Source organism: Chenopodium album, chromosome 8, assembly GCF_948465745.1.
Source record: "Chenopodium album chromosome 8, dcCheAlbu1.1, whole genome shotgun sequence".
NCBI classification, from domain to species: domain Eukaryota; kingdom Viridiplantae; phylum Streptophyta; class Magnoliopsida; order Caryophyllales; family Amaranthaceae; genus Chenopodium; species Chenopodium album.
Window position 1 is genome coordinate 34,052,102 of NC_137841.1, and position 144,179 is coordinate 34,196,280.

At 38.4% G+C, this 144,179-nt stretch overlaps 1 protein-coding gene across 3 annotated transcripts; it reads left to right on the forward strand.

Moving 5' to 3' along the window:
* Positions 1-59,265: 59,265 nt before the first annotated feature.
* LOC145556015 (style cell-cycle inhibitor 1-like) lies at positions 59,266-63,202 on the forward strand. Of its 3 annotated transcripts, none has more exons than XM_081617706.1 (5): positions 59,266-59,352; positions 59,445-59,562; positions 59,670-59,786; positions 62,624-62,679; positions 62,809-63,202. In XM_081617706.1, exons 2-5 carry the CDS (start codon positions 59,508-59,510, stop codon positions 63,037-63,039), a joined length of 459 nt encoding a protein of 152 aa, XP_081473832.1. In that variant the 5' UTR covers positions 59,266-59,352; positions 59,445-59,507; the 3' UTR covers positions 63,040-63,202. The 3 variants fall into 3 exon arrangements, with proteins under 3 accessions (XP_081473832.1, XP_081473830.1, XP_081473831.1); XM_081617704.1 differs by having other exon boundaries at positions 59,277-59,352; positions 59,499-59,562; XM_081617705.1 differs by having other exon boundaries at positions 59,292-59,352; positions 59,440-59,562.
* Positions 63,203-144,179: the final 80,977 nt, after the last annotated feature.

Below are 144,179 nucleotides of genomic sequence, written 5' to 3' on the forward strand. Positions count from 1 at the left end.
ATATCGTTGGAGACAGACTATATTTTCTGACACCAGTTCCTACATGCCTCAGCAGCTTTCTGTGCTGGATAAAATTTTTCAGTTTCACGCAACATTACTTCGATCCTTGTTGTGAAAGATATTTCTCAAATTTCCTACGTGTAAAAATCCTATGTTTTAACTCATTACGGATGGTCTTTCCAATGAGATCTTTTTTATGCATATGATAATAATGTTAATCAAAATTACTCACATGAAATACTTAGAACTTTTCGAGTCTCATCCACTCATTCTAAATAGTTTCCGAAATTAATTTCGGAAATAAAAATAGAAATTCTTCTCAGTGGAGTCGCCAAAAACTATAGGGAATATTTCAAGCATTACCCCAAACTTGAACCCCCCTGTGATCATACACTAAAGCATGGTGGCGTCCAAAGGGAAGGAAGCTAGAGCAAAAGTGTTGCCAACAAATTTTAGGAACTTGTAAACCGTTCAAAGGGTGAAGGTTACACCCCTTAACAATCCAGAAGATCGTCAACTCCAATAGGTCTGGAACCATGACTTGAAGTTTGGGGATGATGGTACAAATCCAACCTAAAAGAGATAGAACCTGCCCTAATAATAGGCCTCTACTTTATTCTGATCGTATTCATGTGCGCTTTCTGACTTACATGCAATCAATAGGTTAACCCTGAACCTGTTTATCTATGCTGATTGAATATTAATACACAAATAAAACTATTATTGGCGATCACTTAAATTATAATCAAATTAACCCAAACAAGATTATTAATTATCTTATAAAGCGTGATTACAAGTACCAATTCCCTTTACACATGCATAAAAGGTGTGATCAATCAATAACAATAAATATCAAGTAACATAATAATCATAACAACAATTATCATCATAATAAAAATAAATATCATAATAATCATAATTAAAATAATAATCATGTTAAAGCATAATAATAGCAAGATCCTTGGCATGATACTAACAAGATTAATAACAAACCCTAGCATGTCACTAAACAAATAAAGATCAAAGCTTTAGCCCTAATATGATACTAACATGAATATTAGGAAAGAAAATAGAAAGCATCGCATGAATCACAATTGTCATATTTGATATTATAACCTTTAATTTAAACATGATACTAGGAAGATCTTACACCCTAACATGACACTAGGAATCATAATAGCAACCTAGACATGATTTCTATATCATAATAACAACAAATCTATTACAGCACTTACTTGGATGCCTCGTAACTCTTTCTAATAACAAAATACACGCGTTAGTAACTTCAAGGAAAATATAACCAAACAATTAAATTAAATAATTGAAATAGTGATTTGGGACCAAACCCTCAGAAATATCAGACTTTTCACGTCTAGGGCAAAGGCAACTTCGAACTTGGCTAGGTGTGTCTAGATCTTGTGAATGCGGTATGGTGTATGAGAAAAATCTAGTTTAGAAAAGAGAGAGAGAGAATGTCAAGAATTTCTTGATGAGAGTTGGTGAGAATTAGATGAGAAAAATTGAGAATTGATGATTGAAAACGGAGGTTTTAGGAGGCTATTTATAGAGAAAATCAGCCGGATATGATAAAAAACGAAATAAGAGTTTCGAAAAGAATAAACCCCGACTGCAGCGCCAAACACGCGCCTGTCGCCAAACGCTGGGCGTGTTGCAAGACGCCAGGTCTGTCGCCAGGCGACAGAGCTGTCGTATGGCGCTGCAATTAATTTTCCACGCGTTTTCTAATTCTGATAAAATTTAAGCGTACGAGAGGGCAAAATTGTATTTTCCTTAAAAACACTTATTTTATTCTTATTAAAACTCTTAAAATTCAATTAAAGTCAATTTATCAATGTTAATTAAATTAGGAATGAAAAATCAATAATAGGCCCTCCTCGATCATTGTGCCACATATAAAGATCAAACGGGGCCCAGTTTAGTAATTTGGCGATAACTTCCTCACTATTCATCGGAATTGGGCTTATAATATATCGTTGGAAAGCTCTTTTCGAACCTAACCCAAATACACCATTATTGGACCCTTTCCATGAACCAAACCAAACCTAATTTACTATTTTCTTAAAATAGGTTTTTAAAAATAGAGAGAAAGAAAAGAAATAACAACTAACCGCAACACTAGACTTTCCACACTTTCACTTCAATCGATTATGATTCGACGTGAAAGGTACTCATCACTGGGTTTGGTTTTGGGGAGACACAAATGGGTGTCTACACATAGACTCTAGGGAAGTTGAAAATTTAGGCCTTGTGGCCATTACTGAATCTTTATTTTCTTGTTCTAAGGATAAGGATCCCAAAAAGTATTCTTCTCTTGATGTACTTTCTTTTCAATTTAATAATATGATCTCTATTTCCGAGTATATGCCTTCTCTGGAATCTTTCGAATGTTATAACAATCAATCTAATAAAGATGATGACATTAATAAATTGGTCAAACTAATGAATGAACGATAACAAAAGAACCCTATCATTGAAGAAAATGAAATATACAATATATAAACCAATGAAAACAAAAGAGAAGTCAAAATTGGCTTAACTCTAAATCTGGAAGAGCGATCGACTATCATATCGACGCTCTAAGAATTCGAAGACGTGTTTGCTTGGTCATACAACGACATGCCTGGAATAGATAGGGAAATCGCGGAACATACCATTCCCTTGAACCCTACCTTAAAACCAGTAAAACAAAAACTTCGACGAATGAAACCTGATGTTGCATTAAGAATAAAAGAAGAAATGCAGAAACAATTGGACGCTGGCTTCATTCGCGTATGTAATTACCCAGAATGGGTGGTGAACATCGTCCTAGTCCCCAAAAAGGATGGACGAGTTCGCATGTGTGTCGATTTCAGGAACCTTAATAAGGCTAGCCCTAAGGACGATTATTGACATATTTGTATATAACACGGCTGAACATGCGATGTTATCCTTTATGGATGGATACGTAGGTTACAACCAAATTTTAATGGCAAAATAAGACGAAGAAAAGACATGATTTATTACCCCTTGGGGTACATATTGCTACATAGTCATGCCATTTGGTTTAAAAAATGCAGAAGCTACGTACCAAAGAACGGCTACGACTCTCTTGCACGATATGATGCATAAAGAGATAGAAGTGTATGTGGATGATATGATAGTAAAGTCCAAAGATAGAAGGGACATATAAAAGCTTTACGCAAATTTCTCACTCGCGTAAAAGAATACAAAATGCGATTGAATCCACAAAAATGCGCCTTCGGAGTAACTTCCGGCAGGTTACTCGGATACGTAATAAGCACACGTGGTATTTAGATCCATCCCTCTAAAATAAAGGCAATTGTTGACATGCCTCCCCCTCAAAAAGAAAAAGAAATTAGGGGGTTCCTTAGCAAATTGCAATACATTAGTCGATTCATCAACAAATTGACTATGACTTGCGAGCCAATATTTAAAAAACTAAAAAATGAGGAAAAACCAGAATGGGACGATCAATGCCAAAAGGCCTTTGAGAAAATAAAAAATTATCTCAAAAGTACACCAATTTTAGCACCGCCAGTACCAAAACTACCTCTTAGGCTATACATCACAGTTACAGACATAGCCACAAGCGCCATGTTAGCACAAGAGGTAGAAAAAGTCGAGCGTGCAATATATTACATAAGTAAAAAGTTTATTCAATATAAAAGAAAATATAGCACCTTGGAAAAAACGAGTCTAGCATTAGTGTGGGCAACTAAAAAATTACGACATTATATGCTACCACACACCACTCATGTAATTTATCAACAAAATCCGATAAAGTATTTGTTTGAACAACAACCTATACAAGGAAGGATATCCAAGTGGTTGGTGATGTTGGCTGAATTCGAGCTAAAATATATTCCTGAAAAGTCAATGATAGGAAAAGTGATTTCCGACTTTCTAGCCCAACATCCAATTCAAACAAGTCATGCAGAAACTACTCATCTTCCGGATGAAGAGATTCTCATGACATAAGATGACAAATGGGTAATGTACTTCAACGGTGTGTCCAATCAAAAAGGATGTGGCATAAGGGTGTTACTCATAAGTCCAGAGGGAGCACATACTCTAATCTCTGTCAAATTAGACTTTGAGGTTACTAATAATGCCGCAAAATGTGAAGCGTTCATTATTAGATTAGAAGCAGCCACTAGCATAGGTGTGCGAAAATTAGAGGTATATGGAGATTCTAGTTTGATTATAAATCATATACTGAAAAAATGGAAAGTAAAGAACTCCACAATGATATTATACCAAGCACACCTAGAGCAACTCATCGAGCATTTTAATATATTGATTTTAAATATCTCCCAAGGGATGACAATCAATTTGCCAATGTGCTAGTTAAATTAGCCTCAATGATCAACATTCCTGATCACTTAAATATGATGCCATTATGCGTTGATAGAAGAGAAGAACCATCGTATTGCAACGCAATAGAGGAAATAAATGACATTGAAGGAGATAATCCTTGGTATGATCAAATCCTCCAATATATTACCCATGGCACATACCCTGAAAATACTTCATCGAAAGACCAAAGAGCCTTAAGAACACTTGCGGCACAATACGGTCTAGTAAACAGTCAACTATGCAAAAAAGGACTTACTGGTCAAAGCTTATTATGTATAGACTGACCCGAATCCACACGCCTTATTGAAGATACTCACAAAGGTGTTTGTGAACCTCACATGAATGGTAAAATGCTTGCAAAGATAATTTCACGACAAGGGTACTATTGGTCCACTATGGAACAAGATTGCATACAATATGTCAAAAATTGTCCAGAGTGCCAAATGTTCGCTAATTTACAACACCTTTCACCATCCGAACTATACAACCTCACTTCCTCTTGGCCTTTTTAAACTTGGGGAATTGACATAATTGGTAAAATTTCTCTAATAGGAGTAGGAGGGCACGAGTACGTATTAGTAGCCATCAATTACTTTACCAAGTGGATTGAGGCCGCTTCTTACGTGAGTATCACTTCTAAACATGTCGCAAAGTTTCTTAAACGAAACATATTTTGTAGATATGAAGTTCCACATGAACTAATTAGTGATAAATTCAAAGTAAAACATCATCACTCATCTCCATACAGACCTCAAATGAATGGAGCTGTAGAATCGACAAACAAAAACATAACAGTCATCATTAAGAAAATGGCAGAAAATTACAAAGACTGGCCGAATAAACTACACTTCGCATTATGGTGTTATAGAACGTCCATACAAACATCAATAGGGGTAACTCCATACTCCTTAGTTTTCGGAATGGACGTAGTTCAACCAATCGAACTGGAAATACCATCCCTATACATCGTACTCGAAATTAAGCTACCAGAAGCAGAATGGGTAAGAGCAAGGTATGAAGAGCTTTTATTCCTCGATGAACGATGGTTAAGAGCTTTGCATCATATATAAGTCTACCAACAGCGCATTGCGCGTCATTTTAATAAAAGGGTAAAACCCAGAAATATTAAAGAAGGTGACTTTGTACTAAAATAGGTTAGGGGTCCACCAACCTATCCAAGAGGGAAATTAAAGCCTAATTGGATAGGTCCCTACCGCGTAATTAAAATCTTATCATGAGGAGTCGTCAGATTAATGGATATTGGAGGAGATGAAATTCGCCAATTAATAAACATTGATCGACTTAAAAATATTACATATGAAACCCGGATAAACTCGTTCATTCATTTAATAAATCATATTTAGCATTCAATTGAAAGATTCTAAGTGTTATGCACTTTACCGAATCATACGGCAAATCACATAACACTTGGGGAGGTAATGTAAATTAAAAAGATCATTCTAAGTGTTCAGATTTTTCCAAACATCACAAAAAACTCTTAACACTTGGGGGGTAATAATGCTTAAAAAAAATATTATAACACTCGTAGCACAGGTGTCGCGCGCAACTGGAATAGTTACGCGCGAATGTCACGCGCAACATATTTCGTTGCGCGCGACAGGCTCGCGCAACCTCGGCTGTTGCGCGTACCACCTGACGATGAACTACAAACCCGGATTTTTATGCTTGAAAAAAGTTTCGACTTTTTCTTGCGACAAATAAAGGGCGTTTCTTAAAAATAACATATACTCGGAAAATTAAAAAAAAAAAATCAAAATTTGATTTAAATTTTTTCTTTAAACAAAGTTTGATTAGTTTTTTAATTTAATTTCTATTCAAGAGATTAAAGAAAAATATTAATAAAAATCCAATAAATAAAAAAAAAAGAACCACGCAAAGACCTGATTTCGTATTACGAATACGTAGGCAATCTCTATGATTCGGTCATATCAAAATTAAAAATATATATAATAAAGCTCATTTTTATTTTATTCAAAATCCAAAAGAGAGAGAGACATTATTGAATTAGATAGTAAAAACAAAAAAAAAAATAGTAGTGATTACACTTTATTTGAATTAAACTAATGATAAAATTGTGTAACACTCTAAGGTTTTACTATGTCCTCGAATGTCACAGATGATGGAGGAGTAGTTTCCATCGCATTATTTTCAGAAACCTTGGAGCTCTCCCTTACACTCAAACATTTTTCACACAAACATTTTTTTCAATTTAGGGATTAGGGCCTTTGCAACCTGTTTTCCTTTCCCTTTGACGATTGGAGATTTCTTGCGAGTATTTGGTGAAGGTTCTTTGATTTTCACACGTTGTTGCGCGGGTTTGGAGGGAGATTTCTTTTTTGTTTCCTTCGAACGAGCCTTAGGGGATGAGAAGTCTAATTTTCTTCTCACTCCTTTGTTTTGGCCACTAGGAGGAGTAGTAGTGGTTGAATGCATCAAAGGCTTAGGTGAATTACGAGCGGTGGAGGCTTGAAGTTGAGATCGAGCCTTGTTTAATTCGCCCTTATCCGCCGCATTCATCCAAGTTTTGTAAAAGGAAGATAATACAATACTCGCCGTAGGATTTTTTACTACCCACCTAGGAAGACTTAACCAATATTCCATCCAACGAGGAATTCTTTCGGGTTTAAAAATCACATCTTTAGGGGCCTCACAATCTTGTGGGGGAATGATTTGTTTCATCCCGTATTGTCTCATTACCCTATAAGGAAAAATATAAGGGGTACTAGATAGGCCTAGAAGCCTAATATAAGGGCAATTGAAACTATTTCCCACCATACTAATTATGTTCCACCAAGGAATCACAAAGAGTATGTTTGGAACCCCGTGACAGAAAAACGACGTCTATTCTTCTTCATTCTTATGCTTGTAAAGAATTCGACGTCCAGGGAATGTCCTTACTCCGTTAGCTTCAAGATTTTGTGGCTGATCAACAATTCGCAGACGCTCCATGAGCCAAATCTAAAAATAAATTAATAAATAAAATTAGTTTGCGATTTACACAAGCAGGTGGCGCGCGCATCAAAATTAGTTGCGCGCGCCAACCGCACACATCACAGAAGATTGCGCTGGTCCTTCCAGTGCAACTTCATGACTTGCGCTGGAATACGACGTAAAAAAAAGTACGTGTAATAGGAGTGGACTTCCCGTGAAACCGTTTTCGTTAGGCTCTCCTCTTAGGCGATTCAAGCATAAAACGGGGTTACTACTAAAGCCAAAGGAGCGGGTGAATGACATCCCTCTATTTGCTCTACTATGGACACCATGGAATAATATCCATATTCTTTGCCTGTCCTTAGTAAACAATTAACAACAAGACAATAACATAAATCATCAATTTTAAAGCGTTGTTTATTCATGTTATCACGAGGGGCGACGAAGTGTTCAATAAATTGGATCAAATTCACGCCTTTTCATTTCCAATGTTAGTCATATCATTGTCAAACAAACCAAAAAATCTTTGGAATCCGACAAGATAGGCGCATAGGTCACAGGGAGAGTGTTTGTAGGGAAGCCTAGCAAGGCCTCAAACTCACCAGGAAGTGGGACAATCTCGTCCCCTTTAAACAAGAAAATATGATCATTAGAGTCCCAATGGTTGACGGCGGCAGGAAGAAAATCAAAATTGATCACTAGTTGCATATAGTCCAATAAAGGGTCTAGGTGGTAAATTTTGAAAGCTAGTTTATCCTCGGTTGAGAGGGAGGTGACCCATTGCTTCAAGCGTTGTTCAAAGGTTTTCACCATTGTTTAAATCAAAAAAAGAAAGAGAGAATTTAAAGAGATTAATTCTTTTTAGGTTCTTATTACTAAGCGAATGAATACGAGATACTTAAAAGCCTATACGAAATTGCATTTAAATATACCCAAGAGGGGCAAAATTTTAGCAATTTTCGCTCGAAGGAAAGTTTACCAGCAGGTGTCACGCGCAACATGAGTTGCGCGCGACGTACGCGTGCAACCAATTCACATGTTTGCGACAGCCGCGCGCAACTCCTACAGTTGCGCGCGTCTGCTCTGTCGCGACATGTGAGTAAGGATTATTTCCGTATGTTGGACTACATAATGACGGAATCCCACGAGATCTTACGACAAATCATACGCTTACCTTTTACTAACCTTTGTGTCCTTTTCTTTAAATATTTTCTTATTTTTTCATATTCTCTTTTTTATTTTCCTTTACTTTCTTTTTCTTTTTTTCTTTTTCTATTCCCTTGTTTTCTTTTTGTTATTTTTTTCGAGGGGGGTAAGTCGGGAACCTTTCCCTCCCTAGGACAATTTTTGCAAATTTTTAATAAATAATAATAAAAAAAGAGAATAAGGTAAAAAAAAAAAAATGTACACATGGAAACAAAAGAAAATGACATATATACAAAAAATGTGTCATATGTACAACAAAAAATATATATACATTTGTTTCCTAAAAAAAAATGTGTGTGTACAAAGGAAGTCAGGAAGGTCGGCGACTCCCAAACGGCTGCTGCACATCCTACAAAATCCGAACGAAGATTAATACATGAAATGTGTGATAACTTCGTTAAAAGAAAAATAAATAATAAACCTACCGTGACCATCCGATGATCATGGCATGACAAAGTGAGGAGAGCTCTCCGATAAGCAGCTCGAAAAACACTCAAAGTCCTCACCATGTCGTTCACGGTCTCTCACGGAACCTGTTCCAAAAGACAACGACAGTTAGCAAAAATGTATATAAATACATATGCATAGGGAACATACCTACTCAACTGCCTCGTCAGGACCCCCTAGAATCTCCTTAGCATCGACCAATGGAGGCGAGTCCATGCTATGATGGATAAAGTTTCTTTATTAGTTTCCTTTATTTCCTAAACTAAACTAATATACGTATTCTAGACCCATTTCGGCAGCATAATGGCTGCCGATAGGGCAACACATGAAAATCAAATGCCACACATACTTGGGGGCTACGATACCTGCAGTTAAACTCAGTAAATGGGGGCTACTAACACCCACAAAAGTCATCCTATACAAGTTTCAACTAAGCGTTCAAGAGATTGTATTTCAAAATATCAAAGAATCAACTACTCCTAGACGAATAACAATAACATAAACATGATTATCGTCTACCAAACAATTTTGAGGTTTAAACATGGCAAAAATAAGATCAGAGTATGTTTCACGCCATTTTTCAACAATTTTAAATTCACAAAAATAATTTATGAAAGTAATATTGGTTACATCGCCATAATCTACTTCATAATCAGCAATTATAACCAAAATGAGCAAGAAAAAGCAATAATATCAAGCAAAATTTGAAGAAAAAGAGCAAGAACAAACTTGAACAAAGTAATGCTCATAAAAGGTTCAATACATAACCATTTTTCATGAAATTTATTGCAAAACACTCCTTGAACATAGTATAACAACATGGAACAAACAATTTCCTGAAAAATGGACCGAATCAAAAACCCCAAAATTATAAATTTAGGGTTCAACGGTTCGAAAATCATCCTATATAAGCCTAAATCAAACAAAATATAACAAACAACATACATTAAATTATGGAAAATATGAATAAGGGACAAGATCTACATCCTTTAGCTTCGAAAAACAAGAAAATCAGAGCTTTCTATAGAGGTAAAGGGGAGAAAATGGCGAAGGAAGGAGAAAGAAAGAGCAAAATGAAAATCACGCTCAGCAATTTCATTTTACTGACATAAATGTCGCGCGCAACGGAATCTATTGCGCGTGACATACCAGCGCAACTCAAAACAATGCGCGCACCTGGTCAGCGCGACTCACTGAGTTGCGCGCGGATACTAGTCACTAAAATGACCGGAATCTTGATTTTGATCCTTTTTATCATTTTTCAACGGTTTTTGCTCGTAATTAGACGTAATAGCACGTAAATTATCAAAATCTTTTTTAATTGCATTGCATATTGTAGTTTGTTTTCTTCAATGTTAGTTTTTTGCATCATTCTTGCATGCACACCGTGCTTTGTGCCTTCCCTAAGCATACGTTTTGAATGTTTTTCGTAAGAGTTTCTTAACGTTCCGTGGTGGTGCTTTACATAAAAGCACCCATAGACAGGTTTGTCATTTTATTGTACTAACGTTACAAATGTCCGGCTTTTCTTCTTTTTACACGTCCAAAGCAAAAAGGCGTTGTCATGAAGCGTAAAAATGCAAAAGGCGTATCATACGGCACAAATTTGTACGGCGTAGGTGTTGCGAAAAATTTCACTTCAGCTCAAGCTTTGCGAGATCCACCTCTCGGAACTAAAAGGTGGAGGATTACTTTAGGCGTTAGCTCACAAGTCGACAGGCGCGCCGAACCATTAGGAACATACACTTCTTGATTGGAATCAAATACGGTAGTTAGTTCGCTTACTAGCTTACCGGATAATTAGGGTGTCCTTCCACCCCCTGTATAAAGAAGCGACGAGACGATGTCGCGCCTATGTAGTCACGTGCCCCTAGTCCTGAGACACGTGTACACATCTTGTGGACAAAATTGTTGAGAGAGTTGCTGACTTTCTTCCCTCTCAGTGGATTTGGATATATGCCTCCATTCATGACACATATATTTCTGTCTTCTAGACATTCGGCTCGAATAGCAGACCATTTTGGCTCGAATACCGAAAAACCCCTTTTTCATCTTTTTATTTTGTTAAAGTCGGGCTAAAGTTTCAATGACATATCGAGGGAATTCAGACCAACGATGACATGATTGAGAGGAAATCATCCCCTTTTATTCTTTTAAAACCGATCTCTTCTCATGACTTGACATCACCCAGAACACCTTTACTTGTAACAGTGTTCTACAATTGTAAAGGGTCAATCTAGATTCTTTAGCGTGTTAAGACTAGGGAAAAACTTTTTCTAGCCTTAATAGCTATTTGTTTCAAACATATAGCGAACCAAGGATCCTTTTCGCATCCTTAAACATTTCTGAAAGATTCTGTATTCTTTAAGAATTTCGTAGAATGAGTCTCGAATTTATTTCCTTGAATACTTTGATCATCGTCTATTCTAGACTCGATCAAAGTGGGGGCTAACTGTAGACATCTACTTTTGGCCTCCCGTCGCGACAGGAAGTGCAATGACGATAAATAAAATCATCTTCGTGTTGGATTGAAGTGGAGAATGCTTATGGATAACTACTCAAGCCACAAAACAAAAAAAAAAACTAGCTCAAACTAAATAAACAAAGCTAAAACGAGGTCCAATTAACTAAATCCGATCATTATTAGGCTTAAGCCTATGCTTAAAACCCAATAATGATATATTTAGGAGCGCCTAGGTTAAATTTAAATGCTGCCGCAGGAAAATCCGCGTGCATCTCAATCAGTCACGCTGAGTAGGCGCGTGCAACTAATTCAATTGCGCGTGACGTACGCACGAAACCTCTAGAGATGTGCTCGCGGAAGATTCAGAATTTTATAAAAATATAGAATCAAATCTTACCATAATGTCGCATGCAAGAAAATCAGTTGCGCTGCCTATAGCAGCACAACCCAATCACTTGCGTTGGGATGCCGCGCGCAACTTATCCAGATGCACGCGACACCTGCTGCGGAAGATTGTTCAAAACCCTAAACCTACTTATTCCCTATAAATAGAGGCTTAATTCGAGGCATAAACACACAAAAATAACCTAAAACTCTTGCGAAATACTTGTGAACTTGTGCTACCTAAACCCTCTTGTCCTAAACACTCACCCCTTGATATTTTGTTACTACGGTGGAGGTTCCCCAACAAGAAGGTTTCCATAAGTGTTCTAAACGGAGATCTAGAAAAGAGAAGTGGTAAATTCCCGAGCACTTAGATAAATCACATTTATTTTCTTGTTTAAAGGAACCTTAATTAATTAATTAGTGTTGTTTGATCATCTTTAAAGGACTAATTAATTATTTTCACATAGTATTCTTTTGTTAATCAAGAATAGAATTTAATAATTTATTGTTGTTTTATCACTTAAGATAAGGCGAACATTGTTTATTTTGTTCTTTTCACGAATATTGATTAAACAAAGAATAACAACTTTTGAAATGTAATTCCTACGTGATTAATGCTTGTAAATAAAATCAACTAACTTAGTCTTTAGGTATCACGTTGCATATATTGTTTGGTAATGAAATTGTGAAAAAGGAAGAGCAAGTAGAGGTCGTACTAGGGCTAGAATAGCGATTCCTCTCTAAAAGGAACGTTATTTTAGTACCCTCGCTCCTGAACTCATTTCTGGTTTATGTAGACCAATTTGGGCATGGGTAAACTTACGATTCGTTCTAATTATTCCATGAACTCCATATGGAAGAAAGGCCTTAACAAGGTTTATGAGTCTTCCTAAAACTCATTGGCGACTCCTACTTGTTTCTTACAAAAAAGCGTGATAAGAGTATCATTTCTAATTCAAGGTCTCCCAAACAGTCAGGAATTCAAATCCTAATACACCCTGACAAGTGTAAAGTCATAGGCTTTTAAATGGCCATGGGCTTCGAAGGAAGGACCCCTATGATGGGATCACCCTCCTTACAACCTTCATCCCCGAACTTCTAGTCTTGGTTCCAGACCTATTAGAGTTAACGATCTCTTGGATCTTGAAGGGGTGTAGCCTTCACCCTGTGAACGGTTTACAAGTTCCTTAATCTTGTTAGCGACTCTTTTGCTCTAGCTTCCTTCCCTTTGGACGCCACCATGCTTAAGTGTATGATCACGGTGGGGTTCAAGTTTTGGGTAATGCTTGAAATATTCCCTACACATGCATCTTTGGATTGGAAACAACTGTGGCCCTTGGAATTAAGAAAATCAGAATCTAGGACGACTCATCACTAATCATCAACCAGATCTCCAAAAGATTGAAAGTGAGAAGTGAAAGTCTCGCTTCATATCAATCTCATCTGGAAACTCTCACGGAGCAACTAGATGAAGTGGAACATACGTACTGGCCTAGAGTGAAAACTAGTTTTCCGACACGCTGGATAAATTAGCATCAATGGTGCAAATTCCAACGGACACAATCAGAATGCCATTGACCATAGAAAGAAGATATGAGCCGGCTTATGTTCACGCACTTGATGATGAATAAGAAGCACAAGAAAAAGATCAAGAGCCATGGTATACAGATATCTTTAATTATGTGACGAAGGGAGAATACCCTCCTAATACTGATAAAAGGGCATGCTGTTCTTTGAGGCTCCTAGCCTCATAGTATGTGCTCATCAGAGAAGAAATCCACAAAAGGACCGCTCAAGGGAGAAATATCTTATGCATAGCAAAGAGTGAAGCGCGCAAAACCATGGAAAACCTCCACGCCGAAATATGTGGAACGCATAGGAATGATAAAATGTTAGTCCTAAAGATTTAACGACAAGGTTATTATTAGACTACCATGGAGAGAGACTGTCACAAATACGTCAAGAAATGTATGAAGTGTCAAGTCTACGCAAATTTGCAGCACGTTCCACCTTCGCTTCACTACACATATACTTCTCCATGGCCTTTCACTACTTGGGGTATCGACATCATTGGAAAGATAACGCCACCAAGACAAGGGGGACATGAGTTCATCCTTGTAGCAATCGTTTACTTCACCAAATGGGTCGAAACTTCCTCATATGCTAAGCTAATAGCAAAACATGTAGCTCAATTCATTGAGAAAATATCAGATGTCGCTATGGGGTACCTCATGAGATGATCAATGATAATGGAACGCATTTCCAAGCCGAGTGCGCTGAACTATTAAAGAAATATCATATCAAGCATCACAGATCATCACCCTACAGGCCACACACAAATGGTGCGGTTGAATCGACCAACAAGAATGTAAAAACTATCATCGAAAAGATGACGGAAAATTACAAAGATTGACCGAGTAAGCTACATTTCGCCCTTAGGGGTTATCGAACCTCTGTTCGTACATCAACAGGGACTACCCCTTTCTCTTTTGTCTATAGAGTTGAAGATGTACAACTAATAGAGCTCGAATTCCCTTCTTTCTATATCGCATTGGAAAGCCAACTAGATGAAGTCGACTGGATTATAGCAAGATATGATGAACTATTCTTACTTGACGAAAAACGCTTGGCAGCTTTGCATCATGTTCATACCTACCAACAACGTATGGCATGACATTTCAATAAAAAAAAGTCAAGACTAGGAATATCAAGGAAGGTGACTTGGTGCTTAAGGCACTTTGCAAAAATGTGTTAGATCCAAGGGGAAATTTTAGACCAAACTGGTCAGGTCCATACATTGTTAAATCCATTTTGTCTGGCGGAGCGACACAATTGGTGGACATGGATGGCAACGGTTTTCACAATTTAACCAACTTAAATCAACTCTAGAAATTTTATGCCTAGTTTTCATGACTTGATAGAGCTATGTTTGGCTTGATTCCTTTTTATGGATACGTAGGCAACCCCTCAATGGGGCCCATCCACTTTTAAAAATATATATATATATATAATCTATCCTTCGTCAACCAAATATGGAGATAAAATGGAGCTAAAATCAAGAAAATCCTACAATAGCAGCTATCGCGCCACGTCAACGTCCACCGCGCCACGTCAACGTCCACCGCGCCACGTCAACGGCAACATACACCGTGGCACGGAAAATAAAAAAAAATGTCACGCCACACCAGGTATTGTCGTGCCATGGCAATTGTCATCATGCTACACTAGAACCCACCGTGACACGGTGGATTTCCAGTTACAAAATACAGCAGACAAACCCCGCGTCACGGTATTTTCCCCTGTGACGCGGTACATTTTTTCGTGGCACGGCATGACAGAAATTTTGCAAATTTTATATTTTTTTTTATTTTACTAATATTTGTTCGACGATTGTTACTATTCTTCCATTGCGCCCGACTTCTTAACTTGGATAATAATAATAATTGTAGGCGTCGTTCAAAGTGCGCCTACATAAAAGCTTGTTGTGAATATGCTTGGCACTCTTAGGATGTGGGAATTGACATATACGATTAGAGACAAGAAAAGTAGGGAGCCACCAACAATTTTTTTAAGGAACTTGTAAACCGTTCACGGATTATAAAAGGCAACCACGATTAAGGGACAACGATAGGCAACAACGATTGACCCGTGAAGGTTACACCTCATTCATAATCTATGATATTGCTAACTCCATATGGTTCGGAACCACGAAAGGAGGATCGGGGATGATGGTACGAAGTGATTCATGGAGTCAAATTCGCTCGTATTGGCCTCTACTCGATTCTTATAGTAAAAAATGATTTCTGCGAGAGAAAGAAAGGAGGGTCTTATTTATAGGGGAAATGAGCAGAGGGAACACACGGAACCCTAAAAAGATAAAAACCCTAAAAATTAAAATCGCGACACAGTAGAGAACACCGTGACACGGCACGAGGCACTGTCAGACGGGGAAAAATCCCATGACGCGGGGAAAATTGGAGCGACGAGGGACATATTTGACCAACGGGAAGTGAAAACGCGTGAAAGGTTTACGCGGAAATGACACGAAAAAATTCCGTGGCGCAACACACGTACCATGACACGGCAGTGTCCACCGTGGAACGGTACAGTACACCGTGTCACGGTATGGGAAAACGCAGAAATTACACGGAAAAAGCACTGTCACACGTTAAGAAATACTGTGTCACGGCAACAGGTACCGTGTCACGGCATCAGGTATTGTGCCATGGTGGATTTTCACACAAAAAAGCTTCAAAAATAGCACCTTGACACGATGTAAACTACTTTTTCACGGCACCAGGCACCATGCCACGTCATTAGGTGCCGTGACACGGTGCTTTTATATTGTGCGCGGTAATTCTAGTTTTGTAGCCGTTTTTAAAATCATCATAACTTTTGATTTGTAACTCTAAATAAGGCATATAATATATCATTGGAAAGATTATCAGGTCTACTTTCCAACCCAATTTGAATCAGATCAAAATACTTTTTATATATTAAGATATGGCTGTTTTAGTAGAAAGATGTCGGTTTTGGGCCGAGTTTAGTGCTTTGCTAATATCTTTTTCGTTATAGCTCGGAATTGGGCTTATGATATGTTGCTAAAAATATTATTTCAAGGCCTATCCAACCAAATAATAATTGTATCAAAATTATAAGACCAAAAAATCAGTTTGTCTCGGTTTTGCGATGTGGACACGAAAAGTGGATAACAAGTTATAGTTCAGGGAAATGAGCTAGGAAATGGATTGGTTATGAAATGTATTTGATAGAACATGGATTTTAGAACTCCAAAGATTAAATACTCAACCCTACAAGTAATGGCGGTGAAAGGTTGTTCATCATCGGGTTTAGTTTTGGGGAGACATTTTTAGGTGTCTACAATAATAAATAATTAAAAGTCATTGTAATTTTTATTTAAGGATAATATAAATATGCTATTATCATTGAAATAAATGTGACTACAATTATTGGCATCATGCGCCTTATTTAAAAATTAAAATTTAAATCATATAAGCAAAGCAATATCGATCTAATCCTTCTTCACTTTAGGAACCTCCTTCTCTTTTTCAACTAGGTCGGCCTTCACCATTAATGTGTCTTTTGTAGCCCAAATCGTCACACCTCTAGTTGAACTTTCACCCCTTTCACCTTTTTAGAATTCTTAGATTTCTTCTCTCTATAAACCATCTTTTTCTTACCCTTTCCTTTCACATAATTATTCTTTTTATGCATTATAGGAGTCTTAAACTCAATTCCTTGTGCTCTCGGACCTAGACAATCTTTAGGAAGCGCCTTCTTACTTCCAAGACGTCCCTTCACATCAAAGTTGCGTGATCCGACTCGATCCCTTCTACTTCTAGGATTCAACCTTGCCTTGTATGCACTAGATAAGGGAGTAGGAGCTTGGTTACTCGCACAAACGGTCCACAAAGGCCTTACAATCCAATAAGTCTCGTACTTGTGAACATTACTTTCATGCATTGATACTTCACGAGGACTATCGTTATAGCGTGGAACTACTTGTTCAAGTCCATATTGTCGCATCAATCGGGAAGGACAATAAAAAGTCAACTTTGAAATACTAGGAACGCGACAATACGGAGTATCATTCGTGAAAACCATCCAAGTAAGCCTCCACCAAGGCACTACCCACCGAATAGAAAATTCCCTCTTTGCAAAGAACACCTTCCAATTATCACATGACATGTTTGCAGAGTAATTCATCTTCCTACGGACCAGATCATTGGGACCATATTTTTCAATATCGTCGGGGGCTTCAAAAATTTTAAACGCTCCAACAACCAAATCTGCAAAAAAAAAATTAAAAAAAAAAATCAGTCGAAAAAGAAAAAAAAATGTTGAAAAGCACCGTGACACTATAGAATGCATCGTGTCACGGAAGCCATATACGAGACACGGTGCCTGCTAAGTGTGTCAAGAAGGCAAATTCGCTCAAATTTGTTGCAAATCAAAGCTTTGTTCATCTAGTTTGCTGATATATGTAAGTTTTTACCCAACTCACTCGAATTTTGATGAATTTCGTCCATGTTTGTTCACGAATTTCTTGAAAATTCGAAACTTATATTGCTCAATTTGCTTTGTTTGTCAAATTTTATGCCATAAAATTGCTTTATTATGTTTATATATTGCCTTGGGAGTATTTTGAGACTTGTTTGATTCAATTTGGTGAAGAAATGAACAATTCACCATTGTTGAACCTCTTAAGGTCAGGAAAACAATGTGGCTCGTTCTTGATGTTTTTGCTAGCAATTCTTGTCCAATTTGTCACAATAATTATCATAATATTGCAAGAAATTGTTTGGTTGCTTGAAAAATGCCATATATGTTTAATTGAAATTGTGCTCTATTTTAGTACTACGTACTCTGTTTTTTGCGAACATAGTATCATGCGGCTAGGCGAACCTTTGATACAAGCCTTAATTTTTATCAATTTTTCACAATGTAGTAAGGCTAGACAGCGAGGTTCCGGTTCCCGGTCCCGAGACACGCGACGAGAGCATGAGCCCGTTGAGGAGGATGCCGACCCGTCCACTTCTTTTGGTCCCTTCCCCGAGTAGGACAAGCGGACACTATTCTTTGCCCCCGAGCACCACATTTCAGAGAGGGTGCGTCGCGGGATCACTAGCGGTAGGACGCGTTGCCACGGTTCGGGTAACGACACCCTAGGAAAACTGTACGACACGTATTTCAGTGGCGATGAGGGGTTGCGATTGCTTCGGGAGTCTTGTAGACTGACTGCCCTGTTTTAGGCCACGCATGCCATGTACTCATTTGACGCGAGTCACCGTGTGGTTCGCGCTTTGATGGAGTTCTTTTGGGACACCACCAACACTTTCCACTTTCCTTGGGGTGAGATGATGGTCACCCCATCCAACTTCAGTCTCATCTCGGGACTGGAGTTTAGTTCGACGCGGCTGCCGTTCGACAGCTCCATTAGCATTTTCTCTCCCGAGGTTGATGAGTTGTTGGGTCCGATTGCTGTTCGGGCCAGTGCTGAGGTGGAGCCATCACGATTCAGCTCCAGGTGCATTCGCCGGTCAATTCTAGCGATGGCTTTTGAGGACGATGCGACCACCAGAGAGCAGCGGGTGCGCATCTTTGCACTTATTTTGCTGTCAGGGACGTTTTCCCCTGTTAAGGGTAGTAGGGTGCTGCTTTACTACCTTCCTGCTGTCCGCGATCTTTAGCTGATCGGGACTTATGATTGGGCCAGCTTGGCCTATGCTGACTTTCTGCGAGGATTGCAAGACTCCTGTCAACACCGCTCTTCACAGGAGACATCGCTCTGTCCGGCTTCTAGAGAGTTGTAGAGGTATACTTCATCTCTTACAAAGTTAGCTCTAAACTCTTATTAGCACTTGTTGATATCGTTTATCTTTGTGGATTTAGTTCTACGAGTACTTTCCTTTTCTTGCGCTGGCGAGGCCACCTCCACGCGAGTACCCCATTGGCGCCTGTTGGGGAGGTCGCTACAATAACCAGGCGACTACTGCCCGTGTTCGAGAGCTGATCCTCTCGGGCATAGTTAACATCTTTGTATTGCTTTTGGTAGAGCTTTATCTTATAGTCATTCTTTGTAGGATCCTGACGTGCTATACCGGCCATGTGGCGGTTTGGTTATTCCTGCGCTGGCTGCGTAGTACACTGCTAAGCGTCGCTATTTCCAGGGGACGTATGAGGCGGCGGTGTACCTAGGAGATAGAGTTGCTATTCAGCACTCCTCAGAGATTTTAGTCGTCCCTGCTCCTCCGCCACGTCATATGTTCGATGACACGAGGCTACTCAGCTTATCGGAGAGGTCGCCTGCTGGTACCCCTTGGCGATCTCATGCTAGCTCAGGGCGGTGCTACGAGGAGCACCTGCTGCCATTGTTAGCTCCGGCCTTTGTTTTATCTGAGGAGGCGGCGGTATGATTTTTATCTTTTATCTTTTTGCTAAGTAGCCCCCAAGTGGTATTTTATTCACTTTGGTTTGTTTTTTGCCAGACCGAGCCTACTGAGTTCGTTCCCCCTCGTATGTCCATCCACTATAAGGGATATACGGGTCTATTGAGGAGATGATCCCTCCAGCTCCCGAGGATTAGCGTTTTGCTGAGCGATCTATCCCTCACCACCAAACTCGGGTGAGTTGTTTACTTGCTATTTGTTCATATCTGTCTTGTATTGTTACTGATTTTATTTCTTTGACAGTTCTCGCGCGAGGTGGTTACGGTGATGGCAAGGTCCATAGACGCCTTTTTTAGCCAGCTCGTGCGGATGAGGAACGTGGCTTCCTGTCATTGCGACGACACTGTTCGGGAGGTAGCTTTTTTCTCCTATTTCTGCATGGTTTATATTTCTATTTTCGTTGCCTCTGACTTGATTTATTCTTGGAAGGACAGCCTATTCCTTCCCGTACTCGGGCGAGACCTGACGTTCGGAGAGAGCCGGCTAGATCTAGCTCGAGGCGTCGCCGCACTACTTCTAGTGGTCGGGGTGGCCGATCTGATGCTGCTCGGACCGAGGCGGTGGAGGGATTGTGCTCTTCATCTTAGAGTGCACCGGCTGAGCTGATATGCCAGGGAGAGACGACTTCAGCTCTGGGAGGTGGTGGGACGTACGAGGTCGGCTCGTTGTCGCAGCAGCCTCCGCAGCCTCAGCCTCTGCTAATTCATTACCAGGGCGACCTTGGGTGGACGGGTCCTCACTTGAGTTTCCCTTCTCCTGGAGAGACCGGAGCTGGTGGGGAGCATACTCCTCGATCTGCCTAGCCATACGGTATACTTTTATAGGATTTTCCCTGATAGATTCGTTTGTTAGACATATTTGTATATACATATTATTATCTATTATGACTGTATTATTTTTACATTTATTTTTCATTTTTATGTGCATATGTGTGTGTGCAAAAAATTATGATAAAATTGTGATTAATTTTACGCAAAAATTTCCGTCATTTTTATTACTAATGGAGGGTATCCGACTTTCTCCCCCAAAAAGAAAAAATGAAATATAAATTGGACTTGAAACAAACCTAAATTTAATTAAGTTTGAATAAATCCAAAAAGAAAATAGAAGGAAAATATATTAAATTAATATGTATGGGTATTTGAAGAAAGGGTAAAATCATAAAGTCATTGTACGAATTCGAATCACAGCCAGAAAAACGCGGTTTTCATAGCACGTTGAGGAAACGTTGCAGCGCCACGTGTCGCCACACGTTTTGCATTGTCGCCGAGCGCTGCTGCTAACGCCAGGCGACAGACTTGTCATTTGGTGTTGTAGTGCGCTGATTCCGTGACCTTTTCGGAGTCAAACTGCATCGATTTTGTGCATAAATAGCCCCCTAATCTGCAGAATTTCTGTATAATTCGAACAAATTAATTATAATCTTAGTTTCCCAACAAATATTCATGTCTTCAGTTACTAAGAGTTTTAGCAATTTCACTCGTGAATGGTGTCGGTCTTTAACTGCTAAAGAGAGAAAAGAACTCGACTTTTTTTACATGGGAGATATTTATGGTGTTAAAGGGGTAGATCTTGATATAGATTTTATTCATACCGCCTTAAAATATTAGGACACAAATACACATTGTCTTAGACTAGGGTGTGATGAAATTAGCCCTTTACTGGAAGAATTTGGTGCCATCTTAGGCTTCCCTTCATTAAATCTTGCGGTAATCCCTAGAATAAATGAATATTATTATAATGATTTTGAGCACTTCTTTAATTTAAGAGACAGAGCTCTAACAAATATTGTAGATGGTAGTGTAGTTAATCTTAAAGAATTTGCACGCCATTACTTTGATAGACCTTATTCTGAATCTTTTCATGTTTATAGAAGAAGGGCTTTTCTCTTTTGCATGCTTAACCAATATCTTCTCACTAGTGGTAGAACTAATGAGGGTCAAGCAATTATATTAACTGTTTTGGAGCAAATTGAATCTGGGAGAAATCCAATGCCATTAATTGTTGGAGAGACTATTCTTAGTCTTGATGAATTGAAGAAAAATCCAAAAGCACCTTTTCGGGGCTCTCCAATTTTATTATAGGTAGAAAATTAATATTTTTAATTACAGGAATCAAAAACATGTTTTTGTATAGTAATATTAATTTATTTGCATTGATTTTTTTGCAGATATGGCTAATGGAGAGACTAGAATTAATTAGTCCTCCTAACAATATTGAAAAATATACCCCAAATTGCTTTGTGAGGCGAAATAAACGCTTCTCTAAGATGGGGCGCCATGAGTGGAATAAAGTCTTTGCCTCTTGCAACTTTGCTATCAAGGGGGTCATCCCTTGGTGGAAAATAGAGAAGATGGTTGGTGTCAACAAGCAACCCTTCTGCCGTCTTCCAAGCTTAACCAAGATGACTTCCTTGCCCAATGATGAAGAGATGGCTTCTTAATAAGCCTTCAAGGGACATGAAGAAAAGTCAGAGTAAAACCAATGTGAAGAATCGTCTAGGTGACAAAGTGATTCATTTTAAGGAACGCTTGGTTGAAAAGATTGAATTCAAAACACCTGTGATTCCTAAGAAGAAAGACTCTACAAAGGATAAAGAGAAAAGAAAAGTTGACACTTCAGAAAAGAAGGCTTAGGTAGAAAAGAAACATGGAGTCCTAGCTAAGGGAGAAACCATTTTCTCTAAAAGTGAATGTAGGTCCTCTGAAGGATGCCTACTAGCTAAAGTCATGGATGATGAAGAGGATGTGGATAAAAATTGGAAAAGGGCAAAGAAAGAGAAGAAAGATTGAAGCATTGCTGGACTTCCAATTTATTAGACTTAGTTTAAAATTTAAAGTTAATTTGTTTTAATAAGCTTTCATTTAAATTCCATTAATAATGTAATTTTCATTTAATTTTATTAATGAAATTTCAGCTTTTTAATTAAATCAACTTCTGTAAATTTAATTTATTAAACAATGAAAAAAAATTATTTTATTTTTCAGAAATTTTTTCGAGTACGGAAGTCGAAAATTTTCCGAAAAAACACCGAAATTTTCCCAGATATTCTTAAAAAAGCGGCGCCTCCGTTTTGCAGCTGTCGCCAGGCAATGCTGTCTGTCGGCCGGCGACAGGCACTGTCGCTTTGCGCTGCAGTCTGTCGGCTGGCAACAGACTTCTTTCTGTGGCGCTGCTATTCCGTCGAATTTCTTTTTATTTCTGGGATGCGAGGTTTGTAAAAATTAAAGTGGTCGCACCCCGTAAAGGGTTGCCTACGTGTCCTTTCCTAAGAAATCAGGTCAAACGTAACTCTCTTGAGTGTCCTACTCAAGTAATTATGGGTAGTACTTTTTAAGGTTGTCAAGGTTCGTCATGTTTGAGAACTCATTGCCATCAATGTCAGTTAGTTTTGCTGCTCCTCCTAATAGGATGGTTTTGACAATATAGGGTCCGGACCAATTAGGCCAAAATTTGCCTCTTGGATCCAAGACATTTTTCCTTAGTGCTTTTAACACCAAGTCTCCTACTTTGATGTGTCTTGTCTTGACCTTCTTATTAAAATGCCTAGCCATACGGGTTTGATAGCACTGGGTATGATGTAGAGCTTTTAGTCGCTTTTCATCAAGTAGAATTTTCTCTTCATACCTTGCTCTAGTCCATTCGACTTCATCGAGTTTACTTTCTAATGCAATGCGTAAAGATGGTATCTCTAGCTCTACAGGTTGTACAACATCCATTCCATAAATTAAGGAGAATGGCGTATTTCCTGTTGATCTGCGAATTGACGTGCGATAACCCCAAAGTGTGAAATGGAGTTTGTCAGGCCAATCCTTGTAATTTTCTGTCATTTTCTCAATAATTGTCTTTAGATTTTTATTAGCTGCCTCAACTGCTCCATTTGCTTGAGGTCTATAAGGGGAAGAATGATGGTGTTGAATGTCATATTATTGTAACAATTCTTCACATTCGGCTTGAAAGTGAGTTTCACTGTCACTTATCATCTCATGTGGGACTCCGTATCAACAAATAATATTCCTTTCGATAAAGAGTGCTACATGTTTTGCAGTAAGTTTAGCATATAATTGTGCTTCAACCCACTTTATGAAGTAATCAATTGCTACTAGGATGTATTCGTGACCTCCTGTCCCAGGAAGGGTAATTTTACCAATAATATCAATTCCCCATGTGGAGAATGGCCATGGAGAAGTGTAGGTATAAAGTAGATGGAGGAACATGTTGTAAATTGGCATAAATTTGGCATTTAGGGCATCTTTTTACATATTGAAGACAATCCCTATTCATGGTAGTCCAATAGTACCCTTCTCGCATTATCTTTTGGCTAGCATCTTGCCATTAACATGGGTTCCACAAATGCCTTCGTGGACTATTCTCAGAGCTCTTTGGGAATCCTTTTTCCCTACACATAAGAGAGCTCGACTCTTAGGTACCCTTTAATGTAACTCGTTATCTATGAGCACGTATTGGGAAGCCAAGAGTCTTAATGCTCGTTTTGCTCTTTTGTCAGCGTGAGGAGGGTATTCTCCTTTGGTGACGTAATTAAGTATATCCGTATACTATGGTTCTTCTTCTTCTTCTTCTTCTTCTTCTTCTTCTTCTTCTTCTTCTTCTTCTTCTTCTTCTTCTTCTTCTTCTTCTTCTTCATCTTGGACCACTTCGTCATCTTCTATAGCTTGAATATAAGCCGGTTTATGCCTTTTCTCTATGGTTAGAGGCATTTGCTCGATTTCCGTAGGAATCCTAACCATTGAGGCTAGTCTTGCCAAGACATCAGCAAATTGGTTTTCCTCTCAAGGTAGACATATGTACTCTACCTTTTCTAACTGATTAGTGAGAGTTTCCAGATAAGTTTGGTAAGGGGCTAGGCTTTCACTCCTTACTTTCCATCTTTTAGAAATCTGGTTGATAATCAATGAAGAGTCTCCGAATATTCATAATTTCTTTACTCCCAATGCTAAAGCTGTTTCAAGGCCTACCACACATGCTTCGTATTCAGCAGCGTTGTTGGTAACGTCGAAATCTAGCTTTATAGAGATTGGAACGTGGTCTTCTTTAGGTGATACTAATAATACTCCAACGCCACATCCTTTTTGGTTTGAGGCTCGCTCCATCGAAGTATAAAGTCCAAGTATCATCTTCTGTGACCATTAAATCTTCCTCTGGAAATTCATTGTCATGTACCAGCGTCGAATCTTCTATTGGAAAATCCGCTAGGAAATCCGAGACCACAGATCCTTTGATTGCCTTTTGAGGCATGAATCTTACATCGAAATGGGCTAAATTGACTATCCACCTTGATATGCGCCCATTAAGTGTAGACTTTTTGAATAGATACTTAAGTGGATCCATTCGGGAAACTACAAAGACTGTATGCACGAGCATGTAATGTCTTAGCTTGGTTGTGGCCCACACCAATGCGAGGCACAATTTCTCAAGTAGTGTGTAGCGTACTTCATACTCGAGCATCTTTTTTCTTAAATAGTAGATTGCATTTTCTTTACCTTCTACTCCTTGTGCAAGCGTAGCCCCATTGTCTCCTTGGTGACTGTTAGGTACAACCTAAGAGGGATCCCTGGGAGTGCTGGTGCTAACACGGGAGGATTTGCGAGATAGGCTTTGAACTTTTCAAAGGCATTTTGACACTCATCGTCCCATATTACTTGCACATTCTTTTTGAGCTTCTTGAATATTTGTTCACATATCGTTGTTATCTTTGATATGAACCTACTTATATATTGCAACCAGCCAATAAACCCTCGAATTTGTTTCTCGATTTTGGGCGGTGGCATTGACATGATCGCCTTGATCTTGGTTGGGGCTATCTCTATTCCTCTAGAGCTTATGACATATCCCAAGAGCTTGCCTGAGGTAACTCCAAAAGCACACTTTGATAGATTTAACCTCATGTTAAATTTTCTTAGCCTCTCGAAGAATTTTCTTAAGGCTACTTGATGTCCTGGGAAATCTTTTGATTTCACAATCATGTCGTCTACGTATACTTCAACCTCTTTGTGCATCATGGCATGGAGTAGGGCAGTTGCTGCTCATTGGTAAGTAGCAACCGCGTTTTTCAACACGAATGGCATTACCGTGTAATAGTAAGTACCCCATGGTGTTATGAATGTTGTTTTCTCCATGTCTTCTTCTTCCATGAGAATTTGATTGTATCCCGCGTATCCATCCATAAATGAGAGAAGCGCATGATTTTCTGTATTATCTACAAAAGTATCGATGTGTGGTAAAGGGAAGTCGTCCTTTTGACTTGCCTTATTTAAATATCGATAGTCGGCACACATTCTTACTCTTCCATCTTTCTTTGAAACCGGGTCACATTTGCCACCCATTCGAGGTATTTGGATACCCTAATAAAACCTACAGTTATTTGTTTTTGGACTTCTTCTTTTATTTTAAGAGCTACGTCGGGTTTCATTCGATGCAGCTTTTGTTTTACAGGTTTCATTCTTGGAATTAGTGGTATAGTGTGTTGAGCTATTTCTCTATTAATGCCTTGCATATCTTCATATGACCAGGCAAATACATCGATATATTCTTTGAGTAGTTTAATTAAATCGGTTCTTTCTTGTTTATTAAGTGTTAATCCGATTTTAACTTCTCTTTTAATGGTTGAATCATTTGAGATATCAACCATCTCAGTATCCTCAATTATCGGTGTTTTCTTTTCAAGAGTTTCCATTGCTTTAATAATTTCTTTGTCATTTTCATTGTTAGTTAAGCAATGCTCATCATCTTGGGTTAACAAAAAACACGAGGAGTAAGAGGAATAAGACATATTATTGAATTCTGAAATCATTACATCGAAAAGGGAAATGTCCTCAGAGACTTGATTACTAACTATCCTAGGAGTAGAAATAGAAGAACTAGGAATAGGGGGTGCTATAGCTAAAAGACTTGGAAGACTTTACAAGAAAAGACTCAGACTCTGACTCAGACGACTCTTCAAACATTGGTCCTTGCCCTGTGGTTATGGAGATTTTCCTTCCACTTGGAGTAGTCACCTTGACCGTCTTGCGCCATCTAAACATGGGCAACGGGCCGTGTTGAGCCGCCGCAGGCCGTGCCGTGGTGGGGGCCGTGCCGTGGCCGCTCCGCGGTGGGTCGTGCCGTGCCGTGCCTGAAATTGTCACACCCCAGCCCACGGCACGGCACGACCCATGTGCCTTGTGGGCCGTGCCGTGCCGGGCCGCGGGCCAAACCGTGCCACTGTATTTATTTATTTTTTTTAATAAATATAAAAAAACAATATATATTTTTTTAGTACAACTTAATATATGTGATTAATTTATGTTTATGTTAATGTTAATATATTTTGTTTAGATTTTTTGAACAACTATATTTTAATTTAGGTTATATAAATTATTTATCTAATTATGTTTAAGTTTATATAAACAAATAAAAACAATTTTATTAATTTAGCAAAAAAAACAATGCATATAATAAATAAAAAAAATACGAGTGCGATAATCCGAAAACACAAAAAATTGAAGAATAACTTATTTTATTATATGACGGTAGCCAGTACGATAATTCAATAATACATAATAATTAATAATAATTAAAAATCGTACAATAGTGTATGAATAACTTCATTTATTATACAGAATACGAAGTTCGATAATACAAAAATTATACAATAGTGTATAACGTAAATATGTAATAATGTAATTATTATTGGTCGTCTTCGTCTTCGCCTTCGTCTTCATATTTGTCCTCTTCTTCATCTCCTTGTGGTTCAAGTTCATCGGCCAATTGAGTTGATTGAGAAGTATGAGAACTAAAAGAAGTCGACGTTCCTTCATCGTCGTCGTCGTTTTGTGCAAAAGTACGATCTTGAGAACGATTTCAGTATCCAACCAATCCTTGAAGCAAACACACATTTCAAGTGTTTCGGGTTTTAGTCTTGTTCTTCTATCGTCTAAAACTCGTCCCGACGCACTAAAAGCTCTTTCGGAGGAAGAGGAGACCTGGATAGCAAAAATATCACGAGCCATTGCCGACAAAATTGGATGTTTCACGGTTTGTGATTTCAACCAATCAAGGATGTTGAGGCCAAACTTCTCTTCATTGTCCATGCCTTTCATGAAGTCGTAACTTAGGTACATTTGCAACTCCGAAACATCGCTTTGTGTTCTCTTACTTGATGATGATTCCGTACCTGAAAACTTGGACATCATGTTAGCAGCTTGTGCAAATAAACCTTTGGCCCGTTTACTTACATTTTTGGATGTTTGAGAAGGGGAAAATCGAGACACGGTTCCATATTTACTTTCATAAACTCTATACAAAGAAAAAAAACTCATTAGTCACCTTATTTTTAAAATTTTCAACATCATCTTCAAAATTCATGTTACAATAATAAATATCAATTAATAAAAAAAGTGTCATCATATTTTTGCCTAGGATCTAAAACAAAATCAAAAATATAAATCATAGGAATATCGGTGTAATATTTACGCCATTTTTCCTCCATGGATGGAAGATATCCACGATAATCATGTTGTGATCGGTGTTCCGCAAAAAGTTGTCCAAGTAAACATGCATTGCTAAGAAAAGAATGGGAACAAGGATGATATACAGAAGAAAAACAATGTGTCGTATCATATAGTAATTGTAAAAACTTCATATATTTTTCACAATTAACCCAATCATCTTCTAGTAAAGCACATTGCGGAAATTTCATATTATAAAAAAGTGTTAAATGAACCTTGTACTCGATTGCCCGACTCAACATTTCATAGGTGAAGTTCCACCTAGTTGGACAATCCGGTGCTATTTTTAGGGTCTTTATCCGTTGTTGCCTGCAAAAACCTTTCCATTCTTGATATCTCAAGTTAGAGCTATTAATAGACATAATTGCATTCCTTATTTTGTGATAAAATGGACCAATTGCTTGTGTTCCATCCTTCACACACAAGTTAAGAACATGACAAATGCATCTAACATGAAGTGCATCTCCATCTAATATAACATCGATCAATTGGGATTTGATCAAATTCGCACTATATGTCATAGAAGTTGCATTATCGAAAGTCATAGACATGATTTTATCCCTAAGACTATATGCATCAATGGCTTCCATTAAATGATGTGAAATGTTAAGACCGGTATGAGGGTATTCAATCATTTTGAACTGAATGATGCGTTTTTGTAACAACCAATCATTATCTAACCAATGACAAGTAACACATAAATAGTGAAGTCCGTATCCACTATCCCATGCATCGGCGGTTAAAGAAACTCTACTAGGAAGATTAGCCAATTCATTTACTAATTTCAATTGGTACTCTAGATAATTCTTCATGGCAGCAAATCGAACGGTTTTTTGGGAGATTTTTTTGTGTTTTGGTTGTAGTGCTCGGTTAATGTAGTTGTTAAAGGCATCATTTTCGGCGAAAAGAAATGGTTATTCAACATGTACAATCATTCTCCCAAGTTCATCCCTATCTCTCTCGTAATTGTAAATGAAGCCTTGTGGATGGAATTGAGAAATTTTGGGTTGGGTTGGATCATTATATGGTCCACCACATTTTTTTTAATGTCTACTTAGGTGTCCCGTCCCTCCCTTGGTATTGGTCGAGAAAATTTTACCATAAGTCCGACACCGGGCTTTGGTTCCATTTTTACTTAATTGATAATGTGCCCAAACTTCACTCTTTCGGTTGGTTTGAGCAAATTCTTCTTCGGTACACCACTCTAATATGTTGGGATTTTGGGTGTTAGGAATTTGGGTGGATTATTCACTCGACCCGGAGGCTTGTGTTTGGCTACCTTGGGTATTAGGAATTGAAAATTTATGTTGTGATCCGTATAAATGAGGTGAGAATTGTGTTTGTCGAAATCCCGAACTAGGGAGTGTTTGGAAAGTGCATGTTAGGGGAGTGGAAGGGCATGTTAGGCACGGGAACGGTGTTAGGGGGGCCATTGAAGTGTTTGGGTTTGATGATTCTCTACGTTTTGACTTGGCTTTTCTAGAGGAGGAGGAAATGTTTGGGTTTGATGCCATGATATTTAATAATAATAAAATCAATAATAATAATACAAATAACAATAACATATTAACAATAACAATAATAATAACAATAACAATAAACAACAATAATAATAAAAAATAGCAATAAGAATTAATAAGTAGTTTTTATACAAATTAAGTTTTCAAAAATAATTATAATAGTAGTAGATTACTTAGGTCAATGAGATCCTAGGTAGGAGAGGTTAGGAACGACGTTGTCCAAAGCCCAAGTCCCGCCTTAGACAGATTTCACTAACAATCTAAATTATCCACAATAAAAATAGAAAGTAGTTTTTATATAATTAAGTTGTTCCAAGAAAACAATAATAACAATAACAATAACAATAACAACAACAACAACAACAACAACAACAACAACAACAACAACAACAATAATAATAATAATAATAACAATAATAATAATAATAATAATAATAACAATAACAATAACAATAATAATAACAATAACAATAACAATAACAAATTAAAATAAAGTTGAGTTAGATCTTACAATGACGCTTCAATACTTTCCCAAATTTATAATTTCCCGAACTTATAATTTCCCGAATTTATAATTTCCCGAATGTAAATATAACATTTTTTTGTAGTAGACTGATAAAATAAATAATAGTAAAAATGTAAAATTTATAAGAGAGTAGGAATTTTTTTTTTTTCTTTTCACAAAAGAGAGTAAGATTGTAACCTTTGTAGGAATTAGAGAGTAAGAAAATTAGAGAATAAGAGAGAAGAGATGAGTTGATGAACTGTGGAAATTTGGAGGAAGAAATGGGGTATTTATAGGGAATTTGGGTGGGAAAATTGCCAAAAACTAGCTGTTATTATAGCTGTTGGAAAACGGCTCTAAAATGGCTATTTTCCAACGGCTATGGCACGGGCCGTGCTTGGCGGGCCTCGTGCCGTGCCGACAGGTCGTGCCGGCGTGCCGGCCCACGTGCCAGACACCGTGCCGGCCGCCGTGTCACGGGCCATGCCCGTGCCAAAACCCAAAATTTGTTCACGGCACGGCCCATAGGTGGGCCGTCGTGCCATGCCTTGCCGGGCCATGCCAGGCCCGTGCCGACACGGCCCGTGCCCATCTTTAGCGCCATCCTTGTACTAATCCATCCGCTAGAGTGATGAGCTTCGAAGGGTCAAAGTTCTCGCTTTGTAGGACCGTTTGGATGAGCGAGGAATTATCCTCTACATATCTCGGCTCATCTTTTTCTCGCCCAAATAGTAGTCCCATGACATTACAGTCAAAGAATGGGGGTGCTTTCTCCTTGTGAATAGGAGTTGGGATCTCATCTAGAAAGTAGCAATCCAGAAAGATTTCGAACCCAGGTTTCCTTATGCCATTTACAACAAAAGGTTCGGGAAATTCATAGAATGGATAGTCCTCTCCTTCTCTTATGAACATCCATTGAGAGTAAGAGGATACTGATCCATTGGGATTAATTTCTTTTGGGTGCAAGCGTTCCTACGCGCCTTAGACCTTTCCTGGACTCGCTTAAGATCTTCCCGAGTTGGTTCGAAACCAAGTCCGAAAGTATCTAACTTTGGGAGGCCAGGTAATTCCATTTGTTTTGCTATCTCCTTTTTATTTCCTAGAGTCATTCCAGGAAAGTGCCCCTGTCTCTTGAGAATAGCATTTACTGTCATATTAGAGTGAGGGTCGTGACAAAGAGGGGTCCTTTCATCCTCCTCGATTAAGGAGACCACTTCATTAAAGCCCCACAAGTCTTCGTCATCCTCGTCGTGTTCCACATTAATGATCGGATTTTCAACGGCTTTAATCCTCATAGGTGAAGCATCGATCGTGATAGGGATTCCTCCCATTATGGCTTTTACCTCTTGGTGAAGAGATGAAGGGACGGCCTTGAGGTCATGAAGCCAAGGGCGTCCCAACCATAAGTTGAAGGAAGCCTTAATATCTACCACTTGGAAAGAAGTGGCATGTTTTATTGTTCCCGCTGTTACATTCATAGTGATTTTTCCAAGAGCTTGGCGACGAGTATTGTCGTAGGCTCTTATTCCTTGTGTTGACGGGGTTATGTCTTCATCCCTTATGCCTAACATTCTCACAATTCTAAGTGGACAGACATTAATTGCCGATCCATTGTCTAGAAGAGTCATTGGGACATTCATCCTCTTGCAGACTACTGTGAGATTTAGTGCCTTGTAATGCTTGTCACCTTCTAGAGGTAAATCTTTGTTAGAAAAAGTGATCAAGTTGATAGGACTAGGGAGATCACTCTTAAGGAAGTTAGCCAACCCCTCAGGAGTGGTGTCGGAATAATCTATCCCTATCTTATCCAAGGCATTCATTACCGCCAACCTATGTTCTCGAGACGAAGCTAGAAGTTTCCATACGTTCATTTCAACCTTGGCCTTTTTGAATTGCTTGACAATGTCATTGTCTTCTATAATAGGTTTGCTATATCATGCTAATGCAATCACTCTAAGGAGTGGTTCACATTATGATGGACCTCCTATGCCAAAGGAAGATAGACCAGTTCCTGATCTAGATTCCTCTATACCAAACGGTAATCCTGCTAGCCCTGCAGGGCTACAAATAGATACTAACCCTACTAATGTTTCTGTGCAGGGTAAATCGCAGGATAAGGGAGGAGATTTGCAGAGCCCAGTTATCAAGCTTCCATTCCCTAATAGACAACTGAAGACTAAGCTTGATAAACAATTTGGTAAGTTTTTAGAGGTTGTGAAAAACCTGCAGGTAACAGTTCCTTTCACTGATTTAATCACTCAAGTACCTGCTTATTCTAAATTTATGAAAGACATTCTAACTAGGAAAAGGGCCTTTAATGAAGTAGAAACTGTAGCTTTCACAGAGGAGTGTAGCGCTTATTTGCAAAATAAATCCCCTCCTAAATTAAAGGATCCCGGTAGTTTTTCTATCCCTTGTCACATTGGGAATGTTTTTATTGATAAAGATTTGTGTGATTTGGGTGCTAGTGTCAGTGTCATGCCATCATCTATCTGCGCTAAATTAAACATGGGAGAATTAAAAATTACTAATGTAACTTTGCAAATGGCAGATCGTTCGGTAAAATACCCCTTAGGTATTTTAGAGGACGTACCTGTCAGAGTTGGTAAATTTTTCATTCCTGTTGATTTTGTTGTTTTAGATATGGCAGAGGACACACAAATACCCATTATATTAGGTAGGCCTTTCCTCCATACTGCAGGAGCGATTATTGATGTAAAAAATGGTAAACTAACCCTTTTTGTAGGTGACGATAGTGTTACCTTCAATTTAGGGAAGGTTTTGAAAGGGCCTATGTTAGAGGAAAATTGTTGCTACATTGATACAATTGATATAATGGACGATATTTGTGATGATAGCTTGCCATAGGTTCTTGCGAAGGATCCCTTAGAGGAAGTTCTCTGCGGGAATTTATCTAGCGACAATCCAAGCGTTTGGGGTAATGAGGTACAGGATATTGAAAAGGCTCTTTCCTTAAAAGAGTTAAGCCCCAAGGAGACAATGAAGGTAGTAAATTTAGTTCAGGAATCAAAACCTGCAGAGGTCAAGAAACCTGAGCTAAAACCTCTCCCTTCTCATTTAAAATATGTTTTTCTCGATGAACAAGAACTACACCCCGTGATCATCAGTACTGCACTCACTGACCTACAATCTTCCCAACTTCTAGGGGTTCTCAAAACCCATAAGAAGGCTATAGGGTACAGTATTGATGATCTCAAGGGTATTAGCCCTGATTTTTGTATGCACAGGATTCATCTAGAGGAAAATTACAAGCCCTGCATTCAACCCCAACGAAGATTAAATCCCAACATGCAGGAAGTAGTCAAGAAGGAGGTGATGAAATTACTTGATGCAGGTATTATCTATCCTATTTCTGACTCCAAGTGGGTAAGTCCTGTGCAGGTAGTGCCGAAGAAGGGTGGGATGACTGTGATAACAAATGAAAAAAAATGAATTAATTCCCACTAGAACTGTAACAGGGTGGTGTATGTGCATAGACTATCGTAGACTAAATATCGCCACTAAAAAGGATCACTTCCCTCTTCCCTTTATAGATCAAATGCTTGAGAGGTTAGCCAATCACAAATTCTTTTGCTATTTGGACGGGTATTCGGGATTTTTCCAAATTCCGATCCACCCTGAGGATCAGGAAAAGACTACCTTTACATGCCCTTATGGCAATTTTGCATATCGTAGAATGCCCTTTGGTTTATGTAATGCACCCGCTACCTTTCAACGTTGCATGATGAGTATTTTTTCTGATTTCATAGAGTCTATTATGGAGGTCTTTATGGATGATTTTAGCGTATATGGTTCTTCATTTGATTCATGCTTAATTAATCTCGCTAAAATTTTAAAAAGATGTGAAGAGTGCAACTTGGTCCTTAATTGGGAAAAATGTCACTTTATGGTGACAGAGGGAGTAGTCCTTGGCCATATTGTATCTGATAAGGGCATACAAGTAGACAAGGCTAAAATATCAGTGATTGAGCAATTACCTCCCCCAGTCAATGTTAAGGGAGTTAGAAGCTTCTTGGGTCATGCGGGGTTTTATCGCCGCTTTATCAAAGATTTTTCTAAAATTGCTAAACCACTGACACAGCTTTTGCTCAAGGATGCCCCATTTATTTTTACTGACGAGTGTCTTGAGGCTTTTAACAGGATTAAGCAGGCTTTGATATCGGCACCCATCATATGTGCTCCCGATTGGAACCTTCCTTTCGAGATCATGTGTGATGCAAGTGACTTTGCACTAGGAGCCGTGCTCGGACAGAGGAAGGACAAGGTTTTGCATGCTATTTATTATGCTAGCAAAACCTTGAATGAAGCCCAAGTCAACTATGCCACCACGGAAAAAGAGTTTCTTGCTGTTATTTATGCTTTAGAAAAATTTAGATCATATCTAGTTAGTTCTAAAGTTATTATTTTTACTGATCATGCAGCACTAAAATATTTGATAGCCAAGGCTACTCCGGTGGGTTCTCTTGCTCCAAGATTTCAACATAGAAATAAAAGATAAAAAGGGAGCAGAGAACGTAGTGGCAGACCACTTGTCACGTATCAGGTATGATGAGGGTAAGGATTCTCTTACTATAGATAATTCTTTCCCTGATGACAACCTATATGCAGTTGTAGAGCAACACCCATGGTGTGCAGACTTCGCTAATTATTTAGTGGGTGGTACTCTACCTCCTGACTTGTCCTATCAACAGAAAAAGAAATTCCTTTATGATGTTAAACATTACTTTTGGGATGATCCTTTTTTGTTTCGTGAGTGTGCAGATGGAATATTTCGCAGGTGTGTTCCCGAATGGGATGCTCATGGCGTTCTTACTGCCTGTCATACCTCACCTTACGGAGGACATCACAGCCCCAGTAAAACGGTGGATAAGATTAATGAGTCATGCTTCTATTGGCCTACTATGTTTAAAGATGCTAACACTTTTGTGCAGGCTTGTGACTCTTGCCAGAGGACTGGCAACATTTCGCGGAGGCATGAGATGCCCCAAACTGGGATTCTTGAAGTTGAAATATTTGACGTTTGGGGTATTGATTATATGGGGTCGTTCCCATCTTCCAATGGGAATTGTTACATACTTGTAGCCGTAGATTATGTGTCCAAGTGGGTAGAAGCCATAGCTTCACCAACAAACGATTCTAAGGTAGTCATCAAGCTCTTTAAGAAGATCATATTTCCCAGGTTTGGTGTTCCACGGGCTATTATTAGTGATGGGGGTACCCACTTCCATGAAAGACAATTGGATAACCTCCTTAAGAAGTATGGCGTATATCACAGAACAGGGCTTAGTTACCACCCTCAAACTAGTGGTCAAGTTGAGGTCTCTAATAGGGAAATCAAGGCGATCCTAGAAAAGGTAGTAGCCAAGTCAAGGAAGGATTGGAGTATGAAGCTTGATGACACACTTTGGGCATACCGAACAGCATTTAAGACACCGATTGGTACTTCACCTTATAGATTAGTTTATGGTAAGGCATGTCATCTTCCCGTAGAATTGGAGTACAAAGCCTTTTGGGCGATCAAAGAGTTTAATATGGATTCTAAGGTCGCGGGTAAGAAGAGCCTCCTTCAACTCAATGAGTTGGATGAGTTTAGATTGTCGGCATATGATAGTGCGCGGATCTACAAGGAGAAGACCAAGCAGTGGCATGACAAGATGATCTTACCAAGAGAGTTTGCACCGGGTGATAAGGTTCTTCTCTTTAATTCTAGATTGAAGATTTTCCCAGGAAAGTTGAAGTCTAGGTGGTTCGGTCCCTTCACTGTCACAAAGGTGAACAAGTTTGGTTCGGTGGAGTTGGTGAATGACAAAGGTGAAGAGTTCAAGGTAAATGGCCAAAGGTTAAAAGTGTATCATGAAGGTGCTACCATTAGAGATGTGGAGGAGACTCTCCTAACTCCACTTCCAACATGAGCTTCAAGGTGGTAAGAAGGTCGTGCGGGACCTAGATAAACCAGCGCTTTGCGGGAGGCAACCCGTATTTCATGCTTTCTAGGCTAGTTTCCCTTTTCCTTATTTTTTATTTTTATTTTAGAGAGGCGAGGAGAGTTATATTTCACCAGTTATAAGTGTTGTTGTACAGGTATGAATTTGACAGGTATAAAGACTTAGAAAAATTTGAAGAAGAAAAGAAATCGGAGAAAAAGGAGTGCAGCCGAGTTGGGCTCGCGCCCGATCGGGCGCGCAAGCAACCGAAAATTTCAGCCGCAAATTCGCCCGATCGGGTGAAGCAGCCCGATCGGACGCGCAAGCAAGGTTGAAATCGGACCTATTTTCGCCCGATCGGGCGAGACTCGCCCGATCGGGCGCGCAAGCAGGGTCGAAATTGGAGTTATTTTCGCCCGATCGGGCTCTTTTTGTGGAAAATAGAGTGAAGGAAAAGATATTTCGGGCGAGCAAAGTGGAGAAATTTTGCTTCGTGTTCGCGCCCAATCGGGCGCGCACCTGGAGTTCTGGGAAATCACAAATTCGCCCGATCGGGCGAGGCTCGCCCGATCGGGCGCGCCATCAGTCCGTCCCCCTTGATTTTCTTTTCTCTTCTTTCTTTCCTCACTTTCTCCTTATTTCATCTTCTTCATTTCACTTTCTCTCTCTAAAACCTCCATTTTCAAACCTTCAACCTACACTTCAATCCAAGATCTACTCCAATTCTTCCATCCAATCTCAAAAATTCTTACATATTCCATCTCCCCTCATCTTCCTCTACAATCTACACTAATTTTCCCCTACTTTCTCTCAAATTTTCTCAAACCCTAAGAAAGAGAAACCTTCAATTTCCTACTATTTTACAAGAAGATGGTCTCAAAGCGTTCAAGGAATTAAAGGGGTGAGAGTTCGAGGGCACCACAACCAACGGTCAACCCGGATCTTCAAATTCCGGGATGGGAGGAGGTTGTCATTACCTCGGAGGAGCAACGGGTTAGGATGGTCAACCTCATCGATCGCTAGGTAATCTCTACCCGTTTTATTCATCATCCCACATTAGTTAGGTTAGGCCTAGATAAATATTTGGAAAAATTGTTCAAAGGTATAGGCATGAGTGGTTTTTTTCAAATGTGCCATGATACATATGACTACTTAACATTGGAATTTATTTCAAGTTTTAATGTTATTAAAATGAATGCACTAATTACTCATGTACAATTCCGATTATTAAACAACGATGTGAGACTAACTCTTAAAGAATTTTGAAAGTTGTTTGATTTAAAATCGGATAAACCTATTGAACCCTCTCAAGACCACACCGCCGTGGTCTATAAGAGGCTAACTGGGAGGATTTAGTGAACCTCCAGCATGCCAAAGGGACGTGGATTCAACATCCCGTCCAAAAACTTTGGCAAAGATTTGTCGGCCTCACTATTTTTGGGAGGCATGAACCGGCAAATGTTAGGAGGGATGAATTGGAACTATTGGCATCCTATATAATTCCTACTGCTGAAAAATTGAACATACCCCATAGGATAGCCAATCACTTCCAAAGGGCGGCCAATGCGGCCGAGGCTAGTAGGTCTAGGGCACCTATTTATTTTGGGGGATTAGTGACCCACATTGCTAGGAAACACCTAGGTTGGAACCCGGATGGGCATAGGAAAGTTGTGGGATCGAACCTCATGGACCTACCTTATTTAGGGATTATGAACTGGGTGCAACCTGTGGGGAGTGATACTTGGTGGATAGTCCACCGACAATCGGGTAGGAGAGACCAAGCCTTTACCTTACCCAACCCCACCTTGACCAAATTTGAGAGGGGGAAGCCCTCTTATACTTTCGAGATAAATGGTCAAGGTGAGGTTCAACCACCTCACCCCTCACCACAACCCCACCATTCCCCCATTCACCACACTACCAACCACCTCCACCCTTCACCTATGGCATGCCCACTTCCTCGGTCGATTACAACGTCGACCCCAATGTCCCATATGACTTTTCGGCTTTTAGGAGCCAATTAGACCGCATCGAGACGGGGCAAGGGAGAGTTGAGGGTATGATGCAAAACCTAGACTCTAGGTTAAGCACCTTAGATGGGCGGGTTGGTTACATAGAGAGGAACCTAGGGAGGGGCCTTTATCCCATGTATGATGATTACGCCCGTCAGGAGGCTATTCCTCCCGATTCACTTACTCCCGATTGGTTCCAATACCCCCAAGGAGGGTATTCTCACCCCGGTGCGTATGGTACTTATGTGGACTACTCTTCGGTCCACGAATATGGGGGTGATGCTCCTTTTGGGGGTATGGGTGGGAATGTGGACCCTAACTACTTTGCAAGTGGTTCGGGGTATGGAGGTGGTGGCTCTAGCCATGGAGGAGCCGGTTCTAGCCACGGCGGGGGCTATTCGAGGATGGATGAGGATGGGAGTAGGCTACTCTCCCAAGTCAATGAGGGCATTGCTTGATTTGGCTTGGGGGGGTGTTCTTTCACTTGGTAATTCTCTTCCTTTTCTCTCTTTATTTGCTTTCTAGTATAGTTTTTATTTGCTTTCCTAGTGTAGTTTTTATTGCTTTCTTATATATGAAAAATACAAAAAAATTGAAAAATAAAAAAAAAATTCAAAAATACGTTCCAATGAATTGTAAATCATGCTTCCCTATGCCCCATACTTGAGAAAAATTGTTTTGATTCTTGGTATTTGATGATGAATATTGTGGATTTTTTGGTCATGATTTGAAGTTTAATTGCTTGGGTTCCTAAACATGAGTCAATTTTGCCCAACTACTTGTTAATATAGTGCTTGACTAGTTGATTTGGTTAGGAAATGTGTGATAGTTCCATAGTTCCTGGTATGTCAATGAATTTGAGTATTGATTTGCAACTATGACTAGCGTTTCATGACTTATTATTATGCACATGAGGAGGACGAAGGCGTTCATTCTTTTAGGTAGCCTTCAGATTTATTTAGATACATTTGTTCCCTTCTTGCTACCCATGTTTTTGCCTTGACTTTTTATTGTTTATAGCCACATTACAAGCCTTAATTGCCCTATTGGTTACTAGTCCTAAGCTTGGCTTGGGGGAGCTATTAGTGAGTGAGGTGAGGGAGTTTGTAGTGTGCACATTATTTGCACAATTTGGGTGGGTTTTGAGAAGTAATTTGTTCTTGATCATATTTTTGTTTTGATGAGTTTAAAAGTTGTATAAATTTGAGAAAAAATAAAAGTGTGATGAAAAAAAAAGAAGTTCAAAAAAAAAGTGAGAAATTTGAAGAAAAAAAGAAAGTGAACTTCTAAGAAAAAAAAAAAAGAAAAAGTGTTTGATGTTCAAATGTTCTAAGTGAAGGTTAATCAAAAGAAAAGAAGGGAAAAAAAAAGTTGAGTTTCAATGTTAATATTCCAAGTTATGAGTTCAAAGTTTGTTATTCACTCTTGTTCCATATTATCATATTTTTATGAGTGAAATTGTAAGTGTTGGGATTGTTTATATTGTTTGGAGTATATTTGGTGGATTGTTGTTGGAGTTGGTTATGTTGGAGATGTGTATGGTCATTATTTTTTATCATGGGTTTATTAGGATTTGGCTCCCTTTTAGCATAGCTTTTCTCTCACATAATCCCAAATTTATCCTACCTTTACCCTAGCCTTACATTACAAGCTTAAAAGACCTTCCGACCTTGTGCATAGAAGCTTTGTAAATGTGAAAGTGTTGTTTATCAATGCAAGTTATGACTTGGCATATTTCGAGTCGACTAGTAGGATGAGCATTCAATGTTTTTATACACACGAGAGTGTGAGTTGGGAGGGCATTGTTCACATTAAAGGGGTTGGTTGGAGAGCGATCGAGTACATTCTTTACTCGCCACATAAATGAGAGTTGTGTGTGTGAGCACTAGTCTTGAATTCTATATGCTCTTGTGGTTTGCTCTACTTGACAATTGTTGGGGAGGAAGGGTGATTAGATGAATAAGATTGATTGATGTTGAAGCGTGTTCATTAGATTTGCCTTGGATCGTTGGTTTTTGATTTGATTATTGGGGTGAAGTACGTTTTATATGTTCATTGATGAGCTCTTTGCTTAGGGACAAGCAAAGGTTTGGCTTGGGGGAGTTTGATATGTCTATTTTATATAGTGTTTTACCCCCGTCCCTTGGTCGTTATTAGTAGTGTTTTTTGCTCTTTTGGGCCATTTTTATTACTAATTTGTGTGTTCTAGTGTTTTCGTAGTTTTAGTTGTATTTTACAGGAAATTGCACTCTTGGAGCATTTTCCCGGGCTTTATGGATCGACTACGGAAGCTAGAAGGACACGACCACTCTTGAAGCCCAGGATCGGTGAGAGCCGGTGATTAAGGGCTCAGTATGTGATACCGAGGCTATTGGATCAATTAATCAAGACCCGATGAGGAAATCCAGATTGGGCCGAGGAATCGAGCCCAATCGAAATCCAAGCCTCTGAGAAAGAAGCCGGGCCCGATCAGGCAAGCACACGCCCGATCGGGAGAGTGCACGCAAAGGCAAACCTCAAGAAGGATACGGAATTATTAGTTACTTTCTTTCTTAGACTTTCTCTCTCTACTTAGTATTTTTCTCTCTCTTAAATTCTCTCTAAACTTTTGTTCTAAATACTTCCTTTAATTCCAGATTTATTCTTGGTACGATTTCTTCTCTTTTTAATTTCAGCTATTTTAATTGTTTTCTTGATTATGCTTTTAATTATTTACTTGATTGGCTTAGTTATGATGATTAGTGAGTAGTTCCATTCTAGGGTTTATGGGGATCCATAATTAATATGAAGGGATAGTTTGTTATTATTGATTATTGATATTGCATGATATTTTCCTATAGAATTGTTTTAATTCTTTGCAATTAGATTATGAATCGAGCAGATGTAATTTGATTGTGAATGTTTAGCAATATTGAATTGATGAATCGAGCAGATGTTGATTTAATATTAAAGGCTAATTTTAATAGGAACTTAGGTCTAGTAAATTGCGAGAGCCTGTTAGATCTATGTTGATTAATAAATTGCGAGAGCCTGTTAATCATGTTATCTGTGCATTGTTAATTATTAATTACTTCGTTCTATCCCGGAATATTAATTATTGGTGAACCTGTGACCCTAGGCTTCCTTATTATTGTGTTTCTTTTTCTCCCTAAACTTATTCTTCGTAGTATAGAATTCACACCTAAAATTATTGGTTACTTAGATAATTTAGACTATAATAATTAATTAGAATTAAAAAGACATGTTTCCCTGTGGAGTTCGACCCTACTTCCCTATCTACTTTAGTTAGAGATTTAGGTAATTTTTTTTATTAGGGGATACGACTTTACCCTGTCACTCATCCACTCATTCTATATCATTGCCGAAATAAATTTGAGGAATTAAAATAGAAATCCTCCCCAGTGGAGTCGCCAAAAACTGTAGGAAATATTTCAAGCATTACCCCAAACTTGAACCCCACTGTGATCATACACTAAAGCATGGTGGTGTCCAAAGGGAAGGAAGGTAGAGCAAAAGAGTCGCCAACAAGTTTTAGGAACTTGTAAACCGTTCACAGGGTGAAGGTTACACCCCTTAACAATCCAGGAGATCGTTAACTCCAATAGGTCTGGAACTAAGACTGGAAGTTCGAGGATGAAGGTACAAATCCAATCTAAAAGAGAAAGAACCTGCCCTAATAATAGGCCTCTACTTTATTCTTCTCATATTCATGTACGCTTTCTGGCTAACATGCAATCATTAGGTTTACCCTAAACCTGTTTATCTATGTTGGTTGAATATTAATGCACAAATAAATCTATTATTGGCGATCACTTGAATTATAATCTTATTAACCCTAAACAAGATTATTAATTATCTTATTAAGCGTGATTACAAGTACAAATTCCCTTTAAACATGCATAAAAGGCGTGATCAAGCAATAACAATAAATATCAAGCAACATGATAACCATTATAAATAATAATTATTAAAATAATCATGAATCACAAAAATAATCACCATCATGTTAAAGCATAATTATAGCAAGATCCTAGGCATGATACTAACAAGATTAATAACAAACCCTAGCATGTCACTAAGCATCAAAGATCAAATATATAGCCCTAACATGATACTAACATGAATATTAGGAAAGACAATAAAAGGCATCATAAAAATCATAATTGACATTATATTCTTTACCCTAAACATGATACTAGGAACTTATTGTTGTCACCCTAAACATTAAATTAAGAAAAGCATCCTAACATGATACTAGGAATCAAAATAACAACCTAGACATGATTTCTATATCGTAATATCAATAAAAACAATTAAAGCACTTACTTGGATGCCTCGTACCTCTTTCTAATAACTAAATACACACGTTAGTAACTTCAAGGAAAATATAAAAATCAAAGAATTAAATTAAATAAAGATTAAGAAAGTTTAGACTAAATTCGGGACAAAACCCTCAGAAATCAAACCTTTCACGTCTAGGGCGAAGGCAACTTCGAATTTGGCTAGGTGTGTCTAGATCTTGTGAATGCGGAATTTTGTATTTGAGAAAAGGCTAGTTTAGAAAAGAGAGAGAATATCAAGAAAATCTTGATGAGAGTCGGTGATTGAAAACGGAGGTTTTAGGTGGCTATTTATAACAAAAATCAGTCGGATTATGATAAAAAGGAATCAGAGTTTCAAAAAGAATAAAACACGACGCTGTCGCCAAACACGCCCCCGTGGCCAACGACAGAGCTTGTCGCCAAGCGACAGACGTGTCGCCGCGACGCCAGGCCTGTCGCCAGGCGACCGCCTGTAGTGCGGCGCTGCAATCAGTTTTTCCTCGCATTTTCATATTTTGATAAAATTTAAGCGTACGAAGGGTAAAACTGTAACTTCCTTAAAAACACTTCTTTTATTCCAAATAAAACTCTTAAAACTTTTAATGCTAATCACAATAGGATTCAAAAGAACCTTCTAGAATATTTAAGAAGACCATAATCAATCCTAATTGCATTAGGAATGATAAATCATAATAGGCCCTCCTCTAGATCATTGGGCCGCATATAAAAATCAAACAGGACCCAGTTTAGTAATTTGGCCATAACTTCCTCATTATTCATCGGAATTGGGCTTATAATATATCGTTAAAAATCTCTTTTCGAACCCAATATAACTACACTATTATTGGACCCTTTCCATGGATCGTACTAAACTAGATTGGCTATTTTCATAAAATAGGTTTTCAAAAACAGAGAGAAAGAAGAGAATTAAAAACTAACTGCAACACTAAACTTTCCACACTTTCACTTTATTCGATTATGATTCGACGTGAAAGGTACTCATCACCGGGTTTGATTTTGGGGAGACACAAATGGGTGTCTACAAGAATCTACGAGTCTAGAAGCAAAAGTTACAACTTTACAAGTAGAACCTATATTTCACCTTACCTTGTTATTGGCTAGAATTAAATAAATGTTATTCATTCTTGCCATTATCAAAACACCATTCAATATTAGTAATTACTAAGCATCGAAGATTCAAAAACGTGGAATAAATTTTATTTAATGCTTCATTGAGTCATAATGTGTTTTGAATTGCTAAATAGATTTAAAGTTCTATATGATAGAAATCATCAAACCATTTCTATATATAAATTGTCTCTAAAATTTCAAATAATTCGAACGAAAATGAACATTGCATGCGAAAGATCCAAAGGGATGGACTTTCAATATTATTAGATTATGAATCCATTGATATATGTAATTATCATTCTAATTTGATAATTTTGACAAAGCCACCATTTAGAGAAATGATGATGCGAACTCGAGGTCGAATACATATCGATGTAGGAAAACTAAAGGTTCAAAGGCTAGAGACGGACAATGAAACTTCATTTGTCATACGATCACTACTTGTGCTTAGTTGAAGCATAAGAGTGAAAATTTTTAAAAATTCAAAAGGTTCAGTATGAAGTTCATAATCAACTTGACAAGATAATGATTACATTACAATATGATTGTAATGGTGAAAATTTGAGTCAAGACATTTACTTGGCAACACATTCAAAATATTGTGATATGATCGAAATAATGAGAATTAAGCCAAGACCTTGATGAACATCCAAGAGTTGTGAAATCGTTTTATGACAAACTCCGAAAGAAAACCTTGTGAAGTGTTTATGAAGGGAGCTATCAATCTATATGAAATATATTTTGATAATGGATGAAAATTACCTATCTTCCAACCATTATTCATGGGATATACTTGTAATATAAGCTAAACAAACTATATATGTCAAATCAAATGTAGCAAAGACTCCATATAAGATATAGATAAGAAGAGTTCTTGTAAAGTCTTTCTACAAAGCAAGGAATAAAAGTTGTATTAAATCATTTGATGCACATTTGATTCCTATACAGAACACGGGGTACTACTACACGGATCATACTTAGAATAAAATGTTTTTTGCTCAAGTAGGTGCCCTTATGGAAAATTGTTCCAAAAGGTCAAGTGAGAGTAGTGTAAATCTTGAAAGAGTTTGAGAAAAGCAACAAACAAACATGGTTCAAACCATGGTTGGTTCACCCAATGCTGAATATGCCTCTTCAAAAGGCAAGTGGGAGTATAAGAATCTCAACAATTTTGAGAGCCTTGAAAGAGTTCAAGAAAAGTGATTTTGAAAATCTTGAAGAATTGAGAAGTAATTGAATCAAAGAAACAATATAAGCATGATTCACCTCATGTTACAAATGACAATGCGTGGTCTCATTATGTGTAATGGGAATAATAACCATGTGTCAAAGGTAGTACATTCCAAGTGCACATCCTCAATTGTCGTTTCTCATTGAAAGCTAAATAAAGTTGATTATGAGTTTCAATTGTTTCATAAAAACCCACAATGATGACTAGCATATGTAAAACTTAGTCAAAGAAATATGATTTCATATTGATTAAGAGTTCTAAAACATTCATTTTGGAACATGATGATTATGCAAGTAATAAAGATGATTTGACAGTGATAACTCCAAGTGGTTTAAAAACCATGAAATCTTTGATAGATTCTTAGTCTATAAGAAAATGTATGACACTTGATTAATTTGCCTAGTTGGGTGAGACCCATTATAAGCAAAACAGACAAGAGAGAAAAAAGTTTTCTAACTAAAGCAAAGACTTGTTAAAGGATTCAACTAATTCATAGTATGACTATGACTACAATGAAAACTTTACATTAGTCATGTTGCAAAGATCTATTAAAGATATTTTTGTGATTTCTACCTTATAAGATTTGGAAGATGGATTTTAAAGCACTTTCTAGAAATTTTTCATGAAAGAAGATTTGTATATGATACAATCAAAAGTTTGAAGATCCAAGGGATGCATTGCATCATGGAGTTAGTGTTCTTAATTTTGTGAGTTAATCAAATTTTTTGATGCTCTCGTAAAATGAAGAAAAGGTCGTGTGTGTACAAGATGTTTAGTGGGAGCTATACAGTCTTCTTGGTCTAGTATAAAGAGTGATTATTCATTTCTTGAACAGTCAAGTGATGGTTAATGCATTTTGTATGAAAACCTAGAAGAGGAAGATGAGTACAGATGGGATTCAAGATCTATAGAGATAGGTTTTGAAGTATGTTTGAGCTTAGTTAAGAAGATTATATTGATAAGATTCTTATAAGGTTCAACATTATATTGAAAGGAGTTTCAATCCCATTTAACATTTCACATTGCTTAATGATTCAATACTTTGAGAAAAGTTGATGAAATTAAGGTTTTGAGTGATGATCCTTATGCAATATGCAAAGGATGTATCATGCATGTCATGGACTATACTCGTCTATTTGATACACGTGTTTTAGAACAGGTGATGATAGAATTATATCGAAATCCAATGTAACGTTAGAATACAAATTAGAAATTTCTAAGTTCCTTGCAAAAGGGCGAAGGAAAATTCTTAGTGTATGGAGGTGAATATTATTATAAAATTTAGAAATTGCAAAATTCATGTTTATGAGAATGTCTCATGAACTCTACTTATTATACCCCTTTCATTGCCTAAGCATGAGAAGCATACTAGTGCAATTGGATTGAAGCTAATGATGTAATTTAAGTTGTATTTGTTTTTTGAGAAAAACTTATTACATATGTAATACATTCATTTGCAGAATTATGTTTAATTAGAAATTTATCATTTCTCTTATTTAATTGTGGTTTCAATATTAAATAAAATGTCCAAAGTAATTATGGATTGATGGGCTCATCGGGTTAGTTTATTTAAATAACATGGTGAATGAAACCCCACAGGTGAACTAAATTCATATATTATTTAAGTTCCCAGTTTGGAATCATTAAACTGGACATAAATGATTTCAATAAGTGGACTAGCATGTAAGATTGATTGGATAGCGTAGTTTCATGGGCTATAAGAGCGTAGTGATGCTCGGTCAATCACATGGATATGCATGAATGATGCATGATCGAACTATAAACCTACTTTGAAGCTCAAGTATAGAGCTTCCGGATATATTAGTGGATTGCTTTGACATGAGTGGAACATTGATTTTATTCAATTATTAATGTAACTATGTACATTCAAACGTATTCCCGTAATTGGAGATTATAAAGGGTGTTTCCTTGTTACCTCATGATTTGAGTAGGAGCCTTAGTTGCCACAAGATTGGATTGAGTCTACCTATTTAATTAGGAATGTGTCTTGGCCCCTTGAGGAGGGAGAATTCAGAAAATGTATGGCCGTACTCAAATGAATTACAAAGTAATCATTTATTTTGTAATTCGAACTCAGTTTCACAAGAAAAGATTTGTAGATTAATATGATCACGACATGAGATGCAATCATATTATCAAATCGACACACATTGACTTAAGGAATTTGAATATTGTGCACTCGTCTCAGACAAGTGGGAGATTGAAGGAGTTCTGTCTTCGATAAGTGCAATTACTAGATATATCAAGGATCACTATTATGGAGATAATAAGTTCATTCTTTTGGGTCGTCATTATCTGTTGTTAGACTATGATCATTGATCTTTGGGCTAGTCAAATAGTCCAAAGCCCACTAGAATGGATCCTATGAGGTCACACAACAAAGGTATTGGGTTAAGCAAGTTATAGGCCCATTTATGGGCCTCATGAACAAGTGACTAATCATGAATGGGATTGGGCTAGCATAGTTAGATTAGAGTAAGGATTTGGGCTTTGTCAAGGACTCTTATTTAGAGATGAGATCTATAAATAAGGTCCATGCCTAGTATGACACAACACAATTAACAATTAATTGTGCATCAAGTAACCAGCAATCCCAAAACCCCCACTCTCTCTCTCTGTCCCACGCCTCTCTCCTCCCCCCCTTGGACTCACGGTCGGCCACCCTAGTGGCGTGTGTGGTGGTTCGTGGTGGTTTGTGATTTTTTCGTTGCTCGTTCTTCTCCATAGAAGGACAATTGAAGTGTTCGATTACGACTAACTAACATTAGAGGTGAACTTTATCTGTGCCTGTGGACTAAGTAGAGGAATCACGCTTGAGGTTCTTTATCTCCCTTGTTCTTGTTCGATCGCACGTGGAATCACGCTTCAAAGGTATTAATTCTAATTCTTTATATGTTATGCATGATCTTGGGATTAGGTGTTATATGAATATGATTCATGTTTTTCGCATTCGTACCAATAAACTCCTACAATTTCTCCCTCTTAATTGATTATAAAATTAACATGGACTTCAAATTAATCGTATTAATATGATCAAGCGCGTTCATGCAAGAGGCTAACTGATACTACTGTAGGAGTTTATAGGTACTACGCAGCGGAAAACATGAACATATTCAATCAAGTACCAATCCCAAGATCACATGCATAACACACAAGACACATAATCATACCTTTGAAGCGTGAATTCCACGTAGTAGTTTGATTGACAAATCAGGGAGAGAATAGAGCCCCAAGCGTTGCTCCTCTACTTAGTCCACGAGATTCGAACGAGCCGTCCACCAATACTAGATTGGTTGAGTGATTGAGGAAAACCAGTATCACCACCTTTAATGGACTAACCGACCACCACGATCCACCACCACCACGAACCACCACACTGGCGCCGGGGAGGAGATTGAGAGCCGTGAGAGAGAGAGGAATATGAGAGGGGTTGATCTCGTGTTTGCTAATTCGGGTTTGATCTTACTGATCACTGAATGACTTGCTGCATACCCTATCCACCTAGTCTATTTATAATCACATTATAATTATACTAGGGTTAGGAAGCCCAAACCCTCAAACCTACTCTACATGGCCGGCCATACTAGAGGACGAGGCCCATGATGGGCCTTGTCCTCTCATGCCCAATCTAGACCCTTTGTGTGACCTTATAGGATCCGTCCAATTGGGCTTTGGGCTATTTTACTAACCCAAAGATCGTTAGTACCTCTAGCTATGATATAACGACGACCCAAATGTCCAAACTTAATTATCTCCATAATTTGATCATTGATATATCTAGTAGTTGCACACGACGAAGACATAAATCCTTCAGGCGCAGCCCACCAAATCTAGATCAAATGACCTAGAGAGGGCACCTTTCCCAATGACCGTATAAATAGGGAGATATCCCCTATTTTTTGGGGCACATTCAATCATTTATTACACCTACCCTACATTCTCTTACATCAGAGAACACCTGATTTTAGAATCCGAGAAGATCTCACTTTAATTTCAACACCTTTTCCTATTCTCGCTCAAGTACTAACTTGATCATCAGAGGCGGAGCTCTAACCACTCGGAGTCTCCATTGTTTTACAGGTACATGCCGCGTTCAACCAGTCTTTGAGCTGTAACTCTCCCGAGGGACAAAAACTGTAACACCCCCAAATTACTCTCTAATATTTAACAATGCTAATCCAACCTTAGGGAGTAATGTGGGAGTATTACCGCCACGTGATTACGTAAGGCTTAACAGAGTTTTGCAGCGGAAAACAGTACTTATCTTTTATTAATAATAATAGTAATAATAATAGTTTGATACACTTTCAAAGTAGCTACACCACTAATACCATGTTTACTAAATTAAACTAGGTGATCACCGCCCATCATTCCCAATGCAGCATATAGTTCACGTTGTCCGATCGCCATCACTACAAGCTTATCTAAGTATGGCCTAAAAATTCAGTGCATTAAATTCATAAAAACAGCAGGTGCATTGGTTAACCCAAATGGCATTACAGTGAATTCATAATGACCATAACGAGTCCTAAAAGCACTTTTTGCAATGTCCGACTCGGCTATCCTCAACTGATGATACCCCGACCTCAAATCGATCTTCGAAAATACTCCCGCCCTTTTTAAATGGTCGAACAAATCATCAATCCTAGGCAACGGGTACTTGTTCTTGACTGTCACGTTGTTCAACTCTCGGTAATCTATACATAGCCTCAAGCTTCCATCCTTCTTCTTTACAAACAACACTGGTGCACCCCATGGTGATGAACTCGGTCGAATGTATCCTTTCTCCAGCAAGTCGTCTAACTGAGTCTTCAATTCTTTCATCTCAGCCAGGGCCATCCTATATGGAACCTTTGAAATAGGTCTTGTCCGGGGCACTAAGTCTATAGTAAACTCAACATCCCTCACAGATGGCATCCCTGGAATTTCTTTGGGGAAAACGTCAAGAAATTCATTTACTACTGGAATATTTTTCCCATCATCTCTACCTCCTTCTTCTATCCTTTGGACACTACACAAATACAGTGGATGTCCCTTTGCCACACACTTCTTAATTTGCAAAGCATATATGATTTTTAACCCTAATTTCTTCCCCTCCCTTCGATAGGTTACCCTAACTTTGCCCGGGCCACTCAACGTGACCTTTTGGGCCTCGCAATCAATTTGGGCCTTGTACTTGCCCAACCAGTCCATCCCCAAAATAACATCAAGATCTTGTAAGTCAAGCTCGATTAAATTTGACGGAAAGTCTATATTTTAAATAACAAGAGGTACATTCTGATGCATTTTAGTGCAACTCACCATTTCCCCTGATGGGATAGCAATATTTAAGGAAACAGACATCGGACTCTCTAACTTGAGTCTATCTACTAAAGTTCTAGAAATAAAAGAGTGAGACGCCCCTGAATCAAACAAGACTTTAGTAGACATAGAACAAATAAAGAAATTGCCAATTACCACATCCGAAGCAGTTGCAGCCTCACGGCTGTTTATCACGAACACACGACCCATGGGAGCAGCTCCACTGTTATTGTAGGGTCCAGGCTTAGGATTGAATTCGCTGGGTTGAGTTGGCTTGAATTGGATTTGTTCTTCTCATCTACCCGTTTGCTCATCTGAAACCTTCTTGTAACACTCATACTCATGGTGGCCTAGCTTTTGGCAGTAGCGGCAGGTCATTAGGTTTCCCTCACAATCCTTTCCTGGGTGGTTTTTCGCACATCTCTTGCAAAAATAGGTTCTCTTGGGTTTGTCTCCATTCCCTCGGTTCCCATTCCCTCTTTCAAAATCAACCCCTGTTGTCCCTTTTCCCATTAAAATTCCCACTCGGGTTCCCTTCAACCTTGGGTTTCTTCTCACTCCCATTGAAAGCTCCACTAGGCTTCCTCTTTTCCCCAGAATAGTTTCCCTCTAGCTCTCTCCCTTTGATCCCATAAAGGTGCGCTGCCCTCCCGTAAACCTCATCTAAGGTCTCAAAAGTCACTCCTCCTAATTTCCCTTGAAGGGTTAAAGTCAAACCTTGCTCAAACCTCTAGGCCTTAAGTGCCTCAACTGGCACTACCTCAGGTGCAAATCTCATTAACTCAATGAACTTGCTATAATACTCATTAATCATCATGTTCCCCATCCTAAGGTTTGTAAACTCCATACACTTTTGTTTCCTCAAATAGGCAGGGTAAAACTTCTCTCTTAAAGCTTCCTTTAATTGAGCCCTCCCAAAGTTAGGATTACTCAATAAGTCATCTCTCCTTTGACTCCACCATAAATCGGCTTCCTCTCTAAGGTAATAAACAGCATTATTGACTTTTAATTCCTCAGGGCAATTAATAGCATCAAAAAGTTTATCAAATTCCCTCACCCAATTTTCTAATCTCGCTGGGTCTACTTTGCCAAGGTAAGTGGGTGGTTTGGCCGCAGCTATTCTTTTAAAAACTTCCCCAAAAGCATCAAGGTCATTATGGGCTTTTCCCTGGTTTGAGACAATACCAGCTATGTTTTCAGTTATTTTGGTTAGCCTTTTGATGACAGAGCTGACCTTGGAACTACTCCCTTTCTTAATTCGTTGCCTTAGAGACATGATCCTGAATAATGTGGTAATTAAGCACATGAATGTAAAAATAAATTACTCATTCATCCAACAAAGACTTAGAGATGTGATAACTTTACTGTTCGCAAAATATCTTGAATACTAAACGTTCATGAGTTTAACTAGCAAGTCTAAATTGTCATTTTAGAAGCAACTCTAAGTAAGATCTCAAAATAAATCATCACAAGATTTATCATAATTTGCATACAATTATAACAAACATTTCTCCATATAATTTGTCACATAAAAGTGCAATTCACCTTCTAATCCATTTCAAATTTATGAATAATTATCGAATAATACTTCATGAACCTTCACTAATGTACCGTGGAATATAAAAATTCCTAAAATACTATGAATCTTAATGCAATTCGAAATTTAATTCGAATCTTTATATTCTAAAACAAAGTTTGGACGTTTGCTTAGTCCATATGCACATAATTCACGTAAAGTTCGAAATCATTTTGAATACGTTTCAAACTCTTTAATTTCGGAAATATTATATGTATATATATAGTTATAAGTTGAATACTTGATTCATAATGTGGATTAATTGGACCAATCATATCCCAGGTAAGACAGGTTAGGGATGACGTTGCCCTGAGCCCAAGTCCTGCCTAGCCAGAGCTCATTGCCAATCTAATAATCCCCACTATTAATCTTTCTTCATATTAAAGTGGAAAGTAGTTTTTACTTAAATATATACTTAATATATACTTTCAGAAAACAAATGCGAAACTCTATCCTATATGCCCTTCTTAGGTCTACCCATCAGTTTTATATTCAAATTTTTATCTTTTTTTAAGACCCGAAAACTGATACCACTTTGTAACACCCCCAAATTACTCTCTAATATTTAACAATGCTAATCCAACTTTAGAGAGTAATGTGGGAGTATTTCCGCCACGTGATTACGTAAGGCTTAACAGAGTTTTGCAGCGGAAAACAGTCCTTATCTTTTATTAATAATAATAGTTTGATACACTTTCAAAGTAGCTACCCCACTAATACTATGTTTACTAAATTAAACTAGGTGATCACCGCCCATCATTCCCAATGCAGCATATAGTTCACGTTGTCCGATCGCCATCACCTATCTAGTAGGGCCAAGCCAAAACAAAACAAATACGTATTAGCCAAAATGCTAAGTACATACAAATGCTAGACATGTAAAATCAATTTAATTAATTAAACATGCTTTCGAAGAGATTTAACTTTGATAAATCATAATTTATCCAAATCATTCCTGAATAGAAATTCATGTATAAAAACCTGTCAAAAGAACCAATTTTCGAAATAACCAACTTTTCAAAGATAATTCCGAATAGGATGGATCAGTCCATATTTTTATAAATCGTTTTCCCATCTAAGTGTGCACACCTCCAAGCTAGTAACTCCTTTACATAGTGTTATCAAGGGGAAAGACTAGGTCATATAAAGTCCATAGTCTTCAACTTACTCCGCATAGTGGGAGTTAAAAATCCAAAGATCCAAGGAGTAAATCCTGTTAAATAAATTTTCCAATATCCCATACTCGGGATAATTTAAACAATAAAACTTTCTTTTTAAAACATCTTGAATATCAGTACAAGTTTATAATCGACCATATGAAATATTGAAACATTAGAGATCAAACACTTAAAACATGTTTCTCCGAAATATATTTCACAATCATTTAAATATGGTTCGAAATCATTTAACATGTAAATCACGTTGCATATAAAAGTCACTTTTAAAAGATCTAGCCACATGTATGTACCTTGATCCTTGCACACAAGTACAGAACTCCTAATTTTGAGCCCGAAATTCCTCCTATAACAAACCAATAATCCTAATCAAATACTTTTCAACCCATAGACACAAGGACTTAGACTATCGACCTTGACTAACTGTGCATGAACAATTTATTATCATAACCCTTTTATAAAATTAACACTAATTGTATTCATGAAATTATCTTTAACAATCCATAAATAATAATAATAATAATAATAATAATAATAATAATAATAATAATAATAATAATAATAATAATAATAATAATAATAATAATAATAATAATAATAATAATAAGGTAGTAGTCTAGTACGTAGGTAGTAGTAGTAGCAAAAATATCAACAGTAACAACTACAATACTAACAACAACAACAACAACAACAACAACAATAAGAAGAAGAAGAAGAAGAAGAAGAAGAAGAAGAAGAAGAAGAAGAAGAAGAAGAAGTGGTAGTAGTAGTACGTTGCATAGGTGTAGTAGTAGTAATAGTAGTTGAGAGTAGTAGTAGTAGTAGTATTAGTAGTACTTAGTAGTAGTACTAAAATGAGGAATATATGGCTTACTTACGGTGAGCAACGCAAGGAAGGAGATGGCAACAAGGTGGTGGTCGAATGGCGGCGGTATGGTGGCAGCGAGGAGGTGCTCGTGAGGAGCTCAAGACCACAAATGAAAGCTAAAAGGAGGTGAATATGGGGGAGAAAGGAGAAAAGAGAAAAGAGAAAGGAGAAGGGAGAAGGAAAGTAAGAAGAGAAGTAGGAGATGTGATGAAAATAGCTCATGTTCCATGGCTATTTATAACCCCAACTCATGCACTATTCCAACCGATTTCATAAATGCTTGCCAACCTAATTAATGCAGCCAACCTAATAAATGTTGTTGGCCTAATAATTGCAGCTGGCCCAATAAATGCTGCTGACCCAATAAATGTAGCCGGCCTAATAAATGTTGTGAATATGAGTAGTATTAATATAAGGGTTGATTTTGATTACGGAAGGAGGAATAATTTGGTACTTGTTAGTTTGACTTGGAAGCAAAATATTGGAGGTTGAAATTCCGACAACTTTGAGTTGACTCATATAATTATAAAGCGTAATAAAATTATATCTTTGTAAAATCATATATGGACTTAAATAGATATTGTTTTTGTATAATAAAATATTTCAGAAAAATCCATAATTATTAATTAGTAAACGGCTTAAAAATACGGGGTATTACACTATCACCCAGAACACTTACTGGTCGGGACAGTTAAACCACCATTAGGAATGCCTAAGACCCAATGCACTTGATTAGTAGATAACCTAAATTGTTTCCCATTAGGTGCAATAAGCACATTATGCACAGGATCTATTCGACTCATTATCCAATATCCCCAACTGCCGAGGAAAGTGTATTTCACTTGAAGGTGTTAACAACCCATCCAAAGCCATTTCATTAACCCAGCATATCCTTCTATCATAAAAAGTATGACATATTCTAGAAAAGGTCTCAATACGACACTTCTATTCGGTGGCTACAAAATTAAGATAACAGATATAATTACTAAAATTAGTTCACCTTTCAAAGTTCAAAGATAAAAATGAAAAACAAGACACTAACTTAAAACTTACCCTCCCATACATTTCAACTTGCTGCTTAATAACCTCACCCTTTCTCTTCACTTGACCACCAACGCTAATACAATCATCCTTAATAAGATTAACATCATCAATTTGAAATGGATCGTTTTAAATTTGAATTGGGTTCAAATAAGCTAATCAAATCAATACAATATCTATCAATAGCCATACCATAAACAATTAGTTCAGAGAACTCTGACTTGAGGACTTGCTGAATGAGTCCTAACCTGTAAATATAAAAATTGCACAAATCCACTTTTCACTAACCAATTGACTACACTTAGCACATTTTCAATTGGAATTGAACACCAAAACTATTATAATTTATTGTTCTTGGAATCTCACGAAGAGTTTTTGAGAATTTTTGCATTATCTCCAATTGAGAACCTAGAATCATTCCAAAGTTAATACACTACATCATAAAACCTGTTATTATGATCTGCTTAGGTTTATTCAGCTTAGCATTTCAGCACTTCATCGGTTGAGCAATTCAGCAATTTAATAATCAAGTAATTCAACAATAGAGCATTTTAGAAATTTAGCAAACCAACGGAGCAATTCAGCAATTGAGCATTTCACCAATTTAAGAAGGTCAGAGATGGATGAGTATTTGGGACAGGCCGGTATTCTTAGGAAGTAATAATTTAGGAAGGGCAGAGATGAACGAGTTTCCAGAAAGGGATGTAGTAGAGGATGAAATAGAGGGGTGTGATCAGATAGGGGCATTGATTGAAATATGCCCTAGTGGTGAAGATGATGAGTTTGTTAATACAGAAAAGCTGGACAACATTTCTCTTACACCAATGGGGGAGACCTCTTCCCCAATTAGGCCAATTCAGATCATTCAGACCCCTAAAACTATTTTAATAAATAAGGTATCTGTAATGACCTCTGTTGAACCTCCAAAAGTTGGAATGGTGTTTAATGGTTGGCAAGAAATAGAGGAATATTATAAATCATACGCAGAGCAATGTTAGCAGGGGTTCAAAGTGCATTTACGAACGAGTTTTTGAGAATTTTCACAATATCTCCGATTGAGAACCTGGAATCATTTCCAAAATTAATACACCACATCATAAAACCCGTTATTATGATAAGCTTAGGATTATTCAGCTTAGCATTTCAGCACTTCATCAGTTGAGCAATTCAGCAATTTAGTAATCAAGAAATTCAACAATAGAGCATTTCAGAAATTTAGCAAACCAACGGAGCAATTCAGCAATTGAGCATTTCACCAATTTAAGAAGGTTAGAGATGGATGAGTATTTGGGGCAGGTCAGTATTCTTAGGAAGTAATTTAGGAAGGGCAGAGATGGACGAGTTTTTAGAAAGGTATGTAGTTGAGGATGAAATAGAGTGGTGTGATCAGATAGGGGCATTGATTGAAATATTCCCTAGTGGTGAAGATGATGAGTTTGTAAATACAGACAAGCTGGACAACATTTCTCTTACACCAATGGGGGAGACCTCTTTCCCAATTAGGCCAATTCAGACAATTCAAACCCCTAAAACTATTTTAATAAATAAGGTATCTTTAATGACCTCTGTTGAACCTCCAAAAGTTGGAATGGTGTTCAATGGTTGGCAAGAAATAGAGGAATATTATAAATCATACGCAGAGCAATGTGGCTTTAGAGTTAGCAGGGGTTTAAAGTGCATTTACAAACGAGTTTTTGAGAATTTTCGCATTATCTCCAATTGAGAACCTGGAATCATTTCCAAAATTAATACATTACATCATAAACCAGTTCTTATGACCAGCTTAGGATTATTCAGCTTAGCATTTCAGCACTTCATCAATTGAGCAATTCAGCAATTCAAAAATCAAGCAATTCAACAATAGAGTATTTCATAAATTGAGCAAATCAACGGAGCAATTCAACAATTGAGCATTTTAGAAATTGAGCATTTTAGCAATTGAGTTCTAGAAGAAATTGAGCAAACCAACAAAGCAATTCAGCAATTGAACAAAGTTAAAACAACATGCTACTCATTGACATAAAGTTCATCTCAAACAGCATGTACATACCTAATAGCCTTAAATACACACCTCAATAGCGAAGAACTACTAACCACAACACAACGAACATCTTAAGCACAGCGAATAGCTCAAGCACAAATCAAGCATGGGTTTCGATATCGCGAAACCTCAGTCACTACTTAACAAAAGAATGTTAACAACATTGCGAGCTCAGAATCAGTGGAAGGAAGCCGAAATCATCCTACGCCATGAAGATTCAAGTATCGCCCTTGCCTTTTCTCGCTCCTAGGGTTTCGATTTCTCAGTTTCTCCCTCGTATTTTCGTTGCTTTCTACGTTACTTACACCGTTAGTCCGTTAGTGTAAGTTAATGCTGTAATTACACCTTCACCCCTATACTTTATGCCGTGTTGACGATTTTAGCACTGAGATTAACATTTATTGTAAATCACCGAGAGCAACCTGTATTTACTGTTTTAAAAAAATGAAAGTTACATATATATATATTGTACTTTGGTATGGGGCGATGACCGCCTATACTAGATAGTGGCATATACTCCCCCCATTAGGATTTTTGATTCAATTATTATATACTAGTTTTGTGCCCTGTGCGATGTCTGGGTTGTTTATGGACTTTTAAGATAAAATTACATTATGATTCAATTTAATTGAAAATAGAATTCTTAATTAACCTTTTTTTTGCCACAAAGTCTATCTATATTTATCCAATGTGGTACGACACTTGGTGCGTGAAAAATTAAAACGCTAAATGATGTTGTCTTGTAGCCTAATTATAAGTTTATTATTTTGTATTTTATCGAAAATAAAACTCTAAACTAACAATCTTATTCTAAATTAACTTTTTATCTTATGAAGTCTATCCAAATATATCTAAGGTGGTGCGACACTTGGCGATTTTTATGTATAAAGTCTATTAAAATCTATCTAAGGTGGCGCGACACTTGGCGAAAAGTTGGAACGCCAAGTGTCGTTATTTCGTGACCTGACTAAAAGTTTAACTTTATATATTAGTTACTAGTTTTGTGCCCATGCGATGCCCGGGTTGTTTATTCAATTTAAAGATAAAATTTTTAATCTATATGTCAAATTTTAAAATATACAATTGATACAAAATTAGTTTATTGATGTGCTTTTGTGACGATTTACTATCTAGTAGGCATATAATGATTAATACTAATATTGGTGGAAATGTTCGATTTAATAATTTAAAAAAAATAAACAAATAATAAATTAAATAAGATAAATGTTCAAAGCCCATTGGGTTGACCCGAACCCAAAACTTTGAGCAAAGAACATTTCTTGACTCGTAACCTAAAGTGACCCAATCCGTAATTTTCACAGCGCGCCATGTAGGATTATAAATCTTAATAGTAGCCAATTAAATAAGAGATTATTAATTTATTTTAGAATTAAATAATTTAAATGCCATGTAAGCAAAATTGGCGAATGAGATTTTTAAGTTTAAATTAATTAAATATTATATATTATCTTCTAATATTAGGAATTTTATCTTAATATATAACAAAATTTAGGCTCATAAATACAAAAAAAAAAACATTATTTAAAAAATCTATATATATTTTTTTATCTTATGAAGTTTATTTAAATCGCTCCAACGTGACGCGACACTTAGCGAAAAGTTGGAACGTCAAGTGTCGCAACGTCGTGACCTGGCTAAAAGTTTAGCTTTATATATTTTATTATATATGATAATTTTTAAGAATTATAATCTAATAATTTTTTTGAATAAAATTATAATTCAATTTGTATCTCTGAAATATTGGTCTTTTATCGAAAATAAAATTCTAAACTTTAAATTTTATCCTAAAATTCTATATACATTTTTTATTTTATTATATATGATAATTTTTAAGAATTATAATCTAATAATTTTTTTGAATAAAATTATAATTCAAATTGTATCTCTGAAATATTGGTCTTTTATCGAAAATAAAATTCTAAACTTTAAATTTTATCCTAAAATTCTATATATATTTTTTTATCTTATGAAGTTTATTTAAATCGCTCCAACGTGGCGCTACACTTGGCGAAAAGTTGGAACGCCAAGTGTCGCAACGTCGTGACCTGGCTAAAAGTTTAGCTTTATATATTAGTGTTATTATATGATATGATTATATGATTCATTAGATCTAAATCTCTTTGTAGATGTCGTATGAATTTATTTATGAATTTTTTTTTAAAAAAAAAATAAATAAAATAAAAAAATAAAATAAAAAAAAAGAAAAAAAAAAAAGATTTAGATGTATATAACCTCGCGCCCTTGCCTGGCTAGTGACTCTGCTCCCCTCTCTCTCATCGCACTTCACATTCTCCATCGAATACTTGTATCCTCCATTGAAGCAGCTTCTGAGGTAAGTTGTTGTTTCTCTTAAAGTCATATGTAAATTTCACAATTTAGGGTTCACCTTTGATACTGTATAATTTAATTTAATTGTCAGTGCAGTAATTTAATTCGGATTGGTACCCAAAATCGTTAATCGAACCAACTAATTGACAGGCCGCAATAATGGGGATTGATCGAAAATCCAAGGATAAAACTAGAAAAAGAAGTGCAGATCAAGGTTTTCTCTTCCTAAATTATTGTTTTACCATGTTAATTAATTACTTTTCTGTTGATATTTGCAATTTTAAGGTAATTTGTGTTGTTGTTGATGTTGTTATTCTGCAGATGAAGGTCATGGCAAACGGCACAAAAAATCAGATGATTATGACAAAGGTAACAAGAAAAGAGACAAATCCCGTCACAGCAAATCTGACAGGCATTCTAAACGTCATTCTGGAAAAGGTTAGAACCATCTAGCGTTGTTTAATTTTTCTCTCGTAAAATTTATGCCATGTTATTGTGCATAATTATTTGTTTCATGAATTGTGCTATTGCTGAATTTTCTTGTAAGGGTCAATATGATTATTACTCCGTAGTTGTTTGCGAGAATAAATGGATTTAATTGGATTGTAATATCGAATTGGAATTTGGGAGTTTTTAACTTAATGTTTGTGAAAGTTCCTTCAAAGCATGATGACAGCATGTTTGGATAGGACTATTTGAAGTAATGGTAGGGAAAAGGAAGGGAAGGTGAGGGGCGGGAGGAAGAAATTCAACTTCTCTTGTTTGGATGCAGAAGGAGAGGTGAAAGTTGATAATTGGGGTACGATGTTGAAGTATTAGCCTCTAGAATAGTAATACAAGTCAAAGTATTCCCGACTTGCGTCCTAAATTGATTGTAGAGTAGGGTAAAAAAAACAAAGATCCTTACTGTGTTTTTGGACAGAAAATTAGAAATGAAAGGGAGTGAAGAGGAAGGTAGAAATGGGGAGAGAAAGGATGAAAAAAAATGTTAGTATCATTGTTTGGATTACGGAGAGTAGGAGGGAAGTGGATGGAAGTATGAAGCGGGAAAGGAGAGAGAAAGTAGAAAGGGGTGAAAGTGGGCAAAGATGCACGGGAAAGGAGTTGAGAGTAGAAGCTAGTGAAAGAGGAGAGGCAGAACTTATGTGAGAATTGTTACCATTTCTTACCAAATCTCTCCAATATTGGAGAGATTAATCTCTATAGTCTGCACTCTCTCCTTTTACTCCTAATGTAGCGATGCATCATTACTTTACTTTGAATGAACCTTTCCTATCCGGATATGAAGTGGATCACCCATAGCTTCCAAATCTGGGATGTTGAAACTAACCCTATTGGTTTAGTTTTGTCACCTCTATATGGATTTTGGATATTTTGCTTGAAGTATTACTGATAATATAAGGCATGTCCTTTACCTTATTCTAGCTGCATATTCATACAGTCACGGATGTTTGGAGGCTTGTTGTTTCTTGGTCTTTGTACACTCTTGGTCAGTGTTATTACTTTTGTTAGTTGACCGCCACCGTTAGGATTAATGTGAAGGTGCTCTGCAAAAGAACATTTCTCGAGCTGCACTTTCTCACTTTTTTGGAAAATAGCGTGTGATGTATCCATTATCAATTTCTGAAAGTCTTAAGGTACACATCCAGAGGCTTTAACTTGAATATCCCTAATCTGATTGATGCATGGTTTTTGAGTTAAACTGCTAACCGATCAAGGTTATACTTTTGAACTTCCTTTTTCTTTTCGGCTTCCCTGTAATGCTAGTTACATTAAATCATCGACATACATTAGTTGCTGTGTTGGCTTTAATTATTCTGTAATCAGGAGTTACCAAACTTGAGAGCAAAACAGATGCAGGTTGCCATTGACACTTTACTGTAGTTTTGATGTTGGGATGTATCATCATGCCTATGATTCCTTACTGCTGTTGCGAATGGTTGTGACTTGTGAAAGGCATTTGGCTGCAATTAGTGCATCTGCATTCTGCACAGGCTTTGTAGAGGTTTTTCTTTACTTGATTTGCTGTTGAGAAATTCACATATTCTGATGCAGTCATTGCAGTGTATTAACTATTAACCATGTCCAAATTTGGAGTTTTGCTGTAATTTATTCAGTGATACTTCTCAATCTGTAGTTTCTGCAAATACTCTAATATCAAAGACTCCAAGCCTGTTACGTTAACTCTATTAAGTCACAATGACTACATGAATTTTATTTTATTGTATTCTAAGCAAATACTCTAATACCAAAGCTTCCAATCCTGTTACATTAACTCTGTCGGAGTTAACATTTCGACTCAATTCTCAATTTAGAATTTCGATTATCCTTCTTTCTTTCCTGATTTTTTTTTTTTATCATGGTTTCAGTATTTATTTTCTAATTTTCCTCAACTGTAAATTATTTCTTTATCTAATTTTAATCTTTAAATACAATATAATGCAATAGAATATAAATTACAAGAAAGATTAATTCTATGCACGGGATAACCTAGTTTCTTAAATATTGAAGGACACAATTCTTTCCATTCCCCTCCCCTTTCCTCCCCTCCTTTTCTCTCATCTTCTTAATGAACTATCCAAAATTCTAAACAGTGGAAAATCCCTCCTTTTCTTTTCTTTTCTCCCCAGATGCTTCAGTTCCAAACACATTGTTAATCAATTGAAACCCTAGTTTGCAGCACAGAACTGATTCGAAAATGCAAATAAACTTCCAACCAAGATTTAATTTGAAAACTCAGCGAAAATGAAGTAGCAAATCAAGATATTGTGAATTACAACAAACATTCTCCATTGTTGTTCAAGCAGAGGAGAAGCTCAGGAGATGAGAGCGAAAATAAATAGAAGCCTTTTTCCTCCACCACCTGCATAATTTGTGTTTTAATGTACAGACAGATTGTATTTTTAGTTGTACTTTGCAACTTTTATTGATGTCATTCGTGCACTAGGTGGGAAGAGGAATAAAAGCTTGTAATGTGGTCACAGAAGAATTGTCATGAGACGTTGCTGTTTACAATTGGGCAAAATAGTAAAGATCCTCATGAGTTTTACTATTTGGCCCAATACATTTTGCAACAATTGTTATGAAAGGTTGCTGTTATCTGTAGCTTAACAGTTACTCAATTTTATTAGAATGCATCTCTTGTAATTATTTTTGTGTTTGCATTCATCCAATTTTAATGATTCCTGTCTAAACTATAGAAAAAATTTCTTGTTTAATAGAGTAATAATGAAATAATGCTGGATCATTGTACTGACCTGTGGATACTGTTGCAGAAAAGAAGTCAGACAAAAAGCACAAATCTGAAGGTTCTAAATCCAGCCAGCATCCAGTGAGTATTTATCTTCTGTGTCGTTGCACTTGGTAGTAGGCAGAGTTTTGAAGTTACTCCGTATTAGTCACTAGTTTTAATGTCCTTGTTTGCCAAAACTAATACTTCGTATCATTTTTTACCTTTTAGATATCTGATTTCAAAGAAATTACAAATGATGACTACTACTCCAAGAACAACGAATTTGCTACATGGCTGAAGGAGGAGAAACGAAAGTTCTTTTCAGATCTTTCCTCTGACGTAACGCGAGAATTGTTCTCCGAATTTGTGGGGGTCTGGAACTCTAAACAACTGGAATCTAAGTACTACAGCGGCATAAACACAGCACCTCGGTCATCACACAATTGGAAAATAAAGTAGTAAAGAGTTCCTATTATTCACCATGTAGATTCTTGTATGTTCGTTTTCAGCTCATTCCTAGACTAGGATTTGGTATCATATGTTTTGGAGATGTCTGAATTGATGATGTGCTATGTTATTGGATGTAAATTAATGCTTAGTTAAATAAAATAAATTTTACATTCTCTTAGAGCACTCACATTAGTGAGCAAAAAAAAATTGATCATTCTCTCTCTAGCCACTTTCTCTCTCTTCCCAACCAAATTTGCTTATGAGCATTTTTGGTGAGGAAATTTTATCCCACTAGTGATCAAAAAATAATTGAATTGCTCATGAGCATATTTTCTTTTGCTCATTGATGTAGTAACATTTCTATCATTTTTGCTCATCAATTTTGGATGAATGTTGGGGCCCACGACATTACTATTCATTATGAAATTTGCTCATCCTATGAGCAAATTGTGAAATGCTCATGAACATTTTTCATTTTCCTCATTGATGTAGTACCATTTCTACCAAATTTGCTCACCACTTTTGCTCATGAGCAAAAAAATGCTCACTGATGTGAGTGCTCTTATATCATCCGAGTTTAAAGACCTATTGCAGTGGTCCAAGGGTCAATTTGCATCCTCGGGGTGTGATGATCAAGTGTCACAATGAACATATCCGCTCCCCTTATCCCCCAAACATTGCCACCCGGGTATCAAGTGTCATCCGATTTTTGTAAAAGTTTGTGACAATTGGGGCTCAATAACCTAGTAGTCCTAAAAAAAATGTAAGTGATGTAACTAACAATAATTTTACCTTCATATTCTCCCAAACTAATACTACCTCTGTTACAGGTCAAATGCAACGATTAGACATTTTCCCTCTATGATTTATGTTAAATCGTCGCACATAACATGTAACGGGGGTAGTAATTATTATTCCAATAAGAAAACATACTTATAATCGATTATATTATACACGGTCGTCATAGTTTATGCTACCTCTTCTTGGTTGGATTTATATCCGGAAGCTTCTATTTCCCATCAACCTATCTTATTCTCGGACCATGCTGCTATTGTATTACGTGAAGAAGGTTTTTCCAACATTAGGAAGCGTCCTTATAAGATTGAAAATTGGTGTTTGGGTCTGAAGGATATTTCTTAGTTGATTAGTTCTGAGTGGCAGACTTTTCACCCTGGATATTTTATGTTCTCGGTGTCTCGAAAATTGGATATTGTCAAGAAAAGCTTACTTTCTTGGTGTGTTTCAAATAAGCGAAGTTGGGGTATTGATTAGCAAGACTTACAAAGTTCTTTGACTTATGGTGCTTCTAATCTTCAGTCAGAGCAAGACAAAGGTGACCTTTTGTTGCTTCGCAAAGATAAATTGTCTCATGCCCAGGCTGCGTTCTTATTCTGGAAACAACGCTGTAAGGTTCGATGGGATGCTCTGGGTGAATCTCATTCCAGTCTTCTATTTCGCTCAGTGCAGGCGCGTCGTCGTCGAAATAAAATTATGAGTCTGCGGGATGACAATAACAATTGGGTTTCGGAGTTTACTCAGATTTGTGAGCTCCTGCAGAGTCGTTTTTCTGGCTTATATAATTGATATGGGACTTCTCCTCCTCCTGCGCCTTGTCAATGGGAAGATTTGGAGATGCCTCGTCTTTCTTTTGAGGATTGTCAATTTCTTTTACGCCCTTTTTCTCCCTTGGAAATTAAGGATGCGATGTTTAACATTGGTTCTGATAATTCTCCAGGACCTGATGGTTTTACGGCTGGCTTTTTCAAATCCCATTGGGCGGTAGTTGGTTCCCAGATTATTGAGGCCATCCAGTATTTCTTTGCTCACGGTTACCTGTTGAAGGAATGGAATCGTACATTTTTGGTTTTACTGCCTAAGGTGGATCATCCTGAAACTCCTTCTCAGTTCCGTCCTATTGGTTTATGTAATGTTCTCTATAAGTGTATAGCTAAATGCCTCACTAATCGTCTTCGTTGGGTCTTACCGTCCTTGATTTCTGATTCCCTAAATGCCTTTGTCCCGGGTCGGATTATGGCAGATAATGGTCTTCTGGCTCATGAGATTGCTCCTCTTCTCAGACTAGGTTGTGTTTGGCGGCTCTAAAACTTGACATGAACAAGGCTTATGATCGAGTGACCTGGGATTTTCTTTGGGATGCTCTTTGGCACTTTGGGTTTCCCTCGTATTGGGTTCACATTTTGCAACAATGTGTCTCCACAGTTTCGTATCAAATCCTGGTGAATGGTCCGCCGTCCCAGCCTTTTGTTCCTAAATGTGGTTTACGACAGGGGGACCCTTTATCCCTTTATCTTTTTGTTCTCTGCATGGAAGTTTTTTCTCTTATGTTACGCAGTGATGAGAAGAGAGGTCTTTTCCTGCGTGTTTCTTGACGGGCTCCTTCGGTTTCCTATCTGTTATTTGCGGATGATGCTTTATTGTTCGAGTCTCTCCGTTAGCTTGTGATCAGGTGCTTTCAGTTACAAATGAATTTTGCTCGGTCTCGAGTCAGATGGTTAATTTACAGAATTCATTTGTCATGTTTAGCTCTAATACTCCTAATAACTATAGAGATTATTTGTCTTCCAGTCTCAATATGAAATTTTTCCTTCCACTGGGAAATACCTGGGTCTCCCGGTTGACTTAGGTCGAGGAAAGTGCAAGGAGTTTCAGTTTATGATTGACAAAGTGGTTAAGCTCTTTTCCTTGTTTGCTTCGCTTCATCTGTCTCCAGCTGCGAAGCTTGTTATCATCAATTCCATTATGGTTGCTACCTTCAACCATATTCTGTCAGTCTTCAAGGTCCCTTCTGTTTGTGACCGGATAGTTTCGCTGCTTTCTCGGTTTTGGTGGAGTTATGAAAAAGATTCCAGGGGTATGGCCTTAGCTTCTTCTACGGTTTTGCATCTTCCTAAAGTTTTAGGGGGATTGGGTATCCGCCACCTCCGTTCCTTTAATCTAGCCTTGCTGGCCAAACAAGCTTGGAGATTTCATCACAACCCACAGCTTTTCGCTTCTCGTGTCCTCAAAGCTAAGTATCCCTTGCTTTTATCTTTTAAGCCTTCTATCATTGCTACTAGGCCTTCTTGGGTTAGTCGTGGCTTGGCAGAAGGAGGTGGGGTTTTATCTAAGGGCATTGCTTGGAAGATTGGTTCCGGGGACAAGGTTAGTATTCTTAATGATTATTGGGTGCCCAATGTCACAATTGTCTTTAAAGACTCGATTCCAAATTTGGATCGACCTTTTGTGGTGTCTGAGTTGCTGCTTCCTGATTCGACTGCTTGGAATGTTTCTTTGATCTGTCATCTTTTTCCTACCTCTGTTTCCTCGGCAATCCTTGGTTTGGATCGTCCTTTAAAGGTGATTGATGATTTTGTTTACTGGAAATTCACTCGGGATGGGTCTTTTTCTACAAAATCGGCATACACTTATTTACTTTCTCAAAATTTGCATCTCTCTCCTAGTCTGCCTCCGCCTCCTTGGTGGATGCGTTTCTGGGGTTTACCTATTCTTCCGAAATAGAAACTCTTTGCTTGGAAGGTTTTACATAATTCGCTTCCTACGGCAGAGTTGCTTGTCAATAGGGGTCTTCCAATTAACTTGACTTGCATTTTCTGTCGTGATTGTGTGGAATCAGTGGATCATTTATTCTGAGATTGCTCCTTGGCTTGGCATATTTGGGTTGATTTCCCCTTGGATGTCGGTCCTAAGCCGGATGATCCTATTTTTTTCCATGCCTGATTTTCCGAGGTTATTTCACACTATGCTACTTCCAAGAATTGTGGTGCCCTTGATCGGCTCTTGGGTTTTGTTGGGCCATTTGGTTTACTTGAAACAATGCTCGGTTTCGATCGGCAGTTTGTTTGCCGCAATCTATTCTTGATTTAGCTTTTGACTGGTGTGATAGGAGTAAAAAGGCTCGGGAGTTTAGTGTTTCGCAGGCTTGTATTCCTCCTGGGTTTTCTTCTTGTCCTACAAGCCTTGTTCTTCGGGGTGATCCTCGCACAAGTTACGATATCTTGTTGGTTTTTTATGGTGCTTGGGAGCAGGGAAGCTCTAATGCTTGTACATGTTGGTGTTTTATGGAGATTTCGTCTTACCAGGTTTTGGGAGGTGGTGCCCGGGCTTGTATGGCCTTCTCTACTCTTCATTCTGAACTGCTAGCTAGTTTATTTTGTCTCCAGCATGCTAGGCAACAGGGTTTTACTCGGATTCGCTTGCACACATATTGTACTAGGATTCTTCAGTTATTATCGGCGTCGGGATTTGCAGATATCTCGGTGACTTGGGTTTTACAGGATCTTCGGAGCCTTTTATCCTTCTTTGATACTTGTCTTATTCAAAAGGTCTCGCGATCCTTGGTAATGAAGGCTCACTATCCGGTCGTTGCTGTTAGGCGTAGGGAGTTACTTTTTTTTTATTTTTTATTTTTTTTATGTTTTTTAGTTTTGTTTAAGTTTTTTAGTTCCCTTTGTCAAAAAAAAAAAAAAAAAAAGATTACCCCTCGAAAAATGGATCCTTGTGGTTTGTTGGATGAGCTGCCCTATTGCATCAGGTTGTGGGTTTTGCTTGTGGGTGTTGTAAAGTTATTTGTAGCTCTAAGCCTCTGATCATGGAACTGGAAACTCTCAGGTAGTTACCAAAATTATATCCATAAATATTCAATGCGAGCCAAAAAAAAAGTTGATATTTCTAATAGTTTTTTGCGTATTATTTTATTTTGACAAAGTGGAAAAAAAGACTAGCTTCCAACGCACTTGAGACTAAGAAATACAAGGAGAATTTCTAACACTTCTTGAATGTTTTTGGTGTGTAACTTAATATTTTTTTTTTGTACTCACTTTTTCTACAATTAAATGTCACAATATTTACAAAATACAATACTCGAAATATTTTAAAATGTGAAAAAACATTACTTAATTATGCTCATAATAAATTTTCAATCTAATGTTAATTGTGCTTAAATCTATAAATATTAATATTCTCACAAATATTTATTAATGAATACTATATACTAAAGTAATCACCAAAAATATTCCTGAAGGACACGTGTTGTTTCGGGGTTTATTTAGAATCCTTTGGGATATCGGTCGCTTTCCTCAGACATGATGGTTCGGACACCTACAAAACACAAAGATTGAGTTAGTAATCGGAGTTCGAAAGGCTAGAGAGAGAAAGTAGAGAGAAGTTTGAGATGATTTTATGCTCTATCTAATGTTATATATGTCTTAAATCCCCCATCCCATCATAAATGATTGGGGTATTTGTAGGGGTGGGAATTTCTGCCCCTTTAGGGTTAATAACTTAGGAAATTGTGCTCCAATTGGCTGTGCAATCGGTGAAGGACACGTGTCCATCTGAGGCGTCGTTTTTGCGGCATTTAAGGATTTTGGGCCTCTGGATGTCAGGAGGCCTTTACTTTCTTTTTCAGGTGCTCTTATATTTGACACGTGTCATCTTCCTATAGGTTCACGTGTTACCTCTTTATTGGGCTATGTGTCGTTATGAGATTGGACCACGTAATTGGGGTATTTTTACCCTAGACATTTGCCCCTCAGAGGGGGTGCCTCGTTCTTTACGAGCCGCCTCCTCTGATCTCACTCGCCCGAGTACTTAGGCGTTTAAGGATGTTTGCAGAGGTTGGATAGAGCCGTCCGTCCATCTGATTGGGTTGGATGCCTAGCTCGATTCGTCTGACATCTTCAAGGGACTTTGTTTGATTGTCAGGCAAACGGGGTGGACCGAATGACCTTTTGACAAGCAACCAGCTGTTCTCCATTATTTTGAAAAATGGTTCAACTTCCGAGGCAGGTGCTGAATTTGACAGACAATTATGACGTCCGTTCGAATTCCGTCTTAAATGACGTGATACCCGTTCTAATTATGTCCTAAATGACATAATGGTTTTTAACCGTTTGACTTTTAGGTTAAACTTTCCAAGAGCTTAACTGCTGAACTTCTTTTGGGTGGGAAAGATGATTTTATCATCCTGCCCTTGTAAATTTTTGCCTATAAATAGCGGAGCTTTGACCTTAGTTTATTACTTTGCATTTTTAAGTTTCTAGAGAGAAGTCAGAGCTTCTAGAGAGAGAAAGTTGAGTTTCCTTTGAATCTTCAAAGTCTTTGCCGTGCATTTTGGAGTTTTTCGGTCAAAGTGTTGAGTTCTCCGACCAATCTTCAACAAGATATTCAAAGTCTTCAAGCTTTCTACTTGGACAGAGGTAACGGAATACTTTTCCTTTATTTTTCCCTTTTTCTTTTTAGACTTGTTTTTTCTCCAAATACACTGGCTTAACCTTGGCCTCGTCCGTTTCTGCTCATGAGGCCGTCTGTTCGCCTGGGATTGAGGAATCTAGAGTAGACGGGGAGGAGTCATCGTCTTTATGGAGTAGGTCCATTTCTAGTGCGTACAAACTCACCCCCACCAATTCTTCTATGTCCCTACAGCCGAACATGGTGCGTACGAGGCAGACGCACGACCTTCATGTTGTGAGAAATCCGGACGGCAGCATAGTCCAACCCTTGGCCTCCTATGATCCGAATAAGGGATGTGGAGACCACCAATACAGACACAAATACCAACACCTCCACCACTGTTGGTTGTAGTGCATGCTCGGTGATTGAGGTGATTGTAGGAGTTTACAGGTACTATAAAGCGGAAAATCATGAATCATATTCATAAAGCACCTAATCCCAAGATCACATGCATAACACACAAGACATATAATAATACCTTTGAAGCGTGAATTCCACGAAGTTATTTGACAGGAAAATCATGGAGAGAATAGAGCCCCAAGCGTTGCTCCTCTACTTAGTTCATCAATATTAAGATTGGTCGAGTGAAAGGGAAAAACGCGATCACCACCTTAAATGGAGTAACCGACCACCATGAACCACCAAAACCAACGCCTAGGGAGGAGGAGAGTGCCGTGAGAGAGAGAGAGAGAGAGAGAGAGAGAGAGAGAGAGAGAGAGAGAGATTTAAGGGGCTTAGTCTCGTGTTTGCTAACTAAGGTTTTTGATCTTACTGATCAATTGAATTGCTATGAAAAAACCTAGGCAACTAGTCTACTTATAATCATATTATAATTAGACTAGGTTAGGAAGCCCAAAACCCTCCAACCTTCTCTATATGGCTAGCCATACTTGGGGTTGAGGCCCATCATGATCCTTGTCCTCTCGTGCTCGATCTAGGCCCTTTGTGTGACCTTATAGGATCCGTCCAAGTGGGCTTTGGCCTATTTTACTAGCCCAAAGATCATTAGTACCTCTAGCTATGATCTAACGACCACCCAAATGTATGAACTTAATTATCTCCATAATTTGATCCATTTATATATCTAGTAATTCCACATGACGAAGACATAATTCCTTCAGTGACCACTTCTTTTGAGGAGCGCCAAAATCAACAAGGCGCTTCTACATCTAGACGAACCCCGGCCGCATTGGAGGTTGGCCTCCGCTTTCTACTTCATCCTTTCGCCCAGGAGCCACTGGACGAATATAATATTGCCTTAGTCCAGCTAGCACTGAATAGCTGGACAAATATTTTAGGGTACTTGGTGACTTGCCTTACGATGGGCTTCACCTCTAACTTTCCAGTCTTCTATGCCATGCACATCATGGTGAAGCTGAAGGCCGATGCAGACGGGTGGTTCATGTTGAACACCCATCCAGAGTACATGGTGGTCTTGCGCAAGCCGTCTAAATGGCGTGATTGGAAGCAGAGATTCTACCTCATTCGGGCCAGGGATCGAGCATTTAACAGGAATATGAACAACTTTTACTCTTCTCCTGTTCAACTCGGACGAGGGAATCATCGTCTGACCCATCCTCCTATTCATTCGGACCATGCCCATCAGCTTGACTACATCTAGGCCAAGAGGGAGTTTCGGGGGAGGGGGGGGGGTCGCCGAGTGGCCATCATCGCTAGATGGACTCCTTTAGTGGATTGGCTGAGGGATCCCATGTTTATGTCCTAGTTCGGCTTGCTCCGAAACTACACTCTAGGTGGACCTTCGTGATACGCACACTTGACCATATTTACACTTGAGAATTTTCTAACTCCCAACTCGTTTTTTTTTTACAAAACGATCCATGTCTCAGCTTGACCCAGTACAAAAGGGGGAGGTTGACATGAACGAGTTCAATATGGAGCGTTATCAGCTCCTAAGGCAGAAGTACGAGGCAGCAAAGGGGTTGCGAACACATTCTTCATCCTTTTGCCTTGAATTATTTAATTAAATATATTATTCTTCTTCTCTTACCTTTTTTTTTTTTTTTTATTTTTTTTAATTTTTTAATTTTTTGCATCTGATCTTCCATATTGGATCAATGATTCTTTTTTTCTATTTTAGATGATCAAACACTTTCCCACCTGGCCAAGCTGATTTCATTAGGGGGATCTTTCCCTTTACTTCTGCTCAGACAGGGAAAGGCTATGCCGAGTGACAACACCTTGGAGGTTGTTTCTTCTACTTTTGCTCGGCCAGAGTAGTATAACCTCAAAGTTTGGTGTTTTTTCAGACAGCTACCCTTAGGCCAGCGAGGAAGCGATTGGTGCTTGCTTCAAAGGACGAGGGGTGTAGGCGGCCAAGGCAAGGTTGTGGGTTGTGTCAGAGAAACCTAAAGGAGAACAACCCCAGCTGACACCTAGTGGGGACTCCAAGCCCTCGGGACTACTACCGTCCAAGGTGGCCCGAGACACATCCGTCCGAAAGGATGAAGAGGGAAAGTCGTCCCTACACCAAATGGCCGGTCGTGACTCAACTCCGCATGTTGAGTATCTTGGAACTCGGCCGACGGGTTCTTAGACTAAAGAAGGGCAGATGTCTTGACGTAGGGAAAATGTAGGTCGTTATCTAATCTTCCCTAGAGCCAAACAAATTTATAATTACTTAACAAACCTAAATACGAGTATAGAGGTAACTCAAGGGTCGAACCCAAAGGAGCGGTAATGTTCAAGCACTCTCAATTATGTGCCTGAGCTAGGTCGAAGTCAAAGTCGAAGGTGAAGAAGGAAAACTAACAACTAACAAACAAACAACTAAACAAATAAAACACTAGGAAGGGGGATCAACAAGTAATCATTTACAATTGCAACAACTTGGAAAGATCATGCCAATCAAAGGTTGTGAAGACTAATGATAAGATCTATAAATTGGAATCAAAGAGCTATCTCTTAATCGTTAAATTTGGATTCCCTATGAATAACAAACAAAGAGAATCACAATCCAAACAATCGATAATTGCAATTCCTAAATCAATTGGTTGTTTCATTAGCAATTACAATGCAATCTAGCATAATTCTCAAGGCCTAATTTAATTACATACATGCAAACCTTCATTAATCACTTTAATCTCAACAATCAATCAACACAGTTCCCAAATTAATCACAACCAATCAATTATACAAGTTTCACCCAATTCCTAGCAAAATAACTACTCAAGAATCGTCATATATCAACAAACAACTAAAGAAATCAAGAATCAACAAAATATTAAGAACAATTACACTAATCAAGAATAAAAAATCAAACCAAACAAACATGAAATTAAAAAAAGCAATAAAGAGGAGAGAGAGTGAGAAATCTTCATTGACTGATAATGGAGATCTTCAATACAATTGTCATCTTGAATCTTTAAACTCTCAAATAACCATTGAAATTCCTCACTCTTTATCTCTAAATCTAATCCTAAAACTAACCCTAGATCTCGAGAGAGAAGCTCTCAACCTAAGCTAAATTATGAGATAGAAATTCCAAGCTAGTTTTTATAAGTGTTCAAAAACAGAAGGCCTCAAGTATATATAGAAAAGAAAAACAAAAAGGGATGGAGAGCTATGGTGGGCACGCGCAGGAGGATGTGCGCACGCGCACTAACCTGTGGTGTGCGCGCATAGGAGGGTGTGCACGCGTGCACTTACCTGTGGTGTGCGTGCATAGGAGGGTTTGCACGTGTGCACCACATGGTGTGCCACTCATGCCCCTGCTGCGCTCACGCACCATAGTGATGGTCGTGCACTCGGCCTCTTGCTTTAGTTCTAGCGCTCACAAGCATGCTCCTCATCGATGCTCTCGTATGATGCTCACGAAGGGGGAAGCCTTCAAATCTTCATTTTTTCGTGTTCATGATCAAGACATGCGATGATGGGGATGCACGAGAGCGCTAATGCCAAGAATAGGAGCTTGCTTCTTATCTTGAACTCTAGCCAATCGAATGATAAGAGGTCTTGTCCGGAGCATCCAAAAGACTTGGAGAACCTTCCAAAGTAGATCCCAAGACCCAAACAAAGATGACAATAAAAGAAAGTAAAGAGAGTAAAGTAGAAAAGACGAAAATACCCTTATTTCACAAGAAAGCATAAAATAAGAGAAATGAAGAAACTAAAGCATAAATGAACGTAACTAAATCATTATTTAAAGAGAAAACCTATAAGATAGAATGAAAACATCCTAAAATGCTACCATATGAGTTCCATAAATGACACTCATCATGTTCAGGTGTCGACGTCCACTCCTAAGAGGCGTCCTAATCTCTCAGAAGGTACTTGTACGCATTCAGCTTCTTCCTTGTGAGTTTTCTTTTATCAAATCTTTACTAACTTGTGTTTTTACTTTATAGACATTTTTGAAGAGATGGATGCTTGGCTCCCTAGGTCTTCTATGACCGGGGCCGAGCGTAAGGCCGTCAGGGACGCTATTTAGTTGGCTGTCCCGGCTGAGACTTAGAACAAGTACCGGGGGATCAATGATGGGCACCTTGGACAAATGATCAACAACCGTGTTAAGGTATCTGAACTCATCTTTCCCTTTAGCACTTAGCCAATTTCCTTCCTTTTCTTGCTTACTTATCTTTTTTCATTCGTCCGCAACTTCTTTTTAGGCTCTTCACCTTCTAGGACGGCCGTCCGCAACAGAGACGCGAGATCAAGTCAAAATGGGAAAACATCTAGCGCCTCTAAGACGAGAACACTGTTCTACTGGCTGTCGAACTGCTACCAAACCGCCATGAATGCCCTAACTAAGAAGACGACCAGACAAGCTGACGACATCGTCAAAATTTATAATGCTCTTAAGCAAGATTGGCTGGACAACGAAGCTCTCACCAAGGAGAGAGATGAGGCGCTCACTCAGGCGGCCAGTTAGAAGGAGGCGGCCGAGTCCTCGGACAAGCTTAAAGTCGAGCTAGAGTCCTACAGGGAGGCCTTAGAAACGACGATAAAGGCTACGGACAAGCGAAACTAGGAGGCTGAGCGTCTCAAGAAGGTAGTGGAGGAGCTTAAGCAACAGCTCAATGCTCCAAGGCTAATCCCTCCAGTAAACGTCGTCCGGATTAAGTAGTCGTCCCTTACTTGTCTCAAGAATCGGTTTGAGGATGTTTTTTCTATGATGGTAGAAAAGGACGAGCTCGGCTACTATTTAAAGAACTTTACCAGAAGGCTGGAGTTCCTCACCATGAGGGACGAGTACGAAGCTGTTGGGCTACCTGTCTCTCCTTTCGTCGAGACTCCTTCGCCCCTCCCAATGAGGCTGAAGATAGAGAGGACAAGGAAGAGGATGCGACCGAGGATGGGGGGCCACCTCAGGCTGACAATGCGGTCAATGCTGATGATGCGGCCGGTGCTGATAATGGTGCCAAGGAAGCAGCCTAGTTAGAAGCCCTCTTCTTCAGCAACTTTAAGATTATGTATTTTCTTATTCTGTTTCTAATTTTAATTTTTATTGTCGCCTATTTTGAACAGCTTTGTAAAGATATTTTGTCACCTTCTGAGCGGTTTTTAAGCATTTTAGCAATTTAGCACAATTTATTTATGCTTTTTATTGCTTCTTGTACGAGCACTGGGGGCATGCCCTTTTATTTGGCGTTTTCCTAATCCATATTCCAAGTGGTTTGATTAACTTAGTAGACTTCATACCTTGAAGGGTATGACTACTAATAAGTTAATCAAATCATATATAATGATTGCCCTTGGACTAGGTGAACTTTGAATTAATGACTAAGTATACAACCTTTTTATTGGCTTTGTTTGAGTCGTCCGTTGAAGCTATCGCTCGGACGCTCCTAAGAAATTTCAAGTATTATCTCAACTTGTAAATTTCTTTTTACTGTACTCATTCTCCTAGGGAAGCCTTCAACCTAAATGGGTAAAATACCTTAGGAAGATTTAGAACTTCCCGTTTGTCTTTCCGTTCGGCTTGGTGGGGCTGAATGATAAGATTAGCCTTTTAGGCTATTTGGCCAAGTGGATAAACAAAATTTTCCCTTACTTAACGTTCTACTCGGCCAACATAAGGCTGATGGCCAAGTAGCTTTGTTAGGGAAGCCCTTGCCTAGCATTTTACTCGGCCAAGATGTATTGCCCCCTTTTTTGGGCGCATCATTGTTCGATTAGGGGTGGCCGAGCCAGTTTGTTTTGACATGTTCACAGTGAATTTCTACTTGACCTCCACTCTATGCCCTATTTTGAGATGACCGAGCTTCTATGTTGAAGCAACGCTGGTATATCTTTTTAGGTGGCTGTTGTGTCTATTTTTTGGTGGCTGACCAGCATTGCTATGAGCCACCTTGTTGTTACATTCATTCGGCATTTAGCTTAACAATATAAACATTCAAAACAGTAAAAGAAACAAAGAACTTAACATCAGTTCTTGACTTTTCATTGATTTTTGTCAAATTTTGACATTGTTGCTGGCCGTTCGACTTAATTATATTACTCGGCCATTAAGGCATAATTACACTACTTGGTCATTCAAACTTAGATGCAACAATTGGCTGATAAGCTTTAAACATGAAATTTGTCTCAAGTTTTCCGTATTCCATGTACGAGGAATAGGACGACCATCTAAGGCTTTGAGTCGGTAAGTTCTGTCTCGTACTTCTTCTTTGACTCGGTAGAGCCCTTCCCAGTTCGGAGTTGTAGAAACCTAAAAATGTCTCCCCGAAACCAAACCCGATGATGAACAACCTTTCACCACAATTATTAGTCGGGTTAAGTATTTAATCCCGGGAGTGCTTAAAGTCCATGTTCAATCAAACATAGTTGACAAAATAATCAACGGGTTAGTCCTAATATTTAGTCAAAGCATAGCCTAATTTGTATTTTGCCCTAAACCTTTTTAATTCTTTTTGTATTATTTATTAATTTAGCCCAATTAATGAATAATAAACCTAAACAACCCAAAATTATGAAACAACACTTAAAAATGCTGAACGTAATTAGGTTAAAAGTGAATTTGGACGCAAAATAGGAAAAACTGTACACCGTGACACGACGCCACGTGTCGCGCCACGGTGGTCATTGTCTTGTCACAGCATGTGTTACCGTGTCACGTTACACATTCCGCGACATGGGATTTTCTCGTGTTTTCAACGCGTTCGTACCTGCACGCGCGTAATCATTTTAGGGAAAATATTGCATCGCAACGCGGTAATCTGTACCATGTCACAGCACTTATTGCCATGTCGCGGCAACCATTGTCGTGTCATGGTGCCCCAAAATTAGGGTTTTATCTTTTAGGGTTCCGTGTGTTCCCTCTACTCAATACGACCCTTATATCAGCAATTTAGGGCATCAATAATTCTCTATTCTCTCTTTTATGCTCTAGCATAAACACTAGCCTTCCAAAGAGTCCGCACTTTACCCGAGGTTCCATCCTTAAACTAAGGTGTGAAAGGTAGAACTATTTGAGGGTTTGGCCCTAAATCAACTCTATTTAATTTAATTTTAATTATTGTTTTATTCATTTCCTTGAAGTTACTAATGCGTCTATTATTTTATAGTTGCAAGCAAACAAAATCAAAGTAAGGAATCATGTTCCTTTTATTTCTATTATTTTTCTAACGATTTTTATTATGTTTGTCATATACTAATTGTTGGATTATTGTTAAACTGCTTCCAATATTAATGTTGATTCCATTGTTATTATGATCACTATATTGCATGTTTAAAGGGAATATGTAATTGAAATTCACGCTTAATAAGATAATTTGGACGACCGGTATAGGTTCCTTTTTAATCTTGTTATTTCATCAAGTGATCACTATATTTTAGAATTATATTTTGTATTTATATTCAACCAATTTAGCATAATTGTAGTTTGGAGCAAATTGAATCTTTGTTTGCATGCCTTTGAGATCGCAAGGAATACATTTCACTATAAGAATCGAGTAGAGGCCAATATAGGCGAATGTGACTCCATGACTCACTTCGTACCATCATCCCCGATCCTCCTTTTGTGATTCCGAACCATATGGAGTTAGTAATATCACGGATTATGAATGGAGTGTAACCTTCACGGGTTAATCGTTGTTGTCTATCGTTGTCCCTTATTTGTGGTTTCCTTAAATGATCCGTGAATGGTTTACAAGTTTCTTAAAAACTTGTTAGTGGTTCCCTACTTTCCTTGTCCCTAATCGTTTGTTAATTCCCACTTCCTATGAGTGGCAAGCATATTCACACATGCTTAACGTAGGCGCACTTCAAACGACACCTATAGGGGTTAAATTTCCATCTTCAATAGCTCGGCCCACCGCTTCCATATTTCTTAAGACTAGATCCTCTAACTTGAGCGGCCGCTCAGACATTCGGCGATTATATACCCTTGTCATACTTAGACGATAGATTTCATGTCTAAGCGCCGCATTGCCCTTGGCTTCAAGAGGAAATTGCAAGGCAGTCTTCATGGCCTCCCAATTAGCCGACTCGTCATATAACATTACTCGTAGGGTGGGCTCGTACATTTCAATTGAGAGCTCTACTTCGGCACCATATACTAAAAATAAGGGGGTTTCTCCTGTGGAGCTTTTTGCTGTGGTACGGATGGACCATAGGATATTAACCAACTCGTCTACCCACAAGCTGTCTACCTTCTCAAGCTTACGCTTGATGTCATATGAAATTAGCTTGTTATAGGCCTTAACCTGGCCATTGGCTTAGGGGCAGCCGACCGAGATAAAATAATGAGTGATTCCCTGGTCACTCAGCCTGTCCTTGAGTTGACGCATTTCAAATTATGGTCCATTGTCGAATACCATAGATTGTGGTACCCCAAAACGAGTAATGATATTTTTCCTGATGAAGGCTGACACATCCGTCCACTTGATCCCTCAGACAGCCTTAGCTTCAACCGACTTTGTGAAGTAGTCTACAACTACTAACACATACCGCCTTTGACCGATGTTGGAGTATATTGCCCCAAGATTTCCATGCCCCAATTTGCGAATGAGAGTGGACTACTTATAGCCGACAGAGTATTTGCCGAGCGGTGAATTAGATTTTCAAATCTCTGGCACTTGTCGCATTTCTTCACCATGGCGTCTGCATTCATACTAGGCTAGTACTACCCTAGATGGGTAACTTTCTCAGCTAAGGCTCGCTCTCCAATGTGTGACCCGCATTGCCCTTAATGGAGGCCGTCCAGCACATCATGCCCTCTTTCAGAGGTAATCACTTCAGATACGGTTTCACAAAAACTTTTTGGAATAATTCCCCATTCTTCATCTCAAACCAGATCGCCCTCTTATTCATCAACCAACTCTCTTTTGGATCGGCCGGGAGTATCCCTTCCCTTATGCAGGAAATGATTCCATCCATCTAAGTGGAACTTCTGTCAATAATTTATATTGGCTTAACATCAATACTCCTCTTTTCCTTCACTTCCCAAAAACTAACCTGGGAGTATCACATGATGCCAAGGATGCTAACATTGAGAACGGTCCGTTTGATGATTTTCTAAATTGGGAACTAGCTGTAAGGAGAAATGCTCTAGGTCCTTGGCCTCATCTTTTATAATCTACAGGTATTTCATCATAGCCGGCTCCCTGGCTCCATAATCGCCATTTACTTGGCTGACTATCAGTTGGGAATCCGAACTTGCATCAATTCTTGTTTCCCTGCCGCCTTGCACATTCTAAGGCTAAACAGCAGAGCTTCGTACTCAACCTCATTATTGGAGGCTTGAAATTGAAATCTCATTATATACTCAAACTTGCCCCCTTTGGGAGACTAACAGATGATACCAGCGCTGCATCTGGTTTCTGTTGGGCTACCATCAACATATACCTTCTAGATTTGATCTCCTGCCGGCTACAAATTCGGCCGAGTCATTTCACCAAAAAAATCATCAAAGGCTTGCTCCTTAATTGCTTTCCTGGGATCTAACGTGAGGTCTAAGCCTCTCACCTTCAAAGCCCACTTAAGCATCCGACCACTAGCTTTCAAAGTTGCAAACAGCTTCTTAAGTTGCTGGTATGTGTAAACCACAATTGAATGGGCTAGAAAATATGGCCGTAGCTTCTTTGATGCCATGAACAATGCTAAGCCGAAATTTTCAATGGGGGGGGGGGGGTACCTAAGCTCGGCGTTATGCAGTACATGACTAATGAAATAAATAGGAATCTTGAGTCCTTCCCTTACAACAAGCAGGACGACACTTAAGAAATGCTCCTAGATGACAATATACATATATAGCTTTTCATCCTTAAGTGGGCTAACGAGCCAAAGGAGCGTATGCACATGGTTTTTTAGTTGTACAAAGGCTTCCTCGGCCTCTTCCGTCCACTTGAACATGGATTTTTTCTTGATTTTATGAAAGAAGTATCAACACTTATCCCCTAACCTAGACAGATTTCGATCGAGTGCGACTTAACAACCAGTCAGTCTTTGCACTTCTTGAATTGTTCTCAACGACTTCATATCTAAAACAGCATGAATCTTCTCAAGGTAGTCCTTAATCTCACGTTAATCAATCAAAAATCTGAGAAATTTGCCGGACTCAACACCAAAAACACACTTTTTTGGATTTAACATCATCATGTGCCGCCTAAGTTCAATAAAGGTTATTCGAAGATCATTCAGATGATCGACCGGTTGCTTTCATTTGACGATCATGTCATCAACGTAGGCTTCCATGTTCCGGCGGATCTGATATCTAAAGACAGTGTTGACAAGTCTTTGAAATGTAGTTAGGGCATTCCTAAGGTCGAATGGCATAACTTGTAGCAGTATAGGCCCTGCTCGGTCACAAATGTGGTTTTCTTCCCATAGGGGGATCTGGTGGAATCCGAAGTATGCATCCATAAAGCTCATTAGTACATGTTCGGCCATTGAATTGACCAGCCGGTCAATTTTAGGCAAGGGAAAACAATACTTAGGACATGCCTTGTTGAGGTCAGTGTAGTTTACGCATATTGTCCATGTCCCATTCAGTTTCTTCACCAAAACTACATTTGCTACCCAATTAGGGTAGTAACATTGCCGAATGAAACCGGCGTCCAACAGCTTCTTCACTTCTGTTGTGGTCGCCAGATTCCTCTCTTCTTTATGATTTCTCTTTTTTTATCGGACAAGCTTTAGTAATGGATTTAACGCCAACTTGTGGACGACAAGACTTAGATTTATGCACGCATCTCATGTACTTCAAATGCAAAAACATCCTTAAATTCTCTCATAAACTTTTCAGGCCATCTCCAAGCAAGACCACAGCCACAGTACCAACCTTGACCGTCTAATTTGGCTAGTCCGGTTCAAGCACTATGTTCGTGGGATCGCCAACCGGCTATGGCCTCAATTCTTCTGGCCGGATGACGACCATTAGATGTTATGCCTGCTCTTTCTTGATGCGCTTCTGACCGATCTGCAGTGCTTGGAGTACCCCTTCATCTGAGTTTGGCTCGGACGATCGTGATCGTCCTCTAGCTGTTGGCTTCATGGCCAGCTGATTGCATTCCTTTGCCATCTTTTGGTTACCATGAATGGTACCAATCTTCCCATCTATTCGCTCAAACTTCATTAGCATTAGGTGAGGTACAATTACTGCCTTGGCTGCTGTTACAATCGGACGATTATAATGACATTGTAGCCTATAAGGTCCTTAACCATTAGGAAGCGGACGACCATATCCCTTCCTTCTCCCTTCTTCCCAAATCGGACGGGTAAATCAATCCGTCCTACCAGGTGAATGATACTCCCACTAAATCTGATAAGCGGATGGGAAATATCCTAGAGGGCATCCTATGGAAACTTCAAATTTTTTAAACCTCCTAGGATGATAATGTCGGACGAGCTTCCAGTATCAACTATCACCCGACCGAGTTTCAAGTTATCTACCTTCATGATGAACACCATTGGGTCATTTTGATTGGCCTTTATCTCGCCTCTGTCAACCTCGCAGACAGTCACCACTAGGAAGGGCTCGTCCTTCACACCCTCGGCGTGCATCATATTGCCCAACTTCCACTCGTCTTGCTTGATTCCCTTTATGGTAGGGCCACATGAGGCAATTTCTCCTGATATGACATCCACAAAACAAGAATAAGTGCTATTTCCATCATCCTCTTTGTAATTTTACTTTTTCTTCTCGGATTTATTGTTTATCTGGTGTACATAAATTTTGATTGCTGTTGGTGTAATGAGTATTTCAAGCATTACCCCAAACTTGAACCCCACTGTGATTATACACTTAAGCATGGTGGCGTCCAAAGGGAAGGAAGATAGAGCAAAAGAGTCGCCAACAAGTTTTAGGAACTTGTAAACCGTTCACAAGGTGAAGGTTACACCCTTTAACGATCCAAGAGAATGTCAGCTCCAACAGGTCTGGAACCATGACTGGAAGTTCGAGGATGAAGGTACAAATCAAACCTAAAAGAGATTGAACCTGCCCTAATAATAGGCCTCTACTATATTCTTCTCGTATTCATATGCGCTTTCTAACTAACATACAATCAATAGGTTTAACCCTAAACCAGTTTAATCTATGTTGGTTGAATATTAATGCACAAACAAAACTATTAATTGCGAACACTTGGATTATAATCATATTAACCCTAAAAAAGATTATTAATTATCTTATTAAGCATGATTACAAGTACCAATTCCCTTTAAACATGCATAAAAGGTGTGATCAAGCAATACCAATAAATATATCAAGCAACATAATAATCATCATAATAATTATAATCATAATTGAAATAAAAATCATAATAATTAAAATAATCATGTTAAAACATAATAATAGCAAGATCCTAGGCATGATACTAACAAGATTAATAACAAACACTAGCATGTCATTAAACAATAAAGATCAAAGTTTTAGCCCTAACATGATACTAACATGCTATTAGGAAGAGAATAGGAAGCATCAAAGGAATCACAATTGTCATATTTGATATTAGAAATTATAGTTATTACCCTAAACGTGATACTAGGAAGATCAAAACGCCCTAACATGATACTAGGAATCATAATAACAATCTAGACATGATTTCTATACCATAATATTAGTAAATCAATTAAAGCACTTACTTGGATGCCTCATATCTCTTTCTAATAAAAAAATACACACGTTAGTAACTTCAAGGAAAATAATAAAACAAACAATTAAATTAAATAATTGAAATAGAGATTAGGGACCAAACCCTCATAAATTAAAACCTTTCACGTCTAGGGCGAAGGCAACTTCGAACTTGGCTAGGTATGTCTAGCGCTAATGTATGAGGAATTGTGTTTGTAAAAAGGTTGGTTTAGAAAGAGAGAGAAAATCAAGAAATTTTGGATGAGAGTTGATGAGAGAGAGAGAATTAGAGATAATTCTTAAGAATTGATGAGAATTGATGATGGTTGATGATTGAAAACGGAGTTTTAGGAGGCTATTTATAGAGAAAATCAGCCGGATATGATAAAAAACAAATCAGAGTTTTAAAAAGAATAAAACAAAACTGCAAAGTCAAACACGTGCGTAGCGCCAAACGCTAAGTGCAGCGCCAAACGCTAAGTCTGACGCTAGGCTTGGCGTTCGGCGCTGCAAAACAGTTTTTGCGGATTTTGTTTTTATCATATCTTTTGATCCAGAAGTTCAAATAAGTCATATAATATGTCGTTGGAAAGCTCTTGAAGTCTACTTTTAACCCAATTTAAATCAGATTAAAATATTTTGTAGATAAAAAGATATGAACGAAATAGTAGGACGATGTCAGTTTTGGATAGAGTTTTGTATTTCCTTCATATCTTTTTCGTTATAGCTCAGAATTAATATTATAATATATCATTGGAAAGATAATTTCAAGATCTATCCAACCATATAAGATTTGGATAAAGATTATGACGCAAAAAAATAATATCTGACTGTCTTTGAACATCTTTAAATTCGAATAGAAGTAGGATTAAAAAAAAAGAAAAGTTTTTATAAAAGGGAAGTTTTTATTTAACTCAAATTCTTTAATCATATCTTTTCAAAAAGGATAATTAAGATCTTTTATAAACTTATAGGAGCTTCTAATTAATCCTAATTATTTTAGGAATAGGATTAGACCTTTGGACCCTCCACTTGATCATTGGGCCGTAGGTAAGATCCGGTTCGAGCACAGTTTAGTAGCTTGAAAAGACCTTTTCGACGATTATTTACAAGCCCAATTCCGGTGAATAATGAGGAAGTTATGGCCAAAATACCCAACCAACTACACTATTATTGGACCCATATCATGGACCAAACTAATCTAGAATGAACGTTTTTCAAAAATAGGGTAAGAAAAGAAATGTTTTCAAAAACAGAAAGAAGAGATATTTTAATAAAAACATCGTCATCACTAGACTTTCCACACCTTCATCGAGTTCGATAATCAAATGAAATGAAAGGTATTCATCACTTGGTTTGGTTTTGGGGAGACACATTTGGGTGTCTACAGTTGGGTTTCGGTGAGTTCGACCCACCGCGGAAAGAAACCCGACCCAAAACCAAACTCGTAATAATTATAACCATAAAACATAATAAACATAAACACAAGATTAAGTAAGATATTATTACCTTTGTAGCATGCTTCACTCACTTAATTGAGCTCTTACTTCGAAAGCTCCTTAGCCCCGCTCACACGAGGAGCTCTTTCGAAGTCGACCTGCAACGCGAGCACCAAAATCGGTCTATTGCCTTGGTGTTAGCAAGGCTTGACCTAAACCCGAGTAATTATGTTCAAAGGTTTTCACATTGTGATTCCTTTTTCAACACTTATTCGAGTGTACAATCCCAAGGTATGCCTTGGGTATTTATAAGGAAATGTTCCTTGTGAATTCCACTAATCTTTCAATGTGGGACTTTTTTACAAAAAGATCCCACACGAAAAGATGGTTAAATTCAATCCTTAGTTAAATAAACCAAGAAATAAGTAAGTAACAAGTGTCACATGGTTAGAAGAGGACCACTTCCTCACTTGCTCTATAATGCAACTCACATGCATTGTGAGCCATGTGTCACCCAACCTTGAGTCCCAAATTGGCTTCCGTTGGGCCACTCACTCTTTGGCCCGTGTTCATGACCCTTCACTTGGGTTCACGGCCCATGCCACATGGCGCTACCACCATGGCGCCTTGCCAACATGGCACACTGGCAACGTGGCTGCTGCCACTTGGCCGCTGCCAATGTGACTGCCATATGGCACTACCATGTGTGCTGCCACATGGCGTGCTGCCATGTGCACTGCCACGTGGCACACTCCTATTTAGCGCGCTTCCCTAGACTTTCGCGTGGCTAAGGTTCAATGTTTACTTGAAGCATTTTCCTGTCTCGCCAATTCTACATTTTGGCTTGACTTTTGACGCTCGGTCGACGCTCCAAGCTCGAATTTCCGACATCTAAATATTAATCACTCAGGTGACGCATTAATTCCTTCCGAATTAATTTTTTGTGTCTGTTCGTTAGTTGCTTTGGTGTGACTTGAATGGTTCAGTCAATATTAAGCATTCATATTAATTACTCATTAATATTATCAATTGGAAGCAGCCTCCACCCAGGCATTCTGATCACTTGACCTCAATTAATAATTAGCTTTCTAATAATTCCAAACCCTCTACTGGAATAATACACTTCTTCAAAGGACACCATTTCTTTCAATCTCCCACTTGTCCTTTGGGACAAGTGCGCTTTTAGTGTATAGACTTTTTCCTATTTCACTTAATGTCTCTTCATGAACTATAAGGTAAGATTTATTCGTTATCCTTATTATGTCCAGAAGTGTTTCTCGATCCCGAGTCCGACTGTCAATAAATAGATGATTTCTAAAATCCATCCGAGCACGGCCATGCATTTTATAGTCTTGCTATTCAAGAGGCCTTTTAAACGACAAAGACATTTTCCTTATATTTAGTAGGGGGACATTCTTAGTCGTGTAATGTAGCTCCTCTTACTGAGAGTACCTATCCGCCCGAGTGTTGCCGTTATAATCCTCTTTTACGGCAGACGTTTGACAACATCAAAGCGAACTAGTACTCAAACAAGAGAACTCACAATACTCATGGTCGAGTAAATAGGTTCCGATAGCCACAATGAGACATATACTTATGACAATTTTTAATCTCTTTAATTATTCTCATAGGTCGATCCCGTATGGTACTAAACCAATACCAGTGCCAATGATTTATGACAATCATGTCCTTGTAGAACAAGAAACGGTGCTATAAATCAAACTACCCACTAATCTCAAGGTGTCATTAATCGTCCATAATTTAAATGACCTCGATTAGGGATAATTTTGGATTATAATATTCAGCGTTCACTTAACAGATGTTTCCTTATCAAGACTGGTCTTGATACCCTATTTTGAATATTCTCATAATCTAATGGGCTCATTATTTAATCCTAAACCATAATTAAATAGCAAACGGAGTGATAAAATTGCATGAAATTTTAAATTACTCTAAAACCTGAACGGTTCATATTATGATAAATGGTTTTTCTAAATGTTTTACGAGAAATACTCTTAATAAAATTTTTATAGAAATCACACCCATATCTAATAGGTTTGATTTCTTTCATGCAATTGTGAATATTGTCGTTCACTTATTGCATAGGTTTAGTTATAAATACTTTGCTAATCTTAGCATCTTCATTACTGATCTCTTTCATAATAAGATGATAAAATTTGAGAGTTCCATAGATTATATGTGATTTAGGATTTATTGTCCAAGTGATGGCTCCCACTCATTTTCATGATTGAGATCTTCAACTTTGCAACCTATAGTCATTAGCGTTAAACAACGAACTTTCCGTAGAACATCTTCTTTAATATCGCCTTTAAGGCAACAATATTCTCAACATATATTTTAGTAGACTTCCTGATGATGCTTTGCTTGGGTTTCACTCCAAACGGCTCACAATGATTTGGGATACCGTAATCACTTGTGATCATAGAAATTTACCTTAAATTTTCGCATATTACACATGGATGCACGTTCATGTTACCATTCTCAAGCCACGACTCATTGTTAGCTCGTGTTTATAAACGAATTCCTTGTTAAGGATCTAATCCTTGTTAAGGTTTGTGCTTGCAACATCAATTATCAAATTGTATTTGTTTCCACAAGTCAAGAACTCGTCCTGTTACTTATCCAAGTACTTTGGATGTTCTTAGCCATAATCTAACAATCTATTACATAGATTCAGGTTGATTGGTACTATATACATACTAGTCATGCTCTAAGCAAGTAAGTCGTGTGACGACTCCATATGGTATTGTACATGATGGATTAAATTGTAGAATGTTCTCAATCTTTTTCCACCCACATTACATTTAGCTCATTTATTTTCACTTTTTCTTACTAAAGTGTTAGCTATGTGATATGGTTAAAAGTCTCTACCAGAGTCTTTATTGTTTGACTTAGTATTTATCCTAGCTCACACTTAGTTCAAACATTTACTTAGTTTTATACATACGGGTCGAAAGTCTTTCAAAGTCCTTCAATTCATGTTTAACACGGTAAATTCCTTTACACGTTCAAACATTTTATTAAGTCTATACAATAGGTCTTAATACCCAATGTGTACTAAGTATCGTCTTTTGCTTGGTTTATTGTCGAAAATACTTTCAAATCATTTAGCATTTGATAGTTAATTTACAACTGATTTCGTAAACTTCTTGTTGGACCTTACAAGATTTACTCTTGCTCCCACTAAACTTCCTATCCACAACAATTTCTATGTTTCTCCATAAGTCAATCCTTTTATTAACTTTATGAGAAAACACATTCCAATTTTTTTATGCAATGCTTCCTTCAATCCTATAATGGATTTCCTGATATTGTTTTCAAATCTAGCATTATTTAGATTTTCAAAACCCTTAGACTATTTTCATAGTCACTTCCAAAATCCTATTTTAGGAAGGCGGTTTTAGTATTTATTTTGCCATATTTCATATGTGCAATTTTGCTAGAATAACCACAAAAGACTTGAGCATTCTGATTGGTGAATAGGTTTTTATTAAAATCAACTCTGTGAATTTAATTATATCCTTTTCAATTAATCTAGCTATGTATGCATATACATTTCCACATTTGTTATTTTTCTCCTTGAAAACTTATTTGCGATCGATGGGTCATTCACCCCTCATGCAAATTAATCAAGTTTTAAACATGATTTTCAAACATGGAGTCTGTTTCAAATCTTATGGCCTCTACCCATTATTTGGAATTTGGATTTGTCGTAGCTATCTTACAAGGCATTTTTCCCTTACTATCTAATAGTATAGTATGCTTGTAAGTCTTAGGTTTATTTCTAACTTAATAGAAATTTTATAGGATTCAACCTAAAACTTTGGTGAATTCTATACCTATACGGGGTTATTGCATCAAACACTGAGTTTCAAGGCGCTTCCAAAGCCCTTTGATTATCTTGATCTTACTCCAACTTTTCAAAAGTTTTGTGAGTAATGAATTATTTTTTTTTTACGAGTGTGAGTAATGATTTCTCTTTTAAAGCACTTGTAAAGTCCTTTTGAGTATTCTTGATCAAGTATTCTTACAAAGCCCTTTTAAGGTCTTTTGAGATCTCAGTTTTAGTTTGTTGCTAATTACGATGGTCATCGAGTTAATTTTCCTCCCACTTGTCGTTTTAGAAATTTGTTACTTTCCAGAAAGACACAAGAGAAACAAACATTATGTTCTCATTTAGGTTGTGACGATAGTGACCGTAGTCTCATTTGATAGCTTACAAGGAGACATGTATATTGTCTTTGGGTAAAAGTTCGTTGTGGAACAAACAATTAGCTCCCACATGAGCTATCTAAGCATTTAAGGAGCCATTAAGATCCCACTGAACCACCTAACTCTTGCTAAGCCGGTGAGCTCCCACTGAGTCACTTAGCTCCCACTAAGCCAGTGAACTCCCACTGTGACTAAGCGTTTTAGACATATACTTGAAAAGACGTTAAGAATTAAATTCTATCCGTAACTAAATATGGTGTCCTTTCTTAGCTCCGACATTTTGTTTAGTTTAACATTAGTTCTTTGTGAAAATATTTAAGAACTTTATAGGAAGGGATGTGATCCATCATTATTTGAGTCATTTTTAAATGGAATCGAGGTTTCCATGAAGACACATTATGTTCTTTGTGGAGTTATTTATGAAAATTTCAATTTCTCAACTTTGTGATGGTCAAGCTTGGCCCAAGCAAACGTCGCTTGATCTAATCTAGACGTTTTGATATCTTCCCAATTCGATGTACTTCATTGAACTCTTGAAATATTCAAGGTCAAGTTTGTTCACATTTTATGAATATGGACATATTCTTTCAAAATCCTCGTGAAATGTTGAAGTAATAGAATCCTCTTTAGTTTTCGGAGTCAATTTTCTATACCAAGAACAATAGCTTTTTACTTTGTCGGTTTTAACAAGTAAGACTTGTTTATCTTAGAACGATTCTGAATCGATAAACTGTCAAGAGCCTATATAGCCTTGAGTACATTCTTGTTAATGTGATATTGCTAAAGATGTCCGGAACACAAATCATTCCTATGATTTGAACATTTGTGAATTTTCATGTTAGGGAAATGATTTTTTATAATCAAGCATTCTTGACTCATGGTTTATACAACCATGCCATTCTAATAAATTCGCAACTATTTCTCTTTACATTGAATGTGAGTCTTTCCGTGTGTTAACGGATTGTTTTCTGGTTATGGAACATAATAATCATTTATTTGTTCCAGCCTTAACTTAAAAGGTCTTTAAACAAAGAATACGGCCGTACAACTGATGTAGCACCACTTGCTTTATTCTAAGCTTGTAAGTAAATAACTTAGCTTATCTTCAATAATTTGAGGTCACTTTCAAAGTGGAACCCTCAAGAAGTATCAGATACTTGTGAAGATAATAACTTGCTAAGTTAATTAGAATAACATGAACTCTTTAGCAAAAATGGAATCTTATTCCTTTTCGTTTTCCCTCGTTTCTAACAATTCTTATCATATTATCTCATAGTCTTTCAGAATCATTTCTTTAAGAGTCTTTGACTTTTATACTTTGTTAGGCATAATTAAGCATCTAATGAGCTATATAACAAAGTTCCATATTTTCCTTTAATTGGTACTTGAATTAATACATTAATGAGTTGTACTCACCAACGTATAAAGCGAAGAACTATTCTCAAAGATTTCCTCACCAACATATAAAAGTCATTTATGAGAATTGTATTTTAGAAATGCCTTTCCTTTCTTTAAGAACTATTCTCAAAGATTTCCTTTACCAATCATGGAAAACAATATAGTTTGATTTGGTATTCTCCAAATACAAGTGCAAAGTATAACCATTTATCAAGTAAATAAAATAATAAGTTTGAAATTTAAAAGCATTCATGCAAATTTCAATCTTATTAAGTGTGTTATCCACACATTAAATTTTTCCCCATTTGGCAAGAATAAGACGATTCCAAGATCCAAAGAACAAAGAGTAGTTAAGCATGCTTTGGCTTATCTTAACACTCAATCTCCTAAGGTAAGAAACTCTTTGCTAATGGCTCCAAGCCACTCTTGGTTGGATAAATCGTTGCATCTAATGCTCTCTCAACAACTTATCCACTTTGCCACGACATATAAAGACTAGTCTATCACTCATATCGTTAAGTATAACCAAAACCAACTTGAATGGAATGTCTTGCTTTGGCAAACCCATCAACATACCTTATGTATCCTAGGGAAAAATTGTGATGCCTCGCTTTGGTGTAGCCCATCAGTACTCTCAATAGGTCGGTTAGTGTTGCTTTGGAATGATAAATTTCACTCAATATTTTAGTGGTCTAGGGTTTCTATGTTGGTTGATTTAAGTTAACTTAATTAATCATCAAAACATTCGAAATCCTAAACATGCAACTAACATATAATTCATACTCATAAATATATAATGAAAACATTAATAAAGATGCATTTGGCAACTAGCATGACCCCTTGAGTCTTCAAGTCTTCAAGGCACGGCTTTTGCAAGTTCATGGCTTCGTCTTCCAAGAACCTCCGTCTTCAAGACATGACCAAAATTATGCAAATACTAGTATCTACGATTAGGACTAATCTAAATATTAAGGTACAAAAATACTCAACGGTTCGCAGACCGTAATTTAATTTACAAAAATACATCACGTATCGCTGTCTGTATTTTCTATCCTAATCAGGCCCCAATAGTTGCCATTTTATAAAACCTGTGAGAGAATATACATTCCATTCATCCATTAACAATTTGTGAATGGCCCATGCATTTTACAACGATAAAACCAGTAACAATGCATAAAACACGCGTAAACTAGTAACTAATTTAGGTTGTTAATATAATTAACATGCCTAATTAAAACTAGTCAAAGTTGTTTAATCGATTATGCCGCTGCCTTGGCTGCCATGGTGCGCCATGGTATCGGCACAAGCAGCAGCCAATGCAGATCAGCCGCACGCAAGCATGTGCAGCCCACTTGACAACCACATATGGGCTGTTATGCAGCCTGGCTAGCCATGTAAGGCTCTTGCCTTGATTTGCGTGCTATAGCCTCGGGTTTCCAACCCAATTTTTACGTGAAATTTAATTAATTCTAAATTAATTTTAGAACAAATTCAATGAGCAAAAATGAAACAATAAACAAGTCATAAAAAATTTATTAAGGTACGTATAGAGATGGCAGTTGTGTCGGACCCGTCTCGGATCCGTCGATCCAGAACTGTTTTACACGGAAATAGGTCTTCAGATTTTGGACCAGTCGGATCCGGGTCTTGCTGAAAAAATGGATCTGGATCAGGGTTAGGCCCTTAGATTTGGACCCAGATCCGTTTACCCTTTTTTTAATTTTTCTATTATAAAAAACAAAATTATATGTTTCTTTATTAAAAATGTGGATGATGTTCGTAGTGATAAAAATTAGTCCTTTCAAGAGATGAATTTTTGATGCTCATATCGGATACATCATCGTTGTTTTTTCACTTGCTCATTTGTAACATCGTACTCTTTTTCCTTGTTTATAATTTTTATTTACAAATACAAGTGTATATTTTGGTTATTTACTTTGTGTTTATATATTAGTTGTATAATTTTAATTTAGATTGAATTTTATAACCCTACAAAAAATTGAAATGCATTTTTGACCCAAACATTACATTTATTGCAAAAAATTAGGCAATATATATTGGATCCGTTTTGGACCCGGATCCGGACCCGAAGGACCCATTGGATCTGGATCCGAGTCTCCTTTCTAGACTCGACGGGTCTGGGTCAGATCTGGAGCCTAGTTACAAAAACGATTCTATATCTGAGTTCATCTGGACCCGATCCAGGTCCGACCCGTTGCCATCCCTAGGTTCATATAACAAAAATATTTCCTAGAACATTCTTAAATAAAATTGGTTTAACTTGGTGCAATAAAATAATAAGGGCAATAACTCACTATTAATTTAATTAAATTAAATTAATGATGAGATTTTGACAAAATAAAAGGGAGTTGGAAATATGAACACAAAGTTCAATATAAAAATTCAACTTTCACACTTGTGAATCCTTGAAAAATTATATCTTCCAATATGAAGATAATAATTAGGGTAGTAACATTGCCGAATGAAACCGGCGTCCAACAGCTTCTTCACTTCTGTTGTGGTCGCCAGATTCCTCTCTTCTCTATGATTTCTCTTTTTTTATCGAACAAGCTTTAGTAATGGATTTAACGCCAACTTGTGGACGACAAGACTTAGATTTATGCACGCATCTCATGTACTTCAAATGCAAAAACATCCTTAAATTCTCTCATAAACTTTTCAGGCCATCTCCAAGCAAGACCACAGCCACAGTACCAACCTTGACCGTCTAATTTGGCTAGTCCGGTTCAAGCACTATGTCCGTGGGATCGCCAACCGGCTATGGCCTCAATTCTTCTGGCCGGATGACGACCATTAGATGTTATGCCTGCTCTTTCTTGATGCGCTTCTGACCGATCTGCAGTGCTTGGAGTACCCCTTCATCTGAGTTTGGCTCGGACGATCGTGATCGTCCTCTAGCTGTTGGCTTCATGGCCAGCTGATTGCATTCCTTTGCCATCTTTTGGTTACCATGAATGGTACCAATCTTCCCATCTATTCGCTCAAACTTCATTAGCATTAGGTGAGGTACAATTACTGCCTTGGCTGCTGTTACAATCGGACGATTATAATGACATTGTAGCCTATAAGGTCCTTAACCATTAGGAAGCGGACGACCATATCCCTTCCTTCTCCCTTCTTCCCAAATCGGACGGGTAAATCAATCCGTCCTACCAGGTGAATGATACTCCCACTAAATCTGATAAGCGGATGGGAAATATCCTAGAGGGCATCCTATGGAAACTTCAAATTTTTTAAACCTCCTAGGATGATAATGTCGGACGAGCTTCCAGTATCAACTATCACCCGACCGAGTTTCAAGTTATCTACCTTCATGATGAACACCATTGGGTCATTTTGAGTGGCCTTTATCTCGCCTCTGTCAACCTCGCAGACAGTCACCACTAGGAAGGGCTCGTCCTTCACACCCTCGGCGTGCATCATATTGCCCAACTTCCACTCGTCTTGCTTGATTCCCTTTATGGTAGGGCCACATGAGGCAATTTCTCCTGATATGACATCCACAAAACAAGAATAAGTGCTATTTCCATCATCCTCTTTGTAATTTTACTTTTTCTTCTCGGATTTGTTGTTTATCTGGTGTACATAAATTTTGATTGCTGTTGGTGTAATGAGTATTTCAAGCATTACCCCAAACTTGAACCCCACTGTGATTATACACTTAAGCATGGTGGCGTCCAAAGGGAAGGAAGATAGAGCAAAAGAGTCGCCAACAAGTTTTAGGAACTTGTAAACCGTTCACAAGGTGAAGGTTACACCCTTTAACGATCCAAGAGAATGTCAGCTCCAACAGGTCTGGAACCATGACTGGAAGTTCGAGGATGAAGGTACAAATCAAACCTAAAAGAGATTGAACCTGCCCTAATAATAAGCCTCTACTATATTCTTCTCGTATTCATATGCGCTTTCTAACTAACATACAATCAATAGGTTTAACCCTAAACCAGTTTAATCTATGTTGGTTGAATATTAATGCACAAACAAAACTATTAATTGCGAACACTTGGATTATAATCATATTAACCCTAAAAAAGATTATTAATTATCTTATTAAGCATGATTACAAGTACCAATTCCCTTTAAACATGCATAAAAGGTGTGATCAAGCAATACCAATAAATATATCAAGCAACATAATAATCATCATAATAATTATAATCATAATTGAAATAAAAATCATAATAATTAAAATAATCATGTTAAAACATAATAATAGCAAGATCCTAGGCATGATACTAACAAGATTAATAACAAACACTAGCATGTCATTAAACAATAAAGATCAAAGTTTTAGCCCTAACATGATACTAACATGCTATTAGGAAGAGAATAGGAAGCATCAAAGGAATCACAATTGTCATATTTGATATTAGAAATTATAGTTATTACCCTAAACGTGATACTAGGAAGATCAAAACGCCCTAACATGATACTAGGAATCATAATAACAATCTAGACATGATTTCTATACCATAATATTAGTAAATCAATTAAAGCACTTACTTGGATGCCTCATATCTCTTTCTAATAAAAAAATACACACGTTAGTAACTTCAAGGAAAATAATAAAATAAACAATTAAATTAAATAATTGAAATAGAGATTAGGGACCAAACCCTCATAAATTAAAACCTTTCACGTCTAGGGCGAAGGCAACTTCGAACTTGGCTAGGTATGTCTAGCGCTAATGTATGAGGAATTGTGTTTGTAAAAAGGTTGGTTTAGAAAGAGAGAGAAAATCAAGAAATTTTGGATGAGAGTTGATGAGAGAGAGAGAATTAGAGATAATTCTTAAGAATTGATGAGAATTGATGATGGTTGATGATTGAAAACGGAGTTTTAGGAGGCTATTTATAGAGAAAATCAGCCGGATATGATAAAAAACGAATCAGAGTTTTAAAAAGAATAAAACACAACTGCAACGTCAAACACGTGTGTAGCGCCAAACGCTAAGTGCAGCGCCAAACGCTAAGTCTGACGCTAGGCTTGGCGTTCGGCGCTGCAAAACAGTTTTTGCGGATTTTGTTTTTATCATATCTTTTGATCCAGAAGTTCAAATAAGTCATATAATATGTCGTTGGAAAGCTCTTGAAGTCTACTTTTAACCCAATTTAAATCAGATTAAAATATTTTGTAGATAAAAAGATATGAACGAAATAGTAGGACGATGTCAGTTTTGGATAGAGTTTTGTATTTCCTTCATATCTTTTTCGTTATAGCTCAAAATTAATATTATAATATATCATTGGAAAGATAATTTCAAGATCTATCCAACCATATAAGATTTGGATAAAGATTATGACGCAAAAAAATAATATCTGACTGTCTTTGAACATCTTTAAATTCGAATAGAAGTAGGATTAAAAAAAAATAAAAGTTTTTATAAAAGGGAAGTTTTTATTTAACTCAAATTCTTTAATCATATCTTTTCAAAAAGGATAATTAAGATCTTTTATAAACTTATAGGAGCTTCTAATTAATCCTAATTATTTTAGGAATAGGATTAGACCTTTGGACCCTCCACTTGATCATTGGGCCGTAGGTAAGATCCGGTTCGAGCACAGTTTAGTAGCTTGAAAAGACCTTTTCGACGATTATTTACAAGCCCAATTCCGGTGAATAATGGGGAAGTTATGGCCAAAATACCCAACCAACTACACTATTATTGGACCCATTTCATGGACCAAACTAATCTAGAATGAACGTTTTTCAAAAATAGGGTAAGAAAAGAAATGTTTTCAAAAACAGAAAGAAGAGATATTTTAATAAAAACATCCTCATCACTAGACTTTCCACAACTTCATCGAGTTCGATAATCAAATGAAATGAAAGGTATTCATCACTTGGTTTGGTTTTGGGGAGACACATTTGGGTATCTACAGTTGGGTTTCGGTGAGTCCGACCCACCGCGGAAAGAAACCCGACCCAAAACCAAACTCGTAATAATTATAACCATAAAACATAATAAACATAAACACAAGATTAAGTAAGATATTATTACCTTTGTAGCATGCTTCACTCACTTAATTGAGCTCTTACTTCGAAAGCTCCTTAGCCCCGCTCACACGAGAAGCTCTTTCGAAGTCGACCCGCAACGCGAGCACCAAAATCGGTCTATTGCCTTGGTGTTAGCAAGGCTTGACCTAAACCCGAGTAATTATGTTCAAAGGTTTTCACATTGTGATTCCTTTTTCAACACTTATTCGAGTGTACAATCCCAAGGTATGCCTTGGGTATTTATAAGGAAATGTTCCTTGTGAATTCCACTAATCTTTCAATGTGGGACTTTTTTACAAAAAGATCCCACACGGAAAGATGGTTAAATTCAATCCTTAGTTAAATAAACCAAGAAATAAGTAAGTAACAAGTGTCACATGGTTAGAAGAGGACCACTTCCTCACTTGCTCTATAAGGCAACTCACATGCATTGTGAGCCATGTGTCACCCAACCTTGAGTCCCAAATTGGCTTCCGTTGGGCCACTCACTCTTTGGCCCGTGTTCATGACCCTTCACTCGGGTTCACGGCCCATGCCACATGGCTCTACCACCATGGCGCCTTGCCAACATGGCACACTGGCAACGTGGCTGCTGCCACTTGGCCGCTGCCAATGTGACTTCCATATGGCACTACCATGTGTGCTGCCACATGGCGTGCTGCCATGTGCACTGCCACGTGGCACACTCCTATTTAGCGCGCTTCCCTATCCTTTCGCGTGGCTAAGGTTCAATGTTTACTTGAAGCATTTTCCTGTCTTGCCAATTCTACATTTTGGCTTGACTTTTGACGCTCGGTCGACGCTCCAAGCTCGAATTTCCGACATCTAAATATTAATCACTCAGGTGACGCATTAATTCCTTCCGAATTAATTTTTTGTGTCTGTTCGTTAGTTGCTTTGGTGTGACTTGAATGGTTCAGTCAATATTAAGCATTCATATTAATTACTCATTAATATTATCAATAGGAAGCAGCCTCCACCCAGGCATTCTGATCACTTGACCTCAATTAATAATTAGCTTTCTAACAATTCCAAACCCTCTACTGGAATAATACACTTCTCCAAAGGACACCATTTCTTTCAATCTCCCACTTGTCCTTTGGGACAAGTGCGCTTTTAGTGTATAGGCTTTTTCCTATTTCACTTAATGTCTCTTCATGAACTATAAGGTAAGATTTATTCGTTATCCTTATTATGTCCAGAAGTGTTTCTCGATCCCGAGTCCGACTGTCAATAAATAGATGATTTCTAAAATCCATCCGAGCACGGCCATGCATTTTATAGTCTTGCTATTCAAGAGGCCTTTTAAACGACAAAGACATTTTCCTTATATTTAGTAGGGGGACATTCTTAGTCGTGTGTTGTAGCTCCTCAAACTGAGAGTACCTATCCGCCCGAGTGTTGCCGTTATAATCCTCTTTTACGGCAGACGTTTGACAACATCAAAGCGAACTAGTACTCAAACAAGAGAACTCACAATACTCATGGTCGAGTAAATAGGTTCCGATAGCCACAATGAGACATATACTTATGACAATTTTTAATCTCTTTAATTATTCTCATAGGTCGATCCCGTATGGTACTAAACCAATACCAGTGCCAATGATTTATGACAATCATGTCCTTGTAGAACAAGAAACGGTGCTATAAATCAAACTACCCACTAATCTCAAGGTGTCATTAATCGTCCATAATTTAAATGACCTCGATTAGGGATAATTTTGGATTATAATATTCAGCGTTCACTTAACAGATGTTTCCTTATCAAGACTGGTCTTGATACCCTATTTTGAATATTCTCATAATCTAATGGGCTCATTATTTAATCCTAAACCATAATTAAATAGCAAACGGAGTGATAAAATTGCATGAAATTTTAAATTACTCTAAAACCTGAACGGTTCATATTATGATAAATGGTTTTTCTAAATGTTTTACGAGAAATACTCTTAATAAAATTTTTATAGAAATCACACCCATATCTAATAGGTTTGATTTCTTTCATGCAATTGTGAATATTGTCGTTCACTTATTGCATAGGTTTAGTTATAAATACTTTGCTAATCTTAGCATCTTCATTACTGATCTCTTTCATAATAAGATGATAAAATTTGAGAGTTCCATAGATTATATGTGATTTAGGATTTATTGTCCAAGTGATGGCTCCCACTCATTTTCATGATTGAGATCTTCAACTTTGCAACCTATAGTCATTAGCGTTAAACAACGAACTTTCCGTAGAACATCTTCTTTAATATCGCCTTTAAGGCAACAATATTCTCAACATATATTTTAGTAGACTTCCTGATGATGCTTTGCTTGGGTTTCACTCCAAACGGCTCACAATGATTTGGGATACCGTAATCACTTGTGATCATAGAAATTTACCTTAAATTTTCGCATATTACACATGGATGCACGTTCATGTTACCATTCTCAAGCCACGACTCATTGTTAGCTCGTGTTTATAAACGAATTCCTTGTTAAGGATCTAATCCTTGTTAAGGTTTGTGCTTGCAACATCAATTATCAAATTGTATTTGTTTCCACAAGTCAAGAACTCGTCCTGTTACTTATCCAAGTACTTTGGATGTTCTTAGCCATAATCTAACAATCTATTACATAGATTCAGGTTGATTGGTACTATATACATACTAGTCATGCTCTAAGCAAGTAAGTCGTGTGACGACTCCATATGGTATTGTACATGATGGATTAAATTGTAGAATGTTCTCAATCTTTTTCCACCCACATTACATTTAGCTCATTCATTTTCACTTTTTCTTACTAAAGTGTTAGCTATGTGATATGGTTAAAAGTCTCTACCAGAGTCTTTCTTGTTTGACTTAGTATTTAGCCTAGCTCACACTTAGTTCAAACATTTACTTAGTTTTATACATACGGGTCGAAAGTCTTTCAAAGTCCTTCAATTCATGTTTAACACGGTAAATTCCTTTACACGTTCAAACATTTTATTAAGTCTATACAATAGGTCTTAATACCCAATGTGTACTAAGTATCGTCTTTTGCTTGGTTTATTGTCGAAAATACTTTCAAATCATTTAGCATTTGATAGTTAATTTACAACTGATTTCGTAAACTTCTTGTTGGACCTTACAAGATTTACTCTTGCTCCCACTAAACTTCCTATCCACAACAATTTCTATGTTTCTCCATAAGTCAATCCTTTTATTAACTTTATGAGAAAACACATTCCAATTTTTTTATGCAATGCTTCCTTCAATCCTATAATGGATTTCCTGATATTGTTTTCAAATCTAGCATTATTTAGATTTTCAAAACCCTTAGACTATTTTCATAGTCACTTCCAAAATCCTATTTTAGGAAGGCGGTTTTAGTATTTATTTTGCCATATTTCATATGTGCAATTTTGCTAGAATAACCACAAAAGACTTGAGCATTCTGATTGGTGAATAGGTTTTTATTAAAATCAACTCTGTGAATTTAATTATATCCTTTTCAATTAATCTAGCTATGTATGCATATACATTTCCACATTTGTTATTTTTCTCCTTGAAAACTTATTTGCGATCGATGGGTCATTCACCCCTCATGCAAATTAATCAAGTTTTAAACATGATTTTCAAACATGGAGTCTGTTTCAAATCTTATGGCCTCTACCCATTATTTGGAATTTGGATTTGTCGTAGCTATCTTACAAGGCATTTTTCCCTTACTATCTAATAGTATAGTATGCTTGTAAGTCTTAGGTTTATTTCTAACTTAATAGAAATTTTATAGGATTCAACCTAAAACTTTGGTGAATTCTATACCTATACGGGGTTATTGCATCAAACACTGAGTTTCAAGGCGCTTCCAAAGCCCTTTGATTATCTTGATCTTACTCCAACTTTTCAAAAGTTTTGTGAGTAATGAATTATTTTTTTTTTACGAGTGTGAGTAATGATTTCTCTTTTAAAGCACTTGTAAAGTCCTTTTGAGTATTCTTGATCAAGTATTCTTACAAAGCCCTTTTAAGGTCTTTTGAGATCTCAGTTTTAGTTTGTTGCTAATTACGATGGTCATCGAGTTAATTTTCCTCCCACTTGTCGTTTTAGAAATTTGTTACTTTCCAGAAAGACACAAGAGAAACAAACATTATGTTCTCATTTAGGTTGTGACGATAGTGACCGTAGTCTCATTTGATAGCTTACAAGGAGACATGTATATTGTCTTTGGGTAAAAGTTCGTTGTGGAACAAACAATTAGCTCCCACATGAGCTATCTAAGCATTTAAGGAGCCATTAAGATCCCACTGAACCACCTAATTCTTGCTAAGCCGGTGAGCTCCCACTGAGTCACTTAGCTCCCACTAAGCCAGTGAACTCCCACTGTGACTAAGCGTTTTAGACATATACTTGAAAAGACGTTTAGAATTAAATTCTATCCGTAACTAAATATGGTGTCCTTTCTTAGCTCCGACATTTTGTTTAGTTTAACATTAATTCTTTGTGAAAATATTTAAGAACTTTATAGGAAGGGATGTGATCCATCATTATTTGAGTCATTTTTAAATGGAATCGAGGTTTCCATGAAGACACATTATGTTCTTTGTGGAGTTATTTATGAAAATTTCAATTTCTCAACTTTGTGATGGTCAAGCTTGGCCCAAGCAAACGTCGCTTGATCTAATCTAGACGTTTTGATATCTTCCCAATTCGATGTACTTCATTGAACTCTTGAAATATTCAAGGTCAAGTTTGTTCACATTTTATGAATATGGACATATTCTTTCAAAATCCTCGTGAAATGTTGAAGTAATAGAATCCTCTTTAGTTTTCGGAGTCAATTTTCTATACCAAGAACAATAGCTTTTTACTTTGTCGGTTTTAACAAGTAAGACTTGTTTATCTTAGAACGATTCTGAATCGATAAACTGTCAAGAGCCTATATAGCCTTGAGTACATTCTTGTTAATGTGATATTGCTAAAGATGTCCGGAACACAAATCATTCCTATGATTTGAACATTTGTGAATTTTCATGTTAGGGAAATGATTTTTTATAATCAAGCATTCTTGACTCATGGTTTATACAACCATGCCATTCTAATAAATTCGCAACTATTTCTCTTTACATTGAATGTGAGTCTTTCCGTGTGTTAACGGATTGTTTTCTGGTTATGGAACATAATAATCATTTATTTGTTCCAGCCTTAGCTTAAAAGGTCTTTAAACAAAGAATACGGCCTTACAACTGATGTAGCACCACTTGCTTTATTCTAAGCTTGTAAGTAAATAACTTAGCTTATCTTCAATAATTTGAGGTCACTTTCAAAGTGGAACCCTCAAGAAGTATCAGATACTTGTGAAGATAATAACTTGCTAAGTTAATTAGAATAACATGAACTCTTTAGCAAAAATGGAATCTTATTCCTTTTCGTTTTCCCTCGTTTCTAACAATTCTTATCATATTATCTCATAGTCTTTCAGAATCATTTCTTTAAGAGTCTTTGACTTTTATACTTTGTTAGGCATAATTAAGCATCTAATGAGCTATATAACAAAGTTCCATATTTTCCTTTAATTGGTACTTGAATTAATACATTAATGAGTTGTACTCACCAACGTATAAAGCGAAAAGATATGTTGGCTGTCAAGCATTTACAATTTTGAGTTTCCAACTCAATACTTCATGTTTATCAAAACTACCTAGTATTTTGAATACATGATGTCCAACCGTCCTTTTGGACTTATAAAAGTCATTTATGAGAATTGTATTTTAGAAATGCCTTTCCTTTCTTTAAGAACTATTCTCAAAGATTTCCTTTACCAATCATGGAAAACAATATAGTTTGATTTGGTATTCTCCAAATACAAGTGCAAAGTATAACCATTTATCAAGTAAATAAAATAATAAGTTTGAAATTTAAAAGCATTCATGCAAATTTCAATCTTATTAAGTGTGTTATCCATATATTAAATTTTTTTCCCATTTAGCAAGAATAAGACGATTCCAAGATCCAAAGAAACAAAGAGTAGTTAAGCATGCTTTGGCTTATCTTAACACTCAATCTCCTAAGGTAAGCAACTCTTTGCTAATGGCTCCAAGCCACTCTTGGTTGGATAAATCGTTGCATCTAATGCTCTCTCAACAACTTATCCACTTTGCCATGACAGGTAAAGACCCTATCACTCATATTGTTAAGTATAACCAAAACCAACTTGTATGCAATGTCTTGCTTTGGCAAACCCATCAACATACCTTATGTATCCTAGGGAAAAATAGTGATGCCTAGCTTTGGTTTAGCCCATCAGTACACTCAATAGGTCGGTAAGTGTTGCTTTGGAATGACAAATTTCACTCAATATTTTAGTGGTCTAGGGTTTCTATGTTGGTTGATTTAAGTTAACTTAATTAATCATCACAACATTCGAAATCCTAAACATGCAACTAACATATAATTCATACTCATAAATATATAATGAAAACATTAATAAAGATGCATTTGGCAACTAGCATGACCCCTTGAGTCTTCAAGTCTTCAAGGGACGACTTTTGCAAGTTCATGGCTTCGTCTTCCAAGAACCTCCGTCTTCAAGACATGACAAAAATTATGCAAATACTAGTATCTACGATTAGGACTAATCTAAATATTAAGGTTCAAAAATACTCAACGGTTCGCAGACCGTATTTAGATTTACAAAAATACATCACGTATCACAGTCTGTATTTTCTATCCTAATCAGGCCCCAATAGTTGCCATTTTATAAAACCTGTGAGAGAATATACATTCCATTCATCCATTAACAATTTGTGAATGGCCCATGCATTTTACAACGATAAAACAAGTAACAATACATATAACACGCGTAAACTAGTAACTAATTTAGGTTGTTAATACTATTAACATGCCTAATTAAAACTAATCAAAGTTGTTTAATCGATTATGCTGCTGCCTTGGCTGCCATGGTGCGCCATGGTATCGGCACAAGCAGCAGCCACGCAGATCAGCCGCACGCAAGCACGTGCAGCCCACTTGACAACCACATATGGGCTGTTATGCAGCCTGGCTAGCCAAGTAAGGCTCTTGCCTCGATTTGCGTGCTATAGCCTCGGGTTTCCAACTCGATTTTTACGTGAAATTTAATTAATTCTAAATTAATTTTAGAACAAATTCAATGAGCAAAAATGAAACATTAAACAAGTCATAAAAAATTCATTAAGGTACGTATAGAGATGGCAGTTGATTCGAACCCGTCCCGGATTCGTCGATCCAGAACCGTTTTGCACGGAAATAGGTCTTCAGAATTTGGACCCGTCGGATCCGGGTCTTGCTGAAAAAACGGATCTGGATCCGGGTTAGGCCCTTAGATTTGGACCTAGATCCGTTTACCCTTCTTTTAATTTTTCTATTATAAAAAACAAAATTATATGTTTCTTTATTAAAAATGTGGATGATGTTCGTAGTGATAAAAATTAGTCCTTTCAAGAGATGAATTTTTTATGCTCATATCGGATACATCATCGTTGTTTTTTCACTTGCTCATTTGTAACACCGTACTCTTTTTCCTTGTTTATAATTTTTATTTACAAATACAAGTGTATATGTTGGTTATTTACTTTGTGTTTATAGATTAGTTGTATAATTTTAATTTAGATTGAATTTTATAACCCTACAAAAAATTGAAATGCATTTTTGACCCAAACATTACATTTATTGCAAAAAATTAGGCAATATATATTGGATCCGTTTTGGACCCGGATCCGGACCCGAAGGACCCGTTGGATTTGGATTCGAGTCTCCATTTTCCAAACTCGACGGGTCTGGATCCTAGTTACAAAAACGGATCTATATCCGAGTTCATCTGGACCCGGTCCAGATCCGACCCGTTGCCATCCCTAGGTTCATATAACAAAAATATTTCCTAGAACTCTCTTAAATAAAATTGGTTTAACTTGGTGCAATAAAATAATAAGGGCAATAACTCACTATTAATTTAATTAAATTAAATTAATGATGAGATTTTGAAAAAATAAAAGGGAGTTGGAAATATGAACACAAAGTTCAATATAAAAATTAAACTTTCACACTTGTGAATCCTTGAAAAATTATATCTTCCAATATGAAGATAATTGAAATTTCTATCACAAGATTAAAACTTTATGATTCCAATCAACTTAATACATGATTAAATCAAAAGTTCAACAAAAAATTCATGGAATTTAGTAACTCAAAGTTTTAATCTCTTAAAACGATTAAAGATTGAATCATTAGTACTTGGAAGTAACAAAGAACAAACTTTTCACACTTAATGCAATTAATTTGCAATTATGTGAAAAATAAAACTAAACTTTCAAGCACCAATTACTACCAAGTAACCATGCTTAAAGAGGTTTAAAAGTGCATATAAACTAAGGAATGAACCAAATACATAATCACCATAAATATGCAATGAATTTTCAAGGTTAGAAAGACTTAAAATTTTTTGTCAAACCAAAAATCCCTTGAAAAGAGCATTTCTGGTCGTTTTTTTGGCTAAAAACACAGTCTGAAAGGGTAAAACCATTTCTATAATGCCTTTTCCACCAAAAATTCACTATTTTTTTGCGAAAATATGAGTTCCACAAGGACAACTACTTCATCCTCATGGAGATTAAGGATTGACTGTCTCTTGAGAAGCCGACACCTATGAAAGGTTCCGCTGAAAATCGGAACAAGAACAAACGCTGTCACTACTATGAGGATGTCAGCCATGACACCAACGACTGCTTCAGCCTCAAGCGAGAGCTTGACCGTCTGGTCGACAAAGGAGCGCTGAAATCCTATGTGAAGTCCAAAGTGGCTTCCAAATCAAATCTTGGGAAGTCAAGCAAGAAGACTCCCCAGCCTTCATCAGCTCTGAAACAGCTGAGGAACCGGTCTATAAGATAACAGGAGGATTCGCCGGTGGTGGTCCAACAATCCGGGGAAACAAGGATTATTTGAGAAAGATGGTCCATTCTGTTGATGAGGGACAGGCGACTAGCATATTCGCCTTCCTAGTAGTCATCATCACCAAAAAGGACAGAGGCAAAGTCCGTTGGTCGCATGATGACCTTGTGGTCATAAAATGCAAATTGGCCTTCCAGCTGATGTAGCACCACTTGATTTATTCTAAGCTTGTAAGTAAATAACTTAGCTTATCTTCAATAGTTTGAGGTCACTTTCAAAGTGGAACCCTCAAGAAGTATATGATACTTGTGAAGATAATAACTTGCTAAGTTAATTAGAATAACATGAACTCTTTAGCAAAAATGGAATCTTATTCCTTTTCTTTTTCCCTCGTTTCTAACAATTCTTATCATATTATCTCATAGTCTTTCAGAATCATTTCTTTAAGAGTCTTTGACTTTTATACTTTGTTAGGCATAATTAAGCATCTAATGAGCTATATAACAAAGTTCCATATTTTCCTTTAATTGGTACTTGAATTAATACATTAATGAGTTGTACTCACCAACGTATAAAGCGAAAAGATATGTTGGCTGTCAAGCATTTACAATTTTGAGTTTCCAACTCAATACTTCATGTTTATCAAAACTACCTAGTATTTTGAATACATGATGTCCAACCGTCCTTTTGGACTTATAAAAGTCATTTATGAGAATTGTATTTTAGAAATGCCTTTCCTTTCTTTAAGAACTATTCTCAAAGATTTCCTTTACCAATCATGGAAAACAATATAGTTTGATTTGGTATTCTCCAAATACAAGTGCAAAGTATAACCATTTATCAAGTAAATAAAATAATAAGTTTGAAATTTAAAAGCATTCATGAAAATTTCAATCTTATTAAATGTGTTATCCACACATTAAATTTTTCCCCATTTGGCAAGAATAAGACGATTCCAAGATCCAAAGAACAAAGAGTAGTTAAGCATGCTTTGGCTTATCTTAACACTCAATCTCCTAAGGTAAGAAACTCTTTGCTAATGGCTCCAAGCCACTCTTGGTTGGATAAATCGTTGCATCTAATGCTCTCTCAACAACTTATCCACTTTGCCACGACATATAAAGACTAGTATGGAATGTCTTGCTTTGGCAAACCCATCAACATACCTTATGTATCCTAGGGAAAAATTGTGATGCCTCGCTTTGGTGTAGCCCATCAGTACTCTCAATAGGTCGGTTAGTGTTGCTTTGGAATAATAAATTTCACTCAATATTTTAGTGGTCTAGGGTTTCTATGTTGGTTGATTTAAGTTAACTTAATTAATCATCAAAACATTCGAAATCCTAAACATGCAACTAACATATAATTCATACTCATAAATATATAATGAAAACATTAATAAAGATGCATTTGGCAACTAGCATGACCCCTTGAGTCTTCAAGTCTTCAAGGCACGACTTTTGCAAGTTCATGGCTTCGTCTTCCAAGAACCTCCGTCTTCAAGACATGACCAAAATTATGCAAATACTAGTATCTACGATTAGGACAAATCTAAATATTAAGGTACAAAAATACTCAACGGTTCGCAGACCGTAATTTGATTTACAAAAATACATCATGTATCGCTGTCTGTATTTTCTATCCTAATCAGGCCCCAATAGTTGCCATTTTATAAAACCTGTGAGAGAATATACATTCCATTCATCCATTAACAATTTGTGAATGGCCCATGCATTTTACAACGATAAAACAAGTAACAATGCATAAAACACGCGTAAACTAGTAACTAATTTATGTTGTTAATATAATTAACATGCCTAATTAAAACTAGTCAAAGTTGTTTAATCAATTATGCCGCTGCCTTGGCTGCCATGGTGCGCCATGGTATCGGCACAAGCAGCAGCCAATGCAGATCAGCCGCACGCAAGCACGTGCAGCCCACTTGACAACCACATATGGGCTGTTATGCAGCCTGGCTAGCCAAGTAAGGCACTTGACTCGATTTGCGTGCTATAGCCTCGGGTTTCCAACCCGATTTTTACGTGAAATTTAATTAATTCTAAATTAATTTTAGAACAAATTTAATGAGCAAAAATGAAACATTAAACAAGTCATAAAAAATTTATTAAGGTACGTATAGAGATGGCAGTTGTGTCGGACCCGTCCCGGATCCGTCGATCCAGAACCGTTTTGCACGGGAATAGGTCTTCAGATTTTGGACCAGTCGGATCCGGGTCTTGCTGAAAAAATGGATCTGGATCAGGGTTAGGCCCTTAGATTTGGACCCAGATCCGTTTACCCTTTTTTCTAATTTTTCTATTATAAAAAACAAAATTATATGTTTCTTTATTAAAAATGTGGATGATGTTCGTAGTGATAAAAATTAGTCCTTTCAAGAGATGAATTTTTGATGCTCATATCGGATACATCATCGTTGTTTTTTCACTTGCTCATTTGTAACATCGTACTCTTTTTCCTTGTTTATAATTTTTATTTACAAATACAAGTGTATATTTTGGTTATTTACTTTGTGTTTATATATTAGTTGTATAATTTTAATTTAGATTGAATTTTATAACCCTACAAAAAATTGAAATGCATTTTTGACCCAAACATTACATTTATTGCAAAAAATTAGGCAATATATATTGGATCCGTTTTGGACCCGGATCCGGACCCGAAGGACCCATTGGATCTGGATCCGAGTCTCCTTTCTAGACTCGACGGGTCTGGGTCAGATCTGGAGCCTAGTTACAAAAACGATTCTATATCTGAGTTCATCTGGACCCGATCCAGGTCCGACCCGTTGCCATCCCTAGGTTCATATAACAAAAATATTTCCTAGAACATTCTTAAATAAAATTGGTTTAACTTGGTGCAATAAAATAATAAGGGCAATAACTCACTAATAAGTTAATTAAATTAAATTAATGATGAGATTTTGGCAAAATAAAAGGGAGTTGGAAATATGAACACAAAGTTCAATATAAAAATTAAACTTTCACACTTGTGAATCCTTGAAAAATTATATCTTCCAATATGAAGATAATTGAAATTTCTATCACAAGATTCAAACTTTATGATTCCAATCAACTTAATACATGATTAAATCAAAAGTTCAAATAAAAATTCGTGGAATTTAGTAACTCAAAGTTTCAATCACTTAAAACGATTAAAGATTGAATCTTTAGTACTTGGAAGTAACAAAGAACAAACTTTTCACACTTAATGCAATTAATTTGCAATTATGTGAAAAATAAAACCAAACTTTCAAGCACCAATTACTACCAAGTAACCATGTTTAAAGAGGTTTAAAAGTGCATATAAACTAAGGAATGAACCAAATACATAATCATAATAAATATGCAATGAATTTTCAAGGTTAGAAAGACTTAAAATTTTTCGTCAAACCAAAAATCCCTTGAAAAGTGCATTTCTGGTCGTTATTTTGGCTAAAAGCACATTTTGAAAGGGTAAAACCATTTCCATAATGCCTTTTCCACCCAAAATTCACTATTTTTTTGCGAAAATATGAGTTCGGGCCTGAAATCAGCTATAATTCGGGTTTAAAATTAATAAAACTAAGTTACGTACTAATCTAATTAGCAATTTAAAACAAGAAAATTAAGCCATAAAAACTCCTTGAAAATTTTGATTATAAAAAAAATGAGTAGGCTCCGATACTGCTATTGAGTTTCGATGAGTCTGACCCACCGCGGAAAGAAGCCTGACCCAAACCCAAACTCATAATCGTTATAACCATAAAACATAATTAACATGAACACAAGACTAAGTATGATATTATTACCTTTGTAGCGTGCTTCGCTCACTTATTTGAGCTCTTACTTCGAAAGCTCCTTAGCCCCGCTCACACGAGGACCTCCTACGAAGTCCACCCACAACACGAGCACCAAACTCGGTTTATTTTCTTGGAGTTAACAAGGCCCGACCAAAACCCGAGTAATTGTGTTCAAATGTTTTCACAATGTGATGCCTTTCTCAACACTTACTCTAGTGTACAATCCCAAGGCATGCCTTGGGTATTTGTAAGTAAAGCTTCCTTGTGAATTCCACTCATCATTCAATGTGGGACTTTTTTACAAAAGCATCCCACATGGAAAGATTGTTAAATTCAATCCTTAGTTAAATAAACCAAGGAATAACTAAGTAACAAGTGTCACATGGTTAGGTAAGGACCACTTCCTCACTTGCTCCCCAAGGCAACTCACATGCATACTGAGTTGACCAAGTGTCACCAAATCATGAGCCCCAAATTGGGTTTGGTTGGGCCACTCACTTTTTGGCCCGTGTTAATAATCCTTCACCCGGGTCCACGGTCCATGCCACATAGCGCGCTGCCAACGTGGCACGGTCCCACATGGCGCGCTGCCACTTGGGGGCTGCCAACGTGGCACGCTGCCACTTGGTGGCTGCTTCCACTTGGCGTCTGCCTATGTGAACCTGCCACTTAGCGACTTCCAATGTGGCTGCCACATGGCACTGCCACGTGTGCTGCCACATGGCGTGCTTCCATGTGCGCTACCATGTGGCACCCTCCTATTTGACATGCATCCCTAGCCTTTCGCGTTGCTAAGGTTTTAATTGTTACTTGAAGCATTTTCTCGTCTCGCTAATTCCTACATTTGGGTTTGACTTTCGACGCTCCAATCTCGAATTTCTGACGTCTAAATATTAATCACTCGGGGGACTCATTAATTCCTTCCAAATTAATTTGTTGTGTCGGTTCGTTAGTTGCTTGGGTATGACCCAAAGGGTTCAGTCAAGATTAAGCTGTAATATTAAATACTCATTAATATTACCGATCGGAAGCAGCCTCCACCCATGCATTCCGATCACTTGACCTCACTGAATAATTAGAATACGCTTGTTCGAAGGAAACCATTCCTTTCAATTTTAAGATGTAAGAATTCAACATGACCTTTTTGGCCTGTTTATCTAGCAATTTTTTAAAAATGAGGCATTCATTCGTGTCATGTCCTACATCCTTGTGGTAGAGACAGTACTTTCTTTTGTTGCGGTACTAGGCCGAGCCTTTTAGCGGTTAGGGTTTCTCAAACTCAAATTTATCTTTGATTTCCATATGGATTGTAACAATCTTTGTTGAACTCATACTAAGGCTCGTACGTCTTGACCTTCTTTGACTTCGTCTGCTAGCTGTCGGCCACCCAGACTTTATTTCGCTTGCCGTATCCTTCTTTTTTCTTCCCAGCTGATTCTTGCTGAGAAGGTTACTTCTTCTCAGCTCCCTTGGCCGGTTGTTCTTCTTTGGTTAGGGAGCAAAAATCTGATGCCTCAATGTAAGCTTCAGCCTCTCGCAACACTCAGCTCTTGCGTACGTCTGAACCTTTTCCCTGACAAGATCAAACTTGAAACCAATAATCCTCGGAGAAATTTCGAATACGCAATTTCATCTGACAAGTTATGAATTTGGGCTTTCTCTTGATTAAACCTCTGAACGTATGAACGCAACCCCTTAGTCTTTCCTTGGACGATCATTTCCAAGTTGAGATTGGTGTTCCTTGGGGGGATATTGTACGAGATGTTTCCAACAAACAATAGACTGAGAGTTTTAAAACAATTTACGCACCTATCCGGAAGGCTATTAAACAAATCATGCGCCACGCCCTTAAGGGTGGCCGGGAAGCACCTGCACCATGTGGCATCGTCCACACTTTGCAAATACATCTAATTTACGTACGAAGTGTGACGAGGGGAAACTAGGTCGTTATCTAATCTTCCCTCGGTCAAACTAAATTTATAAACACTTAACAAACCTAAATACGAGTATAGAGGCAAGTCAAGGGTCGAACCCAAAGGAATGATAATAATCAAATGCTTTCGATTAAGGTGCCTAAGCTAGGTAAAAAACGAAGGTAAGAGAGAATACTAACAACTAACGAAACAAGAAACCAAGGAAATAAAACACAAGGAATGGGGATCAACAAGTAATCATGTCAATTGTAACAACTTGGGAAGATCATGCCAATCAAAGGTTATGAAGACTAATGATAAGAGCAATTAATTGGAATCTATTTTGGGTATTTTATACCCTGCCAAGTGGCCCAATCAGATTTTGACATGTGTCACTAGAAGGGGCGCCAACTCGAACCTTCTAGATGGTGACACGTGTCAAGCACATGTAGCTCCTGATTTGGGGTATTTAATAACCCCAAGTGGACTAATAAGAGAGCAACACGTGTCGCACTAGGAGGCGCCCAAATGGCCTCTCCAAATGTGTGACATGTGTCACTCAGATATCCCTTCTCAAAAGGCGGCCTTCAAGGCCCAAACTTTGCGGGCGCCGCAAAATGGCGTGCCCTAATCCCTTGGTCATCAAACCCTAGGAAGGGCACACTTCCTAAGGACCTTATAAATAGGGACATTCCCCTCATTTATAGGTACACGTTACGTTAATTATTGCAATTATTACTGAGCTGTCGTTCTCAAGAAACAGACAGCACCTGAGTTTGGAATCCGAGCAGATAACTTAATTTTCGCACGTTTTATTCCGACCACTTTACTAACTTAATCATCGGAGGCGGACCACCGACCATCTGGCGGTCCATTTGTTTTGCAGGTATAGGCGACCTGGTGAACCCAGTCTTGAGCTGTAACTCTCCCGAGGGACACGAAAAACCCCGAAACATTTGGCGCCGTATGTGGGGAGAGTACCTCTAATATGGCTTCTCAAGATAATCCTGTGCCGTCTCCAGAGACCAACCAACCTCTAAAAGAAGTACATGTGCAGACGGACCATGACTTAGGTGGTGACGCTGATGTCGAAACCTATGTAGCCCCTAATGGGTCGCTCATCTCTAAGCGCCTCCGTCAGAAAGACAGGTGGGAGCGCAATGCTAACCACGCGGGTACTAATAGGCCCCCCGGACCCTCAAGTAAGCCCATAGGGCAAAGACCAGTCGACCACAAGGCCTGCCAAGTTTGGGCAGCAGAAGTCGGTCCGAGACCGACAGCCGACTCCTCAGCCGGAGAAGGCTCGACCTCCGTTCGACCTGTCAAGACCCAGTTTCCCTGAAACGGTGAAAAGGAAGGTCATCCGGCATGTTCAGCCAGATGGTAGCTAATAGACAATTCCTGATGCCTGTCAATACATCGACCAGCTAAGGAATCAACAGTTGTCAGAGTCAGCTTCAACGTCGAATTATCATGACAGTTTTCTAAACAACTCGGTGAGGAATTCCCCTTCCGGGCCGAGGACTCCCTCAAGCGGCCCCCTCATGCAGTCGGGGCCTCACCTAATTAATTCGGCGTAGTATGTGGCACATCCACCATACAGACCGCCTGCTTTACCTTACATCCAGCCTGCCTTCTTCGGAGGATAGGCGGCATATAACTATCAGCCCTTGGACTGGCAGCTTGGGTTACAAAACCTTGGAGAGCAGCCCTCTACATTCTTCAGAGAAATAGCTGAGGTCGAACAACCAACTAAGGTTGAAAATGTCATGGTTGGAACCTATGATGGTACTTCCAACCCTGAAGACCACCTCTTGGCATACACCCACCTCATGTACTTATAGGGGTTCGACGATGCCGCCTGGTGTCGATGCTTCCCAGCCACCCTAAAGGGCATAGCCCAGCAGTGGTTTGGCAATCTGCCGGCTGGTTGCATGAATAGCTTCAAGACACTTGAGTTATTGTTTGCTTCTAACTTCTCTATGAACATCCTTGCAAAGAAAACGAGCCTTGATTTAGGCCATGTGCAGCAGGGAGATAGAGAAGGGTTGCGATCATACGTTAGGCGGTTAAATATGGTGAGAATCCAGATACAAGGACTGTCTGACAAAGTGGCTTTAACAAACTTTTTCAAAGGTCTGAAGGACGGGTTGACTTTCAAATTTGAACTCGTCCCTAAGAAAATCTTCACCCTCCAAGGAGCCTTGATGGAGGCGTACGCTTATATACAGGCGACCGATCTCTGTTCCTCTAATAAGCAGTCGGACTCTAAGAAGTCTGGCCGACAGAAGGAGAGTCGGCTTGCTCATTCGTCTCTAAAACCAGAAGAGAGAAAAAAGAAAAAACAAATCTGGGCGGTTGATAACTCCGATCAGCCGACCCAGAAGAAAAAGAAAGAGTGGAAGTAGTATGTTCCAAGGTACGAGTTCCACAAGGACAGCTACTCCATCCTCATGGAGATTAAGGATCGGTTGTCTCTTAAGAAGACGACACCTATGAAAGGTTCCGCTGAAAATCGGAACAAGAACAAACACTGTCACTACTATGAGGATGTCGGCCATGACACCAACGACTACTTCAGCCTCAAGCAGGAGCTTGACCGTCTGGCCGACAAAGGAGCGCTGAAATCCTATGTGAAGTCCAAAGTGGCTTCCAAATAAAATCTTGGGAAGTCAAGCAAGAAGACTCCCCAGCCTACATCAGCTCTGAAACGGCTGAGGAACCGATCTATACGATAACAGGTGGATTCGCCGGTGGTGGTCCAACCATCCGGGGAAACAAGGATTATCTGAGAAAGATGGTCCATTCTGTTGATGAGGGACAGGCGACTAGCATATCCGCCTTCCCTGCAGTCATCATCACCAAAAATGACAGAGGCAAAGTCCGTCGGCCGCATGATGACCTTGTGGTCATAGAATGCAAAGTGGCCAACCAATTGGTTGGTCGCATCTTATTTGACCCAGGAAGCTCCTCAGACATCATTAGCTACAAATCCCTATCCAACTTGAAATACAGGCCGGATAGTAGGACGGATGTCTCCCATCCCCTTGTGGGTTTTGGGGGAGGAGTTGTGCATCCACTGGGACGCATTGATTTGCCCATCCGACTGGGAGAAAAAGGTAGTGGTTGACACATAAGCATCCGGTTCCTGGAGGTCGAGGAGTTAACCGCCTACAACCTCATCCGTGGCCGACCAACTCTAAACGTGTGCAAGGCAGTCATCATTCCAGCTCTCATGCTTGTTAAGTATGAGCGGGATGATGGAACTGTTGGCTCCCTGAACGGGGACCAGAAGACGGCTCGAGAATGCTATCTCTCAAACGTCAAGCCTGCGGCAGCTGTAGCCGTACAGGGCAAAGAGCCAATTGATCTTGATGAGGTCCAGGATGACCATCCTGCCTCATCGGCCATTAAGAAACGAAAGCCTAATCTGCTGGTGGTGGTCAAAAAAAGATAAGCAATAGCAATCATTGACCAGGGAACGATCAGATGACCTCTGTCCCCACTCCCCAGCCAGCTGGTGAGCACACTGATATTCCGTCCAGAGCGAACTGTTAAGGTGGGGACGGCTACTTTTGCTAAGTTAGGCAAAAGTCTGCACCAACTCATAAGAGAATTGAAAGACATTTTTGCCTTTGAGATGGAAGAGATGCCAGGCATCAGCCCGGATCTTGCTGTCCACGAACTTGGTATGGATCCCAAAAAGAAGCCCATTCGGCAAAAGAAAAGAAACCATGGCAAGGAAAGAAGTCAGGCGGCAGCTGCCGAAGTTAAAAAGTTGTTAGACGCAGGGTTCATTCGGCCATGTAGCTTCCCTGAATGGGTTGCGAATGTTGTGCTTGTAAAGAAGCCGAATGGCACCTAACGCATGTGTAGATTACACTGACTTGAACAGAGCATGTCCCAAGGATAGTTATCTACTTCCAAAGACCGACAGTCTAGTCGACTCTATAGCTGGACATGCCTTGAGATTCCCCTGTGGAAAAAGGAAAAAGAAAAGACACCATTCGTCACTGATAAGGGGTTATTCTGTTAAAATGTGATATCGTTTGGTTTTAAGAATGCGCCTGGTAATTTTTGTTTAGGGTAAAATCACCCTAGACAAGTGTCCCTATAAGAGAAGGCCACGTGTCAAGACCAGGCTGACCCAAGTGGTCCCATAGCCATCCAACACGTGGCTCCTTCAGAAAAATTCTAAAATGGCGGCCTTCAAGGGCCCAAATCCCTAGAAGCGCCGTAAAACGGCGCAGCCCACTAAAATCTAGGTCAAGTGACCTAGATAGGGGCACTCCTACCAATGACCCTATAAATAGGGAGATATTTCCCCATTTTGGGAACACATTCAATCATTTATTACACCTACATTCTCTCTCATCAGAGAAGCACCTGAGCTTGGAATCCAAGCATATCCCCACCTAAATTTCCGCACTCTTTATTCTCTTTCAAGTTACTAACTTGATCTTCGGAGGCGGAGCTCCAGCCACCCGGAGTCATCGTTGTTTTGCAGGTACTACTCAGCTGGACAAATCTTTGTGACGTAACTCTCCCGAGGGACAAAAACACCAAAAACATTTGGCGCCGTATGTGGGGAGAGTACCTCAAGGATGGTTCAAGAGTCTGGACCACCTCCTAAGCGCCCGGTCGACGACCCGGAAGTTTTCACAGACCAAAAGGATAAAGATCCTCAAGTCGAAACTTATATAGCCGAGGATGGCTCCTTGATAACCAAGCGCATCCGGCCTAGAGAACTCTAGAGCGGGGTGCCAACCAAGCGGTTACAAATCGACCCCCTGGGCAGCCAGCTGGGGAAACCCATCAGGCCAGTGGATCAGCTCCTGTCACTCGAGACGAACTCATGAAGTTCATGACAAGTTTCAAGGGTGAAATTAAAGATCTAATCTCTAAGAGCTGGGCTGGCCCAAGTAAGGGTCAGTCGGCAAAAAAGACTCCTTTGGAGAAGGGGAAGTCAGACAGAGATCGGCAGCCAACTCCTCATCCAAAGGAGAAGGCAGCCGGGACCATTGATTGGTCCAAAATTCTTCTTCTTAAGAGGAATTCCAACAATCCCCGCCGGACTCAACAGCCGGTGGGAAGCAAAAAATCAACTCTTGACGCCCAGGAGATCATCACCCGCAAGAGAAATAAGCAGTTGTCTGAGTCGACTTCTACGTCGAACTTTCTAGACAGCTTCAACAACACTTCTGTAGGGAATGTACCTTCCTTGCATGAGATCCAAACAGGTGGTAATACAGTCCATTCTGGCCCTCAGATGATTGGGACTACACCGTATGTACCTTCTCAGGTCTACGGTCAGTATTCTCCATATTTCATGCAGCCGACCCTCTTTGGAGGTCAGGCGGCATACAACAACGTCCAGCCTCTGGACTGGCAGCTTCGTCAGCTCCGTCTGGGTGTACAACCTTCTGCGTTCACGCGGGAGATAACCGAGGCGGCACAACCGGCCAAGGTTAAAAATGTGTTGGTAGACACCTATGACAGTACCTCCAACCCGGAAGACCACCTCATGGCTTACACCAACCTCATGTACTTACAAGGGTTGGATGATGCCACTTGGCGTCGATGCTTCCCGGCTACATTGAACGGCATTGCCCAACAATGGTTTCTAGGACCGACTGTCTCTAGAAAAGCCTAGTCCAATGAAAAGTTCCGTTCAATCAAGGAACAAAAATAAATTCTACCAATACCATGAGGAAGTTGGCCATGAAACCAACGATTGATTCAGCCTTCAAGGGGCGTTGGACCGTCTAGCTGACAAGGGGATGTTAAAGTCCTATATCTCTAAGTCCAAAGGGACTAATAAGAAAAACCCGGGGCAGTCGTCTAAGACACCCCATCCTGCTAGTAGTTCGGACAGTGATAAGGAGCTGGTCTACATCATAGCAGGGGGGTTCTCATGCGGTGGCCCTACCATCCGAGGGCACCAAGAGCCATCTTCGAAAGATGGACAATGATGATGATGAGCAAGCGTCTGCTAGCTCCTCCTTCCTAGACGTTCTGATCACTAAGAAGGACCGGGGTAGCGTTCATCGTCCGCATGACGACCCGGTCGTCAATGAATGTAAAGTCGCCAACCAGCTAGTTGGGCGAATCCTTATAGACACCGGCAGCTCATCGGACATCATCAGTCTCCGGTGCATGCCAAAGCTGAAATACAATGTTAGCAGCATGCATCCGGTTACACACCCTCTGGTTGGCTTTTGGGGTGGAATGGTTTACCTAGTCGGAAGGGTTGATTTACCAATCCGGATGGGTGAAAAAGGAAAAGGACGACACCTGGTCGTCAAGTTCTTGGTTGTTGAGGAACTAGTCGCCTACAACATTATTCTAGGCCGGCCAACCCTCAACGAAGCCAAGGCTGTAATCATCCCCTCCCTCATGCTCATTAAGTGTGAGAGGGATGACAGCTTTGTTGGTTCCTTGAATGGGGATCAAAAGACGGCCCGGGAGTGCTACCTCTTAGCCGTCAAAGATACTGTGACCCCAGGCGACCAAGGCCAAGAACCAATAGACCTTGACAATGTCAAGGATGCCGACCCAGCCCCAGCCTTCGCCAGCAATCAGAAAGAAAAGAAAGGCACCGCTGCTGGTGGAGGTGAAGAAAGAGAAAAAATAGCAATCACTGACCGGGGAGCGGTCAGCTGAGCTCCGTCCCCAACCGGCTGGAGACCATATCGATATACCTCTAGACGACAGCCGTCCATAGCGTACTGTTAAGGTGAGGACGGCTGCTCATGCTAAATTGGGTGCAGATCTGCACCTCCTGTTGAAAGAATTCAAAGACATTTTTGCCTTTGAAGTGGAGGAGATGCCAGGCGTTAGCCCGGATCTTGCTGTCCACAAACTCGCCGTGGATCCTAAAAAGAAGCTCATCCAGCAAAAGAAAAGAAATCACGATGAGGAGAGAAGTCAAGCGGCAGCTACCGAAGTAAAAAAGCTGTTGGACGCTGGGTTCATTCGGCCATGTAATTTTCCCGACAGGGTGGCGAATGTTGTGCTTGTAAAGAAGCCGAATGGTACCTGGCGTATGTGTGTTGATTACACAGACCTCAACAAGGCATATCCTAAGGACAGTTACCCACTTCCAAAGATCGACAGTTTGGTCGATTCGACAGCCGGGCATGCCTTGATGAGTTTCATGGATGCCTACTCCGGCTTCCATCAGATAACCCTGTGGAAAAATGATCAAGAGAAGACAACCTTCGTCACTGATCAGGGGTTATTCTGTTACACTGTGATGCCGTTTGGCTTGAAAAATGCGCCGGCTTTATTCCCACGGATGATTAATATGGTCATCATTAATCAAATTGGGAGGAATGTGGAGGCGTACATTGATGACATGATAGTGAAATCCAAGCAGCAGGCGGATCACCTTGCTGATCTCCGAGAAACCTTCACCATACTCAGGCGACATAAGGTTATGTTAAATCCTATGAAATGCGTCTTTTGTGTTGAGTCTGGGAAGTTTCTTGGATTCCTTAATTATCAAAGGGGGATAGAGGCTAACCCCGAGAAGATACAGGCGGTAATTGACATGAAGTTACCCCGCACTGTCAAGGAAGCACAAAGACTAACTGGTTGCCTGGCGGGTTTGGGGAGGTTCCTCAGCCGGTCAGGTGACTGACAAGGGAATAAACGCGTCGTCAATTGTCTATCCCTAGATCAAATACAATTTATACAACCTAAACAAACCTATTACGAGTATAAGGCAAGCATAGGGGTCGAACCACATAGCACGGTAAACACCACCAAATGTTATCGACAATTAAGCTAGTCCGGAATAGGAGATAAATAAACTAAAGTCTAAAGATGCTAAAACAAGAAATAAAGCATTAAGGAAAATGGTTTAGTTATAGCATTCACTTGAACATAAACAAAGGCATAGAAATTGAATTAATTATGAACTAAACATGCTCGAATATCGAAATAAAGGATCCAATCTAGCCGCCTTCCGGGGTCAATTGGCTTCTCCTAACATAGCCTCTATGTTTCCACATTAGAACCATATACTAGGAGGTACTATTAAATAACAATCGATAGTAATGAACCTTAACTAAGTCAACTTCCGTTTCTTGTTAGCAAAGATTCACCTTTAATCAACCAACAATGTGCACTTGCAAGAAGATTAGAGAATATCAAGCATATAAAGACTTTAATCACAAATAAATCAATTCTAAACCCTAGAACATGCTCAAGGTCCAATTACACCACAACCATCCCCTTAATGGGGAAATTACTCACTAATCATGTTAATAACAAGATTAATTAACAAACAATCAAGGATAAACATGATTAACAAGAAATACCAAAAACTAAAATAATAATCAAAATAAAACAAATAAAAATAGAGGAGAGAGAATAAGAAATTGCTCATTAATTGAAGATGAAGATCTACAAAGGATTAAACAAGCTCCATCTTCAAGATCCAAGTTCATTAATGAAGAAAACCACACTTTCTCTCTCTACCAATGAAGACTAATCCTAACCTAACCTAACCTAATTAGAGAGAAGAATAGATAGTTATTGAATGTCTCCTAATTACCCCAAAATTGGGTATTTATACTAAGCTAGCCAAAGTAAGAAAAATAAAAGAAGGAAAATAAAATAAAGAAAGAAAAGGAAAATAAAAAGAAAATAAAATAGAAAAGAAATAAAAGAGAAAAGAAATAAGAAAAGGAAAAGGAAAAGAAATAAAAATAAAAGAAAAAGAAAAATAAAAAACCAAAATCCCCAAAAACAATCAGACAGTTTTTTTCTTTCTTCTTCTCCTTCACATTGGCTGCTTCAAGTTTGAACTCCATTGAAGCGCATCTCATCACCACCGTTCATTAACCATCATCATCAAATCGAGGTCGTTCGACCTTCTTTAAAAACCATCTGCGAGTCTCGTGAAATGGTTCGATCAAACCGGTGGTTGGTTCGACTGAACTACGGAGTTGGTTCGGTCGAACCATGGGTATGTTCGACCACTCCTCTTCGAATAACAAAACCCCAAAAGTCTCTGACTCGAAGTTCGGTCGAACCACCAACGGTCTGCTCGAACTTGATTAATTTTCTATTTGCTATGATTTTTGATGCAATGGTGGGCGATTTGGTTGCTTAATTGGAGAAGTTGCGGATCAGTGATGGTGAAGGGCTGCCGTTTTGGGTGGAGTTAGTGCCCGCTGCGAAGGGTATCGAGAATGGAGATGAATTGGAGCTATGGGTTGCGGGCTACTCTGATTTGGGGCGTTGTAGTGTCGGCTTTAATTGGTGGTTGTTTTGTTGTTGTTGTGGCTGGTGGTTTGCGGCTGCTTGTGTGTGTTGGTGGTAGAATTGAGGTGTGGTTGCGGTGGTCTGGGTTGTGGTAGGTTGCGGTTAATTGCGGATTGGTGGTGGTTGATTGGTGGCAGCAGGGGAGTGGTGTTGCGGGGTGAAGCAGAGGTTAATGTTGTTGTGTGCTGTGGTGGTGCTTGCGGGGTTGCAGGCTGGTGGTGGTGGAGCAGGTGATTGCTGGTGTTGTTGCGGGGTGAAGCAGGGGCAGCGAAGTGCTTGTGTTGTTGGTGTGTGTGTGGTGGAGGATAAGGGAGGTGGGGTGAAGGTTAAGGGGCAGCAGCAAGTAGCAGGGCAAACCCGAGACTCACTCCATTTGGATATTGTAGCGTATGCCTTGAACCTCGAACACACCTACAAACACGAGCAAGATTGAGGAGAGAATTGGGACAAAGAATAAAATAAAATGAAAACAAACAAAGGACGAAATAAAACAAAACCACGACAAATAGAATAAAATAAATAAAATAGAAATAAATAAAATAAAATAGAAAATAAGAGACATAAAACTAAACTAATAAAAATAAAACAAAAACTATACAAGCAAATAATGTAAAATAAAATACGAAAATAAACTAAAGCTAATAAAATAAAGAAAAGAAACTAAAACGCTCCAAAACTACAAAATAAACAAGAAACTTTATTAAAGAGAAAACAAGAGAAAGAAAGGGAAAATAAGATAAAATAAACACGAAAATGACTCTAAAACTACTCCCTAAGAGTGACATAAATGTCACTCATCAAATTCCCCCAAGCTAAACCTTTGCTCGTCCTCGAGCAAAGCTAAGGCAAAAGAGAACAACATGGAATTATTAAAGGCAAAGAAACAAAATAGAAACAAAGAGAAAGAATGTACACTAACTCACATTCGTAGGAATCACGGATGCATTTAGCGTATGCATCAAGCCCTTTAAACCCCTATGTCGCCAGAGAGGACGAGTAAGCTCTCGTGCGGGTTTCCTAAGAGGTTTAACCCACAACTCTTGGCAACACATAACATTCAAGGCAAAGGTGAAATCAAGAAAACTCGAGTTTTGATATTTCAAACCAAACACAAACAATGGGCTAAATGCACAAGAATACAATCCTTTCTACACATTAAAGGTAGCCAAGCAAAAGAATAGCTAAGGTTGATGCACCCATAAAGCATGCAAAGGGTAGAGAACTTAGGGGGACTTACACTCCTCCTTATCTCCGACCAAACTCCCGCATCCTCACTAGTTTTGCATCCACTTTTAAGGTGATGTCTCGAGATTTCTCGAAGGAATCGGAAGAAATAATCAATGAAAAACATTTAGGCTACCCGACATCTTGGCATTGATAGCTCGCTCAATAAGCTTGGCTTGATTACCCTCCATCGGTAGTAACTAAACCTTAATAAGGTCAAAAGGTCTTAAAAGGGTTGAAACGTTTAGGTTAGGGTAAAGGGTGCGGAAATAAATTTGGAAATTGGTGGTAAACTTAGAAGTGAAGCAAGGTTGATCATTCCTCAATTCAAACTCAATAAACTACCAACTTTCAAATAAAAAATTCTAGCAACTCCTCCCCCAAGCTTATTCTTTTTCAACCAAACAACAAATATTTTTGTATTTTCTCAATATTTTCTTCTTCTTTTTTTTTTTTTTTTTTTTTATTCTTTGCTCTCGCCTCTTTTAACTTTGAGCGGCTTTTTCTTTTATTTCCTTTATTTTCTTCTCATTTACTCAAACCATTTAACATAACAAATATAATCACAAGTACCAAAATTTGAGTTTTTCACTTCTTTTTCATTCTTTTTCTCACTTTCATTAACCAAAAATACAAATCAAGTCCCAAGAATGCTTCACAAAAACTAATAAAGGTGAAAATAAAGCAAAGGTCCATTGGTTTGTAATGTGGTTATGCCAAAGAAGGGAAAATGGCTCAAATTGGGTTACTAAATGAGCAAATGCAAAAGAAAAATAAAAGAATAGAAAATAATAAAACAAAACAAAAATCCTAATTGCCTTCGTCTTCCCCTAGGTTGGTTCGGTCTCGATCTTAGGTAGATTAAGCCAATTCTCGATATAAGCTAGCAATGCCAAGGATCCAAATGCCACACATGCAAGAAATGTAGAAGGCTAGAACAAAATAGACACATCCTCACAAAAATGACGGTAGTGGAGTAGCAAAAATCACCTTTCAAGCTTCAACTAGCTAGAGAGCGACAACCATCTTACCACACACCAAGTGAGCTAAGGTCTCACAGCCCTTAAGTTCTACTACCTTGGCAATGTTATATGTGTGAACCAACCTCGACATTCAAGTGCACAAAAACCTCTAACAACTAGCAAAGAGGGTATTCTAGGTGCTAAAGCCCAATTATGTCCAAGTTTAAAACAAAACATTTTGAATCTTGCCTTGAATGCCATGGAAAGACACTATACACACAAATATTCACAAGACCAACAATACTCAAGAATGCATATACAATTGTGCAAGATGAAATCATGATCAATCAAAGCTACAAATACCAAAATTCAACTCAATAAGGCGCTCATGGCCATCCAAACATAGAAAATCAATCTCAATAATAGACTTTGGCAAGTATGAGAGAAATAAATCAAGCAATCGTGAGACTATGGATTAAGAAACCACCAAGAGATATAGATAACCCCCCCAAAGCTAGCGAATAGCTACTCCCCCAAGCTAGAATGGAGCATTGTCCTCAATGCTCAAAATAAAGGCACAAAGGGCGGGTGGGAGGGGAAGGAAGAAAACTCATTCACACAACAATTCATAATCATTCAATCCAAATGCAATTAAGAAAACAAATCCAAGATGAGGGAAGAAGGAAAGAGTAAACCAAATGTGAGGTGGGTGTTGAAACCCGCAATTGAGCACATTGTCCACAATTTCATCTAATTCCTCGTCTTTGTTGCTTTTCCAAATGCAAGCAATCATTGGTGTGCTTCTTCTCAAGGAGCTCAATCCAAAATCCTTGCACATGAGTATATGCATCGAGTACCTATACACATAGACAAGAGAGTAAACAAAAATGAGAAACACAAAAGAAAGAAAAAGAAAGCAATAAAACACGGGTTACTTCCCGCAAAGGCTTGCTTAACGTCCAAGCATGACCAATCTAGTAAATAATCCGACAAAGAACGCAATAGCTTGTCATATGCACCGGCAAACATATCAAGAAATAGAGCATACGCGATGCTCATATGACAAGAAAACATAAAGTACAAGGAGACTTTATGCTTGAGAGAAGGGAGAAAAGAAAAAGTAAAAGAATCAAAAGAAAAAACAAGAAAATAAGAAGAAAAAGTAGAAGAAGAAAAAGAAAAATCCTCACAAAAATCTTTTTGGTTGACATTATAACTCTTTTCCTCATCAACAATGAAAGAGTTAGGGGCTTAGGAAGCTTGAATAGGAAGAGGATCCCTAAGAGGTTCTTTGAGAAAAGAAGGGAGGAACAAAGGATAGTAGGAGATATGGTTAAACCTTTGGGAAAAAGGTGTATGAGAAAGGCAAAGAGGGGTAGCCAATCCCTCATCACAAGATCTCACATCACTAATGAGGGAATGAAAATCAATCATGGAATCCTCAAATGAAGAACCTTCATGTTCTACATCTCCCTCAAGCTCAAAAACTCCAAATGATTCAATCTCAACCTCCTCTTCACAACCTTGAACAACATCTCCCTTAAATTTCTCAAGGCCTACCATCTCAAAATCAAGAGTGAATGGGGGCAAATTTCTCTCAAACTCATCTCTTTCTAATGAAGCCTTATCAATGAACTCACTCATAAGGTTATGGGCTACCGTTTGAAACTCAAGAAATATTTGGGCCATAATCTCAAATGAGTCCAAATCATCATGGATAGACGAGTCAAAAGCTTGCTCATTGGAATCATCTAGGGGACTATGGGGCACACCTTTAGAATTCATGCAAAAATCGAATGCAAAATGAGAAAGAACATGCACTTCATCATCATTAGAATGTACCTCATTACATTGAGCTATAGAGGGAGGGGAGTTGAAATCATGCATTACATGGTCACTATGGGGAGCATCAAGCACATCATGGGAATTCATATTAGACAAATCATGACAATTAGCATCAACATTAAAAGCATGAGAATCCTGAACATAAGTCTCATGATTAGCCCTCTCCCAATCATAATTATCCCTAGCTAACCATGAATAGAAATCCCAAGCTTCATCTAAAGACATGTCTTGAAATTTACCATTTAACATATTATCAACTACTCCTCTAAAATTCTCATTTAATCCCAAATTGATGATTTCAAAATAATCACCCTTGGTTAAACCTTTAACACCATCTAGGAAATCCTCAAGTCTATTGAAATACACCCAAAACGGTTCATTATCAAATTGAGGAATAGAAATATAAGCCATTTTTTCTCAAACAAAACAAAGAGAACAAAAACAAATCAAAAGAAAATATATACAATGGACTAGTCTCAATAAGATAACATAACGGTAATGGAAGCCGTTCCCCGGCAACGGCGCCAATTTGACAAGGGAATAAACGCGTCGTCAATTGTCTATCCCTAGATCAAATACAATTTATACAACCTAAATAAACCTAATACGAGAAAGATTGAGGAGATAATTGGGACAAAGTAAATAAAATGAAAACAAACAAAGGACGAAATAAAACAAAACCACGACAAATAGAATAAAATAAATAAAATAGAAATAAATAAAATAAAATAGAAAATAAGAGACATAAAACTAAACTAATAAAAATAAAACAAAAACTATACAAGCAAATAAAGTAAAATAAAATACGAAAATAAACTAAAGCTAATAAAATAAAGAAAATAAACTAAAACGCTCCAAAACTACCAAATAAACAAGAAACTTTATTAAAGAGAAAACAAGAGAAAGAAAGGGAAAATAAGATAAAATAAACACGAAAATGACTCTAAAACTACTCCCTAAGAGTGACATAAATGTCACTCATCAGTGACAAATGCCTTTACTTCTTCCAAGCAATCAGGAAGAAGACCATATTTGAATGGGGGGATGATGCTGAGGCGGCCTTTCAAAGGCTGAAAGAGCACTTGTACTCTTTGCCAAAGCTTGTTAGCCCTCTTCCCAAAGAGTCGTTATATATGTACCTAGCCGTCTCAGATCATGCTCTCAGTGTTGTTATCCTTGCTGAGAGAGACGACATTCAGCTCCCGGTCTATTTCATTAGCCATGTTTTAAAAATTGCCGAGCTCCGGTATCCCATGTTTGAAAAATTTGGCCTTTCCCTGTATATGGCCTTCAAGAAATTGAAGTCGTATTTTTTGGCCCATCCGGTGGTAATTTACACCGATCAGCCCCTCAAGCGGCCAATGTCTACCTTGGAGTCATCCGGAAGAATGTTGAAATGGGCTATTGAAATGCAAAGTCTTGAAATCACTTTTTAACCTAGAAAGGCAGTGAAAGGTCAGGAGTTTGCCGACTTCATTGTTGAAATGACACGACTGGTTCAACCAGATAACATTGATCAGGTTTCGAAAGTGTATGTACACGGGAGATCAACGAAGAACGGCTGCGGTGCAGGAATTATATACGAGTCCCCTGAGGGGGACAGATTTGAATATGCACTGCAATTTAAGTTTCAAGCCTCAAACAACGAGGCGGAATATGAAGCCCTGCTAGCCAGGATTCGCATATGTAAGGCAGCAAGGGCAGCCAAAATTGACGCCTACTCTGATTCACAGTTGGTCGTAAGCTAGTATGAGGGAAAATATGAGGCAACTCATCCGGATATGATCAAGTACCTTCAGGCAGTCAAAAAAGAGGCAAGGGCACTTGAGGAATTCCGTTTGAGTCAAGTGCCCTGGTCAGATAACAACCAGGCGGATGCGTTGTCCAAATTTGCTTCATCCGCCTATTGTGATACACCTCGGTCAGTCTTTTGGGGAGTTCTTGAAAAGAGAAGTATATATGATGAGCCCATTGGAATCCTGGACCGAAGCTCTACCTGGTTGGATGGCATCCGGGCATATTTAGCAGACGGCACACTTCCTGATTCACCACAGGAAGTAGCCGTCATGAAGAAGCGAGCAGCAAACTTTGAGTTGAGAAATGGAGAGCTCTTCAAGGCGGGTTTCCTTAAACCTCTATTGAAGTGTGTTACCCCAGAAAAGGGGAAAGAAGTTCTTGAAGAATTGCATGTTGGATACTGTGCCTCTCATATAGGCGACAGGTCCCTAGCCGTCAGAGCCAGGCGGCATTACTTTTTGCCTACTCTTGAAGCAGACGCTAAAGAGTTGGTGAAGAGATGTGACAAATGCCAGAGGTTTGGCAAGCTTATTCACCGTCCGGCTACTGATCTGACGGCAATCCACAGCCTAGTCCCGTTTACTAAATGGGGCATGGATATCATTGGTCCTTACACGCCTGCTCCAGGTGGAAAGCGCTACATTTTGGTGGCTGTGGATTATTTTTCCAAATGGGTAGAAGCTGTGTCGGTCAAAAACATCAATACAAAGGATGTCATCTCTTTCATTTGGAAGAACATCATCACCCGGTTCGGGGTACTTATGTCTATGGTGTTTAATAATGGCCCTCAGTTTGAAACACCTCATCTTAAGACTTGGTTTGGAGATCAGGGTATCTCACATTGTTTTGCATCAGTCGGCCGACCCCAAGCAAACGGCAAAGTTGAAACCTTCAACAAGCTTATCTCAGACGACATAAAAAAGAAAATTGTAAGAGCCGGTGGCTTATGGGCAGAAGAGCTAATTCATGTCCTATGGCCCATCCGGACTACTGCCGAAGGGGCAACCGGTGAAACCCCATTTCTTATGGTATACGGTGCTGAAGCCGTCATGCCCATTGAACATTACGAGCCGACTCTCAGAGTCATGCTTTATGATGAAGAGGAAAATTGGGAGGCCATGCAGCTAGCATTGGACTCCCTCCGGGAACGCAGGGGCAATGCTGCCCTACGCCATGAGATATACCGTTTATGAATGACCAGAGCCTACAACAAGAAAGTACGCAAGCGTCCTTTAAAAGTTGACGACTTTGTGTTACGTAAAATGGAGGCAACCGGTAGGGCCAATGAAGCTGGAAAGCTAACTCCTAATTGGGAAGGCCCCTACCGGATTTATGAAGAAGTCAAGGATGGCACTTACCGTCAGGAAACTCCAGACGACCGGCGTCTACATAGAACTTGGAATGTAGATAACTAAAAAAAGTACTACTTTTGAGAAATGTAAATTTTTGTAAACAGTGAGATCATCAATGAGAAATCAGGCTTTGTTTGCAAAATTGTTTTGCTATCTGTATAATTTCTTATCCGCATGGGTTATTCTCAGACGGAACTTTTGCCTAACTATCTAAGTTTGATACTTGGTGTAGATTAAATGATATAATTACTTATCCGCCTAGGTAATCCTCAGACGGACTAATTATTTAACCAGCTTGAAAGAACTAAGTAAAAAAACGCTTAGTGGCTATACAACCGGTCTCAAAAAAGACCAAAGGCCAAAATAGCCGGATGGTTGCTTATTTTATAAAACCGCATGTCCCAACATGGACAATGGCATCCGGCGACACCCCTCCGGGTGCAATCGTTGTAGAGAACAGACTATTCGTCAGTTCTACGTACCTATGCAGACGACAAAGATTGAACGACCAAATTGGTCAACTCATAGCCGTCTGATCAGAGTAATTTACGAGAACGATTAAGTTTTTGAACACCGGATGCCCTGAGGCATCAGTTGGTTGTCGGCAGAAGTTTTCACTTAGATTACTTATTCCAAAGTTACTCTCTCCAAACTGGGGAAAAAGGTTTTTTGTAATGACTATGCAATAATCCTAGACGGAATATTACCGTCTGGGTAAGAGACTCAAAGCACCCGTTCTAATGGCCAGCTGTTGATGAGTGACATTTATGTCACTCTTAGGAAGTATTTTTAGAGTCATTTTTGCGTTTATTTTATCTTATTTTCCCTTTCTTTCTCTTGTTTTCTCTTAATAACATTTCTTGTTTATTTTGGTAATTTTGTCGTGTTTTAGTTCTTTTCGTAGTTTTTAGTTTATTTTCGTATTTTATTTGCTTTTGATTTGTTATTTTTCGTTCTTTATTTTTCCTTGAAAGTTTTCTAGTTTACTTTTATTTATTTTAATTAGTTTTGAGTCTATTTTATTTCACTTTCTTTACTTGTATAGTTTTATTTAATTTTTATTAGTTTAGTGTTATTTATCTTATTTTATTTTACTTTATTTTACCTTTATTTTATTTTATTTTATTTTATTTTATCTCTTAGTAATACCCTCGTATTTTTGGTGTTCAGGTTGATGCTCGATTTTCAAGTCCAAATCAGGTTCAAGGTCCGAGGTTCGAGGCACAAAATTTTGAGCCAAGCAAACTGTGATGTGCTACCTCTTTGCTAGCCCCTTATCCTACACTCCACCGCACCTTACCCTACACCATAACTAAACCAAAACAAAATCCTCTGCTTCTCCCCTGCTGCCACCAATCAAACACCACCAAAGCCCAAACCAGCCTGCAACACAACAACCCACTGCACCTGACCACAGCAGCCCCTCACCAACACAACGCACCAGCACCTCACTCCCCTACTCCCCTGCTGCCACCCAATCAATGCACCAGCCCACAACCACCAACAACAACAACACAACACCACTCACCACCAGTTAACCCCCTATTCTCACACCAGAAGCAACAACAAAACTGCAACAACAGCAGCCCTGCACCTGCTGCCACCCTCACAACACCACCTCGCAACACTAAACTCCCCTGCTCCCTCGACCTTTCACACATACCTCCACCATTGATGCCCAGCCACCGCACATCACCACTAGCACCCACAAACCGCATCTAGCAGCCCAGACCCACCTTCAACTACCACCGCAATCAACCTCCCTCAACCAATTACAGCAGCTGCACACTTAGCAGCCACCAAACAACACCAACACCTAGCAGCCCACCAAACCTCCAGCCACGCATTCCTTTCCCCTGCTCCAATCCGCAACCTACCACAACCCAAACCAAACCAAAATGACCACAGCAGCCCCTCATCAACACCACCGTCAACAACCCGCACCAATTAAGTTACCAATCGACCCCTCAATTAAGCAAAAATCAGAGCAATTAGCGAATTAATCAAGTTCGAGCAAACCGTTGAGGGTTCGGCCGAACTTTGAGTCAGAGACTTTGGGGGTTTTGTTATTCAAAGAGGAGTAGTCGAACAAACCCATGGTTCGACCGAACCAACCCCGTAGTTCGGCCGCACCAACCCGTGGTTCGACCGAACCACTTCACGAGCTTCTCACGCGAGTTTTAATGAAAATTGAACGTCCTTGATTGATTGCTGGTTGATGAAGATGTCGTTTGTGATTTTGAGTCGTTGATGATGGTTGTTCGGTGGTGTTGATATTGAAGCAGCCATGAAGATCGAAGAGGAGGGGGTAGCTGATGTTTTTTTTGGTTTTGGGATTTGTTTTGTTTTTCTTTTATTTTTATTTTCTTTGTTTTCTTTTCTCTTTTATTATTTTCTTTCTTTTATTTTATTTTTATTTTAGTTTCTTATTTTTTTTACTTTTCCTTTTAATTTATTTTATTTTATTTTCTTTTTCTATTTTTCCCTAGTTTTATTAAGTTAGTATAAATACCCATTTTTGGGGGTAATTAGAGGAAAGACATTCAATAACTATCTATTCTTCTCTCTAATTAGTTTTAGGTTAGGTTAGGTTAGGATTTCTTCATTGGTAGAGAGAGAAAGTGTGGTTTTCTTCATTAATGAACTTGGATCTTGAAGAAGGAGCTCGTTCAATCCTTTGTAGACCTTCATCTTCAATTAATAAGCAATCTCTTACTCTTTCTCTTTACCTTTGTTCTTGATTTTGTTTATTTGCTTTAATTTTTCTTCTTTGCTTATTAATCATGTTGATGCTTATTGATTTGATGATTGATGTTGTTTTCAACATGATTTGTGAGTAGTCACCTAGCCGTCTGATCGGAATTGGGCTTATAATATATCGTTGGAAAGCTCATGTCAAGCCCCATCCAACTACACTACTATTGGACCCATATTATGGACCAACCAAACTGGATTGGCTGTTTTCTTAAAATAAGTTTTCAAAAACAGAAAGAATAGAAAAGAAATTAAAACTATCCGCAACACTAAACTTTCCACACTTTCACTTCATTCGATTATGATTCGACGTGAAAGGTACTCATCACTAGGTTTGGTTTTGGGGAGACACAAATGGGTGTCTACAATACCTTGATCCAAACCACACCTACATACATGCAAACCCGAGAGGATAAATCAAGACAAATTAAAATAAAATAGAAATAAATAAAGTAAAATATATAATAAAAGAAATAAAAATTATAACTATGAATCAAGGAAAAAAATCATGAAAAATTAATAAAAACTAATGATAAACTAATAAAAACTAACCAAAACCCAAAATGAGTTATTTAAATGGAAAATCAAGGAAAACTAAGAAAATTATATAAAAATAAAGAAAGAAAATATAGAAAAAAGACCTAAATCTTATTCTTTTGAGCACCATAAATGACGCTCATCAAAGTTACGTGCTTCTATAGGTTGCCCGTACCATCATAGGCACCCAGAAGTACACTTTTAACCAGTAGGGGGAGTTAATAATTTCTAAGAAAACGAAGGCAGCTTAACAAGCACATCAATCAATGGGCTGAGGTTGTGCGGCCGGTTCGGCCAGGTAGGCTGCCAAGTCGAGCGGCTAGTAGTATTGCCCGTGCTGTCTAAAGACAGGGGGATTAGGCGACAAAAATGCATTGAAGTTCCAGGGCGTCTTGTATTGATACGATTGAATTAGAATTAGAGTTTAAGTACAATGAGCTTGACTCCTGCTGGTCTTGGTCGAGATGGTATGCTTAGAGGGGGTTAGTTTGAGAAATCATCTAACATAGTTAGCGTAGAGGCGGTGTCTGAATAGGTTATTCGTTCACACTGCTTATGTCGTATGTTCTCCCTTGCATCCTTCCAACTCCGAGACGGCTCAGTTATCTCCTTCTGAGGCTGTCTGGTCTGCCACCAAGCTGACTGCATTTTCTCAAGGAACCTAGACATATCTGTCCGTGGCACCCTCGGCAAACGTTCATGTCGACGGATTAGGGTGTTCCCATCGTCTTCAGCATTGACCGCCTTGCTCTGGGTTTTATTTTGCGTGCCTTCTTCTCTTCTGCTTGCGGTAGCCTAGAAGAAAAAGGCATCTTACCCTCAAGCTCCCTCCGGAGCTTGCTCAAGGTGAGCTTAAGTGAACCAGCAATTACTAAAGGATCCTCGGCCTCACAAAATGAAGCGGTTAGAGGAACACTAGAATTAATTGTTGCAACTATATCCTCTACATGCCTGCCTTACTAGGTGATGCGTTAGGTGCCTGACCATCTATTTCCATAGCGGACGAGTATCCCCACAAACAGCACCAAATGTTTCGGGGCTTTTTTAGAATCCCTTAGGATACAGGTCACACTCCTCGGACAGGATGGCTCGAACACCTGCAAAACACGAATATTCCGTTGCTGGAATATTCGCCTCTGAAGATTATCTTAGTAAACGGAGTTCGGAAGGCTAGAGAGAGAAAGTAGAGAGAAGTTATAGCTGATTTTACGCTCTACTTAATGTTATGTCTTAAATCCCCCCTCATATCATAAATTATTGAGGTATATATAGGGGTGGGAATTTGTGTCACTTAAGGGTTAATGACCTAGGAAATTGTGCTCCACTTAGCAACGTAATCAGTGAAGGGCACGTGTCATGATGTCAGGAGGCCTTTATTCTCTTTTTCAGGTGCTTTTGTGTTTGACATGTGTCATCTTCCTATAGGGACATGCGTTGCCTCTTGATTGGCCCACATATCGTTATCAGATTGGACCACGTAATCAGAGTATTTTTACCCTAAACACGTGTCACGTCCACCAAAAAAGTTTTTCCGCCAAAATTTTTTTTTTCTTTTTTGTCATATAAAATAATAAGATATTTTGATAAAAAAGGAAAAATTAGAAATAATAATCTCAACTTTCATCAATTTTTAAAGAATAATCATAACTTTGGATTATAATGGAATTATCCAAACTTTAAGGGTCTTCTTTTTCTTCAATCCCAATTATCCGTTACCTCTTGAAAAGGTTAATTTCTTTTTATTTAAATGCCATGTGTCAAGAGCTAATTAGACAAAAAAAAATCAGATGCTAGCTCCATTGCCCACCGAAACCCCAACCACCACAATCCACAACCTTCCTCCCAACGACCACAACCCTCCTCCCACCGTCCAGCTGCCCTAATCCCAGATAACCCTAGTTGTCCTTCCCCTTGAATCACCACCCTCAAATTTCGCCTCAAACCTCGTACTATTACTGTCAACCTGCTCAAGACATCACCACCATTAGAAACCCCCAAAAAACCACCTCGTGTAAACCCCCAAACCACTCGAAAACCCTTAAAATCTCCTCCATCACTCCTGAAAACCCCCAAAAACTCCTCCCCTACCATTACAAACCCTAGCTACTATGGTTTTGTGGTGGAGGAGGAGTTTTTGGGGTTTTTCGGGAGTGGGATAGAGCTTTTTTGTGGTGCACAAGTGGTTACGCGCGCGGGGGTGAGGGGGGAGGTTATTTCGGGAAAAGAGGAAAACGACGTGGGAAATAGGAAATCAATGTGGAAAGAACGATAGTTAGCGGCGAACTAGGCAGTGATGGTGGAGGTTAAAGTGGGACGATGAGGGAGGGAGGTTGGCTGGGTTTTCTGATTTTTTTTAAAAAAAATGTAACCTAATTTGGGTATTTAAACCTCGCCAAGTGACTCAATGAGAGTGTGACATGTGTCACACAAAGAGGCGTCTAAATGGACTTTCTAGACAATGACATATGTTACGCAGATATGGCCCCTGGGAGTGACGACCTTCAAGGCCCTAAATCTTGGTATTTGAAGAATTCGAGACTATAGTGCCCGTCACAAGACTATGTCTTTGTCACCAGGCGACAGAACCATCGCATGGCGATGACATTGTTTTCTTAGCGCTAGTTCCTACATGCCTTAGCAGCTTTTTGTTCTTGAATTTTCCAGTTTTTTGCAGCGTTATTTCGATTCTAGTTCTGAAAGATATTTCCTTAATTACCTACGTGTAAAAATCCTATGTTTTTGACGCATTACGGATGGTTAAATCTAGATGTGAAATATATTTCCATAATTTCCTACGTGTAAAAATCTTATTTTTTTACTTGATTTATTTTTTCAGGGGAAGCCTATTCCTCCGCCACAGACTCAAACGAGACCCGAGGCCAGGATAGAGAGATCTGGGCCTGGTTTGAGACGTCACCGTACTTCTTTTGGGGGTCATGGTGGTTGGTCGGAGACGGCTCCTACCAAGAGATTAGAGGGCTCAGACTCTTCACTTGAGGGTGCATCTGCTAGGCTGACAGGCCAAGGAGGCGTGACATTGGCTCCTATAGTTGGCGGTAGGACGTACGATGTTGGCTCGTCGTCATAGCAGCCGTAACAGCCTCAGCCGTTAGCGGTTCAACATCAGGTTGAGCCTGGATGGGCTAGCCTTACTTTGTCAATCCCGACTTTTGATGATTTTGGAGCTGGTGAAGGGCATACCCCACGAACTACACTATTCTTTGATACATTGGGAGTTCCTCCCCATTTGCGTCCTCCAGCACTGTAGTTGTACCTGTACTTTATTTATTTGACTTTATAGGACTTTGCTAGTTTGTATTATATGAATTTTATGTTTAGCACACTGTATATACAAACTTTCATCTACTTATGCTTATTTGATCTTTTACATCTTTTATTTTTCATTTTATGTGCATGTGAGTGTGTGGAAAATTGTGACTAATTTTGAGCAAAAATTTCCGTCATTCTCATTATCAATGAAGGGTATCCGACTTTCTCCCCCAAAAGAAAAAATATGAAAAATAAAATAAACTTTGACTAACATAAGCCTAAAATTAATTAAGCTCAATTTAATAAAAAAGAATGTTTAAGGTAATGTCTGATTTTGAAGTGGATAAGGCTTTGAAACAAGAGGTCCACACCGTAAAGTCATTGTAAAAAATCGAGTCATAGTTGGAAAAAACACGGTTTTCATAGCGCGTGAAGCGGGCGTCGCACCGCCTTTCTATCGCCATACGATGGTTCCTATCTCCAGGCAACAGGCGTTGTATTTGTCACCTTGCGCTAAGTTTTTTTTCTCCGAATCCTTTCGGGATTCAAATTGTACAAGTTTTGTGCATATATAGCCCCCAAATTTGCTTTTTTTGTATACTTCGAACAGATTAAAAATAGTTATGGCTTTATCATCAATCAATCATGTCTATGAGCTTTATTGATTATACTCGTGAGTGGTTCTGGTCTTTGACCGCCAAGGAGAGGAAAGAACTCGACTTTTTTCACTTATGGGGTATTTATGGCATAAAGTGAGTAGATATGAACATAGACTTTATTTATACCGCCTTAGAATATTGGGATCCAGACACCCATTGCTTTAGACTAGGCTATAATGAAATTAGTCCTTTACCAGAAAAATTTGGTGCAACTCTAGGCATCCCTTCTTTAGATCTTGAGGTAATTCCTAACGTGAATGAATATTATTATAAGGATTTGAGCATTTCCTAAATCTTATGGATAGGGACCTAACAAATATTGTGGATGGGAACGTTGTTAATTTGAATGAATTTGCACGTTATTATTTTGATGGACCACGCTCTGAATCTTTTCATGTTTATAGGAGGAGAGCTTTCCTCTTTTGCGTGTTTAGCCATTACTTTCTCACCAGTGGTAACATTCGTTAGGGTCAAGCAATTTTAATATCTGTCATGGAGCTGATTGAATCTGAGAGAAATCCAATGCCACTAATTGTTGGAGAAACTATGCTTAGTTTAGGTGAATTAAAGAAAAATCCAAAAGCACCTCTTCGAGGCTCTCTAATTTTATTACAGGTAGAAAAAACAATATTTTTAATTACACAAATCAAAAATATATATTTTTATATAGTAATACTAATTATCATTGAATTCTTGCAGATATGGCTAATGGAGAAGCTAGAATTAGTTAGTCCTCCAGACAATGTTGACAAATATACACCAAATTGCTTTGTAAGGCAAAAGAAACGCTTTTCCATAAAGATGGGTGTAGACACCCATTTGTGTCTCCCCAAAACCAAACCCGGTGATGAGTGCCTTTCACGTCGAATCATAATCGAATGAAACGAAAGTGTGGAAAGGTCTAGCGTTGCGGAAAGTTTTATTTCTTTTCTCTTCTCCCTGTTTTTGAAAACTTTATTTTAAGAAAACAGCAAATCCAGTTTGGTTGGTCCATGATATGGGTCCAATAGTGGTGTAGTTGGATGGGGCTTGCAAAGACCTTTCCAACGATATATTATAAGCCCAATTCCGATGAATATTTTGGAAGTTATGGCCAATTTACTAAACTGGGCCCGGTTTGAGCTTTAAGTACGGCCCTATGATCTAGGGGAGGGCCTAATACAATTTATCATTTCTAATGTAATTAGGAATGGTTTTAGTCTTCTAGAACATTCTAGAAGGTTCTTTTCATTCTTAATTCAATTAGGACTCTTCAGAGTTTTAATCAAGATCAAATAGCATTTTCGACTGAAATTATATTATTTTATCTTCCAGTACGGGAAATTTATCGGATTTTCGAAAACGCGTTAAAAATCAGTTTGGCGTCCAACCCCAGGCCTTGGCGCCTGGAACCAGGATTGGCGCCAGGCGCTAGCCACTGGTCCTGGCGCCAACTAGCCAGGGCTGGCGCCAAGGTTGTTTTTCAATCTTCAGACTTTGTTAAATTATCTTTTTTGGATGATTTTTCTCTATAAATATCGTATCAAAAACTCCGTTTTCATTCACGAATTCTCATCAACAATTAGTTTTAATTAGCATTCACCAATTCTCTTAATTCATCAAGCTTTCATTCATTCTTTAGCATTCTTTTCTTTTCTTTTACTTTTTCATATAAAATTCCGCATTCGCAAGATCTTGATACACCTAGCCATATTCGAAGTTGCCTTCGCCCTAGACGTGAAAGGTTTTAATTTCTGAGGGTTTGGTCCCAAATCTCTCTTTCGATTATTTAATTTAATTGTTTTGTTTATTATTTTTCTTGAAGTTACTAACGCGTGTATTTTGTTATTAGAAAGAGGTACGAGGCATCCAAGTAAGTATTTTAATGGTTTAAATTGATTTTATGATGTAGATATCATGCTTAGATCGTTATTTTGATTCCTAGTATCATGTCTAGGGTAACTTTAATATCAAGTATGATTAAAAGTACGATGCTTCCTATATTCTTTCTAATATTTATGATTGTTAGTATCATGTTAGGGTTAAAGATTTGATTTTTATTGCTTAGTGACATGCTAGAGTTTGTTATTAATCTTGTTAGTATCATGCCTAGGATCTTGCTATGTTTATTATGCTCTAACATGATTATAATTACAATTTATGATTATCATGATGATTGTGAATATTATTATTATTATTATTATTATTATTATTATTATTATTATTATTATTATTATTATTATTATTATTATTATTATTATTATTTTAATGATGATTTTTTTATTCATGATTATTAATTGATTGTGTTGCTTGATATGCATATGATTTTATTTGTTATTGCTTGATCACCTTTTATTGCATGTTAAAGGGAATTGGTATTTGCAATCATGCTTAATAAGATAATTAATAATCTTTTTAGGGTTAATTGAGATTATAATTCAAGTGATCGTCAATAATAGTGTATTTGCGCATTAAATTCAACCAACATAGATTAAACAGGTTTAGGGTTAATCCTATTGATTGTATGTTAATCAGAAAGCGCACATGAATACGAGCAGAATAAAGTAGAGGCCTATTATTAGGGCAGGTTCAATCTCTTTTAGGTTGTATTTGTACCATCATCCCCGAACCCTTATTTGGTTCATGAGCTTATGGAGTTGACGATCTCATGGATCGTTAAGGGGTGTAACCTTCACCTCGTGAACGGTTTACAAGTTCCTAAAAAAACTTGTTGGCGACTCTTTTGCTCTATCTTTTTCCCTTTTGGACGCCACCGTACTTTAGTGTATGATCACAGTGGGGTTCAAGCTAGTGGGATTTTAAAGGCTTGAAACTATTCCCTACAGTTTTTGGCGACTCCACTGGGGAGGATTTCTATTTTAATTCCTGAATTTGTTTCGGCAATGATTTAGAATGAGTGGATGAGACTCGAAAAGTTCTAAGTATTTCATGTGCGTAATTTTGATTAACATTGTGTCATATGCATAAAAAGGTTCTCATTGGAAAGACCATCCGTAATGAGTCAAAAACATAGGATTTTACACGTAGGAAATTTGAGAAATGTCTTTCACAACTAGGACTGAAATAACACCGCGCGAAACTGGATGATTTTATTGAGCACAGAAAGCTGCTGAAGCATGTGGGAAGTAGCGTCAGGGGCCAGAGCTTGGCGCCAAACTTTTAGCCGTAGCACCAGACGCCAGTATTGGCGCCAGGCGCTACAGTTAAAAGTTGGCGCCAGTCTCTGTTTGCTGGCGCCAATTTCCCCCAATACCGAGCCAGAAATATGCGTTCTAATTTCGACCGGTTTTTCGTATTGTTTGCTCGATCCTACTTCCTGATTGAATTTTTTCTCACTTTTCTGAAACCCATATGTGTTCTACATATGGACATAACCCTCTGGAAATTCATGCTCTATCTACCCGATTGAACGCTCCTGGCAATAAAGGGTACATCTGAGAGGTTGAATTCACCAAACCATGGAAGTGAGTTTTTTCTAAAAATTCACGGTGTCCTATCCACACGCGTTAACCCTTCACGGTTAGGCTTCTACGCGGTGCATTTGGACAATTAACCATGGACCCTATTTGACTAAACCATATTCCGAACTTTAGAGAACTAGAGCCATGGTTAGGTTGCGAACTCATTGCATCATATTGTTCCTACTTGACTAATTGTGCATTATTTGTTGTGCATATATATTCTATGCTCCTCTTAACCGTTTGTTGATTTGTGTTGAGATTAACATTAATGACTTAAAGAACTTTGCCTAATTAATTAATTAATTAATTTGAGTCAATAAAGTTTCTTTTTAATCGGAATGGACCTAGTACGACTTTAGGCATACCCCAGTTGACTAATAATACCGAAAATAATCCCAGACCAAAGCTCCAATGTTGGTGCCAAAGTCTGATCTGTAGCGCCACTGTATGGTGTGTAGCGCCAGACATTTACTAAAAAGTCTGGCGCCAATCACTATGTTGTGACGCCAGTCCTATCGCTTGGCTGACAATTCGGATTATTTGTCGAGTCATCACCTAATGTCTAATTAATCAGTTTTCTGTTCAATTCGGGTAATTTTGCTGACTATGATGCTTAATTAAATTAATAATCGAGTCTAGGCACTAAGTCCCATGGTCTTACACAAGAGTCCAAACATGTCACTTACACTCAATACACACACCAATACACATGTCTTGACCATGATTAAGGGAGTCTTGTGTGCGCGCGTTTTTTCGTCATTTTTTTTAGGGGGGTAAGTCGGATATTAATCCTCCAATAAATAATAATACTTAGTTCCCTAAACACATGTACATTATTGCTTCCCAAAAATATGCATACTAAAAATATGCATACTTTTTCTAAAAATAAAAACCATAAAGTCAAATTGATTCGAGTCAAGTAATTAAAACGCAAATTGGCTTAATTTACAGCGCGTGGTCAAGAAAGGAAGGACGATTAATCAAAGATAACCTCTTCGTACAAGTCCAACTTTTCGACAAACCTATAGCCTGCAACAGGAAAGCAAGAGTCATAATGGCAACTCAAGAAGAAGTCAATGATCTCAAGAATCAACTGGCTACTATAACTGAGACACTGAAGCTTCTCGCACTTAAGATCAAGGATCCCATGAAGCAACAACAAATGGACCTCATGCAAGAGAGCCTATGTAAGTTGTCTAGCGACTACAAGTTTCAAGAACTCACATCCCAAGGGGTCTCGGTGGATAAAGATCTTCTTCCTCAGAAGTTCAGTGCCAACGACATCCTAAAATTTAGGGCAATCGACAACCCTTACTTTCATTTAAGAGCATTTAAAACAATAATGAGTATCAAGGGTATCGATAAGAAAGTCTTCCCTTCCCTGTTTTCACTATCTCTCGAGACCGTTTGCCAACAATGGTTCTTTTCTCTTGAAAAAGAAAAGACCTCTACCTGGGAATCCATAGCAAACGCTTTCGTTGATAGGTACAAGTGCAACATTCAAGTCGAAACTGACCATAGAGAACTTGAAATCCTCAAACAGAAGGAGAATGAGGGCTTCACTGCTTTCTTTAACAAATGGAGAGAAACCTCAGCTAAAATGATCGAGGTACCAAGTGAAAAAGAGTCTGTGAGACTGTTCATTAAAAACCTCCAAGAAAAATATTCAAAACATCTTAAATATCAAAATAACCTTCATACCTTTAAGGCTGTTTATGATATTGGGATTAATATTGAAGATGACTTGGCTAAATCTAAAGCTACCAACAATAACTCCAACAGTGGCTGGAAAGGAAAGAAGAGCGACAATCCTTCTTCTTCCAAAACCGCCCACTCAAATAATGTTAGCACCTTTAATCTAGGAGAAGTCCTCGCCATGAACAACCAAGGACAAAAGAAACCATTTAGGAAAAACTTCACTCCTATTGGCATGAGTTATGACACCGCATTTGATCGATTAAGTGCAAAAGGTCTTATAACTCCCATTGGACCATTTGGAGATCCACCAGTTGAGAAGAGGTCGCCTAACAGGAACACCAACGCACATTGCAAATATCACCAAGGTAGGGGCCATTCTACTGAAAGCTGTTGGAAGCTTAAGGAAGCTATCCAAGACCTAATTGACAGTAACAAGCTGCCGTTGCCCCCTGCCAGTAAGAAGCCGAGTATTGACAATGCACCTCTAGCTCATACTTTGGCTATTTCCGATGAAGAAAGCGAAGTTGACCCTTCATCTCTCATTAAGCCTGTCAAAGCAACCAATGTCGAAGAAGAAGAAGAAGAGATCTTTTTCGATGTCAAAGATAACCTTCCAGAACCAGCAAATGAGGTTGACATACGAGTGCTCACACTGTTTATGAGGGAGACATCGCAACTGTTACGTGAAACTCTCAAAATTATGAACGAACTTCACAAGAAATATGATGAAGAACCTAAGAGAGAGTTCACACCAGTAAAAACGACTTATGAGGCAAAATACTTTCCCTTAACAGTCACCGAAAGACCCAAGAAGAGCAATAAAATTTATACTCCAATTGGGATCCCGTATGCACAAAGGTTTGAAATGCTCTCCGAGATTGACAAGGTCAAACCTCTCGAACCGAGACCATTTGAATCATTAAAAAGGACAGATAGATATTACTGTCAGTACCATCAGTCAGGAGGGCACACCCTAGAAAACTGCTTCAAGTTCAAGGATTTGGTGCAGAAAATGATTGATAAAAAGGAATTAGTCCAAGTTCAACAAGAAGAGGACATAACTGTCAATGGAGTATGGGACAGTGATGAAGAAGATGTCTACCTAAAAGACATAGTAGGACCTTCACCTTCCGTATCATACACCACGGACGACATTTGGGCTGAAGAAGATTCATCAATAGACGTCCTCACAAGATCCGGGAGAATACAACCCCCCGTTTCAACACAACCTATGCCTACTGAACAACAAGTTCCCATACCTGTCATCGAAGACAATGACATCGTTAAACAATTCAAGAAGACAAAAGTTGAGATGAATGTATGGAAGCTTTTAGCAACATCTCGAGAACATAGGTTGGCTGTGATGAATGCTTTGGATAAAATCGGGATAGATTCTGACACCACTCCTGAGGGACTAGCTAACTTCCTCACGAGTGACCTCCCTAGTCCAATTAATCTAATCACCTTCTCTGACAAAGATTTACCCCCAGAAGGTGACAAACACTACACGTTAAACCTCACGGTAGTCTGCAAAAGGATGAATGTTCCCATGACTCTTGTAGACAATGGATCAGCTATCAATGTCTGCCCACTTAGGACTGCAAGGATGCTCGGCATAAGGGATGAGGATTTAATTCCGTCCACACAAGGAATAAGAGCTTACGACAATACTCGACGTCAAGCTCTTGGCAAAATAATCCTAAATGTGACGACAAGAGCAATAGAACATGCTACTACTTTTTAAGTGGTAGACATCAAAGCCTCATTCAATCTGTTGTTAGGACGCCCTTGGCTCCATGATCTAAAGGCCGTCCCTTCATCTCTCCACCAACAAGTGAAAACCATAGTCGGAGGAATCCCCATCACTATTGCCGCTTCGCCGATGAGGATCAAATCAATAGAAAATCCAATCATCAACGTGGAGCACGACGAAGATAATGAATACCTATGGGGCTTTAACGAAGAAGTCTCCTTAATCCAAGAGGATGAAAGGACATTTCTTTGCCACGACCCCCATTCCAACATAATTATCAACACTATGCTGAAGAAACAAGGACACTTCCCTTGGATGACCTTAGGAAAGAAGAAAGGGATAGCAAAATCGATAGAGTCACCTGGCCTCCCTAAACTAGATACTTTTGGACTTGGTTTCGAACCAAATCGGAAAGATCTCAAGCGAGCCCAGGACAAGTTGAAAGCACGTAGGGACGCTCGCATTCAAAAGAAAGAATTCCAATGGATCAGTACCCTCTTACGCTTAATGGTCAGTTTATAAAAGAAGGAGAGAACTATCCATGCTATGAATTTCCCGAGCCATTTGTTGTAAATGGAATTCGACAACCAGGATTCGAGATTTTCTTGGATTGCTACTTCACTGACGAAATCCCAACTCCCGTCCATAAAGAGAAAGCACCCCCATGCTTTGACTTTAACGTCATGGGATTACTGTTTGGGCGAGAAAATAATGAGTCAGTTTATGAGGAAGATAACTCCTCACTCATTCAAACGGTCCTACAAAGCGAAAACTTCGACCCCTCGAAGCTAATTACTCCAGCTGAAGGATCACTGCAAGGGTGGCGCAAGACTATCAAGGTGACTATTCCGAGTGGAAGAAAGATATCAATCACGACAGGGCAAGGGCCGATGTTTGAAGAATCGTCAGAGTCAGAGTCAGAGTCTTTCCCTTTAGAATCTTCTAAGTCTTTAGCTATAATGCCTCCCCTTCCTATTTCTTTTCCTAGGATAGTTAGTGATCCAGTCCCTGAGGACATATCACTCTTTGATGTAATGATCTCAGAGTATAATAATATCTCTCATTCTCCTTACTTGTCGTGTTCTTCCCTAACCCAAGATGACGAACATTGCTTAGCTAACAATGAAAAAGATAAAGAAATTATTAAAGCAATGGAAACACTTGAAAAGAAAACACCAGTAATTGAAGAGACTGAAACAGTTGACATCTCAAATGATTCAACTCATAAAAGAGAAGTTAAAATCGGACTAACATTGAATAAACAAGAAAGAACCGATTTAATTAACTTGCTTAAAGAATTCATCGATGTATTTGCTTAGTCATATGAAGATATGCCAGGCATTAACAGAGAAATAGCTCAACACACTATACCATTAATACCAGGAATGAAACCTGTAAAACAAAAGTTGCGTCGAATGAAACCCGACATAGCACTTAAAATAAAAGAAGAAGTTCAAAAACAAATAACTGCAGGTTTCATCAAAGTATCCAAATACCCCGAATGGGTCGCCAACGTCGTCCCAGTTCCAAAGAAAGACGGAAGGGTAAGGATGTGTGTCGACTATCGAAATCTAAATAAGGCAAGTCCAAAGGACGACTTCCCTTTGCCATACATCGATATTCTGGTAGACAACACGGCAAATCACGCGCTTCTCTCATTCATGGACGGATATGCAGGGTATAATTAGATTCTCATTGCAGAAGAAGACATGGAGAAAACGACCTTTATCACACCATGGGGCACTTACTGTTACACGGTAATGCCATTTGGGTTGAAAAACGCAAGTGCTACTTACTAACGTGCAACAACTGCCTTACTCCATGACATGATGCACAAAGAAGTTGAAGTATATGTCGACGACATGATTGTGAAATCAAAGGACCGTCCAGGCCATCAAGTAGCCTTAAGGAAATTTTTCGAAAGGCTAAGAAAATACAATATGAGGTTGAATCCATCAAAATGCGCTTTTGGAGTCACCTCAGGCAAGCTCTTGGGATACGTCATAAGCTCTAGAGGAATAGAGATAGATCCCACCAAGATTAAAGCAATCATGTCGATGCCACCGCCCAAGACCGAGAAACAGATTCGAGGATTCATTGGCCGATTGCAATACATAAGTAGGTTCATATCAAAACTGACAACGATATGTGAACCAATCTTCAAGAAGCTCAAGAAGAATGTACCAGTAATATAGGATGACGAGTGTCAAAAAGCCTTTGACATGATCAAAGCCTATCTCGTAAATCCTCCCGTATTAGCGCCAGCACTTCCCGGAATACCTCTAAGGTTATATTTGACGGTTACCAAAGAGACAATGGGAGCCATGCTAGCACAAGAGGTAGAAAACAAAGAGAATCCAATCTATTACCTAAGTAAGAAGATGCTCAAATATGAACACGCTATACACTACTTGAGAAATTGTGCCTCGCTTTGGTGTGGGCCACAACTATGTTGAGACATTACATGTTGGTGCATACCGTTTTCATAGTATCCCGATTAGATCCACTAAAATACTTGTTCGAGAAATCAACACTCAATGGACGTATTTCAAGATGGATAGTCAACTTAGCCCAGTTTGATGTGCGGTTTATGCCACAAAAAGCTATTAAAGGATCTGTGGTGTCAGACTTTCTGGCAGACTTTCCAATAGAAGACTCGACACCGATACAGGACAATGAATTTCCAGATGAAGATTTGATGGTCACCGAAGATGATTCTTTGACTTTGTATTTCGACGGAGCCTCAAACCAAAAGGGATGTGGTGTCGGAGTGATACTAGTATCACCTAAAGAAGAACACGTCCCAATCTCAATAAAGCTTGATTTCGACGTTACCAACAACGCTGCTGAATATGAAGCATGTGTGGTTGCCCTTGAAACAGCCCTGGCATTGGGAGTAAAGAAGTTAAGGATATTCGGAGACTCTTCTTTAATTATCAATCAGATATCTAAAAGGTGGAAAGTAAGGAGCGAAAGCCTAGCCCCTTACCAAACTTATCTGGAAACTCTTACTGATCAGTTAGAGAAGGTAGAATACACATATCTACCTAGAGAAGAAAACCAATTTGCTGATGGCTTGGCAAGATTAGCCTCAATGGTTAGGATTCCCACGGATATCGAGCAAATGCTTCTAACTATCGAAAAAAGGCACAAGCCAGCGTATATACAAGCTATAGAAGACGACGACCCAGTCCAAGACGAAGAAGAAGAACAAGAAGAAGAACCATGGTACACAGACATTCTCAACTATGTCACCAATGGAGAATACCCTCCTCATGCTGACAAAAGAGCAAAACGAGCATTGAGACTTTTGGCTTCTCAATATGTACTCATAGACAGCGAGCTACATAAAAGGGTACCTAAAGGTCGAGCTCTCCTATGCGTAGGAAAGGTGGATGCACAAAGAATAATGAGAATGGTTCACGAAGGAATCTGTGGAACTCATATAAATGGCAAAATGTTAATCTAGAAAATAATGCGAGAAGGGACTGCCATCAATATGTGAAAAGATGCCTTAAGTGTCAAATTTATGCCAATTTACAACACGTTCCTCCATCTTTGCTCTACACCTACACATCACCA

Bases quoted from the DNA above. Each gene is read 5' to 3' on its own strand.
- LOC145556015 (XM_081617706.1), top strand. From the start codon at position 59,508: ATGGGGATTGATCGAAAATCCAAGGATAAAACTAGAAAAAGAAGTGCA. The intron at 59,563-59,669 runs GTTTTCTCTTCC...GTTATTCTGCAG, and splicing joins AAAAAGAAGTGCAGATCAAG to ATGAAGGTCATGGCAAACGG. The intron at 59,787-62,623 runs GTTAGAACCATC...ATACTGTTGCAG, and splicing joins TAAACGTCATTCTGGAAAAG to AAAAGAAGTCAGACAAAAAG.